This window comes from Ahaetulla prasina, chromosome 1 (assembly GCF_028640845.1).
Source record: "Ahaetulla prasina isolate Xishuangbanna chromosome 1, ASM2864084v1, whole genome shotgun sequence".
Lineage (NCBI taxonomy): Eukaryota > Metazoa > Chordata > Lepidosauria > Squamata > Colubridae > Ahaetulla > Ahaetulla prasina.
The window spans coordinates 73,768,610-73,889,454 of NC_080539.1; the positions used below are offsets into that span (position 1 = coordinate 73,768,610).

General features: G+C 40.2%; 3 protein-coding genes across 9 annotated transcripts; 2 read left to right on the forward strand and 1 right to left on the reverse strand.

Annotated features, from left to right (window-relative positions):
• The first annotated feature begins 24,603 nt into the window (after window positions 1–24,603).
• Window positions 24,604–48,799, forward strand: DLK2 (delta like non-canonical Notch ligand 2). The gene is made up of 7 exons (XM_058170726.1): window positions 24,604–24,873; window positions 26,305–26,628; window positions 31,653–31,755; window positions 38,780–38,843; window positions 39,884–40,014; window positions 43,733–43,877; window positions 44,146–48,799. The coding sequence occupies exons 1-7, from the start codon at window positions 24,604–24,606 to the stop codon at window positions 44,909–44,911; spliced, it is 1,803 nt and encodes a 600-aa protein (XP_058026709.1). The 3' UTR covers window positions 44,912–48,799.
• A 5,380-nt stretch (window positions 48,800–54,179) lies between these two features.
• On the forward strand, window positions 54,180–78,887 carry LOC131188545 (zinc finger protein 318-like). 2 transcript variants are annotated; one of them, XM_058163860.1, is made up of 7 exons: window positions 54,184–54,522; window positions 58,566–58,711; window positions 64,691–65,243; window positions 66,862–68,145; window positions 74,100–74,199; window positions 74,881–75,152; window positions 75,900–78,887. In XM_058163860.1, exons 1-7 carry the CDS (start codon window positions 54,322–54,324, stop codon window positions 75,903–75,905), a joined length of 2,562 nt encoding a protein of 853 aa, XP_058019843.1. In that variant the 5' UTR covers window positions 54,184–54,321; the 3' UTR covers window positions 75,906–78,887. The 2 variants fall into 2 exon arrangements, with proteins under 2 accessions (XP_058019853.1, XP_058019843.1); XM_058163870.1 differs by lacking the exons at window positions 74,100–74,199; window positions 75,900–78,887 and having other exon boundaries at window positions 54,180–54,522; window positions 74,881–75,071.
• Window positions 78,888–85,628: 6,741 nt separating this feature from the next.
• Window positions 85,629–119,199, reverse strand: ABCC10 (ATP binding cassette subfamily C member 10). Of its 6 annotated transcripts, XM_058163827.1 has the most exons (23): window positions 115,830–116,636; window positions 114,948–115,184; window positions 114,462–114,665; window positions 112,045–113,416; window positions 109,478–109,705; window positions 104,663–104,819; window positions 103,963–104,096; window positions 103,707–103,786; window positions 102,255–102,426; window positions 101,515–101,613; window positions 100,855–101,044; window positions 99,954–100,031; window positions 97,865–98,056; window positions 96,630–96,762; window positions 95,259–95,442; window positions 94,242–94,585; window positions 93,942–94,111; window positions 91,688–91,848; window positions 90,544–90,797; window positions 90,064–90,209; window positions 88,623–88,720; window positions 87,932–88,044; window positions 85,629–86,445 (listed from the first exon to the last, which is right to left on the reverse strand). In XM_058163827.1, the coding sequence occupies exons 3-23, from the start codon at window positions 114,620–114,622 to the stop codon at window positions 86,316–86,318; spliced, it is 4,596 nt and encodes a 1,531-aa protein (XP_058019810.1). In that variant the 5' UTR covers window positions 114,623–114,665; window positions 114,948–115,184; window positions 115,830–116,636; the 3' UTR covers window positions 85,629–86,315. The 6 variants fall into 6 exon arrangements, with proteins under 6 accessions (XP_058019810.1, XP_058019820.1, XP_058019814.1 ...); XM_058163837.1 differs by lacking the exons at window positions 114,948–115,184; window positions 115,830–116,636 and adding an exon at window positions 118,958–119,199; XM_058163831.1 differs by lacking the exon at window positions 114,948–115,184.
• Window positions 119,200–120,845: the final 1,646 nt, after the last annotated feature.

Sequence of the window (120,845 nt, forward strand, 5' to 3'; positions counted from 1 at the left end):
GCTTGGGGCGGGCTGGGGGGGAAGCCAGGTCAAGTGTTTTTCGGAAGATTAAAAAGGTAGGGAAAGAATGGAACGGAAGGGAAAAAGAACACTTCCTAGGTCCCATAAGATGACAATGTTTAAGGGGAAGGATAAGGAGTGTGCTCACCCTATCTGATCTGGTAGGACCAGTAAAATGTGCTTAGGAAGAGTTGATTCCACAGATAGCCTGGTTCAGTGCCATATAGTGCTTTAAAAATAATAACCAGCACCTTGAATTTCACTTAGAAGGAAACTGGGAGCCACTAAGAGCTTACACAACTGGGTGTAACATGGATAAACCTGGGGCACCCATCACTGTACATCATTGCATTCTGGACCAGTTATAACTTGGTGGTCTTCAAGGCAGCCCCATGTAGAGGGTGTTTGAGTAGTCCAAACTGGAAGTGACCAAGGCATGAATCACCCTGAACAAGGCCTCCCAATACAGAAAGTTGATGCCTTTGCTTTAAAACAAGAAAAATAGCAAAAAAGCATATTTTAATATAATTATTTAAAATAAAAAGTATGTGTAAATTTATTTTAAAAAGAATTGCCATATTTTTCATAGGAATGCAAAAGTCTATTATACCATTTTTATGATAAAAGGTAAAATAAAACAAAATTAAATCTAAAAGGTTTAACTTTCTAAAAGGATTGTCCTATATAATAAGATCTATAATCACTGTAGTGTTGTATGAGTTTATCAATTGTGGCTTAGTTAATAAACCCTGGTTAAACAAAGTGTATGAACCTGGTGATCAGAGGTGAGTTTCAGCAGGTTCTGACCAGTTCTGGAGAACCCGTAGCAGAAATTTTGAGTAGTTCAGAGAACTGGTAATAAAAATTCTGATTGGCCCCGCCCCCATCTATTCTCTGCCTCCCAAGTCCCAGCTGATCGGGAGGAAATGGGGATTTTGCAGTACCCTTCCCATTCCACACCCATCAAGCCAAGCCCACCAAGCCATGCCACACCCACCAAGCCACGTGCATAGAACCGATAGTAAAAGTTCTTGAAACCCACCACTGCTGGTGATGTGTACAAAGATGATACAAGCGTTAAGAAAATGTTCACAAAAGGCAGTTAATTTTTGATTAAAATTAAAGAGACTTATTCCGAGATATATATTTTTCTAAAAACCCAGGCTGTGGACATCATGAATTCCTACCTGGCCAATTAGGAATCACTAGCAGAATTATTGGAAAGAAGTTGTGCCAGTTTGGGAGGATCTCTTAACTCAAACTCCAAGAAGCTCCATACTCCTTATAAAACCATAGTAAGACCACACCTGGAATACTGCATCTAGTTTTGGTCACCATGTTACAAAAAAAGGTGTTGAATCTTTGGTAAAAGTGCAGAGAAAAGGAAGATGATTAAAGACCTGGAGACTAAACTATCTGAAGAATGGTTGCAGGAATTGGGTATGGCTAGTCTAGAGAAAAGAAGGACTGAGGGTGACATGATAGCAGTATTCCAGTATTTGATGGGCAGGACAAAAAACAATGGATGGAAACTAATCAAGGAGAGAAGCAACCTGGAATTAAGGAGAAATTTCCTAACAGAACAATTAACTTGTGGAATAGCTTGCCTTTTAGAAGTTGCTTCTAAAATGCTTCATCGCTGGAGGTTTTTAAGAAGAGACTAGACAACCATTTGTCTGGAATGGTATAGGACAGAGGTGTCAAATTTGCAGCATCACGTGACATATCATGATTTTTTCCCCCTTCGCTAAACCGGGGGTGGGGGTGGCCAGTGTGTGACACATCCAGCCCATGGGCTGTGAGTTTGACATCCCTGGTATAGGGTCTCCCATTTGAACAGGAGGTTGGACTAGAAGACCTCCAAGGTCCCTCCAGCTCTATTCTGATTGATTGAAAATCCTGGCGTTCAGCATTAGACCAGCAGTTTGTCACAAATGGTGCAAATGTTCTCACTGTGATGAGGCCCCAGCATTTGGCATGTTTGTTCTTAACTTCAGGAGGCTGCGATGTCTGAGATTATTTAAAAAATATAAGGTTCTGTAATTCCTTTACAATAAAAAGTAAATATAAGATAATAAATGGAGAACACAGACTGCTAGAAACAAGTGGATTCATATGTCATGCTAAGCTATAATTTGGTTACCCATAGCTTATTGAATAAACCACAGTTGATGCAATTAAAATAACATTAGGGTAGCAAATGTATTTTGTTTAATTTTGACTTAGTGTACTGTACAGACACAGCTATTATTGGAAAAGTAACAACAGAAAGGGAGTTAAATTTTACAATGACAAATGCTTGTGCAGCAGACAATTATCTTCTGTTTCTGAATTGGTTGCTGTTACAACTTCACACCTCTTTAATGAGTTATAGGAAGGGAGGGCAAATTACCCCAACAACAGTCTTTTGAAACCTCTATTATGTTTTGTGCTATTCTGAGCATAATGGTGAATGTACAAAATGTTTTCAGGAACCCTATCATGTTTTGTTTCTTCTGTATTTCTTCTAGTGAACAAAAAAAAAAAGATGTAATTCTGGTAAATGTATTGAATTTTGAGGCTAACATAGATAGGCTTTTCCAAGGCTGAGGGAAAACTACAGCACTTCTAGTAACAGAAGTGTCCTTTTTCTGTTATGTTACCAAATACCGCAAAGTTCACCTCTGAGTGTCTATCAATTCTGCCTTATATCGACTTAGTACTTTCAAAAGACTTCGTAAAGCAACAAACTGCAGGGCATCAGGCTTTATGTTCTGGAAGCAATGTATAGCTAGTTACTATGGTAACAGATATATTACAATAAAAGACTTTTCTAATTTATTATGGTGCAAAAGCAGAAAAGAAATCTATTGGAAAAATACAAAGGAGTGCAGTAGAAAAAAACCTGAAAGGTTGTGTTTATAAAATAAGAGAAGAGAGGCCAACACACATGATTGGCATCAAGGTTTGTTGAAGGTTTTCTTGGCAATTCTGTGGATTATTCTCAATATAATACTACTGTTTGAATCTAGATCATCTTACAGAACATATTCCTAATTATTAGTTATTCCAGGTGGTGTTCAGACCTTTCTCCTTTGAACAACATAGAGTTATTTCACCAACCCCCTATTATAATTCAGAATGGTTTTGCATTACACTAATCATGGTTTGTTTTAACATGACATAGCACATTGTGAGGCTTTACATAAAGTATCATGACAACCCCTAATAAAGTATGCTGTAGTTCATTGCAGCATATAAATCCAGCCAATACAAACCAGGTTTGACTGAGATATAACTGGCTTTATGTCAATCACTAAGCTTCATGACCCAGGCAGGATTTGAACCAGCAATGCTGACACTAAACAGCCATCGGCTTTCTAAGTGTCACCAGTACAACTATATGTGTAACACATTGTTGGAAGAAATATCCATCTGGTTCAGTTCCAAGCTGGGAGAAAGGCACTGGAGACAAAATGGAGGCTGGAAGCTGATTAGAAACAGAGTCCATTTATTGATGAAACAGAACCATGATAGGCCGTGATAGCTCAGGCTGGTAAGAAGCCTGTTATTAGAACACAGCAGCCTGCAATTACTGCAGGTTCAAGCCTGGCCCAAAGTTGACTCAGCCTTCCATCCTTTATAAGGTAGGTAAAATGAGGACCCAGATTGTTGGGGGGGGGCAATAAGTTGACTTTGTAAATATACAAATAGAATGAGACTATTGCCTTATACACTGTAAGCCGCCCTGAGTCTTCGGAGAAGGGCGGGATATAAATGTAAATTTAAAAAAACAAACCACCAACCACTAGGCAGCTGACCACATGGCGTTGAGAGTGGGTGGCTTTTATACCTTCTCCTGGGCTTTGCATTTGAACTTTCTGTTCCTGTGCAAGAACATGTATTCTGTTGGCTGTTGTAGGGATCATAGCTGGCTCTGTAGGTTGTCTGAGCTCAGTTTGGTTGAAGTTTGGAAGGTGATGCAATGTCCTTAAGAGATTGTGCAATGTGGTGAGGTCTGCTGCTGGATGGTAGTGGGTAAATCTTATTATCTCCTGAAGGGTCATGTCTTAATCCCTTCACCCTAGAGCTGAAGGTCTTTTGTTTTGTAGATAGGCTGGCCCAATCTTTCTCAATCGGATACAAAATATCTTCTGGGTGGGGGAAAGCTGGGGCTCTGAGTTTTTGTCTCTCTTAAGATTTTTATTTTCTTTTAGGGGAAATATTTTATCTGCCTTTTTTAATGTTCCTCAAAATATTTCATTCTTCTAGGAGAGAGGTGGGTGCTAACTTCCAACAACATTAATTGTGGAAAACTAAGATAATACAGTGTGTGTGTATGTGTCTCTGTGTTATATATATTAGGATGGGGTTGATGGTCTACGTTGTAACACAAAAGTAGAGAATCATAAAAGTCATTTGGACAACACATAAAGTTCACTTTCTTTCAATATATGTTCCTGAAGATTCAAAACCCAGTAGCAAGTTGCGGTGTATGTACAATGGAAAGAAAAAAAAATCTTGTCAACAGCATCCTAGTGTATGGCCTTGGAATTGTGCAATAGAAGAAACACTAGGAAATGTATACTCTTGCTGGAAAACCAGCGCTGCATTGGATCATACATTAGCCGGAGATATTTCAAGAAAGGCCCTCAATACTTTGCCATCCATAAATTCTCTGAATCCTCTCTCTGTGCTGGAGTCAGATAACAAACAGAAAGACAATGACTCCAAGAATCCAGGCTGTCCATCTGCTCCGCACTTCCAGATTCTTGCTTCCCCAGCGCCAGCTGATGAAATTTTCATAGCTGTAGTGAGGTTTCTCATTTCCAGCAGGCTGTGTTGCCTTGAAGCTTCCACAGTTGTGCCCTGTTCAGGTTTCCATGGATGTCTGTCCTAGGTGACAATGATAGGAGCCATTTGCTCTCTTAACAGTCCTCTTAAAGCTCAGGATTTCAAAGCAAATGACACATTAACACATTATAAGAGATTAAGAGCCTCTTTTACAGACTTTCTGAGTTCTGCTTCATGTAGTTAGGGGTCACACCTTTTAAATTCAATCTTGTTATGTCCAAGGTCAAGTAGAAAATCTTTCCACAAAAACTTTGGGTACCACACATCTGATGTTTCTCTGTTGGTGACATGTATTTGGATTTTGTAATACTATGAAGGTAAATATGGCCTAATTAGGGATGGACAATTATTTGGTGTTCAAAATTCCCATATATTTTGGCAGAAGCAGTTAAAATTATGATCTATTGGACCATAATATTATGTTGTCACCAAAGGTGGTATGGAAAGAATTTTATAGTGCACTTTTTAAAAAAAATTGGTTAGGATTTTTAATGGATTTTTTATAAAGAAAACTTATTCAGCTTAAAAAAAAACCATTTAAAAATTGAATTATCTTTCTTGAAATTGGTCATTAAAATTTAGTGGCCCCATTTCAGCTTATTCATCTCCAGTCTACGATCTAGAATATGCCTTCCCCAGGCTTATGCCCTTCTAGATATATTGGATCTATACATCACTGTATTTCAGGATTGCTTGGCTATGCTATAGTTCACGTGCAATGCAGAGATTTAGACTAGGTGGCATTGTTATACTACTTAAGTCAAACAATCTCATGGCAAAGGAGTGTAAATTCTAGAACTCTTAATTCTAGAAGAATTTCAGTCCTTACCTCTGAGACAATTACTAGAAAACCCCTCCTATTTTCAAATGAAAATCCAACCCTACAATCTGCTAAAACAGGGGTCTCCAACCTTGGCAACTTTAAGACTTGTGGACTTCAGCTCCCAGAATTCCTCAGTCAGCTTTGCTGGCTGAGATATTCTAGGAGTTGAAGTCCACAAGTCTTAAAGTTGCCAAGGTTGGAGACCCCTGTGCTAGAACATCTATGAATTCCTTGTCTTTGATTTTCTTTAAATGTATACAGTAAAATACATTCATATTTTATATTATTTTTATATTATATAGAATTATATTATATATAATAAATACTATATAGAATACTATATTTTATTATATAATACTATAAAGAATATGTACTGGATGCTGACACTCATTATGCAACATATTTAATAAAAGGTAAATGTTCCCCTCGCACATATGTGCTAGTCATTCCCAACTCTAGGGGGTGGTGTTCATCTCCGTTTCAAAGCCAAAGAGCCAGCGCTGTCCGAAAACATCTCTGTAGTCATGTGGCCAGCATGACTAAACACCAAAGGCGCACGGAACTCTGTTACCGTCCCTATGGGTGGTCCCTATTTTTCTACTTGCATTTTTTATGTGCTTTTGAACTGCTGGGTTGGCAGAAGCTGGGACAAGTAACGGGAGCTCGCCTCATTATACGGCTCTAGGGATTCAAACTGCTGACTTTTCGATCGACAAGCTCAGTGTCTTAGCCACTGAACCATCATGTCCCTTTTAACGTATTTAATAATATAAGCAATATTAATATAGTGTTGCTTTTTGTTAGAATAAATTGCTAATTACATCTTCTCAGAATAACAGAATTGGAAGGGACCTCAGAGGTCTTCTAGTCCAATCCCCTGCTCAGGCAGGAAACTCTATACCGTTTCAGACAAATGGTTGTCCAATCTCTTCTTAAAAACCTCCAGTGTTGGAGCATCCACAATTTCTATAGGCAAGTCATTCCACTAATTAATTGTTCTAATTATCAAAAAAATTCTCCTTAGTCCGACCCTAGGTTGCTTCTCTCCTTGATTAGTTTCCATCCACTGCTTTTTGTCCTGCCTTCAGGTGCTTTGGAGACTAGATTGACCCCCTCTTCTTTGTGCCAGCCCCTTAAATATTGGAACACTGCTTTCATTTCTGTCACCCCTAATCTTCTTTTCATTAAACTAGACATGCCCAATTCCTGCAACTGTTTTCTGTATGTTTCAGCCTCCACACACACACCCAATCATCTTTGTTGCTCTTCTGTCCATTCTTTTTAGAGTCTTATATGTTGTGGCGACCAAAACCGGATGCAATATTCAAAGTGCATAATTAACACTTCATATAATTTTGATTCTTTCCCTCTGTTAATGCAGCCTAGGACCATGTTACCTTTTTTGCCATTGTAGCACACTGCTGCCTCATATTTAAATGGCTGTCCACTAGGAATCCAAGATCCTTCCTACAGTTACTACTACAGTATTGAGCCAGGTATCACCTATTCCGCATCTGTGCATTTGTTTTCTTCTGGCCCAAATGTAGACCTTTTCTTACCATTGAATTTCATTTTGTTAGATAGGGCCCAGTATGCAAGTCTGTCAAGATCACTCTTTATTAATAAGTATGAAGTAAATTAACACTTTTTAATAAACTATTTTAAAAAGACTCTGGTTGATCTTGAAATCTATGCCAAAGAAATCTGGATGTATAGGGTAGTTCAGTGACGGCTAACCTTTTCTGGGCTGAGTACCCAAAGCACCCAAGGCCTTCAAATTGCAATGCGTGTGCGGCCCCCGTGCATGTGCATGTGGGCCCCCCCACACGTCCCCCCATGCACGCGCGGTAAAGACCCGATGATTAACTGGTCGGTGAGAGGCGTGCGTGCATGCATGGCAGAGCTGAACCGGGGCAACGGCTCACGTGCCCACAGAGAGGGTGCTGATTGCTACCTGTGGCATGCATGCCATAGGGTCACCATCACAGGGGTAGATGCTGTTTAAAAGCTGAATTTAAAGTAGTTTAAATGTTTAAACTTAAATAGCTTAAATGAAAAGTGAGAAGATCATATTTTAAAAATAATTTTCAAGAAGCATCATTTTCTATAGAAGGTTCCACTGGAAGGTCATGTACAAAAACATTAGTCTTTTTGTTTCTACAATCCTGATTACTGACTGACTGGCTTCCCTTGACCCAGTGTTAATTGATGGGAAGAAACTTGGGACAGGTTGCCTTTTGATCAGGAAGCGTTATCAGAACTCTTGGCATCTCAAAGTCACAATCATGCCATTCCTAATTGGAAACTGGATCTACACACAAAGGACCAGGAAGATCAAACTGTTACCAGAGTGAGACAATCTATGTCAAAGGTTGCAGACTTTGGCCTCTACAGTATTATATTGCAACAAGTTGTTATTTATTTAATTAATTGTTATAAGTTTCCATTCAAGAGTGGGATGCCACTTACGTTTTTATGCCTTAGGCATAAAAAGTCTTGGTACAGACAATTATAGAGAACTGGTATACAAACTGAGAGTTAAGTCAAATTTCGAATTTGAGCTAGCATTGCCGGAAAATGAGAGTTGAAACATATTTTGGTCTCTTGGGGATGTTGGAAGAAATGTCCATCTGGGTTCAGTTCCAAGTGGGGAAAAAGGCACTGATGACACGGAGACTGCTTGGAAAGATGGTTTGATGTTGGACAGGATCACATGGTTTGAGTTCCTGAACAGAAAAGGGCCGAGATACTGAGCATGCTTGGTTTTATGCCCTCTCTGAGCTTTGAACTTCCTGGGGCACAGGAAGAGTACCCTGACTGGTTATCAGACTCCCAGGGGGTGGGGGTCTTAGCTAGCCTTGCTGGCTGATGTAATCTTCCCAGGTGCCATGTGGTGAGTTTCTGTTGCTAGATGGGTCCTGTTGTGTTGCAGATGATGGTCCATTGACAAAGGTGGGGAGAATGAGTTTCTGCCTCTGGCCCATTGACAAAGGTGGGGGGAGGCAGGAAGCTGCAGGGAGCTGCTTTGTCCATAAAACATGTTTCTCCATTTCTCATCCAGGGAAATATAATATTCTGCCCTTTTCAATCTTTTCTAAAATATTTCATTCTTCTAGGAGAGGGGTGGGTGCTAACTTCCTACAGGGAGAGCAGGAAAGTTTTTAAAAATCTTCAGGAAAATATAAATGGAATTGCAACTATTGGTGGATTGACACATACTTACCCTATATAGAATCTGCAAGGCTCTACTGAGAAGAGAGCCTGAAACAGCTAGTAAATGCAAAACCAAAATATTCACCATATGTTTTCCTGTCTCAGGAAGTAATGTTGCATTCAAAAATATGAAATCCTATGCTAAAAACACCCCCTCCTACACTACAATTTGAAAGCTTTGATAATTTAAATCAGGAATAGTCAATCTTTGATCCGCCGTGGCCATAATGATTTACGAAGCATTTCTAAGTAGCCCTCTAGCTCCCCACAATTTTGCCATTGAATTTGGAAGCAAAATTATTTTTTTTCTCAAAAACAAGATTGGAAATCAGTGTGGGAGGCAAATCATTTCAGCTAAAACAGCTTCTTCCTCAAACTGGCCCAAAATCAGGCCTGGAGAATTTCAGCTAGTGTGCTACCTAATTTCAAATGGCATGATTTTAAATCGCAGTTTTGGGGGGGGAAGGGGAATTAAAATCTTTTAAGGAATAGAAACTGCAGCAGTTTGTCTCACAGGTCCGGCATGCTTCTGTTTCCACTTCTTAATTACCCTAAAAAAAGTGTGTATCTCTGTGTGTGTGTGTGTGTGTGTCTCTGTGTGTGTGTCTCTGTGTGTGTGTGTGTGTGTGTGTGTGTCTCTGTGTGTGTGTCTCTGTGTGTGTGTGTGTGTGTGTGTGCGCTGTTATTTTGTAGTTTTCAGCTGGTCAGTAAAGTCAATTCTGTCTCCAAACTTTGGGAAAGTGTCTCACTTCTGATTTAAATTATTGTGCTAGAAAATGATAATGTTTACAAAATTGTCACCTCTTGGAACATGGTTCTGGTCTGATGGGGTTTTTCCCCCCAAAGTCTTTTATAGCAGAAATAAAGTCACAGCGAGAGTTGTAGTTGAGTGGCCATACCCTGTTTTCCTATCTTGGCAATGACACAGTGCAATAGGTAGAAAATAAAAGTGAATCACCCTCAAATTGTGACACCTGCTATACTGCTTGTTCAACATGTTGCATAAAGGGAGAGGGAAGGAATTTGTGAAAGGAATTGATTAAATTTATTTATTTATTTATTTATTTATTTATTTTGTCACACAGTATATATAAGCATAAGCATGAAATTACTATACAATATATAAGCATATATATAAGTATGAGTATGTAATAACTATATTAATTGGATATAACGAAAGGAAACAATAGGACAGGAACGGTAGGCACGTTTGTGCTCTTATGCATGCCCCTTACAGACCTCTTAGAAATGGGGTGAGGTCAATAGTAGACAGTTTTTGGTTGAAGCTTTGGGGATTTTGGGAAAAGACCACAAAGTCAGGTAGTTTATTCCAAGCATTAACAACTCTGTTACTGAAGTCATATTTTCTGCAATCAAGATTGGAGCAGTTAACATTAAGCTTAAATCTATTGTGTGCTCGTGTATTGTTGCAATTGAAGCTGAAGTTGTCTTCGACAGGAAGGACATTGTAATAGATGATTCTATGAGTTAAACTCAGGTCATGTCAAAGGCGGCGTAGTTCTAAATTTTCTAAGCCCAGGATTTCAAGTCTGGTGGCATAAGGTATTTTGTTGTATTCAGAGGAGTGGAGAACTCTTCTCCTAAAATATTTCTGGACACGTTCAATTGTATTGATGTCAGAAATGTGGTATGGGTTCCAGACAGCCTAGCTGTATTCAAGTATTCAAGAATTGGTCTAGCAAATGTTTTATATGCTCTGGTTATGGTGGGGGTCATCTGTAAGGTAATGTCCATTAAGCTTGTACTTAGTGTTTAGGTTCTTTTTTCCAATATGTAAGACTGAGCATTTGCTGGTTGAGATTTGGAGTTGCCAAGTTTTAGATCATTCAGATACAAAGTCAAGGTCTTTTTGAAGGGTAGTTGTATTGTTGGTGGTGTTAAATAGTTTGACGTCATCAGCAAAAAGAACACAATCACTTGTAATGTGGTCACAGAGATCATTAATGTATAATATGAAGAGTGTTGGTCCAAGAATGCTGCCTTGGGGAACGCCACTTTTGACAGGAACAGGATTTGATAGAGCATTGCCAATTTTGACTACTTGTTAAATAAATACAAGATAAATTTAATAAATATAAAATATTTATTTATAAATTTAAATAAATATAAGCTAAATATAAGATAAATAAAAATTAAGATAAATCCCTTTATCTTAAATAAAGATTGGTTAAAACAAAGAAACAGAACCTATAAAGATACAATTTTACAAACCTAAGGTAGTTCTGTCTGAAACAGATATTTTTAATTTTTTTCCAAACTATAACAGCAAATCCAGTGAACTTTCCATGGCAGATGGTTTTGCAGCAATGGATCCCTTCAGAAATGTCCCTGTCCTTTGTACCATCTAATCAGAAAACAAGGTTTCTGTAAGTGATCTAAACAGCCAAGCTTTGATCCTGCTCCAAGTTGATGTACAGTTTTAAATGTAATGAACAATAGCAATCTTTGCAGTTGGGAAGGAAACATTTGTGTTATTGTGACCCAGTTGTTCACTCCTCTTTCCTACATGTGTACAGACAGCTGTATTCTCTGCCAGCTGAAGCTTCCAATACCTCCTTTGCCAGGGAATTGACTATATATTTCTGCAGAAAATGTAGTAACTCGGTGTATATGCAAGTAGTTGCACAAACTGTTATATTTGGTTCTCTGGCCAAATGTGAGGTGATTGTCCCTCTATCTTGCATGCATGAAGGAAATGACTTATCTGCGTATGGTAAAGTGAGAGCCAATTCCTCCATAAATGAATGGGAGTAAATTTGTCACTGTGTGTGTTTACCTAGTCAATTTCAATAACTATGCTAAGTAGTAATCCAGTGCCAGCTATCACTGTTTTATTACTCATCCATTTAAGTGTTTGCCTGTCAGAGAAAGAATTCTGCTGCATAGATTTTGCTAGAGCAATGAGCTCTTGGAGGATTATTGCTTCAGCTGAAGATATTTCTGTAGCATTAAGGAGAAATCTTGTGAAATCTGTAATACTGTTTTCCCTGTGGAAGCTTAGTTGTTTATAGGACAGGTTTGGGCAGGCAGAGAAAGAATTACTTTACCTTAGGACACCGTTGGTGCTTAGGTGAGTAGCTAAGTTGTATTACTGCTGGGTCACAAGGTAACTCCATGGCCAAGGAGCCTGGTAGTCTGAAAACATAGTTCTTTGAATCAGGCAGGCCATTCACCTCTGGCTAGGAAGATTCTACTCAGATAGGACCACTTAGAGTCCTTCAGCAACAAAGCTATTGTTGCCATGTGCTATCAAGACTCATTTTTGTCAGCTTCATGATCGTTTGGGTCTTTTTTATACTTATTCACTTTAACTAAAATGTGCTGCCTCCATGGGTCCTTTTCATGCTCCATGTGAAATGCTTTAATAATCTCTTTCTTTCTTTCTTTCTTTCTTTCTTTCTTTCTTTCTTTCTTTCTTTCTTTCTTTCTTTCTTTTCTTCTCCTTCCTTCCTTAAAAAAATGGCAGTCAAAACATAAACAAAAGTTCCAGGAGGACATAAATTAGTTTAACTTCAGCTCTCAGAACAAGAAGAAAGATTTCTGTGTTGTTACAAGAGTTAAACATTACAATAAATGTGTGACATCACAACTTTGCTTAAATTTGGTATTTCGGTGTACTGACATTCTTAGGAAGTTAGATTCCACAATACATTCCAAAATGGATCAATATATAACATCTTACACCATCTTAAAAGAGAGAGTAAAAAGGAAAAAAAATAACAGCAGGCAGACAAATTAATTGCCACTTTCTGATTTATTTTGTTCCTTTGGAAAACCTGGCATGTGAAATTAAAGTAATCATGTGTAACATGTGAAATCATGTGTTACATAATCTTCTAGAGACTCAGATGTACCTCCCTATAAAAATCAGGATTTATGGCTAACATGGATTTCTTTTTATTGCTATAGAGCTTCATTACAGAAAATACTTTGCCTCAACTTTTCGTGAGATTTCTTGCAGCCTGTTCAATCCATTTAAAGGGGGCAGGGCATGCTTCCAAGGGCAGGAGGGAGGGGCAAACTGTATTTCATATTACAGAAAAGCCACCTTTGTAAAAAGGGAAGGTTGGTAGATTCCTAATTGGGTTGTTCTGGAACTAGTCCATCTGTCCGCCTTGAAGGCTAGGGTATAAAACAGAGCTGCAAGCCCAGTGGTGAAATTCAACAGGTTCTGATAGGTTCGGGAGAACCTGTAGTGGAAATTTTGAGTAGTTCAGAGAACCGGCAAATACCACCTCTGACTGGCCCCAAAGTGGGGTGGGAATGAGGATTTTGTAGTATCTTTTCCCTGGAGTGGGGTGGGAATGGAGATTTTGCAGTATCCTTCCCCCTGCAGTGGGGAGGGAATGGGGATTTTGCAATATCCTTTCCCTGGAGTGGGGTGGGAATGGAGATTTTGCATTATCCTTCCCCTGCCACGCCCACCAAGCCACACGACACCCACCAAGCCACGCCTACAGAACCGGTAGTAAAAAAAATTGAATTCCACCACTGTGCAAACCCATCTTTCTGATACTACAGAAAAACCATATACCACTATGCCCAATGTCAGGCACTGACTTTATTTGCACAGACGATAAAATTGAATCCTGAAAGAATCAGGATTTACAGAAAGATTTGTGTTGCTGTTGTTGCACAACAAATACTTAAAACTTTGGAATTTAGTACTAGATCGTGTTAGCTTCAAAAAAACGTGTTGGACCAATTCATAGAAGTCCTGGAAATCAATGGCTAGTAACCTTGATTGCAGTGTGAAAGCCACCTGCAATTTTATCTTTATTCTTTCATATTCCTTCCCCCTTAATTTATGTAAATTATTAATGCATTCAGAAAGATTATTCCACCACATGTGCTTTGAGTCCCTAACAATTATAAAGTTAAGGAGGGAGGGAAATCATACCTTTTGGAGCTAACGGTTAAACACTCTGATGCATTTTCAAATCATGACTTGAAGTTGATCCACTAAAAGAGCTGGGTCATTAACTTTAACCTGTTAGTAAATGATTCTGTGGACCTGTCCCAATTTGATAGTTTTATCATTTACCTTCAATTACTGTAGTTTGATATTTAAGGGTTTAAAAGTGGGAATGGAAGCTTCTTAGAATTATTACCCATGACCTACACTTAATTCACTAATAAAAGCAGGGCTGAGTAGTGTGGATGCAGGACATTAATGACTCAAAAGCAAAGGTCAGAGGAGATGGCCAGCTCCTTCCTTTGCTGGATTACTGATACAAACGACATTTCCTAGAGAGAACGTGCTATTGGAATGGTTCTCTCTGCTCAAATGATGCGTTTTCAATTTTCAAAGTCAGTGAACATTTAATCATGCAACCTTTTCTATCAAAGGATTATTCCTGGATTTGTTTGTTTGCATGGTGGTGAAAATAGCATATACATTACTGATTAGATGTATACCCCACCTTTCCTTCAGGAACTTAAAGCAAGCATCCTTAGCACACTCTACTATTTTCCTCTCAACAGCCACCCTGTGAGGGTGGACTGTGAGTGGCTTTTGACCCAAAGTCACTAATTAAATTCTGTGGCTGAGGGTGGACTTGAACTCTAGATCTCTGTACTTCTAATCCAAAATCTTAACCACTACCCCCCACTCCAGAGGTGGGTTTCAGCAGGTTCTGACCAGTTCCGGAGAACCGGTAGCAGAAATTTTGAGTAGAGAACCGGAGAACCGGTAGTAAACATTCTGACTGGGCCCTCCCCTATCTGTTATCTGCCTCCGAAGTCCCAGCTGATTGGGAGGAAATGGAGATTTTGCAGTATCCTTCCCCTACCATGCCCACCAAGCCATGACATGCCAACCAAGCCACACCCCAGGACCGGTTGTAAAAAATTTTGAAACCCAACACTGCCCCACTCCCTGTCTACTTTTAAATTAAGCAAATGCCTGCTTAATTAATTAATTAGGTCTTGCTGGCAAGTTAGTCTGCTTAGGAATTCCAAATAAATACACTCCAGTGGAAAAGTTTGTAAAGAGGCAATGACATATTCTGATACAATATAATTTGTTCCAGGGTACCCAGGCTCATTCGTGGAAGCAATTCAAGCTTCTCGGCTTGCATTGGACATCACCAAGCCAGCTATATTTGTTTTGCCTTAAGGATTGTTATAAACGTAACTATTGACTAGGGCAGGGGTCTGCAAACTTGGCTCTTTTAAGACTTGTGGACTTCAACTCCCAGAGAGTTGAAGTGGAAGTTGAAGTCCACAAGTCTTAAAAGAGCCAAGTTTGCAGACTTCTGGACTAGGGCATTCCGGGAATTGAAGTCCATACATCTTAATGTTGCCAAGATTGAAAAATGCTATTATAAATCGTGGTTTCAGAGTTAGCATTGGTTGTGTACACAGTCGCTGTGACTTATTCACAAACCAGAATCATAAGACATGTCTTGGCATTATCAATGAACCCAGTCATTGACTGTATAGGATGATTTGGCACTGACTTCTGGCACTGTAATTCTGACCAACGTTCATTCTGCACTCTGAATGGGATTGATCTAAATTTTACCATTTAATTTGCAGCTAAGGGCTGAGTCTATTCTAACCATACTGAGTCAGCACACTAATTACAATATTTCTCTTCATTTGTAATAAAAGCACTATGAAATCCACCAGCAACAAGCCTCTAAACCTTAATAGCCTTAGGGTACATTTCTTTTAAGTAAGCTGGCAAAACTTCTTTGTTGCTTCCTGGAAACAGTTCAGAAATCAGGAGCTGCTACTACTGATGTTGCACAGGCAAATTTCTCTCCCTTGATTTACAATTTTCGTTTCCGCCAGCAAGTTCCGTGTTATATTGTGGCAGCTGTTGCCAGCCTGATGCCCTCCAGTTGGAAAGAGATGGTTGAGAATCCTGGAAACGGCAGGCCAAATAGATCAGGCAGCACCGGGCTTGGAAGACTGACAATAAATTGAAGTATGCTTAATAGAATGAACAAAACTTTGGGACCTTGGCCATGTATTTTGTATTTTGGGAGCATCCATCCTTCAGGGCATATATGTTTTTTGATTTGGAGCAACATCACCAGAAACCTCGCAATATGGAAAACATTTAACTGGAATGCTGTTAATTCAGGAACACTTACTCAATGATTGGGCGCTCAATCATACTTATGTCCACATAAAGCAGCATAAACATGTACTTTTTAAATAGTTTCAAAAGTTAACATAGGTGTCTGTAAAATGCGGTCAAAAATATCGAGCCCATAAAAACCAGAATTTTGACCACATCTTTGCAGTTGCCATCTTGATTTTTTTTAATCAAACCCTGAATATATTTCTACATGGAGACTGATGTGAGGCTCAGGAAGAATGGAGAAGTGAGTTTGACTGCTATTAAATATATGGACACAGCTACACAGATTTCTTGTTAGCAATATGGAAGATGTTTTATTTCCTAGTCTCGGTTTCCATCCATAGCTTTCCTTATGGTCTCCCATCCATGTCTTTGGGTTGTTGGGGTGTTTTTTTTTAATCTGCCAAGATCAGCTCGATACTGCCACCTGCTGTGGCATTTTTAGGAAATTGAATGTATAGTATATTTATTTGGAATGTAAATACAGGTAGTTCTTGATTTACGACCACAATTTACCCCAAAATTTATGTTGCTAAGTGAGAAATTTGTTAAGTGATCTTTGATCCTTCCCAAGTAAGTATCAGAGGATAAACTCTTGCACCGCGGCTCACTTTGGATTATAACACAATCCATCCCACTCCAATCTAATGACAGATTATAAAGACCCTGACCTCTTCCCCCTGCCGGGATTAGCCTCAATAACTCTTGTCCACCCCATTGGACAGAGGACAAGTGCCTCTATACAGCAGCAACCCCCTCTTCCTGTTTCAGAGGAAGCAGGTGGAAGCTTTTAGCAAGCAACCTTTATGTCCAGGGGTATGTGCTGATGAGCAGCAATTTGAGAGGGTGGCTACCTCTCCGTGCCACAACTTGCACAGATCTACATTTCAACAAAGCCAGCTTCCATGGGCAGATGAATAGGCTAAATAATAAATGATGAGCCACAGACTGTTTCGCTCTTGCCCCATCAGCTCTCCCTCTCTTTCTTCCGTCTTCCTAACACACACATATACATTCACACGCGCACACACACACACACACACACAGACATATACACAGCTCCCTTCTGCCCATGGAAGCTATTTGTAAGCAATCCTGGGCATTTAGAGAATGAGGTGCTGAATACCAAAGCATATGCCTGCACACGCATACACGCACAAAGACACACACACGCACACACATACACACTGCACACATTGTGGCTGCAGAGTCAAATATAGATGTTGGGGACGGGGAAACAATGGTAAGGCATTGGGTTACACTATTGCAGGGTGAACAGGCTGCTAACGGTGAGCCTGGCTGGGACGGGACAAGAAAGAGGAAGGACACAGTATATAGGAGAAAATTCGGCTCATAAAGTCTGATTTAGCACTGACTTCTGCACGGGCATTTGTTTGCAATGGACCTTGTATGAGTGCCCACTTATGAGTTATTAATTTAATCTGGCATTGTAGTGAAGTCTACTCAGTGGTGGGATTCAAGTAATTTAACAACCAGTTCTCTGCACTAATGATTTATTCCAACAACCAGTTTGCCAAACTGCTCAGAAAGTTAACAACTGGTTCTCCCGAAGTGGTGCGAACTGGCTGAATCCCACCACTGGGTCTACTGTTCTTCTGCAGTTGGTTTTCATAGCTGATGACTGCCTGCAACTAGAGGAGGAGGGGAGGGGATTTGGCCCAGGTCCTTGAACACCACTTTATTCTTCCCTCCACACTGCACCTTTGTTGTGTTCCAAGAAGCAGGTTGCAAACTGCAAACTGCAAAAAGAAAATAGCACCACTGGTTGATTTTAGCAAGTGAACCTTCTGTGATTCAGGGAAGACAGTTTGGGAAGATAACCTGCTAAGGATGCCCAAACACTTTTCCATCTCAAGTCATCAGACCTATAAAGTTGTGTGAATGTGTGTATACGCATATGTGTTTTTTTGGTCTAGCAGGGTCAAAAAACAAAACAAAGTTCTTCCTAACTCTGATCCAGCAGCTGATTAATTCAAGCCTCTGGGACTGTATGATAATACGCAATGCAAGATATGAAATGCCAGAGGATTTTATGCAAGCTCTCCTAAGGTTTCCTTTCCCCAAAGGAAAAATGAATAATTCGCCTAATAACATTGCACTGAACAAGGCCAGGCATTAGCATAGCAAAGCCGTCTGGTAAAAGTCTTCTTAAAGGAGGTACAGTATATTTTGGTTGCTATGCCCATCCTTTTATTGCTCTCGGGGCTTCATTTAAAGCTAGGATGTCTCTTTTCAATATTGCTTCTGCAGCTGGCCTTCTCTGAACTAAATTTCTCTAATCCTTCTGTTTGCAATGAAAGATGAATTTTAGGCTCTGAACAATGCTTGGGAAGATGTACAATGATTTAAAAAATCCCATGGAGCCATTCTTTATAAAACTTAGTAAGGGGTAGAAATATTATTACTCCTGCGGTGTCTGAACTCCACTTTGAGGGAGATGGCAGCTACATACATTTGATAAATAAACTAAAATGCCCGATAATTTATCTCTATAATTGCAAACAAAATCACTATTATGAACAAAACGTAGACCTGTGAATACATTGATAAAAGAGGTGTGTGTGGGGTGGCAACATCACTGAAGCCAACAGTAGTGCAGTATGAGTAGGGCCACAATGTACTTTTATTAACCAGGAGACAGTTGTAGGCCTCCCATAGGGATGAAAACCAGCTGAATGACTTTAGGCCAATAATTGTCTCTTAGCCCAACCCACCTTACAGGATAGGGGTTTTTTTGTGGGGGGGGGGAAATAGGTGGCAGTACAAGCAGTCCTCAACTTATAACAGTTCATTTAATGATCATTCGAAGTTACATCATTGAAAAAAGTGACTTATGACCATTTTTCAGAGTTAAGAATGTTGCAGCATCCCCATAATCCCATGATTTGCATTCAGATGTTTGATTCATATTTATGACGGATGCAGCATCCTGGGCTTACGCGATCACCTTTTGCAAACTTCTGACAAGCAACGTCAATGGGGAAGCCAGATTCATTTAACAACTGTGTTACCAACTTAACAGTGCAGTGAGTCACTTAACAAATGTGGCAGGAAAAGTCGTAGAATGGGGCAAAACTCATTTAACCAATTTCTCACTTAGCAATATAAATTTTGGGCTCAATTGCAGTTGTAAGTCAAGGACCACCTGCACTAGGTAAGCTCACTGCCTTGAAATTTAATAAATAAATTCCCTTCTTATCCCTATGGATGGCGTATATGTCTTCCTCAATCTCGGGTCCTCTACTAGAGACCTGGAAATTTGAGGGATCTGTGGAGTATCTTAGCTGTTCCTAGCACTGCACTCTTTTGGACAGAGAGCTCTGAGGTTGATCTTGGGTTCTCTTGAAGCCACTCTCCCAGCTTAGGAGTCACTGTCCTAAATGCTCCTACCCTCATCGGGATCACTTTGGTGTTTACTTTCATCTCTTTTTAAATTCGTCTTTCAGGTACTTTCCCAGATTTTCATACTCCTTCTCCCTTATGTTGCTGTCATTTGGCACTACTAAGTCTAACGCCACTGCTGTCTTCTGGTCCTTGTCTATTACCAAAACGCTTGGTTGATTGGCTAGTACCTACCTGCCTGTCTCGAGCAGGAAGTCTCACAGCATCTTAGCCCTGTTATTCTCCTTGAACTGAACCACCTGCATAGGGAGAGTCTATCCCATACATTGTGTCTTTCGTTGGCTCATTGGTTGTGTTGTTCAGCATATGCTGTTCCTGCCTGCACCTTACACCTGCCACTATGTGTTGAGACTGTCTCTGAGGCTTTTCTGCATAGTCTGCACCTTGGGTCCTGTCTAATATGATGGACTCTTCCTTCTATGGAACTGGTATTTAAAGCCTGTCCTTGTACTGCTATGATCAGCTAATCATCTATTAGTTCAGCTACTTCCAAATACTGGTAGCAGTGGTGAAATCTGAACCGGTTTGCCACTGGTTTGCTAGCCACGCATGCGCACCATGCACCAAATGCGTGCAGTGAATGTGCATGCACAGTGCACACCAAACACATGCTACGTGCAATTGCATGCGAACACGCACATACACAGTATGCGCCAAAAGGAGGCCTGGGAAGGTAAGTAGAGCAGCAAGGGGCGGAAAATCAGCTGTGCCGCACGAATTAGATTTTATTTTAAATTGCAATTTTAAATTGCGCGGCACAGCTGATCATTGGAAATACTGGTTCAGAGGAATCAGTAGTTTTTTTAAACTACCGGTTCACCCGAACCGGTAGTTTTTATCATTACCGGTTTGCCTGAACCAGTGTGAACCAGTGGCATCTCACCACTGACTGGTAGAACTTCCCAATGTCTGCCACCTCAGATATCTATCTCATGCAGGTTCTTCCTCTGGTTGATGTTCTTCCCAGGCATGCTCTCAGCAGCTCATCTTTGGGAACTGTTTTATTGATATACTCCTAGATACTCTAGGTTTTGTTCAAGATAGCTTTGATACTCCACTAGCCCCTGCCAGCCCTCCTTCTGGCTGGGGCAGTCTCTGGGTGTTGGATTTGGAATGGAAACCTCCATACATTGTGAGGAGCTTCCGGGTCTCCACAATGGCAGCTTCCATGTTCTCTTTTAGCCAACTCACTGTACCGGCATGGTATCTGATGACTGGAAGAGAATACATATTGATGGTGTGGATCTTGTTATTCCAATTGAACTAGCTCTTCAGGACCTGTCTTACCCTTTGGTGGCATTGGATATTGCTGTCTTCCTTGCCACCTCACTGTGGTTCGCAAGTGACTGTGGGATATCAAAGTACTCATAGCTAGTCTGTATATCTGCTATATGTGGCTCATTGGTAGTTCTACCCCATCAGTCTTAACTACCTTTCTCTCTTATTACCATCCAGCCACATTTCTCCAGTTCAAAGGACATTCCAGTGTCTACACTGTAGATCCAAGTCAAGTGGATCAGCAAGTTGAAGTCTTGTTCACCCTTAGCATAAAGCTTGATGTCATCCATTGAGAGGAGGTGGCTGATGGTATACATATTTAGTCTTTCCGATTATCTGGCTGAGTGGGGTGCAAACCTACAAAGAACAGCAGCAGGCACAGTACATCACCTAGATATATGCCACACCTGATGGCCATTTGTGTGAGTTGTCTTGGGTTGAGTTCCAGTGTTGTCTTTCACATTCCTCCCATTGAGTTCCTAAGAAAGGTCCTTAGTATCCTGTTGACTCTGCATGGTGCCAGGCATTCACAGTTCCATGGAATTCAAGCTGGGCTCAGATTGGCCTGTCTAGATCCTGGATCCTGGGTTACTGTTCTGTCTATGAGCAACAGGTGCTTTGAGCCTCTGAAGTTGTTCCCAATGCCCTTCTGAGCTGTCCATAGCCATATGGTCCAATAGCTTGGTGGCTATGATGCCTAATAGGAGTTTCCATGTTATGAGGAGTTATTGCTTTGGTGTTACTGTATTGTTACACTGCACTTGGTAGTATACCTTGGATGGTTAGGTTTTTGTTTTTGTTTTTAGAACAGAGCATTTATCTTCTTGGCCTCTGCTTCTCTAGTGTATCTCCTTAGCCTGGTAGCCAGTGCTGTAAACGTCTATTTAACAGTTTGTGTGGCTTCAGATGGTGTCAGGCCCTTGTATTTCTTCAGTAGCTGAGCATTATCCTTAAACTTTTCAACTTTTTAAAATTCTGCCAGTTGATAATCTCTTTCTGAGTTATCTTGATCTTAGCATATAACCTCATTTTCCTTTTTTGGGGTGGGTATATACCGGTGTTCTTCCTGACCTTGTAGCCAAGCACCGCCTGGATTACAAACCCCTTCATTGGTTTGAGTTATAGTGGTAGTAGGGATTGTGTGTGTTTCTGCATAAATAAATGTGAGATATAATCATTTTATTTACTATAGTTTGTTTATTCAGGCCTTCTCATTTTTTTCTCTTTTTGGATCTGTGTTGTAAGGGCAACAGCATAGTTTTTATATATTTCCTGCTCAAAATGATAGAAAGATGTGACTTCGATTTTTAATAATTATGATATAGAGCAGGAGTCTCCAACCTTGGTCCCTTTAAGACTTGTGGACTTCAACTCCCAGAGTCCCTCAGCCAGCAAAGGGACCAAGGTTGGAGACCCGATATAGAGGGAGGGCCACTCATCACCAAAGGCACCTAATGAGGCTACCCGCAGTCTTGAGAAGGAGGGCTGTCCATGTGTTTTTAGCTTGAAAAAATTAGCAATATATTTTTCTGTTGATCACTGCTCCGTTTTAATAGCTTATCCTGCTGGTGTTGGTCAGAATGTGTTTTTCTCCTTGGAAGTTCTTCAATTAGGGTATTATTTACTGCTTCATAGTTTGTCTGGAGTTCATCCCTGGAGCAAATCCCACACTCACTAGCATTGATAATATTACCTAGTCAGATAATGAAATATCTAGAAGCAAACAGCCAAGCTCAGAGAGTACCACGGAGTCTACAGTTCAACTCTGAGCTACATACATTCTCTTCTATTGGAATATTGGATTCAGACGAGGCTTCTGACACACGGTCAGACCAAGAATTAGAATTAGAATTTAGATCTTTGAGCTCTTTTTAATTCTACCTGAAAGAATTTGCAACATAACTAGAGCAAATGATGTACCTGATCCCAATTCATAGAAAGAAGTGCAAAGACTGCTGGCAGCTGAGGTGCTAAAATGGAACAAGATGGTAAGCAATAAGCAGTATAAGATAGCTGTGGAATAGCTGCTACTACTACATGCAATGCAATTGTGAGTAGGCTTGACATAGCTAATACAGTTGGGCTGCTAAATAGAAAGGTCAGTAAATTAACAGAAGAGGACTGGACAGGTGTAAAATGATTAGGCAGATAGTTAACAGGGACTATGGACTTAAACTGACTGTAACTAATCATCCAAAACATTTTGGATACACTATATCAGGGGTGTCAAACTGGCAGCCTATGGGCTGGATGCATAACACACAGGCCACGCCCACTCCAGCTCCACGAATGGGAAAAACATCACGTGACGGCAATGTGATGTGGTGAGGTTGACACCCATGCATTATATGATGAAAAATTAGGTGCAAAATATTGTACAGTTTATTTTATTTATTTATTTGTTTATTTTTATTTGTCACAACAATATACATAAGCATCACACAAAAGATTATACAGTATATAAACATATATATGAGGAAATATAAGGAGGTATAAGCATATATATATATATATAAGAAGAAAAAAGAGAAACAATAGGACAGGAACGGTAGGCACGTTTGTGCTCTTATGCACGCCCCTTATGGTCCTCTTAGGAATGGGGTGAGGTCAATAGTACAAAGTTTTTGGTTAAAGCTTTTGGGATTATGGGAAGAGACCACAGAGTCAGGTAAAGTGTTCCAAGCACTGATGATTCTGTTACAGAAGTCACATTTTCTGCAATCTAGATTAAAGCAGTTAACATTGAGTTTAAATCTATTGGTTGCTCTTGTATTATTGCAATTAAAGCTGAAGTAGTCTTTAACAGGAAGGACATTACAGTAGATGATTCTATGAGTTAAACTTAGGTCTTGTCGAAGGCGACGGAGTTCTAAGTTTTCTAAGCCTAGGATTTCAAGTCTGGTGGCATAAGGTATTTTGTTGTTTTCAGAGGAGTGGAGAACTCTTCTTGTAAAATATTTCTGGACACGTTCAATTGTATTGATGTCAGAAATGTGGTATGGGTTCCAGACAGGTGAGCTGTATTCAAGGATTGGCCTAGCAAATGTTTTATATGCTCTGGTTAGTAATATAGAGTTTTTGGAAAAGAAGCTACGCAAGATTAGGTTTACATCTCTTAGAGCCTTTTTTGCTATGTAGTTGCAATGGGCTTTGGCACTTAGATCATTTGATATGAAAACTCCAAGGTCTTTAACAGGGTGGGGGTCATCTGTAAGGTAATGTCCATCAAGCATGTACTTAGTGTTTGGGTTCTTTTTTCCAATATGTAAGACTGAGCATTTGCTGATTGAGATTTGGAGTTGCCAAGTTTTAGACCAAGCGGTTAGATGATCAAGGTCTTTTTGAATGGTAGATGTATTGTCGGTGGTGTTAAATAGTTTGACATCGTCAGCAAAGAGAACACAATTACTTGAGATATGGTCACTAAGATCATTTATGTATAGTATGAAGAGTGTTGGTCCAAGAACGCTGCCTTGAGGAACGCCACTCTTGACAGGAACAGGATTTGATAGAGCATTGCCAATTTTGACCACTTGTTGTCTGTTGGACAGAAAAGCAGATATCCATCTGTGAAGGGGTCCTGAAATGCCATAGGATTTTAGTTTTAGAAGTTTATCATGTACTACTGAGTCAAAAGCTTTGCAGAAGTCTATGTAGATTGCATCTATTGTTTTGCCTTGATCAAGATTTGTAGTCCATATATTTTTACAGTGAAGAAGTTGTAAGTTACATGATAATTTTTTCCTGAAACCAAATTATTTATTAGAGAGTTCCACCCATTGCCTAGTTAGTATGGTAAGAAACAAAGCATGGTCGTCTTATCATCTACAAAGGCTAAATATTGCTTGGTGGAACCAGCATGCAGGGAGCTATTATTAAAATCTAAATAAAAGATTCAACCACATTATTGAAAGACAACATGGCATATTTAAGAACTGCAGACACAAAGCAGTCCAGAACCAATATGAAGCCTTCAGATGTTAATCTGCACTATGAGAAGGACACACATGAAAAGGGGCAAGAAAAATGGATAGATTGCTCAATGGACAATATGGTGGAGATGCGCTTACCAAGGTACTGCCCAGGGACCAATTTCTCAGGTTCTGATAGTCAGAAGCAGCAACACTCAGTGCCCGAAACAATGGTGGATGGTGCACAATTTGGGCACAGAGCTGATGAGAAGAGGAATGTTGGATCAGGGTGAAATCTACTTAATTTCCTTACTGGTTCGGAAGTGCACGTGCCACGTCACATGCACGCGCACACCCTCTGTGCATGCGCAAAACCTTTCTGCACATGCATAGAGGGTACAAAACACATTACTTCATTGTAAAAACCAGGAAGTAATGACAGCTGAGCCAGTGGACAGAGCCTCGCACAGCGATTGCTACCGGTTCTCCGAACCACCAGCCAAGATTGCTACCGGATCAGGTGATCCGGTCGAAACTGGGAGCATTTCATCCCTGCGTTGGATACATTATCCCGGTCCACCAAATTCATGGCGCAGAACAGAGGCAGGATCACCTAGAATCCTATTTTCTATCTCTAATCTGTTCCACTGGGTACATAAAATGGAATAACCAAAGGACTTTAGGCCTGTCCACAATAATGACCCACAGTATTGTTTTCCATGGCTCTGAAAAGCTCTGGACCTTTTGATATTATACATATGTGGCTAGGTGGCTAAGATACTCAGAAAGGTTGGCAGTTTGGCAGTTCAAATCCCTCATATAAGTCTCCTGCGTGAGCAGGGGGTTGGACTAGATGACCTCCAAGGTCCCTTCCAACTCTGTGACTGTTACATATACATAACATAGATTCTTGATTTTAAGCTATCCTTTTATCTCTGTTCATGTCTCTTACTCCCTAGTGTTTGTTTGGCTTTTGACCCTTTCTGCCAGGGTTTTTGATGTTTGCTGAAGTTTAATAAACATCAAGCTATATATATATTTTTGCTAGCAGAACTGAATGACATATAACTTGCTCTGGAGTGGATGACTGAGAGTGTGTGCAGGATGCAATCTGCAAATGGCCCATGAAAAGTTCCCAACAAATATTGCATGGTCAGCTTTCCTGCATCCCAACCTATCTTCCTTAGGATTTATATACCCTACCTGCACATGTGGTTAAAAACGGGCTGCGAGCCACAAAGGCTTAAGCCAAAAGCAACCTAAAATACACGAAGGCTTTAGAAAGGCCCAAGATTAATGGTCGGGGCGGTGGAGTCGCGGGTCAATCCTGGAAGCCCTGAATTCGAATCGCTGAAGTTTGAGGCACTCAGCGGGCGTTGGAGCGACGGGGCCAATTTACACGCTGAGACGAGAACGCGGGAGAAGAACTCACTGCTGGTCTGGCCGGGAGGGAAGAAGGAGAAGGAGGAGGAGGAGGCGGCGCCAATCCTACTCCGGTTTGGAGAAAGGCGTCTCTCCTCCGCTCCCTCTTCCCCCCCCCCCCGTCCCCCAGCATAGGCTAAAGGAGTCGCAGGTGAGAGGTGATCGGGCTGGGCGGGAGAGGAACGTCCGCCTGCGGTTTGGGGGCTCTGGGTTTCCTGGCTCCCTCCTCTCGCAATCGTCAAGCTGCGGGAGGCGGCATGTCCCAGGGAGGGAGCAGGGATGTGTAGCCACACGCAGCCCCTGGCAGCCGGCCTGAGCGCGCACGGCGGCGGCGGCGGCAGCAGCAGCAGCAGCACCAACAGCGGCGGCGGCTGCCGCAGCAGCAACAGCAGCAGCAGCAGCAGCAGGAGGAGCAACGATCGGAGGAGCGGGGAGGCTCGCAGGCAGCTTCGTCGAACCCTCTGTGCCCGGGCAGGGCAGGGCATGGCAGCCCCCCTTCGCCGATCCCCGCGCTAGTCCCGAAGCACAAGGAGGGAGGCCAACAGGCACGCCCCGGGCCGGGGGGGGGCGCGGGGGGGGGGGGAAAGCAAGGAGCCGCCGCGATCGCCGAGGTGAGGAAAAGGGGAAGTTGTTTGTCTGCTTTTGGTGCGGGGTGGGGGCACCCGAGAAGGGAGGGATGCGCGCAACGGAGAAGGGGTGGGGGGAGCCAGGGTGGCCTGGAAGGGATCCGGGGAAATTGGGGGAAAAGAGCTGCCGGGAAAAGAAAGGTAGGTCTGGCACGGGAGGGAGGATCCCCACGGCGCACGAGGAGGCAGGCGGCAAAGGCAGCGGAGATGATGACTTGGGGGACGCTGCCAGGGCGAGCTGGCACACACCAGGGTCTGCCCTGCAAAGGGAGGCAGGCGCGGTCGGAGAGGGCTCTTTTCGGGTCGGGGGGGGGGAGGGATGTTTGGATGGCGCCTGGCGGCCAGAGTCTTCGGCATGTGTGCTGCGGCGGCTGGGCGAGAGCGCTCCTCCCCTCCGCACCTGGAAGGAGCGGAGGTGACTGTGGCTTTGGGAAGGGTCTGCCTGCCGCCCTACCTCGGGGTGGGGCTCTCGGGGAAGAAGGCTGTCAAGAGAGGCTCGTCTGCCAGGCGGCGGCAGGAGCACGTGGGGCTGGCTGGGGAGGGGTGCTCCGCGGTGGTTCCGGCTGCCCTCCGTAGAGGCGCTCCTTTTTGGGCCGGCGGGAACCCGTAGGGCGGAGAAGAGACCAGACGATGCGGGGCCGCTGGAAGAGAGCGGAGGCATCAGGCAGAGGATGGGGCCGGCACAGGCAGAAGGCCTTTTTTTGGGGTGGGGGGGCCCCCTTTCTGAATCCGTCTCTGAATGAGGTTGTGTATTCATCTCTCTCGCTGTACTAAGGCAGGGGTCTCCAAGCTTGGGAACTTTTAAGCCTGGCGGACTTCAACTCCCAGAATTCCCCAGTCTGCTTTGCAGGCTGGGGAATTCTGGGAGTTGAAGTCCCCCAGGCTTAAAGTTCCCAAGCTTGGAGACCCCTGTACTAAGGGGTTGAGACCGAAGAGCTGTATATTACAATCCGCCCTGCGAAGAAACCGCAATTATGAAGAGAAGTACCCTCAAATGGAGGCGAGGTCAATTCTGCATATGCTGTCGGGATGGGGAGAACCAGAGGCAGAGTGTGTGTGTGTGGCGGGGGTGGGGGTGGGGGCAGAGTCTTTGTCGAGTTGCCTTTTTGTCCAGTTAAGATGGAAGCTGTCTTATGGACATGGGCAGCATAAAAAATTAATAAATAAATAAAAATTGCAGTCCAGGTAGACAAAGCCATGTTGCTTTTTAGCAGTAGGCTTTAAACATCAGAAGCCTGCTATGCATACAATGTATAGAAGGATCACCAAATTCTACCTAACAGGGCTTTCCACCTAGATTTGTTACTTGGCCAATCTTGCCTTTGTAAAATTTGAATAATGCTTGTTCCTTTCCTGGGGCATGGAATTAGAAACTCAGATCTAAGAGCCCCGTTCTAAAGCAGCAGAAATTGCTTTCGTATTTTAGGATAACATATAGATCTCTGGTTTTTTTAAATACACTTAACTCAATGCTAATTTCTCTGATCTATCCTCTGTAGGTTGTCAGTCCATCAACCAGTTGAAAATATTGGAAGCAGAGAAATCGGCATCTTACCTAGTTTCTTACTGAATTCTTGATTCAGTAATTCTGCTGTACATAGTGATGAGCGATCCCACCATATTATTTCAAATAGTATTGCATAACCTATAACCTAGAAATGTACCCAAGTATTTTTTCCCCACCCTCCTAGGGGACTCCAATTCAGCTAATTCAGGGAAGCCACCTAGTTCAGGGGTCTCCAACCTCGGCAACTTTAAGACTTGTGGACTTCAACTCCCAGAGTTCCTCAGCCAGTTTCGCTTTCACTTCGCTGGCTGAGGAACTCTGGGAGTTGAAGTCCACAAGTCTTAAAAAGTTGCCAAGGTTGGAGGCCCCTGAATTAGTTATAAATGAAAAGATTCCTTTGGAATCTTATTTGCTGCCTGTAAAAGGAATAGCATCTTCCCAAATCTTTAAACAGAGAGATTGAAGTGGCAATATTGAGAACATGATTTAAGTGATACTGAGAAAACTTCAACATTTTATTACTTAGAAAAGATGCTACCAGATTCCTTATGGTTTTTGGTGACTGTGAACTAACACAGGTCTCCTACAATGTGAGTTGTGAAGAACCTTCAAAGTGATTCAGGATACTGAGCTTCTAATACATTTATGGGGGAAAACAATTAGAAAAAAATAATTGATTTATGATTGCTGGTGACTTAGGTCATATCTCTGCTTTGAAGACTTTATTGGGAGTGGAGGGGAGAAATGACCTTTTCAATGACATGTGGCATTCAGCTGGGGTCCTAATAGCTCAAGAGGAATTGGTTACCAACTGTTCATCCTTAATCCATAAATTATTTTATAAGATTCACAGGAATCATTTTGCCCTTCCCTGATATGCAGCAGCTGTTCAGCAGCACAAAACACTACACCACGACATAATACTTCAGGATAAGAAATGAAAGCCAATCTGCTAGCCAATTGGAACAACAATAGGATTTTAGGGAAATGGTAGAGTTCGGTTACCCACAGCAGAACGTGACCAGAATTCTATGTAGGCTCATAAAAATAACATCCTTTAATAATCAAACATGCATGGAATCTTTATTGTAAACTCACCCAGAATATCTTTTCAACAAGAATACATCCAGCTTCATGAAACAATTCCGAAATGGGCGCAATACACTTGTAATTATATTCTTGTTTTTTTATATTGCCTTAAGCTCTATCACCACTACAAAGCAACAAAAGTTTTACTTACTGTAACTATGCTACAGTGACTTTTGGGATTGTAGTTTGGGGAAAGTGCTGAGAGAAATGGGTGGGGGACTTTGTTTTCTACCCAAAACAAAGGAGCAGCTGGTGCTTCCTCTGTTCTGTACACAAAAATTAACTGGATTTGCTGTTGCATTTAGTTAATAGCAACAATGGTTCAGCATCTTTAATTCAAATGTGAGGTGATTATTTTAGGAATCACAGGTTGGCACATCCTACTCTCCACTTTTCTTCCTTGTCCTCAGCATCTATTTCACACCTTTAGTGAATAAGGCTATCGCTGTAGCCAGGGTAAATGACATAGCTGCAAGACCCCAGCGCCCCCCCTTCTTAGTGCCCTAAAAACTTATATATTACTTCTTATATCTATTTCCTAAAACAAGGACTAAAATTGGTTCACTAAATTTACACTGGGCTTAAAACTCTTGCCCTTGGTTCCCCCAATGCAGAAAAATGAAGCCCAAAATTCTACTTCTGCAATTCTAATTATAGTAATATATCCTTGCTATTCTATCTGCAATTCTTAGCCGCCAGCCCCCCTCCCTTTTTTTTTCAAAAAAAATGAACCCTCTGGCTGGAAAAGATTTGTCTGGCCCTGCTAAAAGGGGGAATAAATGTTAAACCAATATGTCTGTAAGTGGGTGCGTGCAGGCACATATGCATTATGCATGTGTAAGTGGGCGTGTGTGTACATATGCAATCTATGAGGTTATCCTAGAATTTGAAGAAAGGTTAAAATGTTACAGCAGGCTATGTTTTGTTCCAAGATTGAAGAGAAGAGGTTGTGTCTCAGTGATTCAGTCCAATCTTACTGTATTTTGGGGATGATGAGGGAGAAGAAGAAGAGGGGCAGCCATGATGTAAAAAAGGTGTATCTGTCATATGTAGGATGAGCTGTGCTTTTGGTGGGAAGGGAACGGAGGAAGTTGTCCATAGTTGTCTGCTTTTTTTTTTTTTTAAAACTGGGCTGGGAGTCTTTTGGAAGTTATTTGTACAGCTTTGGAGTCTTTCTTGATGCAGCGAATCATGACTTTTCACCTGGTGTGTGATCAGTGAGGATTCACAGGTGTCAAAGAGTAACTCAGGTTGCTGGATCTTCAAATTTCTCACACCTGCTGACATGAATAATGCTATAGAATAGCCACAAGTATGTTGATTGGAGGTATTTGTAAGAACGGGAAAAGCTGCCATTTAGCAGGAACATACGCGCTTCCTTAAAAGGAAAACCTTGGGCTCAATTCCTGCCTCTCCACATAGTGTATTGAAAGACTTATGCTTTAATACTCTGAAGGTTTGCAAGTTGGAGCAGGCTAACACTGATCGTATGGACCAATATCCCCTAACATGAGAGATTTCCAATTTTTCACTATAAAAGGGGTGCACGTGAAGTCAGTAAATCTAACCATTAAAAAAAGAATCCAGAAGGGTAGGCAGCAATTGAAAATAACCATTGGGCTTTTCTGCCATGAAGCAGTAGGAATAGCCGTGACTAAACAGCAACATGGTTAAATTCATTGTCCAGTTTTAAACTGTACTCCCATTAAGTGTTCTTGTTGTACTGCCGGGAGATGAAGAAATTGTCAGAATTGCTCAGAAAACAGTGGGAATTATTTCTAAGCAGGGAGGCAGAGGATTGCACTTTTAATTAGCCAAATAATCACATGACCTTTTCTGTGCTTCAACTTTAAATTTAAATAAAGCTCTAAATGGAGTTATCTGTTCAGTATAGTTGGCATTTCACTTTGGAACACATATAGTGAACGACGCCTTCAGAAGAATCGCTCTCTGATCTATGCCCTTGAGTTTAAAGAAGGGCTTAGTTTTTCATAGATATAGCAGTGGTGGGATTCAGCCAGTTCTCTCCGGATTGCACAAGCCAGTAGGGGCAACTGCGGGAGGCTCCGCCCACCCGCCCAGACTTGATGCGCAGAAGGCTGTGCGCATGCGCAGAGATGGCGTGTGCACGCGCACTCACATTTGCAAACCGGTAGGGAAGGTAAGTGAATCCCACCTCTGGATATAGGGTTGTTAATCCCTTCCCAAGTAAATGGGGAGAAAAGCTTGAAAGGGTGGGAGGGATGTGTTCTATTGCTTATGGAGCACAATATGCAAGCTGATTCTTAAAGGTTTCTCATCTTAACACGTTTAACTTTGTGTCCCTCCAAGTGTTTGGAATAGAAAATATCCTGTTAGTGCTGCAAGAGAGGCCAGCGGAGCAGGATTCTGATCTTATCTTTGTTTCTTGTAGGTGACTATCTCGGTGGGGGCCACACTGATCATGCTCAGGAGTTTCTGTCTTCAGTTCATGTCCTTGCTTTGGATCCTTGCGGCCCATCACCACTTTATCCAAGGTGAGGATTAACTAAACATTCACTTGAATTGTCTAAAGGGCTGCGGAAGAGAAGAGAATGTTTTGACACTGTACACATGATGACCTTCCTTTTGTATAACTCTGTGAGTGGTGAGTCTCAGTTGAAGAGGGTTGTTCTTCAATTGCCAAATAAGCAACTTTTACAAAATTAGCGTCCAGATTTGGTTGAGGTTGGGATTCCTTCCCAAAACAAAGAAGGCAACCAAAGAAGAATTTGGACCAAGGGTGGGCTGCTGGGGGTTCAGGAGAACCTCTAGCTATGATTCTGTGCAGTTCGGAGAACCCCCAAATCCCATTCCTGGCTGACCCCTCTCCGCCCCTCCCAGGAGTCCCCATGCAGCCCATTTTGGATGCGAGATAAGTGCAAGGCACGCCCGGAGGCTCAGGGAGGGTGAAAAACAGGCCTACTGGGCTCATTTCCAACCTCCAGAGGGCTCATTTCCAGCCTCCAGAGGACATTTTCGCCCTCCCAGAGGCTCAAGAAAAGCCTCTGGAGCCCTGGGTGGGCAAAAATGCCGCCCCCTATGGTGAAGGAGGCCAACTAGGCCATGCCCATCATGGCCACACCCACCCAGCAACGGGGCAGAGAACCGCTTGCTAAAAATTTTGAAGCCCACCCCTGGTTTGGACCATAAGGCAAAAGAGTTTTGAGGACAAGGTGATGACAAAGAAAGCATTATGTCTGTGGAGCTATTCAGATTTGTTTCCCAAATGATAGTATAATACAAAGCTATACAGGGCATGAAGGTAGCAAGGCAAGAGATCCTTATCTGATATTGGGGCATGAGTGGTGTTTGGGTACACGCAGACCCCAGTATGAGTTAAAGAAGGAGCATATAACTATAATTCATCATAAAAATAATATAAATGTAAAGTAATCCATGATAAAATAAAATCATTGAAAGATTTTAGATGGGCTGCAGGTGAAAATTTCCTTGTTTCTCATAGTAAGTCATAGTAATATCAATAACAGACTGATATGACTCCTTGCCAATGGTAAGAAATGTTCACTGCAGAAAAATGAAAAGGGCATTGGGGGGGAAAATGTTATTCCTGGGAAATGGTGGCACAGGATTACCTTGGATTTTCCCAAGACCCATATGAGATGTTGTTTTCCCTTTGAACAAATCCAATACAGCCTTAACACAGAGTAGGAAAGTGTTCCCCTCCCCTCCAAAATTATCCACCTGAATCTTTTCACATAAAGGGAGAAAATAGCTGGAGGATGTTTTAGAATGGAAACACTTACTTTAGCTTCCACTGTGACGTATCTCTGCTTGCATCTGGAATGAGTTTGGATTTGAAAACATGGATGTCATGTTTAAATTGAATTGGCTGACATTCAGGATGTCTGTTCTGTTCTGTATTGTGCCGGCTGTCCTGCATCTGAACTGTGCCTCACTGCATTTTGAATTTTAGTGTAGGCAGTGACACCTACTGGATGCTCTGCAGATGGCCTTACAATATTCCCGAGGAACAGAAATAATAAAGAATGGAAAACAGTGGTTACATTATTATTTATTTAGTAAATATACGGGCTGCTCATCTCATACACATGATTCTGGGTGGCTCACGATTAAAATAAAATAGAAGTAAAAAGGCCAGCAGAGATAAAAACAACAAAAATAACATAAAATGAACTCTGCGATAAGACCAGAAAAAGAGAACTCTGATTATTTGTTAGATAATATATATATATATTTGTAGATTTTCACGGGTATAGGTATGTAGGTCTTGGCGTATTCGAGTCTTTTCCCGTGTAAGGTTGAGAGTATTTTGGCAATGTTTCGGCGAGGTCGCACTCGTCATCTTCAGGCTGGTGCTTATAGCTTCATGCTTGTGCAAGCAAAGCCTCGCCAAAACGTCGCCAAGATACTCTCAACCTTACATGGGAAAAGACCTGAATACGCCAAGACATACCTATCTCTATCTCTATCTATCTATCTATCTATCTATCTATCTATCTATCTATCTATCTATCTATCTATCTATCTATCTATCTATCTATCTATCTAATAAAACTATAAAACCCTACCTGGGCTGTGAGAATCTAATCTGAATAGATTCTTTTTGTTACTGTTTACCTTGTCCCCTGCAATATTTTCATACCGTAACTTATTCTTATTAAAGTTACACTTTGATCTGGAAAGGAAGTTGCTATTTGTAGTTATTACTATCTTCATTCTGGAGAAAACCTCAGCTTTGGGCAGATATTTTGATGCAGGAAATGACAATCAGAGGAAGAATTAATTAACCCTTTTCCTACATCACAATCTACTACCCCCCTGAACAGAATTAGATTTCCATTTTAAGGTACACTATTGTTATCTGTACATCATACCTGATTTAGTTTTCTCTGCATTTATCTTAGCTTTCTCCCGATGGAAACTTTAGCATATCCTAGAAGTACCTAACAATAAATGATTCCCCCCCCCCACAAATGAAAGAGAAGCCAGAGTAGCTTTGTACACAAGAAACTAGGATAGAGACAAAGGACAGAAAGAAGTAATGGTCGGAAATTGAAAGGTGGGACCGGAGGATGGCTCAATTACAGCCTTGGAGATACTTAGATAATTAAAAAGAAATCTACACCTTGGAACACTTCTAATTCTTGTCTCAAGTGATGGGGCAAAGAACTGGAAATATTAGTGGCCTGAGCACTGAAGGTGGAGGAATCTAGTCTAGTTTCTAGACTATTCCTCAGTTTTAGTTGGTGTGGTTATAGTGAGCAATAGCCATTCTTGCTAGATAGTGTTTCTTTTCTTTCTCTGTGTTACACTTCTCCATGACGGCTGATGGGAATCCAGGTTTTGAAACCTGATGCATACTTTACATTGAGCCATAATGTGGTTTTCGTTTGGTATGGGAATCCAAACTGATGGAGATATGGGAAACTGATTGAAGCTATTCTGCAAATCATGGTTAAACAGTGTGGAAACTCAGATAAGGTTTCACCATCACTATCTTTTAAACAAATATTGTAATCAGTCTTGTGCCATCTCTTGTAACATTGCAACTCCAAGACAGGTATCACCTCAACCACCAGCAGCTGGTATTGTGCACACTAAATCCCCATTTGGGTTACTAGCTGTTTGTGGGTGACTATTCTTATATTGCTACAGTCATTCTGATTTTAACCAAAAATTGGTTGGGCAAAATTATAACAGAATAACAGAACTGGGGGTCTGCAATATAAGAAATTAAAAGATGCTTGTTCCCAAGGAGGAAAGTTATGGCAAATCTAGACAACATATTAAAAAGCAGAGACATTACCCTGCCCACAAAAGCATGCATAGTCAAGGCTATGGTTTTCCCAGTTGCAAAGTATGGCTGTGAAAGTTAGACTATAGTTATGGGGAACAGCTGAGATTGCTGCTTATCTGCCTTTCTCTCTATAGTGTATCAACATTCTTTCCAAAAGTCCTAGATTCTGTGGCCAAATTGGCAATGGAATTCCCAGAATTATGATTCTGGGAAACTACATTTTGCCTTCATTAGACCTGGAGTCTTAGATAGTTCAGGAGTCATGGTCACCATGACAACCAAGGGCCTGGTCCAACTTATTCAGGACTTGACTCACATTGGATTTGTTTTTTTCTTTTAAGGCAGTGGAATTGTGATTTGGGAGTTGGGGGATGCTAATATCAGTCCCTTACCTTGGCCCTAGAGTTGTTCACAGTGACCTCTTCATGAAGAGAGCTAGGGCCTCTTGATCAGTCCACCTTAAGCAACTGATAGACCCAATGCAATTTCAGAAGCTGACTGAATTCAGAGAAACTCCACCATGGAAAACCTCTGGAGGTCTTGAGATGAAGATAGCAGAACTGTGTTGGCCCACTTGGATATTTTGGCAACACTGACTATGGTATCTTTCTAGACCAGCTTTGGGGAATGGGAGGTATTGATTTGCAGTGATTTTTCTCATTCCTATGCAGCTGGTTCCAGTCGCTATTGGGGATCGGGGAACAGAGGCTTAGTTCTAGGTTTCTGAAACATGAAACTTGATCAAGTCTTTCATTGATCTTCTTTGACATTTGCATAAAACCAGTGAGTGAGGTCATTTGAAAGCATGAGGTATATCCAGAGGTGGGTTTGAGCAGGTTCTGACCAGTTCTGGAGAACTGGTAGCGGAAATTTTGAGTAGTTTGAAATTTTGAGAGAACCATTAAATACCACCTCTGACTGGCCCCGCCCCATCTATTCTCTGCCTCCCGAGTCCCAGCTGATCGGGAGGAAATGGGGATTTTGCAGTAACCTTCCCCTGGAGTTGGGAGGGAATGGAGTTTTTACGGTATCCTTCCCCTGCCACACCCACCAAGCCATGCCATGCCCACAAAGCCACACCCACCAAGCCATGCCCACAGAACCGGTAGTAAAAATTTTTGAAACCCACCACTAGATATGGCATTATTGGTGTTGATGATAACCAGTTATATATTTCTATCCTGGCCCAGAAAGGTGATGCTGTTGGAGTGTAGTCCAGTCCTTGGAGACTCTGAATATCTGGATGGGGAGAAACGTCCAGATTTGTTCTCTGTGACTCAGAATGCAGGATATAGAATAAGGAACAGAAGTGACAGAAAGGCAGGTTCGCCCAAACGATAGGAAAATACTTTATACTGCAAGAACAGTTCAATGGTGGAGCCAATTATCAAATTGGTAGTGGGCTCCCCCTCATTAGTTGAACAGGCTGGGCAAGCTGAATAATTTTTATTTGGATACCTAAATGTCCTTTCATGAATATGATTCTGAAGACTTGAACTTTCAGGAAAAATGTTTAGACTGGAATGATAAATGCACAAGACCTACACAGTAAAAGAATAGGTGAAGATGGTCTGATACAGAGAGATACAAAAGCAGGAGTAAAATGCTCCCGGTTTGGACCGGATCAGCTGATCTGGTAGTGATGGCGGCAGGTACTTTGGAGAACCGGTATCAAAAATCCCTGCCCCCCCTTGCCCATGCCCCCCCAATTGCCCGGTCGCCCGCTTGCTGGTTCTTTTAAAAAATGCTTTTACAAGGTAAAATAAAAGATTTTACCACAGCTCACAGCAGAGCCGTGCGATTGTCAGAGCCTTTTTTTTTTACTTTTAAAAGCATTTTGTTTTACAACCTATTTAGCCAAGTATATTGTAAAAAAATGCTTTTAAAAGGTAAAAAAAAGGCTCTGACGATCACAGCTTATTCAAAATAAGTATCAGATAAAAAAATATCAAATAGCATATGAGTAAATTTAGAAAATATTTTGTATTAGATATATTTCTGAAGGAGAAGGGAATTGAGAGTGTGATTATGTGTGGAGTGACTAGAGATTATAATTTAAGATTTATTTTGGATTATGATTGTTAGTTTTGATACCCTGCATTTTGTTCTGGGAAGTCGGGGTGGGGAGTGGGGGGTTGAGGGTAGTGGATGGAGTGATGGTTAATGTACAGGGATTATTGAAGATGTATAAATATAATTAATGTAGGGTCGGGTCTGCCCAGTTACCATTTTAGAACGGTGGGGAGGGAGAAAAGAGGAGAGAGTAGGATATAGGAAAGAGGAGAAGAGGAGTAGAAGAGGGAGAAGAGGAAGGAAGAGGGGTAGAAGAGGGAGAAGGAAGGTGTAGGGTGGAGTGAGGAGAGGATGTAGATAAGAGAAGGAGAGGAAGGTCTGGAAAGTAGAAGAAAGTAGAAGAGGGAAGAGAGTTAAAAGGGGGGGGGTGACTGGGCAAGCCCGACTAATTGTATATAACTGTACATTGGATGAGCTGTTGGATATGATTATAAAAATAAAACTTTTTTATAAAAAAAAAAAATTAAAAAAAGATTGCCCACCACAGCTGATCAACCCCCATCCCCCCCGCAAGCTGTTCTACTTACCCCATGCCTCCTTTTGGCTTGCACTGCGTGTGTGCACCTTGCATTTGGTGCGTGGTGCGCACTGTGTGCGCACAGTATGGTTACACAGCGAACCAGTAGTAAACGGGTTCAGATTTCACCACTATACAAAAGTGTATGTCTGAAATGAAAAGGAATTTTCTGTATCTTGGTTCCAGTGTGGTATTTTCAGGGAGAATAGAATTTTGACAAAGTTCTGTCTTTTAATGCTTTTCCATTTGTGTGAGAAAGAGAAGACTGTATACAAAAGAATAAACGTGCAGGTATTCCAATGAAGCGAGTGGTGAACCTGAAGTAAACTGATACTACTTTCATGGATTGTAATATTTTATTTTATTTATATTTTATATTTTATTTTAATATTAACTTTTATGCCACCCATCTTGCTATGGTGACTCTAGGTGTCATAGAAGTTTAAAATCCATTCAGAATCTTGATCTAAGTTTTTTTCTTATTTGACCAGTCTGTATTAAGAGGAATCCTTATTATGTCAGTCTTATATTTATTTATTTTATTTTTATTTTATTTTTTTCATCAAGCATGTATTTTATGACAGATACAAGTGTAAACGTAATTATAAACACACGTAAATGAATAAAAGAAAACATTAGGACAGGGATGGTAGGCACGCTGGTGCGCTTATGCATGCCCCTTACAGACCTCTTAGGAATGGGGTGAGATCTACAGTAGATGGTCTAAGGTTAAAGTTTTGGGGATTTGGGGAAGAAACCACGGAGTCAGGTAGTGCATTCCAGGCGTTGACAACTCTGTTACTGAAGTCGTATTTTCTGCAGTCTAGTTTGGATCGGTTTACCTTGAGTTTGTATCTATTGTGTGCTCTTGTATTGTTTTGGTTGAAGCTGAAGTATTCATTGGCTGGTAAGACATTGTAGCAGGTGATTTTCTGTACAATGCTTAGGTCAGACAGAAGATGGCAAAGTTCAAAGTTGTCTAAGCCCAAAATTTCGAGTCTGGTGGCATAAGGTATTTTGTTGCAAACAAAGGAGTGGAGGACTCTTCTTATGAAATATCTCTGGACTTTCATCCTAATGTTGATGTAAATAACAATTGCATTCTTGGCTCTATTGTGCATAAAGTTCCATGCTCTGTTCTAAGTTGCAGGTGATGACTGCAGTGACCATTGTAATTTGGCCCACGGCAGCTGTGAAAAGGATGGCAAATGCAGGTAAACAATTTTTTTTAATGCAAGTATAGCTTTTTCTTTGTGTAGCCTTCCATTCTCTCTGCCATTGCTTCCTCTTCAATGTCATATGTTGTAACAATGCATGTAACAGTCACAAAAAGGCTTGTCTTTCTGGGATTCTGTCACAGAAGCCAAAGAGGCTAAGCCACCCAAAGAAACACTTGGTTTCAGTAAAGTTGATAAACAGAAGCTGAGAGAAGGATTTAGCTTAATTACTCATAGCAAGATATTCCCATAAGAGAAGGAGGGTCTATGGAGCTGACATCAGCTGTGGGTTCTGGACATAAGAAGAGTACATTTATTTAAATTTGTATTCTATATTGTTTTGTACTGCTTTAATAATTCTGTTTTTTTATGTGTTACGACATGGACTGCCAAGGGTCACTTGTTGAGATGGGCAGCTATAGAAATCAAATAAATAAATAAATAAATAAATAAATAAATAAATAAATAAATAAATAAATAAATAAATAAATAAATAAAATTTTAAATGAAGGTGTAATGATTAGCAACTAAAACTGAATTAGACAGCAGTGGCTGTTGAAGATTTATTGGCTGGGTGATCCTGAGATGGACCACCAGACAATTTGATATACTACTAATGGGATATTGGTTTGAAAGGCATTTGAACACTCTTCAAATGGAATTGGGCATATTCTATAGAAGTAGGTTGAAGGCAAAGAGGAAGAGCACTGGGAAACCTTTTTTTTTTGACTGAAAACAGATTGCTTCTCTAAGGCAGGAGTTAGATGGAAGATGAAAAGTTCCACTAACCAAAGCCAGAGGGAAAATCTGTATCAGAGACAGAATTCCAGATCAGTATCTTTAACTTTTTGTTTATCTCAAAGTAGATAGTAAGGTGTTAGGAATACGTATCAGACACACATTATGGATTGCACATAGAATTGGGAAAGATTTAGCTTGCAATATTTATTATGGAGTGGTGGTGGGGGAAAATCCCTTGACGACATATGTTATACTGGAATTTTCTCTGCTCATCCAGATCTTGCATTCTTTTGCAGATGTGATCCCGGTTGGGAGGGAAAATATTGTGAACACTGTGTGAGAATGCCTGGCTGTGGCCATGGGACATGCCACCAGCCCTGGCAATGCATTTGCCAAACTGGCTGGGCTGGCAAGTTCTGTGACAAAGGTAGGTTACACCAATTGAAGGAGGATGGAAAAGTCTTAAATAATAACAATAATAATAATAACAGAGTTGGAAGGGACCTTGGAGGTCTTCTAGTCCAACCCCCTGCCCAGGCAGGAAACCGTACACCCTACAAATAAAATCTGGACAATGGAGACACACTGTTCTGTCCTCCCTCGCCTCCGTCCGAATGATGGCTTAATTAGCCATCACTAGCAGCTCTGGCAGCAGAATAGCCAGCGTCTGCCAAGAGCCTCCATTATCTTCCACACCGCTAGTGAGTCACCTAGAAACAAACTTCAGCTCTTAAATCAGTGGATTTGCCTGTTACAAAGAGACACAGCAGCTCTGGCTGCCTTTTATATCCTGTGGGGTGTGGCTCCCAGACTCAGCACTTCCTAGGCCTGCCCCACCCTTGCTTCTGTTGTTCCCTCCTCTCCTGCCTACGAAACCAAGCCTGATTGCCGTCAGCTAGGTCTGCAGGCATGGCCTGGGGGGGGGAAGAGTCAGGGGATGGAGGCCTCGTTATCTCTTCCACCTGGCCTGTTTCTGGCTCCTGGAGCTGAGCCAGGCAAGCTGGTGCTCCCGAGTAAGTCCTGACAGCCCTTTCCCCTCACTGTCCAAGTCAGTTTCTGGCAGCAGGCCCGGCTCGGGGGGCGCAGACACAACACACATGTATTGGAAGTGGATACTCTTACATAATGCTGCTTTACACTGAATATTTATGTGAGTGTGTGTGTGAACACAGAAGCTTGACCCCATACTTGGTAGCCAAACTACAAAAAAAATTCATGGACATGGCACAGCAAGATATGTAGCTTTTAGTGTAGATACAAAAGAAGAGAAGAGAAGAACAGAGTTGAATTCCATATACAACTTACAACAGTTCATTTAGTGACCATTCAAAGCTATAGTGGCACTGAAAAAAAGTGACTTATGACCATTTTTCATATATATGACTTGCAGCATCCTCATGGTCATGTGATTTACATTCACATACTTGACAACTGGTTCATATTTATGACGGTTGTTATGTCCCGGGGTCATGTGATCATCATTTGGGATCTTATGACAAGCAAAGTCAATGGGGAAGCCAGACTCATTTAACTGTGTTACTAGTTCAACAGCTGCAGAAACGTGGCAAGAAAAGTTGTAAAATGGGGCAAAACTCACTTTAGAAATTTCTTAGCTAGCAACATAAAAATCCTGGGCTCAATTGTGGTCGTAAGTTGAGGACTACCTCTGCATGTGTGTCAGACCCAAGGTTTAAGCCCTAGGCGTTTTCTCTTATATTTTAAACTTCAGGTTAGGATTTGTAAGCCATTTAGTTCCCAGCTTTAAAAACTGACATCTGTATTGGTCTGACCTTAGTTCCTTATCCCATCTTTAGCTTTAAAACAGTAGTAGTCAACCTGGTCCCTACCGCCCACTAGTGGGCGTTCCAGCTTTCATGGTGGGCGGTAGGGGTTTTGTCCGATACTGAAGCACTTTCCTTTTTTTTTAATTTAATTGACTTTTTAAAAAATTTTCATAGCATTATTTAAAAACATTTTCATTAGGTTTTCATAAAATTCCCCGTGACAATTTAAATTTCTGAAAATATACTATTTGTATCGCCTGCGCATAAGTTTAGTTCACGTTACGTAAGTGAAACTAAATGGTAAGTAATTATTATTAAATGCTTTAACTTGCTGTAACTCTGCTTTATAAATTTTATAAAGTAAAGTTACTTCCCTACTTTATAAATCACCATTACTGTGGAACCGGTGGGCGGTTAGAAAATTTTACTACTAACAGAGATACAAAAGTGAGTGGTAGGTATAAAAAGGTTGACTACCCCTGCTTTAAAACAACAGTAGCAGTTCAGCCTAATCTTAGTAATCATATAGCCTTGTTAGCAGTATCTTCTTGTCTTTGGAAGGGTGTCTTTTAAGAAGACAAGTTTATTTATTATTTATTTATTTATTTATTTTTGTCACAACAATATATGTAAGTATCATACAAAAAGATTATATAGTTTATAGATTATATAAACATATATATGAGTACATATTAGGAGGTTATTAGTATATATATATATAGGAAGAAGAAAAGAAAAACAATAGGACAGGAACGGTAGGCACGTTTGTGCGCTTATGCACGCCCCTTATGGTCCTCTTAGGAATGGGGTGAGGTCAATAGTAGAAAGTTTTTGGTTAAAGCTTTTAGGATTATGGGAAGAGACCACAGAGTCAGGTAAAGTATTCCAAGCACTGATGATTCTGTTACAGAAGTCATATTTTCTGCAATCTAGATTAAAGCGGTTGACATTAAGTTTAAATCTATTGGTTGCTCTTGTATTATTGCAGTTAAAGCTGAAGTAGTCTTTAACAGGAAGGACATTACAATAGATGATTCTATGAGTTAATATTAGGTCTTGTCGAAGGCGACGGAGTTCCAAGTTTTCTAAGCCTAGGATTTCAAGTCTGGTGGGATAAGGTATTTTGTTGTTTTCAGAGGAATGGAGAACTCTTCTTGTAAAGCTAGAGTTCTTGGTCCTCTTCCTTTCAGATTAGATGTACAGTATCTATACAAGCCTCAGTAGGAATAGGTGCCTTCTTGTCAGGCACGGTAAAGACAATGATAATGTACTTCTGAAAAAAAGCCACTTTTAATTTTAGCAGTTTCAGTATAAGTGGGGATGTTCAACAAAAGTGGCTTTTGTTGACTATTGCTACCACTTCATTCCATCCCTTGCAAGGTTCTCCTTTTAACACACTGTTGGGTCAACGATCTTCATCCTTTGAACATTTCATCCTGTTTGGGAGGGACATTCTTACATTCAGAGAATGTGTAAAGCATGGATAAAGCATGTATCCAAACTCAGCTATATTAACATGTTAGGTTGGTTAGTTGTTGTGTGAGCGGGTTTCAGGTTTTTTGAGAGGAAAATTAAAAAGTAGCTTTTGGGTATGAAGAAGGAAGGAATGAATCCAGACAATAAATTATTTTAGGAAAATGTTTTTCCTTTAGATCTAACTACTCAGTTCTATACTTTCCTCCTCCTGGATTGTCATTGTGTTTGTTTCAGACTCTTAAGTATGTTATGCTACTCAGTTATGATGAAGTTGCTTTTCATCATTACTTTATGGCTGAATTTACCATCTTTTCTTGAGATCAAGTTCATTAAAAGAAAACTTCCACCCACTGGATGCTGTTTTTCACATGTATGACCATTACATGTGACACCCCATGGTCACGTGATCAGAATTTGGCTGCTTGGCAACTGGCTCATATTTATGACAGTTGCAGTGTCCTGGGATCATGTGATTCCCTTTCGCGACCTTCTGACAAGCAAAGTCAATGGGGAAGCCAGATTCCCTTAACAACTAAGTTAATAACTGCAGTGATTCACTTAACAATTTTGGCAAGGAAGATCCTAAAAGGGGGCAAAATTCATTTAACAACTGTCTCACAAGCATAAATTTTGGGTTCAAATATGGTCAAGGCCTGCCTAAAGATGAATCTTGGGAAGATGGCAAAATAACTTTTATGAAGCACCTCCCTATAGACTTTTATGGGTTCCTCATCCTTTTTTGTGTATTTTTCAAAATTCTACTTCATGATTGTAGTATAAAAATAATTTTTTTAAAAAAAAGTGGGACTTAAAACTGGCATGAGACAATCAAGCCCAAATATGTTTTAAACCCATATTTTATTTTAATTTTTTTGATTATTTCAGATGTTCATGTCTGCGAGCATCAGTTGCCATGCAAAAACGGAGCTGAGTGTGTATATGATCGTGATGGAGAATATTCCTGTCTGTGCCTTGAAGGATTCCATGGAAAGGACTGTGAGCTGAAGACAGGGCCATGTGAGAAAGCAGGGTGAGCAGTCCTCGTAAAAAAAAGATGGCGAGAGCAGAAGATAATCTGAGACCAGAGCTCCTCTGCTTTGGTCAGAATGAATTTTACATCTTAAAGAAAATGCCATGTAAATGAAAACAAGTTTATTGTAACCTGTGGTCAACTAAAGTTTTACTTTTACAAAGAGAAAATTGAAACTTCCAACTTTACAATGGACGATATGGGGTTGTGATAATCTAATAAAAAAAGCATGATGGGTCTTAATTTTTCCCTGATTTTGTCCTTTCAGATTTCCATGCAAAAATGGTGCATTGTGCCACGATAATAATGGCTTTGCTTCCAATTACACCTGCAAGTGCCTGGCTGGATTCACTGGTGCACATTGCGAGATTGATGTCGACGACTGCCTCATGCGTCCCTGTGCCAACGGCGCCACTTGCCTTGATGGCATTAATCGCTTCTCCTGTCAGTGCCAGGTTGGCTTTGAAGGACGTTTCTGCACCATCAACATTGATGATTGTACCAGCCAACCATGCAGGAATGGGGCTAAGTGTTATGATCGCATCAACGATTTTGATTGCTTGTGTCCCGAGGGCTTTGCTGGGAAAACATGTGAGCTTCTAGCTCCAGAGGCAACCTGGATCACTGAGTCTCAGCCTGATGCCAAGGACCACAATAGGGCTCTGGGAAGCACAACCAGCAGTTACTCTTGGATGACCCAGTCTGAGCCAGCCAAGGTTATAGTTACTGGAAAGCGAATCACTAACTACAGTGAGAAATCAAATGATGGCGGGCTGTTAATCTCTGTAAAAGAGGTGGTAACTCAGCAAGACTCGGGACTGAGTCAGTCACAGCTCATTTTAGTGCTTGTATTTGGGGGGATCACTATTGTGTTGATCTTAGTGACTGTGTTGCTGCTGCTGAAGAATTGGCAGAAGGGGCGCCAGAGAAGTCAGAGCCCCTCCCAAACTGCAAGGAAGCTTCAGGACCAAGAATGTCAAGTGGGAATGTTAAGTACAATCTTGATAGAACCCAGGAAAACCACGGAGCTGTAAGAAGCCAGAATCAGGGCCTGGTTGATCTAGAAACGCCCACTGGCGACTCAGAGAATCCTTCCAGCTGTGTCTGGGGTCAGTTCTGGCTGCTTATCTCCAAAGTGTTGAGGGCTCTGATGGAACTGAAGGCTGTGAATTGGCATGAAGGAAAGTATCCACAAGGCAGTAATTCCTGCTTTGAGAAAATAATTCTTGAATGTGTGCAGTAAATCCATTGGCATGTTGACTTCAACTCATCAAGGCAGCCAAGGAAACACTGGGCTAGGATAACCTTCCTTTTGAAAAGAGCAAGTGGATCAGAAGGTGGTTATCCGACGTACATTCTACATTGCATAATGGTGTCAAAGGTGCCGGTAGAGTTTGTAGGAGCTGAAACTTTGTTAGGCCTTCAGGCATCTGATAACTCTTGGTTAGAGTCTTTGCAGAGTTCATATGGCCTATTTACTTCTGAGAGTTTAGAAATTGCTGTGGATATGCCCTGACTTTAGAATTCTGGTCCAAACAATATTGAATTTTTTTACCATTTTCTACCATTATGTGTTTCCAATGACATTATCTCCTCATAATGCCATGAGACAGTTTGCTGACCATTTTTATTACTTCTCCCTTCTCTTCTATCTCATTTTCTTTTTTGTTTGTTTGTTTGTTTGTTTAGTTGCAAATGAAAGAGATTCTGTATTATACCAAATCATCTCAGGAGGTTTGTTAATACTTTAATTTTATATCATGTTCGTTCACCAATCCAGCAACACATTTCCTCAGCTATGGTGTCAAACGGGAGCAGAAACAAAGCAATGTCCACTCTTTGCCTTGGATATCTCGTTTGAGCCTTCACACTTGTCAGGAAGAAGATGGAAGTCTATGAAATTGGAAGTAGAGCTCTGTTCTAGTTCCCATTGCAAGGAGCAAGTTCTTGAGAGAAAGAATTTAGGAGTGACATCAAAACAATTATATTGTTGGAGGATTCCACATAGTGTGCATGTATGTGGGAGAGAGGAAAAGAGATACATGCTACATTTGGAGAGAAGAGTGCCTCAAGATCTATGTTGGATTCTATTAAAAAAGGGGTGGTAGAACTGCTGACATTTTGAAACAAAAGTTTTAGGGTTCCAGATACCCACTTTTTAGAATGGTTGTCTTTGTTCTGAGTTTTGCCTGTTTTCAGCAACAGGTGTTCCTCTCCCATCTGCTGTTCCTTTTCTAAGGGAACATTGGAAGTTGCCTTACAGCAAGTCACTTCACTGGTACATTTAGCTCAGAAACTGCCATATTGATTGGTGATACTTCCCCAGGAATTTAGGTAGGAGAGTATCTAATCCTTACCTGGCAATGGCAGGATTTAAAAAGTATACAATCAATTACTTTACCCTCTCTATATGGTAGTGAAGGTAATGATGCAGTTAAACAGAAAATATTGCATAATGCTCTTTGGGTTGAGTGATAAAATCTGTTCCATTCAGTAGTACTTTCTATATTCCATCAAGATAAGATGCTGAGCTTGTAGAATATTCATGTTGGCCTTGGCTGCCCAGGTCCCTCATCTCACACCAGAAATACGTCAACACTTTAGGATTGTGGCTAAGTTCCTAGGTTGTGTACATGGAAATACCTAAGTTAAGCAAAAAACAAACAAACAAACCTGAAGGAAATATTATTTTTGTAATACACAATTGATAAATATGTATTACTGCTCAACTCCCCTCATCTCACACCAGAAATATGTCAACGCTTTAAGATTGTGACTAAGTTCCTAGGTTGTGTACATGAAAATACCTAAGTTAAGCAAAAAAAAAAAAAAACTGAAGGAAAGATTATTTTTGTAATACACAATTGATAAATGTGTAACTTTATAAAATAAATACAGTAATTAAAATACCAACAACCAGTGCCTTCCTGCCCTCTCCACAAATTATCAGATTGCATCATCGCAGCTCTGTCACATTTAACAAAACATCTTTTTTTTTGCTGAGGAGTGCCTGGAAAGGATGAAGTAATAATAATGTTTCCCCAAGTATTGATGCTCTTAATGTTACTTTTCATCTTTTTAGGGATATTAATTTTGATGGAGGCAGTGATCCATATGGCTAGTAATCAGTGGCATATAGAACAAGATGCAGGCAAACGACGTGTAGTGGCATCACACAACTGCTGCTATTAGATACTTGTATTTTATGTTTGACATAAATATATAAATGACATGTGATTACACGTATTTGTCTCCCTTTGCATAATGTGTGTGTCAACATAACTGCACAAGTGCTGTAATTTATGTACTTAGGACAGACACCAGCACAAAAGTACACAAAGGCATTGTGTAATGATGCACATGTCATTTTGATGTCATTATGGCTTACTGGTGAAATCAACAGCAATATACATGCCCACATGTTTACCAATTAAAATGGATAAATATATTGGCAGATAGGGTTGTTGTTGGAAACATACATATGTAAAAAGGGCAAAGGATATCAGTCTGGGGGGGAATGGGGATGATATTCTGAAATACAATTTTAAAAATACAAGTGATGCAATTTTTTTTATTAGGATCAACCAAAATTCCCAAGATAACAGCTTTTGGCTTGATTTATTCCATGCATATAATACAGAATTCATTTTTTTCATATCTGCATTTTGTATTGAATTTCTGAATCTAGCTACCATGACTTACTTATAAACCACAATTTACACTGTACAGCTTTGAGCCTATATGAAAGCATCAATTACATTGCTTGGAGTAATGTATGGATCAAGCCCTTAAGTGATCCAGAAGTTTATATTTTATAGCTGGTACAAAAATCAGGAAAATGACCTGCAGTTGTCAAAAAAACCAACCCAGTCCTAGGCTGCATTAACCGAGGGATGGAATCAACGTCACATGAAGTGTTCATGCCGCGGTAAGACCACATTTGGAAATTTTATCCAGTTTTGGTCACCATGTTATTAAAAAGATGTTGAGACTCTAGAAAAAGTGCAGAGAAGAACAACAAAGATGATTAGGGAACTGCAGGCTAAAACATGAGGAACAGTTGCAGGAATTGAGTATTCTTATATTTATTTTATTTATTGGTTTAATGAAAAAAAGGACTAGAGGGTGACATCATAGCAGTATTCCAAAATCTAAGGGTATGGCACAAAGAAGAGGGAATCAACCTATTTTCCAAGCACCAGAAGGCAGGACAAGAAGCAATGGATAGAAACTAATCAAGGAGAGATGCTACCTAGAACTTCCTGACAAATTTCATGACAGAACAATTTATCATGGAACGACTTGCCTCCAGAAGTTGTGGGTGCTCCGACATTGGAGGTTTTTAAGAAGAGATTGGACAACCATTTGCCTGAAATGGTATAGAATTTTCTGCTTGAGAGCAGGAGGTTGGATTAAAAGTCTTCCAAGGTCCCTTCCAACTCTGTTATTCCGCTATTCTGTTAAATGAAGGGGAAAATTGAAGAAGGACAGAAATCATGCCAGAAGTTATTGCATGTAAAAAACTTTTTTATTCCAAGTCTCTAGACAGAATCACAAACTAAAGTAATTGATGGCAGAATCGGGTGCGATTGAGCCCAAAGGCTAGTCAGGATACTATAAATGTGCTTTTGAGAAACAAAATCTAGGGAGGAACATATAATTTTCTTCTATACTTTTTATACAATATATTAAACTTTTATATGCATATGTTTTTAAAAATTATTGTATGGTACTCTTAACTGTTTCATGAGGAAGTGAGATAAAAATGGGTGGCTTCCAAGTTTATGTTGTAAAAATCATGTTTGAATAAAGGATAGTGGGTACAAAGCTGTTTCCCACTTCGGGCAAATCCAATATAACTACTCTGAACTTGCACATATTTTTAGAACCTCATCTGGTTATAATTTAAAAGAAAAGGATGGAATTTAAAATGAAAAATAATTTCCAAATATTCAGGAGCTTAGCCTTAAAATATTAAATATAAGTAATCCAAAATCCTTTACATCTGGTAGCTCCCCCCCAAAAAAAATTTAAGCCTTTTGAGTAACTATGCCTAAACATAGTAACTAACTAAACATAGCTTAGTTAGTTCTCAATACAATTCTCTGGATTTTGCAATGCAATCTGCCCCAGAACACGTATACTACAAAAGCCAGTAAAAAATGTGTGTATTTGTGAAGCTAATATATAAAACTATATTACTTTAATCTGTGTAAGTACAGATACATACATTTGGCAAAACGTGTCCCAAAATGCATATAAATCTTAGTGAATATTTTTGATGAATCAAGTTCAATACATTCTACAAATTGAGAAACTGAAAATAAAATAAACTTGATATATTTTCAGGGGAAAAAAAGAAAACTGGGAGAAATCAAAATGGGAAGATTTATTATCTCTATTAACTTTTGAACAGGGATTTAAGTTTCTTTCCATTTCTTCTGTATCTCCTGGACTACAAACTCCTAATTATGGTATGATAGCATTGGAGTTGAATAGAGATATTTCTATCATATGGAGGACTCCACCGTGTCTGTACTTGAAAATTTATCTTTTAAGTTTCATGAAGAAGATTCTATTAGTATGCAATACTCATACCGTTTTACTCACTTATATTGAAACTTGTGTCATGCCTAGAGAAACTGAAGCAAGCTTTTTGGTGGAATTTTGACACATTTATTTAGGGTAGCAGTTCTCAACCTGTGGATCGTGACCCCATTGGGGGTCGAATGACGATTTGCCAGGGGTCGCCTAAGACCATTGGAAATATGGGAAGTATACTTGCGAGTCGAAGAATCGCGCTCCAATGGTTGACTCCACAAGCCAGCTGCAGGCTCTTCAAATCGCTAGCCGAATTCAGCTTCAGGCACAATGAATTAAAAAAGAGAGAAATCTTTGCTCTGATGTCTCCCTCTCAAGCCAGCTGCAATCACTCCCAATCGCTAGCCTAATCTGGCTTCAGGCGCGATAAACTTAATAGGGGAGGAGTCTCTTCTTTAATGCCTCCGTCCTCAAGGCAATTGCAAGCAGTTCAGATTGCAAGCTAATATGGCTTCAGGCGCGATAAATTCAAAACGAAAATAATTTTACGGTTGGGGTCGCCACATTGTGGGGAATTGTATTAAAGGGGTCGCAGCACTATAAAGGTTGAGAACCACTGATTTAGGGTATTCTGATGGTACAATTAGCCAAGAGACTACAATGTTAATACATAGTATTATGTATACATACATAATACATAATACATAGTATGTATGTTAATACATACATCCACACAAAATTCTGCCATGTTTCCCAGCTATTTATCTACTCGCATGTATAGCATGCTTTCGAACTGCTAGGTGCAGAAGCTGAGGCAAGTGACAGGTGCTCATTCTGCCACATGGTGCTAGGACTCGAATCACCAGAGGAGAGACCACCTCCAGCATCTTTAAGTTACTGAGCCTCTGTAGTTTTGACACAAAACATACACAGAGATGAAAAGCTGTTTCATCTGTTAACAAGTGGCATCACAAAACGGAGAAGAGAAAGCAGCCATATGTTTATTGCTTCTGTATTATAAGTTTAAGACACATATGTCAGCTTGGTATATCGTGCTATTGTGGTATTTTTAAAGAGCACAGTGGCTCGCATGGCTAGGACACTAGGTTGGAGGTTAGTTAGCCTGCATTTGAGACCCAAGTGCTGCTGTGTAGTGAAGTGAGCTCCTGTCCTTCACTCCAACTCCAGCCAGGGGACATGAAAAGAGCCCCCAACTGGGCATCCCCTGGGTAACAGTGATGTCACTGGCTAATCTTTTCAACCTGGAAGCATCTCAATGCTTCTGTCACAAGTATAATGTGATGGTATTTTTAGAATCAAATGCTTTAAGGTGATACCTTTCATTAATACTGATACAATGAATTTCATTATAGAGAGCAAAGCAATTTGATTGTTCTTAGAAAGGAAAAAAATTCTTTATTTGGGAATCGAAGTTCGTAAAGCAAAACTATTCAAAGAAGGAGCTCCTAAAAGTTCTTAGAGAAGATATAAAAGGAATAATGTGAAATAGGGATAGGGGCAGGGCAATTTTAAATGTAATTTTGCATTGTGTATTTATATACTACTAAAAATCTAAATGTGTTTAGCTCAGTGGTGGGATTCAGCCAGTTCGCACCACTTCGGGAGAACCGGTTGTTAACTTTCTGAGCAGTTTGGTGAACTGGTGGTTGGAAGAAATCATCAGGGCAGAGAACCGGTTGTTAAATTATTTGAATCCCACCACTGGTTTAGCTGTTTGTCTGTTTACACCCTCATATTAGCGCAAATAGTGCATTGTATCACAACAATTTTTGAATTGCTACCTGAAAATCTTTAACTTAAAAAAATGCGTAAAAAATCTCAGGACCCATCACTCCTGTGGAATTTAAATTTCCATGATATTCAGACCAGTTTTAGTCACAAAATTTACAAAGTTGAAGGATCCTTGTCGTACGATTGATTTCTGATACGCCCTGCCAGCTTCCCATAAACAAAATCAATGGGGAAGCCAGCAGGAAGTTGGAATTCCTGCTCTCATGCAAAAAAGCTCATGAAATACTGTATATGGTCAACCTAAAATTTAATGTTCGCTTTGGTCACATCAGACTGCACTACCCTTCTCAAAGGATGATCCAATGGGTCACAAGTTGCCTAGTATTTTCTCTAAATTATGAAATGCACAAAAGGCAGTCAAAACTGAAATCCAGCATTTGCAATGATTCACTGAGAAGGTGAGCAAAAAGAAGAGAGGCTGGGAACAAGAAATGATGGACAATTATCCCATTTACTGGTTTTGATAGCTGTTTGCTTCCTCCAAAATGATGGCACACCTCAACTTAAGAAGAATGCCTCTTTTCATGTCCCTGAATTTTTTAACATAGGCATGGCATTTATATCCTCTTGGTTCCCCTCAGAGTCTGCTGGAAAATATTATTATTTGTTCTGAAGTCATAAGATGGATGTTCAAGGCTGATAAAGAGGCTCCATTCTGGTGCACAGAAAGGACACTAAGCCTTTCCTTGCTGCAGAACTAAGTGTTATTAATCCATCCTACAGCTGGCAGGAAAATATGTCAATATAGCATTTGCTGTCCTCATTATCAATCCTTATTCTGGTACTACTGCCTCTGTTTCAAGTCACAGTGACTGCATGATTTAACCTGCAAATAATGGTATAACCATTTCTAGTCCCTGTCCTTGAAGGGTGTCAGAAAAAGGAGGCAAATTATTGCTCTAATGTGGATGCAGCTAAATACAACTTAAATCTCCCTCATGAACAAGGGGCAGGATGAAGGCAACATCCTGATTTAGCAGTGTTGGAAGAAATATCCATCTCGGTTCAGTTCCAAGTGGGGACAAAGACACTGGACACATGGAGACTGCTTGGAAAGATGGTTTAATGGTGGTCAGGATCACATGGCTTGAGTTCCTGAACAGAAAAGGGGATGAGATCCTGTGCGCTCCCTGGCTTTATGCTTTTTCTGAGCTTTGAACTTTCTGGGGCACAGGAAGAGTATCCTGATTGGTTGTCAGACTCCCAGGGGGTGGGGGTCTTAGCTAGCCTTGCTGGCTGATTTAATCTTCCCAGGTGTCATGTGGTGAGTTTCTGTTGCTAGATGGGTCCTATTGTGTTGCAGATGATGGTCCATTGACAAAGGTGGGGAGAATGAGTTTCTACCTCTGACCTATTGACAAAGGTGGGGGAAATGAGTGAGCTTGGTTGAGGCTTTAATGGCCCATTGACAAAGGTGGGGGGTGGTGGCAGGAAGTTGCAGGGAGCTGCTTTGTCCTTAAAACATGTCTCTCCATTTCTCATCCAGGGAAATACATTCTGCCTTTTAAATATTTTCTAAAATATTTCATTCTTGTAGGAGGGGTGTGGGTGCTAACTTCCTACAGCAGAAAAAAATAATTGGGCTGATGGTTAGATGCAAGCATACTAATTTGCATACATTGGTCTATAGGAAGTTAGCACCCACCCCTCTCCTAGAAGAATGAAATATTTTAGAAAATATTAAAAAGGCAGAATAGTATATTTCCCTGGATGAGAGAAATGGAGAAACATGTTTTAAGGACAAAGCAGCTCCCTGCAGCTCCCTGCCTCCCCCCCCACCTTTGTCAATGGGCCATTAAGGCCTCAGTCAAGCTCATTCATTCCCCCCACCTTTGTCAATGGGCCATCATCTGCAACACAATAGGACCCATCTAGCAACAGAAACTCACCACATGACACCTGGGAAGATTACATCAGCCAGCAAGGCTAGCTAAGACCCCCACCCCTGGGAGTCTGACAACCAATCAGGACACTCTTCCTGTGCCCTGGGAAGTTCAAAGCTTAGAGAGAGCATAAAGCTCCTCGCCCTTTTCTGGAACTCAAGCCATGTGATCCTGACCACCATTAAACCATCTTTCCAAGCAGTCTCAATGTTTCCAGTGTCTTTGTCCTCACTTGAAACTGAACCCAGATGGACGTTTTCTTCCAACAGGCCGATAGATGGGAAATCTCAGAGGCATTTAAATATGGAATCCATGGCACCCTCTGATGGCTGGTTGCTTTCTTGCAGATGTTTATCCAATGAAACATCTGCAAGAACCCACCAAGCTCAGAGAGCACCAAAAACTACACAGTTCAAGCCTGAGCTATACGTTTTATAATTGGCATTTAAATGTGCACTGGATGAAGTTACAGCATTATGATCGCTTTAAAAAGATGTCTACATCTGGTGGGCATCGTAAAATTTAATAAACATAATTGGGGCGGAACATACCAGCTCACGAACGCCCACGGTTCCTGGGACAACAATTTCATGAGACCAAATTAGGGCAGACCTTTTCTCCTACTATGCGCAAGCCAGGTCATATATATTTGTCGTAAGAAAAACCCTTAATAGTTCATTTGCACTAAAATGAACAGGTAGACGTTTTGATTGTTCCTCCCCTTCTGGCTGTAACTACAGCAAGCGATCATTTGGAATCTACGACGCAGGACAGAATCATTTACACAACATGGCTCTCCTCCTTTTAGGTTTTGATTGGGGTTCTTAACATCGACGCGCAATAGATGCGTATAAAAGCAGCGGTTTGATCATTGCCGGATTGATAACCGAAGGACAATCATCGATCCTCTCCATAGAATAATAGACACCTACGCTTCGAACCCCGCCCCCTCCTCCAGCGCCGTTTTTCCCAGCGGTGTCTTTCAACCACGCCCCTTCCCACCACGTGATTCTAATTCTGTCTCCGCCATTTTGTAAGGGCGAAGCCGCTGTCAAGCTTCAACGGCACATCCGGCCTTTGAGCCCGGTGCGCATGCGTACGCGTCTCGGTGAGGTGGGGGAAATGGCCCGGAGACGCTTAAACAGGAGCGAGGAGGAGTGAGTGCGGGAGGCCTGTGTGGACGCTTCAAGCCGTTAAGGCTACCCGCCATGTCTCGTCCCGAGAGCAACCATCCGGCCATGAGATTTCAACGGTCCCGGTTCGGCTCCATCGACTCTTCTCGCGAGGGTGGGCAACGCTCCCGCTCGCCCTCTCCGTGGGGTTACCGCCACCGCCACCACTACGACCACCGCTCCCTGCCTAGCCGTCGCTCCTCGCATCGCTCGCCTTCCCCGCGCCGTTTCAGCAGGGTACGCTCGGTTGGAGCTTCCTCCTTTCGTCTACCTTCCGTCTCCAGTCCCATGTGTCTGTGCTTTCGCTGTTGGCGAAGCGGGGCGGGGGGGGAGGGGACCCCCCCCCCCCCCCCCCCCCGCAGCCGCCGTTCGGTGTCTTCCCCCATTTTGTGCGAGGGCGGAACAGTCTCTGACATCCCCCAAGCTACATAATTACATTTACAAATCGTTTTCTCCGGCCGACGGTATCGGAGAACCCGTTGGTTTTTTGTTTTTTTTTAAGTGGAAGGTTCTGACTGGACGGCAATGGGAAAGGAAAAGAAAAAGTTGCAAAGTAAACACTTAATATGACTTCTACTCTAGGCATGCTCTGCCACCTCGAACTAAGTTCTGGTTAAGTAGGAGCGGCTTCCGAGTATGCATTAATGTATGGAAAGTTCTTAAAGGAACATAAAGGGGTCACTGTAGGGTTTGGTTCTGCTTTTGCTTTCAGTTATGCCCAGACCTCGGAAAGACTCAATACTTTGTAGAGCTTGTGAATGAGGTTGCTTCTTTTGCAGCAGATTAGTAAGCAGTTGAATGAGCTGGATGAGTAATAAGATTCAAATGTGAAGCATACTGAATTATTTACTGAATTTATTTATGGTTATTTACTGAATTTATTTATTTATTGAATTTTTTTAAAAAAAATCTTAAGCTTTTTAAAAAAGAAGCTGCATGTACCATGTTGTTAAAGTCAATTCCATGATCATGTATGGGAAGTCCTTGACTTATGACTACAATTGAGCTCAAAACTTTTGTTAGGAGACATTTGTTCAGTGAGTTTTGCCCCATTTTACGACCTTTTTTGCCACAGTTGTTAAGTGAATCACTGCAGTTGATAAGTTAATAACTCAGTTGTTAAGTGGATCTGGATTCCCCATTGACTTTGCTTGTCAAAAGGTTGTGAAAGGTGATCACATGATCTTGGGACACTGCAATAAGTATGAACCAATTGCAAAGTATATGAATTTTGATCACATGATCATGGGGAATGCTACAAAAGTTGTAACTGAAAAATGGTCATAAGTCACTTTTTTCATTGCTGCTGTAACTCTGAACAGTTACTGAATGAATTGTAAGGTGAAAACTACCTGTATTCCTCTGAAATGATAGTCCTATTTTTGTTTACATATTTGGCACTATGGACTTAGTTGGATTTATTTTGTAGAAATGATTTGCATAAATTCATCTCTGAAATTTCAGAACTAGGGCTATACTTTTTTCAGTGTGTGATCTACATTACTTTGGTTTCCAGTTTCTTTAGTAGAACTATTTTTATTCTTCATGTATCCCCATGAAGAATCGTACATTTTCTTTGTCATTTTTTCCATCTTGGAAATCAAAGATATTTTGAAAATGGAACAATTACTCAATCTCATTGTTTTGTCAGTAAGGTTCTTTCACTATAGTATGTGAAAGGAACAAAGCTATATTTTCTCTGTCATACAATTGCTGTATCATATATCAACAGAATACTAATTTGTGAATATAAATTTTCTAGAAAAAATATGTTAGGGCTTTTTTGGACTTATCTTTTGGATCTAGTCTTGGAGTGATATAATCCAGAAAATAGATCCAATTCAAAAATTAAATTGGATTAAATTAATGTTTAATTAGGACACAGTGTTCCCTGAACAGGAAAGATTGAAGATGGGATAAACCATGTTGGATCCTGCAATGACTTCTTGAGGAGGAAGCAGACCACCAATTTATAGCCCTTCTAAATGACTTTATTTCCTTGCTTATCCAAACATTTATTTTCATATCTTAATTCAGATAACAGAAATAGATATGAGCTATGTGTTTCAGATTAACAGTCACTTGCTATAATGCTACATTGTATAACCCAAGAGATGTCTATAACATGAATATCACCAGATGGTCAACACAGAAATCAGATTGACTATGTGCTGTCTAGCCAAAGATGGAGAAGCGCTATACAGTCAGTAAAAACAAGACCAGGAGCTGACTGTGGCTCAGATCATGAGCTTCTCATGGCAAATTTAGGCTTAAATTGAAGAAAGTAGGGAAAAGCACTAGGCCATTAAGGTATGAACTAAATCATATTCCTGATGAATATACAGTAGAGGTAACAAATAGATTTAAGGAATTAGATCTGATAGAGTGCCTGAAGAACTATGGATGAGGTTCGCAACATTGTATAAGAGGTAGCAACTAAAACCATCCCAAAGAAAAAGAAAGACAAGAAAGCAAAATGGTTGTCTGAGGAAGCTTTACAAATAGTTGAGGAAAGAAGGGAAGCAAAAGGCAAGGGAGAAAGATGAAGATACACCCAATTAAATGCAGAATTTCAGAGAATAGCTAGAAGAGAAGAATGCCTTCTTAAACGAACACTGCAAAGAATCCCTTCTTAAATGAACAGTGCAAAGAAATAGAAGAAAACAATAGAATAGGGAGCACCAGAGATCTTTTCAAGAAAATTGAAGATATGAAGGCATGATAAAGGTGGGCATGATAAAGGACCAAAATGGCAGGGACGTAACAGAGGCAGAAGAGATTAAGAAGAGGTGGCAAAATTACACAGAAGAACTATACAAGAAGGGGTTTAGCGTCCCTGATAACTACGATAGGGTGGCCACTGGCCTCGAGGCAGACATCCTGGAATGCAAAGTCAAATGGCCCTTAGGAAGTCTAAGCAACAACAAAGCTAGTGAAGGTGACAGTATTCCAGCTGAGCTATTCAAAATCTTAAAAGACGATGCAGTAAAAGTGCTACACTCAATATGCCAGCAAATTTGGAAAACTCAACAATGGCCATAGGATTGGAAGAGATCAGTTTACATTCCAATTCCAAAGAAGGGAAATGCCAAAGAATGTTCAAACTATCGCATCATTACACTCATTTCACCTGCTAGTAAAGTTATGCTTAAAATCCTACAAGCTAGGCTCCAGCAGTATGTAGATCGAGAACTACCAGAAGTACAGGCAGGATTTCGAAGAGGCAGAGGAACTAGAGAGCAAATCGCCAACATACACTGAATCATGGAGAAAGCTAGGGCTAAAGCCTTTGTGTGGATCACAACAAATTGTGGCAAGTTCTCAAAGAGATGGGAGTACCAGACCATCTTATTTGTCTCTTGAGAAACCTATATGCGGGTTAAGAAGCAACAGTGAGAACTGGACAGAGAACCACTGATTGGTTCAAAATTGGAAAAGAAGTCTGGCAAGGCTATATACTGTCAACCTGCCTATTTAACTTATATGCAGAGCACATCATGAAAAAGGCAGGGCTAGATGAATCACAAGTTAGAATTAAGATTGCCGGGAGAAATATCAACAACCTCAGCTATGCAGATGGTACTACTCCAATGGCAGAAAGTGAAGAAAGAACTAAATAGCCTTCTGATGCAGGTGAAGGAGCAGATCAACCCTGACTGCTTTTTAAAAGGCCAGATCCTGAAGATGAAACTGAAATACTTTGGCCACTTAATGAGAAGGAAGGGCTCACTGGAGAAAAGCGTAATGCTGGGAACAATTGACTGCAAAAAAAAGAAGATTTAACTTTTGTTAAATCATTGGACATGACTAGATCGACTTTCAACAGCCCATGTTTAACTACATGACTTTGTCAAATAGGTTGCAGCATGATTTTTGCTTCATGTTGTACTTTTGTTTAATAGAGCACAAAAATTTGTACAAAATAGCCAAGTTTTATTTCTCTCAACGAAATATTGCCAGAGATATTATGTCTCAAAGTTGCTGGAACCTTAGTGTCATACTGTAGAAGGCTGCGGTATGGGGTCACACAAATGCCTATATCTCTGCAAGTATTGCATCGGCACACGTAACACTTTACCGATGTTCATTGGGGACATGTGTGCATGTTCACACAAAATTTCATTGAAATCCGTGATGGTCGAGCAGGGACCCCCAGACCACTTTAACATGGAATATATCCAGTGTTAAGGTATTTTGCAACAATGGAAGATAGGAAACCTGCTTGTTTTATCAAACAGATAACATATAATAACTTTTGCCTGTCCCTTCCCCCATTGTAGAGATATTCGCCGTCATATTCTCCAAGGCAACGCTCACGTTCTCCAGGCCGACGTTCTGAATCTTCAGTGGAAAAATACTTGCGGGACGTAGTTGAAAATGACATTGGCACAAGCTTACCAGCTGATAGTCTGAGGAATGTGAACAGGTATGGCTCTTTGAAAGCTAGCTTCACAGAATTGTGATTTTTTTTTTGGTATCCTATTGTATCAAATAAAATGATGACTTGCTATGAGACAGTTTGGAAAATATATATTAGATGGATTACATTCGATGTCCCTCATCTTAGGACACATTCATATATATTTTTTTTAATGAGGTTTATAGGCCACCTCAATCTTTTGCAACCCAGGGTAACTTAAAAAATACAATAAAACATTGTAAAAACAAAGAATTATGTCATTAAAATTGCAAGTGGAATAATATATGAAAGATTCCAAGTAATGTCTAAAACTTGGGAGGAGGGTAAAATAATCTTTAAATGTTTGGGGTTGTTAGTTATGTTCAAATCTCTTTAACAGTTGCAGCAGTAATTCTGAATATTAAATGAATCTAATGTGGCAAAATTCTCTAATTTAACAGCTTGATTTATATACTGTGACTTGTCTTGTTTCAGGTAGTTCTAGATCTTCTTTTTATATGTCAGTTTCTGTTCATTTCTACCTAAATCTGTAGTGCATTTCAGTGCATGTTTAAGAAGCAAAGTCCAGAAGATACAAATACAATTTAATCTTAAAAACATTTAAGTTTACACATCAGGATAAAAATAGATATTTTTCTTTATAGAATTTTATAAATCTTTATCTTATTTCTTCCTTTGTAATTAGTGGTAAAGTTGGTGCATTTTGATGACAAAGTATGCAGTTTACTTACAAATATAATGCACTCTCTCCTGTTCTTAAGAAATGCGCTTAGTAGTAAATCTGTTTTTCGTTTCTACAATAACCACTTAAGAGGGTATTTTTCATGACTTAAAAGTTTGTATTCCTTAAGTTTAACTCCTTGATAGAAGGCAGTGAAATAATACCATGTTTCCCTGAAAATACGACCTACCCTAAAAACCAGCCCTAGCCGATTTTCATGCCTGCGCCTAAAATAAACCCTACCGAAAAAATAAGGCCTAGTTAACCTCTGCCCACCATCTGGTTGTATGAGGTGGGGCAAGGTGCAGTCATAAAGACCCTGTGTGGCCACTGGCTTGGCGCTGAAATGGAGTAGAAGTTTGAGTGATGCGCGTCAGGTCCTTAACGGGACTACTGGAGCTGTCACAAGACGAGGCAGTTGTTGTGTCTACGCCCCCGAGTCGGGCCTCCTGCCAGAAAGTGACTTGGAAAGTGAGGGGGAAGGGCCGTCAGGACTTACCTTGGGAGCACCGGCTTCCCTGGCTCAGTTCCAGGAGCCAGAGGCAGGCCAGGTGGAAGAGATAACGAGGCCTCCATCCCCTGACTCCTCCCCCCCCAGGCCACACCTCCAGACCCAGCTGATGGCAATCAGGCCTGGCTGGACCCTAGGTTTCGTAGGCAGGAGAGGCGGGAACAACAGAAGCAGGGATGGGGCAGACCTAGGAAGTGCTGAGTCATGGAGCCACACCCCACAGGATATAAAGGCAGCAAGAGCTGCTGTGCCGCTTCATAGCAGGCAAATTAACTGCTTAACTAAGAGCTGAAGTACTGTTTGTTCCTGGGTGACTCATCGCGTCGAGGAAGATAACAGAGACACTTGGCAGCTATTTTGCTGCCAGAGCTGAAAGTGCCAGCTAATTAAGCCATCGCTTGGATGGAGGCGAGGGGGGACAGACGATATTGATGGCTGTGCCATGCCCCCATTGGAGTCTGAATCTGCAGGGGAAGATGAGCTGGAACAAGAGCCTTGAGAGGGCGGTTCCCTTGGCCTTGGAGGAAAGTGGGGAAGGGCAGAGTCAGTCTGGACAAGGCTTTTCTGAATTAGAAAGGCTTGCAGACAGGGAGGAGCAGGAAAGACTGGGCTCAGGTGAAGAGCAAGGACTACCCCCTCCTGATCCTAGAGCACAGAGAGAAGGTGAGACCAATGCAGACTGAGCCAGCTATGAGGGAGGAGAATGCCCTGCCCCACTTCAAAAGCACACCTGAGGACTGAGATGTAAGAAAGTGCCACTGGGAGGGGCATTTGTTCGGAACAAGTGCTGAATCTGCAGAGCCTCATGTGTATGCTGATGCCTGGAGATTACTGTGCTCTGTCTTGTGGGGCTTGTCTGGTTGCCTGCTTCGCTGAATTTCTTGCTCTGGTTATTGTTTGGCTAATCTTTTGGCTAACCTGGCTTACTGGACTGCTGACCCAGGTTACTATTTGGCTAATTTTGCTTACTGGACTACTTGCAGCCAGAGGCTGCTGAAGATCTGTGTGAGAGCTTTGCTCCAGGACTTGTAATAAATGTCGGGATGTTTTGGGGCAAAGTTATAGCAATAAAGAGGAGTTAGACCTGTTCTCTGGCTGTGTTGCTTTCATGCCACACTCCAGGTCATTATAGCCTGGCTGCGGGGAAGCCAGTGCAGGGTATGGGGGGCAGCTCTGCACCCCCAGCCTTGCTTCATTCTCCACCCAATCACCACCTTGTTTGTTGCCATCACACCAGTGAATTGCTCAGCCTCCTGCTCTGTTACATTGGCAAACAAGGAGAAGTGGCGAAGTACAAAGAAGAATGAAGTGAGGTGGGAGATGGGTGAAGGACAAAGCAAGGCAGGAGGTGTGCCCCATGTGCTCTACACCAGCTTACCTGAGGACCCTTCAACCAGGCTACCCATGCCAAACCCTCGCCATACCACCTCACACCTCCACCTGGGCAGCCACATCCCTTCACTAACCGGCTTTCTCTGCCGCCGCGGGCAGGGCAAGAAAAGTAGTCTGTGGCAGTACGGTAAAAAAAAAAAAAGTTCAGACCTTTCAACTTCTCACAAAAAAAAAGAATCTTGTGAAGTTGGGAAACTGAGTGGCGCCGAAAGCAGCTGAAAGTGTGGTGTTCAAGCCCTTCAGCTGCTTTTGGCACCCCTCGGTTTCCCACTCCCCCTTGCCAGGCTGGTCTGGTGGGGGGGATTGCCTTCCGCCTTCTCTGCTGAGCCATGAACAGAGATTGACCATCCCCCAAACCCCGCTGCTGTCAAAGTAAATCCTGGGCACTGCACTGCAATGGATAAGACAAAAAGCGCAGCTTTTGTCTGAAGGAGGAGAAGGAGCCGGGAGAAGAAAGAGGGAAAGCAGCCAAGTGGGAAGTGCCCCACCGGCCAGGCACTGAAACATCACCACTTCCACTGCACGGAGAAAGAGAGCAAGAGAGCGATCCGATCCAACTTTTGTGTGTGCCTGTGTGTATATGACGCACGCGATTCGATCCAACCTCGGAAACATATACCGGTGGTGGTGTGTGCTCTCTCTCTCTCTTCCTTCCTTCCCTTTCTCTCTCCCTCTCTCTCTCTCAGAGAGAGAGAGAAAGGTTTGATCAGATCGTTCTCTCACTCTACCTCATGGTGGCGGCACCAGCCAGGCTCTCCATGGCGGCCTGCAGCTGATCTGAGGCACGCAGGCCAATGCCCTTTGGCTGCCTGTGTCCCTCTACCTCCTGTTGCAGCCAGCCTTATTGCAGTTGCTGCCTCCTGTGTGTGTTTGTGGGGGTGGGGGATGTCGCCTGGCCAGGCCAGACCTTGTGATAAAAAAAAGACCTCCCCGAAAATAAGCCCAAATGCTTATTTTGGGGCCCAAAAGAAAATAAGGCCAAATGCTTATTTTCGGGGAAACACGGGCAATAAAAGCAAATGTATTCATCTCCTTTTCCTAAAAGTAAAAACAAATGTTTGAAGGCCTGCTGGATCTCTGGGAAAAGGGTGTTACTCTGGGAAGGGCCGACTATAGAGAAGGTGCACTATTCTTGGTCCTGCTAGATGACAACATTTAAAAGAAAGAATACAGCTCCTACTGAATCTGATCTAGCGGAATGGCCAAATCCTCAGAGAGAAGCAGTCCTGTAAGCAGCCTTGTTAGAAACTCTGTAAGGCTGGAGTAGGAACCATTGTTATGTATGCTAATGCTGCTTAATTAAAAGGTTATGGTAACAGAAGTTGTCTGAATTCACTTACCCCTTTCCTCCCTTTATCTTTGAAAGAACTAGTGAGGACCAAGCGTGAGATTCTTCAGACTAAAATTTCTTTTTTCTGATCAATGTCTTGGTTGCGGCTCTGCCTCCTATTCCTCAAGATTATTCTTATAGCTGATTATATTCCATCAGCAGTGCAATATGGGAAAACTGTAGGGCAGTCAAACTGTGCATGCTGCCACATTCTGAACCAGTTGTAATTTTTAGTTAGTCTACAAGGGAAGCCCCATCTAGAATGTGTTGCACTAACCCAACCAGAAAATGGTGGGATTAGAGAATGTGACAAGACCTCCCAATCCCGGAATGGCTGCATTTGGCAAACAAGATGTCTGTGTGGAGTTGCTGCAAAGTACAAGATTCCTGAAGTTCTCACGCGGGGCTCCTTGGGAGAAAAAGCGGGAACAACTTATATGAGGAACTTGCAACCGTCCCTGCCAGCTTCCCCATTGACTTGATTCCAGCTGGGAAGGTCACAAATGGTGATTCCATGGTTTCAGCTCATTGCAATATCTTAATTATGAGATGGGCACCCAGGCACCCAAATTAGAATAATGTGATGTTGTGATTACCACAACTTTGTGGACAGGTCATAAGTCTCCCATGTTCAGAGCTGTTATAATCTTGAATGGATGCTAAAAGAGTGGTCATAACTTGAGGACTATCTGTATCCTAATGTAATTGCTTTACCGCTCAAGGCTATGCATATGTGTTGCCATTGAGATTCTCCTATCTGAGGTATGAGAAGTTTCTGTGATGCATACAGGTAGTCCTCGACTTATGGCCACAATTGAGCCCAAAATTTCTGTTTGTTAAGTGGGACATTTGTTAAATGAGTTTTGGGCCATTTTATGGCCATTCTTGCCACAGTTGTTAAATGAATCACTGCAATTGATAAGTTAGTAATACAGTTGTTAAGTGAATCTGGCTTCCCCTTTGACTTTGCTTGTTCCAGAAAGTGACAAAAAGTGATTACATGACCTTGGGACATTGTAACGGTCATAAATATGAACCAGTTGCTGAGCAACTGAATTTTGATCATGTGATATGGGTACGTTGCAACGGTTGTGAGTATGAAAAACGGTCCTAAGTCATATTTTTCAGTGCCTTTGTAACTTTGAATGATCACTAAATGAACTGTTGTAAGTTGAGGATTACCTGTATTCTGTGCTTATTGCACCATAATAAATCAGTATAATTTGTAATTGTGAATTGTATACTTTAAACAGAAGTTCATTGTATTTTGAAAGATGTACTTTGAAATGATAACAGTTCTTATGTGGATAAATTAAACTATCCAAAAGTTAACTATTTTGAAGTACCACAAAAATTAGTTTAAAAAACCAGGTACATAGAGCAAGAATCACCAGGGTTAGGGTTAGAGTTAGGCCTTATTAGAAAAACGTTCATGATAGTTATTTTTAGTAGCAAGTTGCACATGTTTCCTCATTGATTTAATATAGAAAAATAAAATAGAAAGAATTTTTTAAAAAAATATGTAGGACAAATACTGTTGTTGCTGTTAATCAGTTAAAATGTTAGAATATTGCTTCTACTTTAAAAATGGACTAAAATGTTTTATTATCCAAATTTGCTATAGACGTGTTGTTGAGGTTGTGTGTACACTTCACACAAAACTTTTTATTTATTTATCAATCAAATTCTATAGCTGCTATCTCACAAAAAAAAATACCCTGGGCAGCTTACAATAATAAATTAAAACAATAAATACACAAAAACTCTCATTGTAAAAAAATTAACACAAACATAATTTAAAAAATAAAAACTGTATGGTTGATATGCATTGTTAAGACCAACTTTGTCCTTTGAAAGCAATTTAATACAAGATAAATTATATATATTTTGTTCACATCTGGAGCTGGAGCACGTTTCCATTTCTGTAACAGTGCACTCTTGCCTGTTTTTGTTTCATCTCCCATATGCTAACTTGAGTTTCCAGAGATTTATATGATGTTGATGTTGTAATTGATGTGCCTCTCTCATCAGGGATGACTTGGCTGATGGTCCAATATTTAGCAGAGCCCTTTCACATCCTTGGAACCTTGAAAGAGGTTTTTTTCGTGAGGAGAATTTTTCAAGACCATTCAGCATGAGACATGATGAGGACTCTTACAATAGGGATATTTTCATAGCTCAACTGGACCGAAGCATAAACAGTGAATTTCTACAGCATCAATCAAGAGAAAATAAGAGGGGTGGGGAGCAAGAATCAAAATACTTTCAATATGACAGAGAACATAGACTCTTTGATGAGAGCATAAAATCTCGGGCTTTATTGACAGAATCAGAGAAATATTGTAAACAAAGCCTTAATAAAAGCCCAAGCCTAATATACATGGATGAAGATATTCGTAAACTTGAAAGAATTAGGAGAAAAAGAGAAGAGGATTTGCGAAGCAGAAACATTAGTACTGTCCTGCCTGATTCAGCTAATCAAGAACAGTCTTCTGAATCTCAACACCATTATAGATCTGAGAAAACCCCAGCAGTGCCCTTAAAATCTATACTGAAGAAACGTTCAGATGATTCTTCTATACAGGTTTGAACTGAATTCTTCACTCTCTTTGTTAATCTGTCCCTTTTACTTTTCCCCCCCTAATTTAAATATAAGTATTTAATTGTCTATATGTACATCTTTGGAATAAATGCTTCAAACAATGTCACACTTTTTTCCCTGTCATGGAGTTGATTTAGTATTGACAGCATCTTGGGTCTCATTTGGATCAGAAAGTCTGCATTTTATTTGTTTTAAATTTAAAACAAGTAACTTTCTTTCTCTTAAGGTGTGTTGTTACACATTTTATTTTAGTATTTTGAAATCTCTATGAAATTAACATAAGATGCATTTGATAAAGTTATTTTAGGTCACTTATGGGAATTTTTGTTTTTCAACCTTGAAGCCCCATCAGTAATATTTTTCCTCATGCAAGATGAAGTAAGGAGCAATTGCTCCTTATTTTGCTCTGCAAGGAGCCTGAGATGGCTTGTCGTACAGGGAGGAGTCTGTTCTGAAAGGTGGGATTATGGGGGGATGGGAGGGTGCTTGCTGAAGATTTTCATGGTTTAGATGAAAACTTTTAGCATTAGGTATGTAGGTTGGAAGTTTTCTAAATCGTTTCTAGAAAACCAAGTGCAGAATTTTTCAGTGTTTGAAACGGAAGAAATCTCTACAATTATTAAATTTTAAAAACGATTTGAAACTGAATTATCAATTCACCTCATTTTCCTAACTTAGTTTCAAAACAGAGATAAACTCATTTCTGAAAGAAGCACCATGCTTTTGTGAATTTGCATCATGCAGCAGTCATAAGTAATGTTGCCTGTTGACTTAGGAGCATTTGGCTACTTTTTTGGATTTGTAAGATGCTTTCTTCAGAAAGGCACCTTTCGAATTCTGTTATTCTGTTATTGACGTGCTGTTTTCCTTCTTGATCAGTGATTCAAAGTAATCACAGATCATGGCATGATTATGTTGATGCTGCATAGCAACTTAAAACTGGACTTTATGAGCATATCATGGAGGGAGAATAAAGCCATTTCACTGAATGGTTAACTCTGAACAAAGCTGGGTGGTGACATGATATGTGCAGTTTATAGAAGATAGCTAGAATGATGATGTGTTACTGTATTGGCAATTTTATTGCTGATTAGTACAATATAGTGAGATCATCTTGTATCAGTGTGGCCTGCTGAGGAAGAGAAGCATGTTATTTGTTTTCCTCTGGTAACTTTTTTGTAGCACCTTTGCACCCTGCCTCAGCACTAATGAAATACCCACAATATGTCAAATTAAATGATATTTTAGAATTCATGTCTCTGCCTCAGTTTCATTTTTCTTCTCTTACAGTTTTCCAAGTTATTAGCTGTGATCTGTTTATATGAAAGAATGACTTGTTTTATGAATTGAAATATTGATTAATCTTATAAACTAACATCACAAGATCTTTTTAAAGCCTGGATTCTTTTCTAACAGTTCTTTATCTATAAATGAACCCCTTTCTTTCAGATATTTTTTATTTATAACAGTTTAACACAATCACTTCTTTTCATCAGTTTTTCTTCTTCAGAATTTCTTTAGTTCAGCAATAACTTTTTTGTAGTAAGGCATCTCAGTGCAAAAGACATGACAAGGAACAAATGCTTTTCCTTTTGAACAGGACTCCAGGAATTTTTCAAAGGAGAAGAAGCCTCCCGAGTCAACATCAGAATCTGTCAGCCAACATAGTGACTTCCTGCTGCCTCATGAAAGAGACAGTCAGGATGGAAGTGGCTTTTCGTGCATTCTAGGTACGACGACTGATTCTCCTTGTGTTCCAGAAAAAGGACTGGATCCCTTCCCTGATAATATAGAAGATGAAGAGAAATTTCTTTATGGTGATGATGATGGTGATTCAAACAATTGTCTCTACTCTCAAAAGATAATGATGAGTGAAAAGAAAGAACCTGTGACTAAGAAAGTAAAATCTCCACCTACTGCAAAACCAAAGAATTTGAAGCAGTCTGTAAAACGAGAGAATTTTGAACATTCTGTAAAACGAGAGAATTTGGAACATTCTATAAAACGAGAGAATTTGGAACATTCTGTAAAATGTGAGAATTTGGAACAGTCTGTAAAACGAGAGAATTTGGAACAGTTTGTAAAACCAGAGAATTTGGAACAGTCTGTAAATCCAGAGAATTTGGAACAGTCCAGTGTGGAATATGACAAGATCCGTGACTTGCTTAAAACTATTGGTTTAGACATTGGAATAGCTGAAATAGATAAGCTTGCTGCTCGCACAGAAGAAAGACTCCACGGGAAAAAAACATCTTATTCTTCTAATCATCATTCAGTGGCAAATCATAAAGCAAAGTTGTGGGAGAGGAAGAAACTTTCTCTATCGCCATCTGATTCTTTTCCATCACCTGAAGCTGTGTCTCCTGTTTTAAAATCTGACTACAATAACATCGCTATTTCAGGGCAAAATAAAGCCATTGACATGTGCGAGCAATCTGGTGTTCCAGGATTTTTAATCCCATCAGCTCCACCTTCTTTTCTTGATATTCCTACTGGGCCCATCTCTGGTTCCTGTCAATATGTTCCATATGTCCCTACATATACTCCATCTCAGTTCTTCCCAAACCCTGCTTCTCTCCCAGTAGCCTTACCTAACTACGATGTATACCAGCGCCACATGGGTTATGCAACTTCTGACTGGTGTGCTCAGCAAGTGGACTCTGTATGTCCAAATAAACCTGAGGTTGCCAACCATGCCAATCTAAAAAACAAATGTAGAACTCGCAACCTCAGAATCATTAATACAATTACCATCAGCGATTTCAAGCAATTTCAAGATGCTTCTACCACTGCTCCTTACTTCAATCAGCGATCCAAGTCTTCTAAAAAAAGGGCCAGGCGAAAAAAATCTTCTGAAACAAGACAAACTTTTCTGAAGAGCAATGTGAGTATCTTCTTAATTTCATAATTACCGTAGTATCATAGAAATTGATTTAGAATGGACTTTAGAAATTGACTAGTCCAAACAGTTGCCCAATGCAGGTCTCCGTTTATCATTTATAATGTATAATTTAAAAACATAAAAACACTTTATTTCTTTCTTAAAGTTAACAAGCTTTAACTTTTCCTTCTTTTCAGCATAGAAATGTGGAATATATTGTAGACTGTATATTCTAGAACTTAAAATATATAAGCAGTCCTCTGCAAAATTCTAAGGTAGAGGAATAGATACATAAATATGTCTGTATCTACATAGTTTATTTTAATTTCATATATGCAATTTCTAAACTGCCTAACTCCAAAGTGACTAGTCAGCTTCACAATGTTAAAAAGCAACAAAAACGTAACAAGATCTACAAAAAGAACACAGTAGTCCTGGAGAAACAGGTTAGAAAAACCCACTTTCCATCACCCCAAAAGTGGAGGGGATCAACTAAATACCCTAACCCAGGGGGCTCCAACCAGTGGGCTGTGGCCTATTGGCCAGTGGGCTGTGTCAGTAGCTGGATGGAGTGTGTGCACAGCCCCCATTTGTGTGTCCGTTGCTAGTGTCACGGATGCTCACAGCCCCATTTGTGCAGGCACTCACGGCCCCACTCGCATGAGTATTCTGGACGCTCGTGATCCCACTCGCGCAGGCACTTGTGCCTCCACTCCGGGCCGCCAACCTAGAAAGATTGGGGAACTCTGCCCTAACCAAAGATCTGGGGAAAGAACTGAATTTTAGGGCTCTTTTGAAGAGAGATAGAGTGGCTGCTGAATGAATCTCCAAGCAAATGCTGTTCTAAAGTGCAGGTGCTGCAACAGAGAAATCCTGCTTTCTGGATTCTGCTAAATGATGCTGCTTCCTCAATGAAACCCAAAGTAAGTTGACCCGGATTACTTGGGATAGGCCAGGGGTCTGCAACCTTAAACACTCAAAAAGCCATTTGGACCCATTTCCCAAAGAAAAGAAAACACTGGGAGCCACAAAACCTGGGTGGGCTTGGCCAACTCAACAACACTCCCACCCAGTCACATGAACCCCCCCGCCACGCCTACCTGGGTTTTGTGGCTGTTTTCTGTGGGAAATGGGTTTCTCTCTCTCTCGTTTTTCTCTTTTTCCTCTCTCTCTCTCTCATCTTTCTTTCTTTCCTTCCTTCCTTCCTTCCTTCCTTCCTTCCTTCCTTCCTTCCTTCCTTCCTTCCTTCTTTCCTTCTTTTTCTCTCCTCTATGTCATTTCCCTCTTTTCCCTCTCTCATTCTCTCCCTCCAGCTTTCTCATTTCTGTGCCCCTTTCTCTCCCCCTTCTCTCTCATTTGTTTCTCTTTTTCCTCTCTTTATCATTCTCTCCATTGTTTTCTCATTTCTCTCTCTTTTTCTCCCCTTTTTTCTCATCTCTCTCTTTTCCTCCCTCTCTCTCTCTCTTCCCTCCCTCTCTCCCCACCTCTCTCTTGTGTGTGTGTGTGTGTTCCCTCTTGAACCATTTCTAAAAACAGGCGAGGGTTGGGTAGTTGTTTTTTTTTGCTGCTGATCTTCTTTTGATGCTTTTTACCAAATGATTTAAATCAAAAGTCATTTCAGGTTCCCAGATAAATGAAGCTCTTTCGTTCCCCTGCTATGGCTCCCTGTCGGCTGGCTGGCCCTGCCCCTCGCCCACCCCTCTCAGTCACTTCTCACATGACCTGAGAAGGTAAGGGCGACAGTGGGGGTGGAGACTCTCTCCATATTCCAGAGTGTGAGGGAAGCACCTCTGTACTTGCCTCTCATCTCACGGGCGCTTCTTCCAGCGCTTCTTGCTGCTGTGCATGCACCTCAATCGCTCGGGGAAACACGCAACTTTACCTCCACTAAGAGACACTGGCCTGGCTGTGCCTGATGTGCCATGTCATAATGGATTTCATAATGCTGTCTCCCCCATTGTGAAGCACGCTAAATTTAAGCGTGCTGCGCAAGGTGCTGCAAGAACAGTGAACAGGCCATGGAGGCGGTGAGAGCAGCGGCGTCAGCACAGCTGGGGGGCCTGCTGTTGCCACTTCTCTCACTGCCTCCATGGTCTGCTTGTTGCTCTCGCAGTATCTTACGCAGTATCCTCCTCCTGGAGCCCATTACGACATGGCGCATCTGGCACAGCCGGGTCAGGCCAGTGTCTCTTAGCAGCGATCAAGTCGCGCATCTCCCCGAGTGACCAAGATGTGTGCGTAGCACCAAGAAGCACCGGAAGAAGTGCCTGCGAGATGAGAGGCAAGTACAGGGGCGCTTCCCTCCCGCTCTAGAATATGGAGTGAGTCTCCATCCCCCACCGTTGCCCTTACCTTCTCAGGCCATGTGAGGAGTAAGTGGGAGGGGAGGGTGAGTGGCGGGACCAGCTAGCTGACAGGGAGCCACAGCAGGGGGACGAAAGAGCCGGGGTAGTCAGATATTACAAGAAATACATAGTCCTTCAGACAGCTAGTTACTATGCGGTATAGGACTTTGTAGATAATAAACAGCACTTTGAATTGCATTCAGAAATATATTGGTAACTAATACAGCTCTTGAGGCAGAGGTGTTACTGCTACATTCTGAACCAGCTATAGCTTTCAAGTGGTCTTCAAGGGCAACCCCATGAAGACCATGCTGCCATAGTTCACCGCTAAGATATGAATGACTGTAACGAGGGCTTCTTGGTCCAGAAATATGCAACTGGCATACATATTGGATTGTGCAAAACCCTAGCTACCTGGATCATTGAGAAAGAGTTGGGAATCTAGGAAGACTTCCCCTAGTGTGACCCCCTTCAGGACTAAGTTTGGGAATCTGCCGAACAAGGAGGTCCAAGCCACTTGACTTGGCAGAATTTAACTTAAACCTGTTTCTCCCCATCCAGACTCCAGCTGCTTCCAAGCATTGGGAGGAAACCTTGACAACATTGTTTTTTTATTCATGGATTGAGATTCACAGTTGAATGACATCTATGTATTCATGATACCTGATGCTGAACTGAGGTCAACTGATTGATGACCTCTCCCTAATGCAACATCATATTAAGGAGGAGCAAGAGCATCAAACTTGTGCCACTCCACAAATCAAAGGATTTGAATTTGAGTCTACTTCCCCCCACCCCCACTCCACCCCACCCAAAATATTGCCTTGAACTGGCTGAGGAGGGTGTTCTCCAGTTGTATTCTCAACTGGTCTATACGGATGTAAAGATCAATCATATCAAAAATTGCTGAGAAATAAAGCAGGGCCAAGTTGGTTGCAACCAGCTGCATCTTGGCATCATCAGAGATCATCAATGAGCATGATCAGTGCCATCTCCATAACCCAGCTAAAATGGAACCAGACAATTTATTTCTTTAATGGCTCTCTGAAACGGCAACTGACCTCTTCTCAACAATTTTTAGTAGAAAGGGGAAGACTGGACAAAAGTTGGCCAGGACATTTAGGTCCAGTGACAGCTTCTTCACATTTAAAAAAAAAACATTCCAAAGTTAAAATAAAGAAAAAAGAAGAAACTTAACAACCATCAAACACTAATAATAAAAATAACAAAAATATAACAAATGACATACCAATTTTTTTGCATCATTAGTATCTTTTTAGTTATAAGCTGATGGAGACATGACTATTAAAACTCTTTAAGGTTTGATGATACTGCAACATAAAGGATGGACAGTTTAGCACCACCTATCATAAGATCTAACACTTATTTCTGCCTGAATTGATTTCTTTATCCAAGTAATTAAAAAATGCAGGCTATTAAGTCTCTTAATATATACCAAATAAAATAATGTTTTGCAGGAGTCTTTGGCAACAGAAGCCAGGGGCTTGTGCAGAATTGATAGATAGATGTAGAATGTTGCTATTGTTCTCCAATTTAAAATAATTTTAATGAGTTTACCGAACTTTGCATGTGATGTTGTATAGTCTGTTGAAGTCTCATTATAGTCTCAGGGTTTTTAACTCTTTCAGTTCCATTTTTTGGACATTAAATCTATCAATTTTGTGAAATAAACTATAAGTTTGAGGTGAAAATCTGCATATTTACTCTGAAATTTGGTTCCTTTTTTGGCATGAATGTCTATTTGCAAATGAAACTAAACATTTGAAACAGAAATGTTACTAGAAAAAACAGGGAAAGAATTACCATTTAAAAAAAATAGTAGGAAGGATATCCTTGCCATTCCACTATAGTGTCCTGATAATCCCATTTGTGAGCAGAAGTATTTGCTACCCTGTCCATAATATTTTTTGGCATTGTGAAATAATGAATTTAGATCTCCTCTTGAGTCAGCCTAAATGTTGCAAGTACTTGAAGCATGACAAAGGTTTATGCCAATGTTTATTGATTTGAAAAGAGTTGGATTCTTCAGATACCTAGCTCCTCCCATCATCTTAGTTTAATTTAGTTTACTTTATTGTCATTGCACCTCGTATAACGAAATTAAATGCCATCTTCAGTGTACATTATACATAAAAAATAAAACAAAAGCATCCTTCACATTCTATACAATTAAATTAAAAACCCCTGATATTGCATTAATATTGCATTATGACTATACAGTACAATTCAATATAATTATTGCTCTGGAATAGAAGCTGTTTTTCAGCCTATTTGGCCTTGTTTTATTATCCTGTACCATCTACCAGATGGTACTAGTTCAAAAAAAGGGTGCCCAGGAAGAGATGAATCTTTAAGAATGTTTTGAAATTTCTTAAGAAAGGGAGAGGGCAACCAATGATCTGGGCAATGACGTTAACTCTCTGGATCGCTGTCCTATCTGCCACTGTGCAATTGGCAAACCATACACAGGTGTAGTAAATTAAAATACTCTATGGTGTAGCAGTAGAAGGTCACCAGCAGTTTTTCATTCAGTTGTTTCCTGAGAAGTCTCAGGTACTATAATATCTGCTGGGCCCTTTTGACCAATGCTGCAATATGAGCACCCCAGGTAGGGTCCTCTTTTATGATAACACCCAGAAACTTAAAACTAGCCACTTGCTGCACTTGGTCTCCATTGATAACCAAGGGCTGGATGTCTTATCTATTTCTTTTATAGTCCACTATAAGCTCCTTGGTCTTATTTGTGTTAAGGACCAAGTTATTATCCCCACATCATGAAAGCAACTGGTCATCTCATCTCGATAGGCAGACTCAACTTCCCTGGAGATGAGTCTCATCACTGTTGTATCATCTGCAAATTTAATAATAGCATTGTTGGTGTGAATGGGAAGGCAGTCATGTACATAAAGAATATAGAGTAAGGGACTCAACATGCAATCCTGTGGTGTACCAGTGTTAAGAATAAGAGCTGAGGAGATATGATTACCTAATCTAACCTCTGAAAGCAGCCAGATAGGAAATCCATAATCCAAAGGCAAATCTTCCTGTACAACCTCTGCCTTGCCCTTTTGTTGATGTCAAGGATTTGCAACACATAAATTCAACAACACAGATTTGTCATCTAGTGGTGGATTTCAGCCTATAGCTTCCAAACAAAAATTTACTGTCTTGGGTGTCCTAAAGAAGTTATTTCCTTACAAATTAAGAATATATTCCAGGCTTGTTACACGTGCTTTGGTACAATTATGTACACTTCTGTTTTGTTAAGTCATGGCTTGTTTGTCCCCTCCTCCCTTGTTATGAATTACAGAACTTCAGCCAATTCCCAAAGTTAATAATCATATCAGGTAGATTTTATAAAGTAAGAAGGCATGCTATTTTAATGGAAAAATGAACATACTGTATAAGAAGCTCTTGTGAGTAAGCGATAAATTGCATTAAATATCATCTGAAATATATTTAATAATGTAAAAAGACTGTGAATTCAGGGAGACGTTGGAAATTTGCCATAATGATCCTTGTAGGGTTGCATTTACTTTGGTCAATGAAATGGCATATTTTAATGTGCTAATCCCTTTTCAAATTTTCCAGGTAATAGAGGAAAGAGTAAAGTTGAAGCTTGAACAAGAAACACAACATAAGAAACTCTTTTATCAGAGGATTGAATTAGATAGGCTTTCAAAACAGCAAGGTATCACTTCCTCTTATTTTGTAATTATTTTTTTGTCCTGAAGTATTCAGTAGTGGTGCTGAATACTACACAATCCCCTGGAAAGTGTGTAATTGTATTTTATCTCATTCTGAAGACATCTCAGAATACTACAGAAAGTCTCCAGATTACAATAGCAGTTAGGACCAAGAACTCCATCGCAAGCAACACGGTTGTAGAGTGCAATGGCACATGACTGCATAACTTAGCAATGGCAATTTCAGTAGTTTGGGTTGCCATCAGTTATACAAGGACTATGTGTGTCATCATGTGTTTGCAATTTTATCATTCGTTTCACTTGTAGGAAGCTGGCAGGGAATGGGGGAAATCACAGTCACATGAATGTGGCTTGCTGTGATGTTGTAATTGTGAGCTGGGTGCTAAGCACCCTGACTGCAATCACATGGCCATGGAAATCCTGTGACAGCCAGAACTCTAAGGACCATTGTAACTTTGAACAGCTGCTGAACAACCGTCGTAAATTTAGGACTATATGATCCTAAAGACTGGATTATATATGCTGTATCACTGTAGCCAACATTACTTTTAATACATGCCAAACATCTTGGATCTAAGAAAATTAAAATTTATAATTTTAATTACCTTAATAATGCATGTATTAAAATAATTTTCTTTTATACCTTGCTCACCACTTCAATTTAGTGGAGATGCTGCAGAAGAAACGAAAAGAGGAAGACCCTTTGCTTGTGGAACTGAGCAGATTGAAAGAAAGCATTGCAAACAATGTTGCTCAACTGGAATTGGATATTAAAGTTTTAAAGGAGAAACAGGGCGAACTTGATAAAGTAATTCATAGCCTGGAGATGAATAGTTTTGAAAAATCCCAGAAATTATCTTCAGAATGTAAAGATTCTTCAGAAAACAAGCTACAAAAAAATCCCCAAAGTGAAGAGGGAACGTTTAACTCAATCCAGGTATGTTTCTAGATGTTGATACAATTACCAGTCTTAGAGTAAAAGCTTTGATATGATAATCTTGGTTTAGTAAATCGAAATATAAAAAAGATATTTCCTTCCAAATGCAATCCTTTTATCCTCCCTTTACACATTTCTGCAAATAAATTAGCATGCCTGTAATTGCCAGTAACTTTCATTATGTCTCAGTTAGCTCACAACTTCAAAATAAGCAAAACCTTAAACCATAATTCGTAATTTCAGATTCTTTTGATATCTGTGCTTATTATGAAAGATTGAAATTGAATTTTACTTGGGAATGATGCTCACAGTGGAAATGGTGACCCCTTACACACTTGCCAAAATTTCCTCTGTATGGCTGGAGGAATTCAGTGAACTATAGAAGAAGGAAGTATCCTATAGAGATAAGCCCCAAATAGAATTATTAGATAGCAGTTCTAGGCTATTCGTCTTCTCTCCTAGTCTTGTTAAAAGTGGTCTCATAAGGTCAGTTTTGATCAGAATGTCACTGATATCAAAAGAAGGAACAGTGCTTTAGATAAGATGATTTTTTTAAAATAATGGCCTTATTCTAGAAAAAAACAATGATGCAAATAGGGGTGAACAAAACAACAAATCCTTAGAAAATTACTGATGAAAACAAAAAGTTACTTTTGTGATCATTAATTTTTGATACATAACTGTTAAGATATTTTATAATAAAATTCTATAGAGGACTTTCTCTTATATAAATATCTTTTTGTTTAGTCATAAGGAAGTGATTGTTTACCTGGAGTAAGGACAGAAACCAGCAGAAGGAAAAACCTAAAAGACTATCTCATACCTGACCTGACTCTAGAGATTAGAAGCTGTGGTAAGATTTTGAGATGAAGACTACAATTCTAGAGAATATTTTTATTCTGTCATGATTTGAAGCACTATTTTTTATTCAGATTTATTTTGTTTCAAGGAAAGTAAAAAAAAGTTAATAAATTTTGTCTCTTAGCTCATTAAATATCAGTATAATGTATTTTATCAATGGCATCTCCTCAAAGAAGATAATAAGTTCTACATTTTCTGAATAGCTGAAAGTTTCCTTAAATTGAAGATAAACTGAAAGGTTACTGCAACCTAATTTTCAGGTTGCAGCTGTGAGAACATTTGATTAATTTTTGTTGATGGATTGTCATAGCTCTCAAAATTTATCAGAAGAGTGTTTATGATATGATAACAGGAAGCTTAATGTGTTTTTATTCTCATGAGAAAGTAACAGCATCTCTCAACTGTTTCCCCTGGATAAGTCACCCTGTGATGCTTGTTGTTATCCATATTATTCTATTTTAAAAGAATGGATCTTTTAAGAACATTTTAAAAGAATGCCACATTATTCTATGAGTACATTGTATGGCATTATACTCTAAAAAAGAAGTCATAGTGCCATATTTATTTCCCTCTGGTCAGAAAAAAGTGTTTTTAGAAAAAAACTTTTCTTTCTGACATCTACAAACATAAATCTTCAGAAAACTTTAGTAAGTAAAACTTATCTTCTCTGTTTTTTTAGTGTTCTATTAGTTTTTGCTGAAAAGTTCTTCACAATTTTAAGCTCAGCTCTAACTAAATATTTAATCTTCCAATAGGCTTTGGAGCATTTGGAAAACAAAACATGTCATAGAATTTTGTTTTTACACTACTTCCTTGAATGTAATGTAAAGACAAACATGGAAGTTTTAAGAATTTTTTAAAACAGATAAAGAAGATGGTTATTTTGAAAGAGTTTTTTTTTTGCAAAATTGCTTTTAAATAAATTATAATTAAATTAGCCAAAAAGAACTAGACCTTTGTGGGAATGTTTTTTGTTTATTATTAAAGAATGCATACAATTGACGGATTGCCGAAAAGAAAAAATAACAGTAAGATAATGACCCAGACTATGAAACTGACTGTAATTATAGTTGTTGATTGTGATGTTGAATATAATTAGTGCTATTAGGGATAAAAGCACAAAAGACAAAAGATGTGGGAAGCTTGCCTTTAATTTTCTGTTGTTTGAGATACTTTCATTTTTGGATTATAATATAATGACAACCACCAGAAAAACAGCAAGAATGGAGGAGAGGAGAGGAGATCTCTAGAGCAACCTGCAGAAAAAGGAATTATACCAGATTTGCTTCAAAAATAATGTTAGCAAATGGGCAAATAAGATAGATTCACTTGATATTAAATTAACAGCACTTCAAGAAAAAAATGGATGAAATACTTGTAAAGAGGAAAGAGGAGATGAAAGTAGAAGCCAGGATGATGGAAAGTGCTGTAACAAATATCTGGATACAAAACAATTTGACAACGAAATAGAAATTTTAGAGAGGACAGAAGTTCCTGACAGGGAGTTGGAAAGAGAACTAGATAATCTGGCTATATTTGAATAAGAGGATAAGAATTTGTTTTAGGACTTAGAGCAAGGCCATAGGATTCTAGTGAAGATATTAAAGAGAAGATTATTAAAGTCCTGGCAATTTTTTTGGATTGGGCAGAGGAGTATATAGAGGCATAAATTGATAAAAATGTATAGAATAAATTCAAGATTTGCAAGAACAAGAAATGTTCTAAGGGATGCTTTTGTGTACTTTGTCAGGAAGAAAAAAGGATTAAGTTTTGCATTATGTATTGGCAATATAGATATAATTGCTATTAAATTACTATCGTAACTTTGCGTAAGAGAAAGGAGGGTTTTTTTTTTGACTGAGAGATTAGAACAGAAAAGGATCCCATTTTGATGGAACAAATTGGAAGATACGAATTTTACTTTTAAATAGCAGAGGTTTCAGTTGAATTCTATCCAGGAGGTGTGGAAATTTCTAGAAAAATTCAAAGAAGAATTGGAAGAGATTTAAATGAAAGTGTCAAAGAAGACACAAAAACTCCAACTGGTACAAGAGGAAACTGAAAGGGATATACTGGATTATGTGCTATAAGTATTGGTTCTTCTATTTTTTTAATGTGATTATGGATTACAAGTGATTAATGTAAAATATAAATGTAGCAAATGCTCCCCGAAAGTGAAAAAAAGTCATTATTTGAAAAAATTAAAATGATATAATTTGCCTGCAAAAGACACATATCGGAAAAAGATATGGAGTTTTCCTTCTCCCTTCTCACAGTTTTTGAGACCTGTGTATATGCACACACTTTTGAAAGAAGCATCTCTTGCTGTTTGGTTTGGATGAAAGAGTAAGTGTTCTTGAGAAATAGAAGGCTTTTGAGTTAAAAAGACATGACATGAGATTAAGATGGCAGGGATATTTGTGATACATTAAAGTTGAAGTTAATTAGATTTCAAAAATAATTATGCTTTTTTGTACTATATTGAGAATGGAAGGGATACAAATCCAGGTTGTGCTCAAAACATTTTTCTGGCTCTTAGCATAACAAGCATTTTATAGACAAGAAATAATAGGCAAACAAATTTGGCTAACTTATTGTGAGATACTAATATTGTGTTAGGAAGAATGTAAAATAAAGAAGAACTAGTGACAGAGGGACAATGGTTTTCTTACATACAATTACTAGAAAGGTTTAAAGTAGATAAAAGAATATCCTAAGGCTGAATTTGAAATAGAATTGTGTACAAATGATGAACATGTAATTGCTAAAATGTATAAACTTTTATTGAAATGTGAAATAGAAGAACAATTTGTGGAGTGTTTGATAAAATGGACTAACATTTTACTTATAATAAACAGATGAAACAATGGGAAATCGTGTGGTTGAAACGATAGACGTTTACACTATGTTATAATCTTAAAGGGATTTTTTATACAATGATGTATATGTCACTGGAGAAATTGTTTGGAATGTACAAAACCACTTCATTCATATTGGACATGTGAACAAGAAGAGACATTGTATCATGCTTGGTGAATATGTAAAAGAGCTAGAAAATTAAGACTTTATTTTGGAATTGATAGTCAAACAATTGGAAAAAATCTTAGAAATTTGTTTCTGTACTTGATAAATGCAGCAAGGTTATTGTATGTACAAAAATAGAAAGATTCAGCATTACCCACAATGGAAGAATATTTGATAAAGGTGATGGAACTTGTTGAGATGGCAAAATTGTTTAGCAAAAAGACAATATCTATGTTTACTGTGGACAAGAAACCCCTTATGGACTTTTTGTGCAAAACAGAAAAATAAACATTATTTGTGGTTTTTAATTATTCGATAAGATACATTATAGAAAGAATAGAATTAAATTGTAACTATAGAATGAGAAGTAAATTTATCAATGTATCTATTACAGTAGTCCTCAACTTATGATCACAATTGGGACCAGAATTTCTGGTGCAGTCATAAGTCATCAAGTGACTAGACCAGATTTTATGACCATTTTTATGATGGTCATGAAACAAATCATTGTGGTCATTAAGCAGAATCACACGATTGTTAAACAAATTCAGCTTCCATAATTGTGTTTTGTCAAACCAACTGGGAAGGTTGGAAACCACAATCACATGATCATAGGATGCTGCACTTGATCGTAAATGTGACCCAGTTGCTAAGTGGCTGAATTGTGGTCACATGATCACGGAGGTGGTACAATGATCACAAGTGTAGGGACAGGCGGTAAATAATTTTTTCAAGGCTGTCATAACTTTGAATTGTTGTTAAATGAATGTCATAAGTCATGGACTATCTATAACTGCTATAAAGAAGATCAGAAGCTACTTTGTATCTTTTTTCTTTCTTTTCTATTTTTCCTTTTTTCTCCTTTCTTGCACTTCTACCTTTCTCTTTGATTTCTTTCTCTTTTCTTCTTTTTTTACATTTACATTTGTTTTATTTTCCTTCTTAATTTTTTAAATAAAATTACTCAAAAAATCTTGATTAAATTATGTTTTTAAAAATACAGATGTAATTCATTAAAAAATGTTAAAAATGATCAGACTCTTAATCAGTTGGAAACAGAAAAAAGTTAATTATCTGACTTAATGAAGTATGTTTTACAGCTGGATAAACCTCCTACCATCTTTCAAAAACATAAAGTTGGAACCCTGTATTTGAAACTGGTAACATTTTTTCTTACCAACTGAATGACACTGTTTTTAATACACACACACACACAACGTGGTGGCTCAGTGGCTAAGACGCTGAGCTTGTCGATTGAAAGGTCGGCAGTTTAGCGGTTCAAATCTCTAGTGTCATGTAATGAGGTGAGCTCCCGTTACTTGTCCCAGCTTCTGCCAACCTAGCAGTTCAAAAGCACGTAAAAAATGCAAATAGAAAAATAGGGACCCCCTTTGGTGGGAATGTAACAGCATTCTCTGCGCCTTTGGCATTTAGTCATGCTGGCCACATGACCACAGAGATGTCTTTGGACAGCGCTGGCTCTTTGGCTTTGAAATGGAGATGAGCACTGCCCCCTAGAGTCGGGAATAATTAGCACATATGTGTGAGGGGAACCTCTCTTGCTATATATATATATATATATATATATATATATATATATATATATGTATGTATGTATGTATGTATGTATGTATGTATGTATATGTATGTTTATATGCATGCATCTATGTATGTGTGTATAACATTTTTAAATATATATCAACATCAATGCATGAACAGTGTAGTATCTGGGTATCGTTCATTTTGATACAAATAATATTTGTTATTTTTATGTTAATCAAACTTTTGTATTCTTAGTATTGGTACACATTTATATTAGGATGTAATCCTTCAATATTTAATTATTCAGTGTTTCAGTATGCCATTGTAATGCCAATCATAATATTAGTTGAACATATATAATAATACTGTATTTCAACCTCTGGTCTACTCCTCTAGTTATTATTTTTATTCTATTATATAGAAATCTGTATACCAATAACCCCCCCTATTTCTTCTTTCTAAGACAGTTCCTTATTATCTATCATCTCTTGCCCATTTTAATACTTCAATTCTTATTTGTTTTTTGACTTGCCTCCCATATGCCTCTCTTGGATCTTTATCTCTGTCTAGTTTAGATATTTCTCCTATCTGTACCATCTTATACTGCCAGTCCTCCAATGTATCTACCCAAACCCCTACCTCCCTTTCAAAGGTATATTTCTGCTTATCTGATTTCATTTTTAAATCTCTTAAAATATTTTTTCTTTGATTTATTTCATTAGTCATTGTTATATTTATTGTCCTTTCCTTCTTCTCGTTTTATTTGTTGATTTTTCTGTTCTATCTTTTCCTCCATTCTTTCTGTTGCCTTCTCCTTTCCCTGGACATTTTGATTGTCTCTTATGAAAAATTTAATTTTTCCATCTATACCATGTATTAGGTTCCTTATCTTCCTGTGGTTTTTTGTTATAGTATCATTAATATTCTGGAATATCAATGCCATTTCTTGTAAAAGTCCATTCATTTCCCCCTGAAGAAGCATCTTGTCTTATTTTAATAATTCCCACTCTTGTTCAATAATCTAAGAACCATATATTCAGTCCTAACGTTGCTCCTCAAAGGGTACAATAATTATAGTTCTTTATATTCCAGGATTTATCAGTCAGTTCCTTTTAGGTAGTCCAGGATCTTTGTTCTCATAGTTAAACCTCCAGTAGTTATAAGGTAGATAAAAATATAACAGTAGATATCACCACAATCCTCCAGATGTTATTTAATTCTCTTATCAAATTTTCCCCAGACTTGTACAGGTATGGTACATTTTCCATTCATCAGTAGATGGCACTCTCTGCTTAAGTTTCAGTGTCTCCAGTCTGACATGTATTTAACCAAATTTAATTCAAGCCGTTCAAATCAGTTATTTAAGTATTTCCAGCATTTTAAAATGCCTTTCCCAATCCAGCGCCTATCTAGTTTAAAAGTCCAATTTTCTGTGTTTTAAAAGTTTTTTACTTTTCTCCCCTTAGTTCCTTTCTTCCGGGTCAGGGATTTTTTTCTAGGTAGTATTCGCCATTTTAACAAATAGATCTAAGAGTCTCTTTTCCTGGATTCTTTTTTCCCTTTTAAGGTTAGGCTCTGTGTAAAAAAAGGATCATCTCACCCACTATTCATTTACACCACTCCTGTACTTTCTTTGTTGCCTCGGCTATCCCAGCTTCATGGCAGCAATAATGGCTGCCTCTTCTCGTCGTGGATAAGAGGGAAAAAGAAGTCCTGGGTCAGGCAGGAGAGTTGCAGCTCTCCGCGACCTACAGGGTGGCTTTGGCTCCTTTTGAAGCCCTCCAATGGTGAGAATTTGGTGCAAGAGCACAGAGACTCGTTCTTCGCTTCCAATCTTGCCACGACATCAGCTGGAACCTTCCAACTGAATGACACTTTTTTCACACTGAAAGGTCATGTAACACATTTTGCAGTTAAAGTGAAAAATCTGTACATTTATAGCTGGATGAAAAGTATTAGTAAAATTAGTATTAATTAGTATTAGTATTAGTAAAAACAACCTTGATCCTTTTTTAACATGAAATAAATACCACCACCAGGCCATGCTGTAAGCCGGTCTGCAAGCCTCAAGCAACATCTGATCAAGTGCCATCATTCTCTACAGAGAAGGATCTTTGGATGGAAATGGAAGTCATGCAGCATTGTTATGACCCAGATCGCTAGGCGGAGACAGGCATCATTAGAGTCCTTTATTGCTCTGTTAACCTACAATGGCTGGTAAGGCTCCACCCTTCTCTGATGGGAGCCATCCTTAGTCCCAGAAACACAAGTCAGTAAACAACCAAAACCAATTCGCAAAGGAAATCCAAAGAGAAGGTGCAAGCTGAAGGGGCAAGGCCAGAGTCAAGGTCCAAAGGGCAAGGCTAATTCCACAGGGTCAGGCAAGTCCATGACGCAAAGGCAAGGCAGAGGCAAAAATGAGTCAAGGCAGAGTTGAATTTTTCCAAAGCTGGGGGGAATGTAAGCCAACGCAAACAATTGTTCCTGACAAAGACAAGGTCCCCCAGCTTCTAGTGAGGCTCCTGAGGGCTAAGGTAGTAAATTGGCTGTGGTTACCAAAGCTACAGAATATCTGGTGGATCTCTGTGGACCATAGTTTGTGAATCATGGCTGGTAACCTCTGCAGGAGCTAGTATTGCTAGAAAATGAATTGTGAAAAGAATTATTTACAGATTTTGTATCTCGTATGTCTTCTCTTTGGATTCCTGAGATTAAATGTCAGCTGATTCAGACGGCTGTATATCTAAGCCTTAAATATATAAATGATGGCTATCTACTTCAGTTGTCTAATTACATTTCTTTGAACTTTAAAGATAAAAGATCTGATGGGAAATAATATCTACTAATGAATGTGAGCACACCTAAAATAATCAGAGGTAGATTATGGTTTTCTTGGTGTTCCCAAAATTTACACGGAGATTCAATCCACATTTAGTTGAAAAGAAACCAAAATTATTTTAGCAAATATTCTATTTGCTTATATTACAGTGTTTCCCCAAAAATAAAACCCTGCCTTATATTTTTTTGAACCCTGAAGTAAGCACTTGGCCTTATTACCATGTGCTCAAAAGCCCAATTGGGCTTATTATCAGGGGATGTCTTATTTTGGGGGAAAGGGTATAGATATTAGCAGATTCCGGTAATATATTTTGTAGCATTACCAATTCTTCTATGAAAATAGTTCAAATTCTGCCTTTTTAAAAAAAACTTCTATGAGTTTAGTTGTACTTTTAACCCTAGCATGAGTTACTTCATCAACTGAAGAAGCTTCTTGGACAAGAAGCAAAACATCTTCAAGGAAGAAACCAAGAAACTCCGGTTGCTCTTTGAAAACACCTTTGGGACAACCATGACCTGGATGATTAAGAATCTCCACAGACATTCTTCAACTGAATGCTTCATTGGACCTGAGAAGTTTTACATAGCAATTTGTGTTGATTGCTGCATCCGATAAAGAGCAAACAGACTAGATCTGTTTGGCTGTGCATGTAAACATGGACCAATTGTTAAGGTTCCTGTAATTTATTTTCTGAGGCAGGTATGCAAAGAATAGCAACTTTGAACATTAGTCAAATCTTAATGTAATAGTATTTTAATATCTCTGGCTATCACTGCAAAACTGTTAAGTATTGAGTATGAGCTGTGCTATAAAGCTCTGATAAGCATGTCCAGAAATGACAATTTCCAAACTTCAGTTTGCAAGTGTAAAGATTTCTAAAATTGGTTCAGTGAACTACATACTAATATTGATTTTTTTAAAGCTTTACACTAAACAATTTGGTTTAAACAGGAACTGTTCCTTTGCTTTCATGTACTGTAGATGGTTGAGATGGACAATTAAAACTGCAATAAAATCTTGGATTTATCTAACAATTTTTGTGGCTAGCTTTATGACCCTGGGAATATGTAAAATTGATTCTTAACCTGCAAGTGACATATCAAAACAAGAGATTATATTTCATCTCCCTGCTTTATCTCATTTTAGTAAGATAAAGTAGCAATTTCAGTAGCAATAAATCAGCATTCCGTGACTCACAGCAACCTCAGTCTATATTGGGCTGTATTTAAATATGTCTCTCTTTATTTTACTTATAAATAAAAAATAAAATTGTATTAATTGATAAAAATGTTGACAAAAACAGGAATGTATCTTTTCTAGAAGTTGTGAACTAGTGATTTGACGGCAGTGCAAACAAATGTTTCTTGATCTTAACATGATATGATGGAGTTGGTAGTCTCAATTGTACTTGGCAAGTGAGGACTACCTGTAGTTACTAGGTGCTAAACCTGACCTTAAATTTTTGTTATTCTGCCAACAAAACTCACAATGGATAATTTTTAAATTTATCAGTCTAAAGGTTAAAGAAACCAATCATGAACAATATTGTTCAGGCCACAATCATAAAAGCTATCAAATGATACATGGACCATCAGATTGCTTAAAGTTTCTGTCATGAGTCAAGCATAAATGTCAGTTTTGTTTTATTTTGTGAAAGAATGAACCATCTGATCATCTAAATTGTTTAATCTTTCTCCAGAAAGAAAAAAATAAACCTAGTACAAAGGACTAGGGATGCGGTGGCTCACGAGCTAGGATGTTGAGCTTGTTGATCGAAAGGTTGGCAGCTCAGCGGTTCGAATCCCTAGTGCTGCCATGTAACGGGGTGAGCTCCTGTTACTTGTCCCAGCTTCTGCCAACTTAGCAGTTTCGAAAGCACGTAAAAATGCAAGTAGAAAAAATAGGGACCACCTTTGGTGGGAAGGTTACAGCATTCCGTGCGCCTTTGGCGTTGAGTCATGCCGGCCACATGACCACGGAGACGTCTTCGGACAGCGCTGGCTCTTCGGCTTTGAAACGGAGATGAGCACCGCCCCCTAGAGTCGGCAATGACTAGCAGGTATGTGCGAGGGGAACCTTTACCTTTTTTAGTACAAAGGAAGTTAGTTTTAATTTTGTAGTTTAGGTTACCCACACTTTTCTTCTACTTTTACTAGGCTGCAACAGTGACATCCTTGATTCCAATTATTCTTATCTGTATCTCAGTGGGTATTTCCAGAGACCAAGGCCCCTTTCTCTTAAAAGACAAATATACAGGATAATAGTGCCCATTCCATTATCTGGATCCCACTAGATTCCTGGAAAAAGAATCTGTCTTCTAGAGATTGTCTGAATCACAGTATATCTGTTATGTGAATGTCTTGAGAATCTTAGTATAAACATATGTTGTGTGCTATTAGTGAAATTTAAAAATAAAAGCAAGCTTTACTAGTAAAAAAATGAGAATTGTTTAATTTCTATTTATAAGAAAAGATACATATCTATATTCCCATAGCGGTGAAATGCAGGATAGCAGAAGAGAAGATGTAAAGGTTGTGTATCTGACCTAACTTGAGCAGCATACAGTACCTGGGATTAAGAATTTTAATTTAAATGTCTTTGAATCATTTTTGCTGATTGCATTATGATAGATTGATAATACCCAACTTTTTTTAAAAAAACTTGCTGAATGGGATTTACTTTCAATAAGTGGAAGTGAAATTAGCAAAACGAAAATAGAGTTTTGCAGGCTACTAAGAAAATGTCTGCCCTGTGTTCTTTTTGAAACTCTAAAGTCAAGGGTGACTCTGAAGGATATGAGAGTGACCTGTGGATGAGGCCCCTACTGTAGATGGGAAAGCTTGCAGTCATGAGGTACAATCAACTCAAGTCTGAGAATGTCCACAGGAAGGTTATTGCTATCCACACTGTAGAAGGTGCTGGAACAAAGAGTCCTGTTTCTGGCTGAGTACAGCAGGTGAATCGAGCTCTGCCACCCGCCCAGCATTCATCACCAACACTCGGTCTGAGTCCAGTATAGTGTTCAACCTGGTAGAAATAAACACAATAATATAGGCAGAGTGCCAGAATACTCCACATATGCATTTGATGCTCCTCTTAATATAATCCAAGATTTTGCAGAGAGTGGATGAGATGGCCACATTTACGTGAAGGGTGAGATGGAATGCAGAGGCTCCAGACTTCAACCGTGAGAGTCAAGGACATTTCTGCAGGTGGCAGCCAAGACGTGAACTGTTAACAAAACAACGTGACCTGTTCCATGGGAGGAGCAGTGAAACCTATTTCTTAACTATGCAAGCTTGTGCGGGAGTTGTTTTTGCTTTCCTCAGTATCAAAATGTTGTATTCAATAAAGTTTTTCTTATGGGATTTTAAAGTTCCTGAAAGTGCCTGCTTTTCTTGGGTTTGTTAGTTGGACGGCTCTATTCCCATATAGGCACCAGTTCTGTATAAAAGCATTACAAAATTGACAGTAACTCCAGACATTTCACTAGAAGGCAAAATCACAAAACTGACTCACTTAACTTTGGCTATGTCATGAGTTCATTGGAGAAAACATTATGTTTCTCCAATTATGTTTGGAAGAGATAGTGGTAAAAGGAAACCCGTCCGTCAAAAGAACATGGTGGCTGGACATCATCAAAGCTAACATCAGCCAGAGCATTAAAAAACTTAAAAGTAGTTCAAGATCAGAAGATTGGAGAGACCTGGCCCATAAAATTGCCACGAGTCGGACTTGAGTGAATGGAATACATCATCATCATCGGCAGTAAAATGATCCTCAGTGTGAAATCTTTTTCACACATTTATTCTGGAGCAGGATCTGCAGTGGCACCATTTTCAGGTATGAGACAGGATAGAGGTAATATTTATTTAAAATACAATTGCTGCTCATTGGGCATATGCTATAAATTGCACTGTTCATCTGTTTTTCAAACGTGAACATGAGGCAGAAATCAATAGAATAATTGATGGGGAAAAATGAGGTGGTTTTAGGGAGGTCACGTGTTTAAAAAAACATAATAGCACTGTAACTGATGGTCACAACTATTGCTGTGTGTATTGGTTGGAGTCTTATCCGCAGATACAGATATGCGAAGACCCAGTTTAAAATGTTTGAAAAATGTGAAAATGTTCCCATGTGCCAATTTCAAACAGCTTTAAAAATAGAAAACTAAATTTCTCTTGGTATCTATGGCTGCCCAAATCCACTCTAAGACAAGCTTTAGTGCAGCCTAATCTGGAAATCACTTCCCCCAATCAAGAGATATTAGGATCAAGCAGAAGCACTCAAAAGAAATGCTTGAATTTTGAGGGAAAGCAGCATTAAGCAGTTGACCTGTGTGTCAGTGTCATGGTGAAAAGCTGAAATGTTGGTGTAGAAACATCCTTCAAGATATTCAGCATAACATGATTTTTGGCCAGTCACTACCAGAAATATATAAGAAATTAGATTTTTTTTTTTCAATTACACAGACTGAAGAGCAGAGGCTAAAGAAGTAGTAAAACATTACCTGTGTGCAATAGTTAAAACAGTTTTATCTGCAAATCGCTGGCGAATGGTCTGCTGGATGAGTCTGTCTGTTTTCTGATCAATACTTGCTGTGGCTTCATCAATGCACAAAATCTACGATTGAGACAAAGTAGAAAGCATTCTTCCAATACAAGAAGAAACTGACAGATGCCATTTGTGTGAATAAAAACTTTTTGGCATACAAAGCAAGGATCCACTAAATCCAAATGTGGACAGCAAGATGCTTCTGGAAAATCTCAAATCATGAAGACAATAGTCCTTTTGGTTTTGCTCTTGATTTCAACCCCAGCAACTTCTCTCCTGTGGAAATTCCATTTAGATATCATGGATCTGTTACTCATGAACAGGAACTACATTTTGCAGCAAGAAATTACATTAATTACAGAGTGATGAAAGTTACATTTTTTTTCTTGAATCTTGTAGGTAGCCAATCTTGAGTTACAAGAGAACAATATCTTCTTTCTACCCAGTTCTCCATATATATATAGTTTTGTAAACCTACATAATGCCCTTAATTACTTTTTTTCCTAATTAAAAGTCCAAAACAACCTAGCCTCCTGTGTAAGACAGATGCTCCAATATTGCTTCAACTTTTCCAGTCCAAGATAATGGTTTTGACACCTTTTAAGTATAACAGGATATATAAAGAAAAAAAAATGACCACCACTCACTTTGGCCTGAGTCAAGAGGGCCCTTGCTAAACAAACCAGCTGCCTCTGTCCTACTGAGAGACTCTTTCCTCTCTCTCTCAGCTCACAATCCAGCCCACCTGCATGAAACAAATGTGAGATTAAAATTTTGGTGCTAGTTCATTTCCACCTGAAGCTCAAGAGAGAGAAAACTGAGTTGCAGCAACTAAGCGCTGACAATACGTGCTCGGTGAAAATTCCCTTTACTATAACCTCCCTTTAGAACAGGGATCACCAACCTTTTGGACCTCAGGGACCACTAAATTCATAATTTTAAATCCCGAGGACCACTAATATGAATTTTTTAAAAAGATAAATAGTATTTAGTGCAATATAAAAAATGCAGATAATTTTTCTGCGGACCACCAAAATTTTCTCGCGGACCACCAGTGGTCCACAGGCCACTGGTTGGTGACCACTGCTTTAGAACGTGTATTCTGAACTGGAGTTGTGATGCCAGTCACTCTTCTATCTACCCATCTGTTATCCCCATAGCTCCCTAATATAAATGAATGAAGCTCAATTATTTCATGGATGGAAAGCTGAATTCTCCCCAAATTTATAAGGAAAACCAAGAAAATACATAAAAATAGGAAAAACTATAGTAACCAGAGAAGGTGCATGCATGTTCGCTAAGCAAACACAAGCTTACAGAGAGGCCCCCCCCCCCCGCACAAATGCAAATAAAGCATATATACAAAGGGAAAAATATTAAAGAGTATTAAATATAATAACACAAAAAGCATCCAGACATTTTGCAATCAGCCATATCTTATATCTGTCATGTTGGGTTTTTAAATACTACACTTTTAAACATTTCAAAAATAACAGTTCTCCCCCCCTCCCCCCAAAGTAGGAGTCTCCTATGAAGATTCTTGGCATCTTTTCTTAAAGATTTTACTAGCAGACTGAAGCACCAAGTATTTTATGCAAAAGTGAGAGAGACCCAGAAAGCAAAAAAAACGCCAAAACAGAAAGTGGAAAAAGTTGAACAAGTAACTCTTCCTCAATGATTAGATTTCTGGACATAAGAGGCAAAAGAAAATAGTCCATACTTAAGACATGATAACAAATTTGTGAAGAACAATCTGTTCCTCTGCTTGTCTATTATAGAAAGTGAGGGAGTGAGAGGAAAAGAGGGAAGGGTGAAGAAGTAGGAAAAAGACCTGGCTTCAGATTTTGTTTTTGAGTTTGGTTCCATCCAACACCATCCTGATACATTTTTCTGAGTAAAGCTAACCTCCTTAAGCTCAAAATGTATCATTGCAGCCTGAGAATGTACAACCCTGTGGGTATTATTTATTTTCTTTTTTTACTACTATGATCAGTTTTCCAACACCTCATAATCTGAAGGATGGTTTATTAGGCTTTTGATGCCCTTTGCTCCAGCAGCTGCTTTTTCTACCCCAAGCAAAAGACTCACCCATCTCTGTAATTAATGTGTGCAAGTGGCATTGTTCCAAAACTTGGTGCAAGTCATCATCCGTGTGTTGCTGCTGGGGATCTAGATTCTCACGGAGTGTCCCACTGAACAGAAAAGGGTCCTGGGGAATTATGGCCAATCTAGACCTAAAAATAAGACAGCAGGAAATACTAGCAAGCACACAACTGATACATTAAACGACTCTTTTGCTATCTCCTTAAATTGACTTCTTAAATGGATGCAAAGGTGTTTGAGGAACATTGGCATCACCATTGACAAACTGAGGCACACTTAAGTGATTTAATCTGTCACAGTAAATTAAATTGATTAAGTAAATTGATTGAAATAAACTGTAAATTGAAATAAACTGTAAATTGAAATAAACACAGTAAATTGATTAAGCTTGAGAATCATGGTACCAACAGCTGAAGGATTAATAACCCCTGGAACCTCGAGTGACTGTTGTTGAAAATGACTCACCTTAGCTCCTTCAAGCTTACAGAGCAGTGGTCAATACTGTCTAGGAGGATGTGTCCGCCTCTCAGTTCCACCATACGGAAAAGGGCCAGGAAGAGAGTGGATTTGCCAGACCCTGTACGTCCAACTATTCCTATTTTTTCCCCAGGATAGACAGTGAAGGTAACACCGTCCAGGGCATTGGGTAATTCTGGCCGATAGGCTAATATTACTTGTTGGAATTCCATTTGCCCTCTAACTGGCCAGTTTGAGGAAACCTTCAAGGAAGAAAAAATCTATGTTAGAAATGAGCAGAGATAGCTATCACTTAATTCAGTTTTTTCTGATCTATTACTTAGTATCACCAGTAGCAATATAGCAAATCAAATCATGGGGTACCATGTAGTAATGATTACTGAAAATGTTATTTTGAGTTCTTCCCACTCTAGATGTAATAGTCTGGTGGAAGATGACTGGGCTCCCCTGCCCTCTTGGCACCAATTACTCTTCTACTGAACTTCTGCCCTTGTTTCAGTCTTCAAGATGATAGCATGGGCTTCATTCCTAACATGAACTTCATTCCAAAGAATGGAACCCTACTTTTCTGTGCTCTTCAGCAATTTACCAAGACTCATCTTTCATGCAACATAGTCTACAGCAGTGGTTCCCAACCTTTTCTTGTTTGAGGCACAACCTTTTCTTGTTTGAGGCACCCTTGGAAAGCCTTTCAAAAGTTCCCGGCACCCTTATAAGGAAATAGATATTTAAAATCTCCGTAGCTCAAAAGTTCCCGGCACCCTCAAAAGATCTCACGGCACCCCTTAGTGCCGCGGCACACTGGTTGGGAACCACTGGTCTACAGAATCTAGGAAATCTGTATCAAGAAATTAATTGAAATCGTTTCCTCTTCAGGTGTTTTTACCCTCCTTTCCCCCCTCCTCTGACTCCAAATTTTGCTAATTAAAACAAAGTGAGTTTGGAAGAATAGAAAAAATAATTGTAGATTTGAGTTCACCTTCACCTTGTCTTTACAAGGTGAAGACCAACTGCTTTTTCAAGGACCCCATAAAAGCAAAGACAGCCCAAAGCAATCACCACATTTGCATTATATGAAAATGAATACTCTACATCTAGATAATTTTAGAGCTGCAAAACAAGGCAGCCTTACCGGAAGCAGTTCCTCCTGAGGTTCTATGGGAATTTCTGTTGCATATTCTTCAGTTCGTTCCACGCTCACCATCATGGTCTCTGTCTGAGTGAAGCTGGTGATGAGTCCTGACAGCAAGTTTGTAACAGATAGAGCATAGGAAAGAGCCAAACCCACAAGACCTGGAAGGGCAAAAGAAGGCAAAATAAAACAAAACAGAAAGCTACCGTCTGAGATAAAGAAGCAAATGGTAAGAGATAGTAATCCATCTCCAAAGGCGAAGGACAGAAAGGTGCCAACATATGAAGAAAAGTTTTCCTTGGAACTGCTGAAGTGATTCTGATACTAGTATCACAACTTTTTTTTTTTGAAATAGTGATCCAGAATCTGATCTTTCCTCTTTTAGACACATGCTCACTGCTTGAAAAAAAACATCCTAGTTCATCTACCTTAAATGCAGTGGTGAAATTCAATTTTTTTTACTACCGGTTCTGTGGGTGTGGCTTGGTGGGTGAGGCAGGGGAAGGATACTGCAAAATCTCTATTCCCACCCCACTCCAAGGGAAGGATACTACAAAATCCCCATTCCATTCCCCATTCCTGGGGGAAGGATATTGCAAAATCTCCATTCCCAACCCATTCTGGGGCCAGCCAGAGGCGGTATTTGCCAGTTCTCCGCACTACTCAAAATTTCTGCTACCGGTTCTCCAGAACCTGCTGGATTTTACCCTTGCTTAAATGCCTTTAAGTATATTCAGAGAGGAGTATTTCCAGACAAGGTTCCTAATATTCCAGATCAAAAGCACTGATAATTATTCTATTCATAAAGTTATAAAAATGGGTCCGGTCATATGGTGACCCACTTTCTGACTGTTGTTGTGGTCCACCAGCAGTCTGCGGAGCTGGCAGCGGAGTTGGACAGTGAGGAGGCTGGGGAGGACAATGGGTCAGTCCTGGAGTCAGGGGAAGGCCCAGACGAGGGCTCTGCATTGGAGGCAGAGATGGGGCCAGGGCTATCTGGGAGCGATGCACGGACTCCGGAGCCTCCAGAGGCGGATAGCAGAGAGGCAGAGGAATAGGAGGAGCCTGTTCCTAGTGCACGCATGCGAAGAGCAGCCAAAAGGCAAAAACAGCTAAAGCAAAAAGGACGACTTGGGAGTAATGCCAGGAGAAGATTGGCCCCTCCCATAAGGCTTAAAAGAGCAGCTACGGCTCTTGGGTTCTTTGTAGGAAAGCAATGTTGCTACAATTGTTTCTTGTCGCTGTGGGGTTCTTGCCAAGAAAAGCCTTTGGCAGGGTACCAAATAAGACAAAGGTTTGTGATAAGGTCGAAGGACTTTTTCTGAAGGACTTTGTTTTGGACTTAATTTGGACTAAGAATAAATTACTTCATTCTCAGCTGTTCTAATAAAATATGTTTGTTTAGGACTGATTGTGTCTGGTAATAACTACTTGGGCCTTGGTCACAACAACTGTCATGACTTATGGCTCCATTACGGTTGTAAGATAGGAACTGCTTGGAGACCACACATCTGAAGAATATCCTCGGTTTAAGACAGTCGGTTTAACTTTATAGAGATGATTAGAAAGAGAAGCCTGCCATGCTGGAAAAAAAAGGTTCCAGTAGTTCACTTTACCTGCTCTCACATGGACTTCATTTAGTTACATTATTTTTCTCTTCTTTTAAGGGAAAGATAAAGGAACAGAAAAATCACCTGCCTGCCTTCACATAAAATGCATGCTGATTGTATGAGCAAAAAATACTTTTCATTTCTTTTTCAGCATTCTTGGTACTATTATCCTTTCTTCGGAAAAGGGAGAAAAATCCAAAATCCATATCTAATATCAATGATGAAAGGAACAATATTGTGAGTGAAATAAAGAAGACTCAGTAGGCAAGGATGGCATAGATCAGTGATGGCTAACCTTTTTGTTGTCGTGTGCCCAAAGCGCTCACGCCCATGTGCAACAGCACGCACGTGTCCACACCCATAATGCAATGCGTGTGTGACCCTCCGACCCGTGCACCCCACGTATCCATGCATGCCTCCCGCATGTGCCCCCCCCATGCATGCATGGCAGAGACCCAAAAATCAGCTAGCTGGCGGGAGGTGCGCGTGCATGCATGGTGGAGCTGAGCTGGGGCAATGGCTCACGTGCCCACAGAAAAGGCTCTGCCTGCTACCTGTGGCACGCATGCCATAGGTTTGCCATCACGGCCATAGATGATGGTGCATTGGTGCATCTTTGCAGAGTTCATAATTCCATAGCTCACCTGGATCACCCAATTTCCGTTGGTGTTGGATGATGGCAATTCCTGCAATGGCAGTAACCACAGCAACTCCAATCATCTGCAACCGAATATCTAGCCATTGCATTGCCGTATTGCTGGCAAAACGGCAACGCTGGTTCAGTTCCACCCGTTCTTGATTCTCTGTCTCAAACCTAGACTGGGTTCAGCCCAAAGATTAACATTAGGAAGAATTTCTCATGCAATTCTTATCAACTTTTGAAACAGCTCTCAGCCACTTTTCAGGTCAATTTACACTTCCACCAGCTGAAGAGAAAAACTCACCTCCCAGTCATCCTGGTTGCCCGGATAGTACTGAGACCTGTCAAGGTCTCTGAAAAGTGAGTATAAATAGGCGACAAGGTGAGACTGTAGAGACGCTTGAGTTCACGAGAGGTACGTCGATAATAAAGCTGGATGGAGTAGTAGATGGCCACCAAGGGCAGTAAGACTAGCCCAATCCAAGGCAATCCATAGGTTATCATCACCAGGGTACCCAGCAGTCCAAAGATGTTGGCCAGGAAGATGTTGAGAAGAAAAGGAAGACTATCATCCACACAGTACAGATCTGAAGAGAAGCGATTAAGAATACGACCTGTTGGCGTGGTATCAAAGAAGGTCATGGTAGCCTGGCAATAGAAAAGAAAAAAATACTAAGAAGGCTATAGGCTTTTGGAATATTAGAATGTACTGGAAATATCCTAGTGTATTGCAATGCTATTTTCTTCTTTTTAGTCTCTCTGCGTCCCACACAGGACTATCGTATTTTGTTTTTTAAAAAAGCAACAACATTCTCATGAAATAGGACTGTAAGGTCCCATTGATACTTCATGATGTTTTTATTAAACAATGTTTGTTGTCCAATGATCAAAGTCTGTGGGATCATATAAAAGCAGACTCTGATTCAAAGGGGGATCATGTGACTAAATTCATCTAAAAACAAGATAGCTATGTCCACTTATAAAAGTCTTGCTGGCTACCAAAATCAATTATTTCGATTATTTATTTCTTACATAGCACAAGGAGCTGCAGGGAGCACTGACAACATTCTGCAACAAGCAAGCATTCAGAAAATCCCAAAAGGGCCAATAATTTTTCTCGGAACTGTAGAGCCAATGAAATATAATTATAATACAATGATCCTATTATTTAATGTTTTCCTACCATATGTAAAATAACAGGACAATTAATTTTCAAAAATGTAAATGTTTGAAAAAAATCAATTTTTCTAAGTCTCAATTTTTATCTTCCCCCCCCACCCCTTGTTCCTCCTTTTCCCAAACAGGGCTCCCAGGTCATTACCTTCATCACCCGTCTAAGCAGTCGATTGTGAATGACAGTCGCAGCGTGAATGGTGCCACAAGCAAAAAGAAAGGCCCGCAGGATGGTGAAGACTGAATTTACCCCAGCAATGCAGCCGTACACAGTCAGATAAAAATTCACATTCAAAGTGCTATTTGAAGAGATGGAGCTCAAGACTGGAGAACTGAAAAGACAGGTAAAATCAGTTTGGAAGTGCAATACTCCTCCAAGCCAGCTTCTCTCCCTGTTATGACCAAATGCAATAACTCTCCCAGAAGGGCAGGAAGGGAACTTCCTCCCACCAACAGCACTAAGCACCTCCTACTTTTAGTGAGAAGGAAGAGTTGCTCCACCTGTGCCTTCTTATCAGTCTGGCATTCAGATTCAGGACTAGGAGTTTTTGGAAATTCTACGTTCACTGGAATCTACTCACTTCAGGGATTGAGGTCAAGCTCAAGTTATGGCCAGCCATATTATCTAATATTTTCTACTTTTGAAGACATCTGAAAGATTCAGTCATCTGTTTATAGAGGAACTTGCAACAAATGGAAAAAGTCACTGGAAACATGATTACTCGAATCCTGTACAGTAACTGGTCATTCCAATCCTCTCCACTGAAAACATGTTGATTCCCATCAGGTTTCAGGAAATATTGTGCATCTACCCTATTCCTTGCTCCCTCCCCCTGCAAGTTGCTCTGCCTATGCACAGTCAGCACAGTGGTGGGTTTCAAATTTTTTTACTACCGGTTCTGTGGGTGTGGCTTGGTGGGTGTGGCAGGGGAAGGATACTGTAAAATCTCCACTCCTACCGTACTCCAGGGGAAGGTTACTGCAAAATCACCATTCCCTCTCGATCAGCTGGGAGGTGGGAGGCAGAGAATAGATGGGGGCGTGGCCAGTCAGGGTTTTTACTACCGGTTCTCCAAACTACTCAAAATTTCTGCTACCGGTTCTCCACAACTGGTCAGAACCTGCTGAAACCCACCTCTGAGTCAGCAGCTGTTTAACTAACGTTCAGCTTCTTAATCATAGCAAGAAAAGCCCTGTGACCAAGGTTTTCCCTTCTGCATTCCCAATTCACTCTTACTTTCTAGAGGCAGTTTGGGAGGAGGACAGGAAAAAAAAAAAGCCAAGAAGAGGAAGAATCTGATTCAATAGCATGTACTGCAGGGGTGTCCAAACTTGGTCCCTTTAAGACTTGTGGACTTCAACTCCCAGAGTTCCTCAGCCAGCTTTGCTGGCTGAGGGACTCTGGGAGTTGAAGTCCACAAGTCTTAAAGGGACCAAGTTTGGACACCCCTGATGTACTGTATGTTTGGGCAACGAGCAGATGCAAATAAAACATGGCCAAGCTCTTTGATTGACGTACACGAGTCCCTCATGGGAGAAAAGCAGCAGAGATGAAGAAGGAAGGGCTGCCAAACTGCTGATGGAGTTATTTTCAGTATGAGGTAGGCTGGATATCCAGTTTGAGAGCCACCAATCGGAAATATTCCTAGAAGCTGCAGAAATGGGTAAGTATCAGTGACTGAGGCTTTAATAAAAGTTAAGCCTATCTGAATGACTTTGAGGTAGGGAACTCACCACAAAGCAAATCCTCCTGCCAATTTTAATACAATAAAGAGGGCCTATGAAAGCACTTTTAATGTGCCTCTACGAACTTTTTGAATAAATTTCGAATAGACCATATTGGAAAATGATTACTGTTATTTTTTAGTTGTATTATAACACTGTAAGTGGCTTTGAGTTTGCTATTTGATTAAACAGCACAGAAGCCACTAATAAACAAATAAATTACCTTATGTGAAAATTGAATTTTAGCAACAACCTTTTCCTGAATTATGTGGAACTTTGTGGAAACCGGTGGCTGATTCAGACTTGCTCACATAATAGGAAATCATTTATTCCTGGTATCTCTGAACCAATCCACACAGTGGGTTCCCTGGAAAGAGGCTGGAGAATCAAAATTTTCTTATACTGTAGATCAGGAGTCTCCAACCTTGGCAATTTTAAGCCTGGAGGACTTCAACTCCCAGAATTCCCCAGCCAGCAATTCTGGGAGTTGAAGTCCACCAGGCTTAAAGTTGCCAAGGTTGGAGACCCTGCTGTAGATTATAAAGCTGTTACCACAAAGACTTAATATTTATTATTGATCTTTAAAAGAAGAAATTTCAAACTTGAGAATTGCAAGTTTTGTCTATTTTATAGGTGGCTTATATGTTTGTTACATTTAATTTATAGTCTACCCAATTCCCAAACAATTAGGTGGTTTTGACAATTAAAAACTAATTCCTCAAAAAAAAAATTACAACAGACTAGAAAAGCAAAGTACAAAAAACCAAAAATAAAGAAAAACCAAGGAAAATACATGCTCCCTCAAAAAAAAAAAAGGGCAGGGGACAGGGGGAATTCCACAATCATTCTGTCCACAATGCCTGGAGTAACTATGACGTCTTCAACAATTCTCATAATTGATGCAAAATGCCCAAGTTTCTATAAAGGTGTCAATTTTTTTGAACCAAAGATTCCAAATTGCTGAGAAATTGCCAGTAATCAAGAGCAGAGAGAAACCTGAACAGGGAAAGAGCAATGTTATAAGCTTACCCTGCATGAGCAGCAGTGAAAGGAGTATGGACAATGCTAGGCAGCTGCCAACAGCCAGCCAGTATGCCCTGTAGACTTTGAAAGCCACTGCCCCTTCTTTTTTTTCTTCCTCCTGCTTAGGAAAACAGCTTAATTGTGCCGGCCCTTCTTCCTCGTGCTCCACTTCCTCCACTTCATCGCATTCAGCGTCTACTTTGGAAACAGGAAAAATAATACCAAGAAACAGGAATAAGGATAATATGACACTGCAGGTTCTCGACTGGAAACACCCACTCCCAAAACCCAAGGACTTCTTATGATTTCTGCAATGCTTTAATCCTATTTTATTACTCAGAAGCAAACTACATCCACCCTTTAATGTAGACAACAAGTAAGATATTCAGGTGGGTGTACCTGGATACAAATACCTGAATTCTACTTCTTTGTCATTTTTTTCTTGAAATATATGGCCTATCTTTCCCTAAGGGCAATCATAACTAGTTATTCCTAAACTTGTAACCAAAAGGCTTTGCGGATAATGGTTAACTCAATATCTGTTATTATTACACAGGATCCAGATGTCTTTGGTGTTCTGTTGTGCTACTCGGGAAGACATATTGCATTTCCCTAGTTTATAATCCATTATGCTTTCTTCCGGAGACTTTCCTCAAATGCACATCAATTCAATCCCAAAGGTACTTTTTTTTTCAAGAGGCAACTGGACTTTCTGGTTTTTCTTTGAAGATGTTTCGCTTCTCATCAAAGAAGCTTCTTCAGCTCTGAAGAATTGAACTATGTCAAAATTGAATAGTCCTCCCTCAACTGGGTTGGGGGATACAACATCATCTATCTCCCATCTACAACAGTCCTTTCAACAGTTCCAAGAACGCTCCACACCACTTTGCACCACTCAGGTGACCCTGATGACACAGATAAACCTCCAGGTGACCTTAATGACCAGTTAAAGGAATGCAAATGACCAGCTGTTTTCAAGGAATATAAATCTTTCCATTCCCCACCATTCAGTCAGAGCTGAAGAAACTTCTTGGATGACAAGCCAAAATGTCTTCAAAGAAAAACCAGAAAATCCAGTTGCCTCTTGAAAAAAAAAAGCACCTTTGAGATATCTCCGTAGATACATTAATTCAACAATAAGCACTAATGGAATATGGCTGTTGCAGGATCATTAGCATCTACTGGCATTACTAATTGCATTTCCCCCCTAAAACCTGAAGCATTTTTGTAATATATTTTCATCTAATTTAAAAAATAACAAAACATATAGGGTACAGGATTCTATTTTCATCAGTGATATTGCTTCAATTTGTGAAACTAAATGTTTCTGAAAGTTTTTAGTTCTTGGGAGGCCATTCATACTTACTTCCTATCCATCACATATTTTTCTTAAATTTGAAGAGTGTAGGCTGTACACTACAGTGGGCTGTAGGAATTTAGCACCCACCCCCCTCCTAGAAGAATGAAATATTTTAGAAAATATTTAAAAAGGCAGAATATATTTCCCTGGATGAGAAATGGAGAAACATGTTTTAAAGACAAAGCAGCTCCCTGCAACTTCCTGCCACCCCCCACCTTTGTCAATGGGCCATCATCTGCATCATAATAGAACCCATCTAGCAACTGAAACTCACCACATGGCACCTGGGAAGATTACAGCCAATCAGGGTACTCTTCTTGTGCCCCAGAAAGTTCAAAGCTCAGAAAAAGCATAAAGCCTTTATGCACACAGGATCTCAGCCCTTTTCTGTTCAGGGACTCAAGCCATGTGATCCTGACCACCATTAAACCATCTTTCCAAGCAGTCTCCATGTTTCCAGTGTCTTTGTCCCCACTTGGAACTGAACCCAGATGGATATTTCTTCCAACAGGGCTTCAGCTTCCTGTCTACAGCTTCCTGTCTCCACTATTTCGTTTGAAAGAAAACAATAAATAAGCCCTGTATGTATAGATATCTTATGGGCTCAATTGAGGTCCATTTTTAAAGATTTTCTAAACTAGCTTTATTCTCTATTCCATTACCTCAGACTTATATTGTTTTGACCGATTTCAGCAAACCCATTCCTGTACAATGATGAAAATACCTAGTACTTACTTGTGTCCTTCCTTCTCTTGGTCATTGCTCCAAGTTTAGGGACAGCTTCTACCAATGGAAGAATGATTGTTGGAGTATCTAGAAAAATAGTAAGAGTTTGCTATGTTTACATTTCTGTTTACAGTCCTCCACTATGCTTCTTTCTTAACAGCATTTCATTACCCTTCATCTGAAAGAACTGGATTTCTATTGAAAAACCAAACTCACTGGATTATGGTCTGTTTTAATTTTTATAAAATAATTATTATTTTTCTTTTTGAGAAACATTTGCTCCATTTGCTTCCACATTAAGCATTTTTAATTCTTAATCCTTTCTAATTAAAAATATATATAGAGTGAGTTTTATTTTGAGGTAAGCTGCTCAGATTCACCTTGCAGTGAGATGGGCAGCAAACAAATTTAATAAATAAATCAACAAATATAAACAAACATCCATTTCATTTTCCTGTTGTAACTCTTAAGTCTTTTGTGTGGTCTTTTACTAGCTTTTTGGACTAATTTCCTCATCCTTAATTTTATTGGCTCACCAGCATATTTTTGTCCCTTTTTCTATTATACTGGGTATGTTTGCTATGAATATGAAAACAAATTCTCTATTATGTAGAGCAATTAATTCAGTATTTTCTCTTAAGCCAATATTTTTACTAAATACCTGTGCATTTTGTTGATAATGAGCTTTTTTTTGGAACTTACAATGCAGCAAAATTTGAAAAGGTCTTCAGGCAATTTTAAAAGCCATTGAAATTAAGAAAGAACCATTGATCCTTCTTTATAAGCATGCAAGAGCTGATAAAAAGCTCCCAACAAAAAACAGGAGTCTGGTTCGCATTATGAATTCCTTTTCTGAGGTAAGTATTTCAAGCCCTAGGCAAAGAGAACAATAGAAGGCATCAGGCTTTACCTGCCCTGAGAATTCTGCCATTATCCATTAGTACTATCATGTCAGCCTTTTCCAAAACCTCAATTCTGTGGGTGCAAAGAATCCGAGTTTTGTGTCTGAGAATTCCTAGGATACACTTCTGCATAAGGTGATTGGCTACATCTGCATCAACAGCTGCTAGTGGATCATCCAGAAGGTATAATTCTTTCTCCTGTAGAAAAGAGTGATAACATCTGAGCTCTTTCCCACCCAGAATTGCAAAGTCTCTACCCATCTAATTTGATCCAACAAACTGGGTATAATTCAGATCCTGTTAGCCAAAAAATGTTGACCGTTGGGAACTAGAAGACAGGGCTTCTCTATTGTAGCTCCTTCTTTGTGGAATACTCTTCTTGGCAGATTAGAATTGCCCCAACTCTATTGGCCTTTTGTAAGGCTTTAAAAACATGGCAGGTACAGAGTCTGGGGCTCTGAATGTGTTTCTTGGCTTTACTGTTAGTAGGTTATTTTGGTTGCTGTATGTATTAATTAAAATAATAAAACATCCAAATAATAGTTTCTTTTAACTGTTCTATAATTGTAAGCCTCCAGAGTTACTTTGCTGAGATGGCTAAAGAAATTGAATAAATACACAAATAAAAACCACCTAGGACAATAGCATTCATCCAGTCCTTTATATACCTGGTAAACAGCTCTAGCAAGTGCAATACGAGCTTTCTGTCCCCCACTGAGGGTGACTCCATTCTCACCCACCTCTGTCTGATCACCTTCTGGGAAAATCTAGAAGTTAAATAGATAAATTATAATTAACAGAACAGTTGCTAAATAGATGCCCTGAAATAAAGTCAATTATTCAAAACTGCTGGACGCTTAATTCATAACTCCATTATATCAATAGGCAAAATGTAGGCCAAAGGTCACATATGTCATGAATACCTCTTTCGTCAACTCCAACAGTACATCAATGAAAATTCAGCAGCAAACTGCCATATGCTAATGCCACAATTTTTTGTCATTACAGGGTAGGCAGGGGGAACACAGGAAATAAGTTAAAACTTGGAGATACTTAACATAGCAACTCCTGCCCTTTGGAACAATCTTTTCCCAGATATAGGGTTGTTCCTGAGCACTGTTCCCTCTAATTTCTGACGTGCCATATATGAGAAAAAAATATTTTGTGCAACTTTTACCAAGCCAAGTACAAATTTGTGCACTACGGTATGAATATATAAGCAAACTGAAAATACCTATGCTGTAATAGTGACACACTAAAATGTTTACATACTTTTTTGGAGGGAGGGAGGTGCTCTGGGGCCCAGAGAAAGTTGTGGCGGCGCTAAGTAATACTTGTTTAATTAATTAATTAATTAATTTCCTTGAAGAACCTATAGGAGTTATTTTGTACATTATGGAGTACTCACATTCAAGTCGTCAGAGAGAGCACAGGCATCTATTACTTGCTGGTAAAATTGAGCATTGTATTCCTTCCCAAAGAGGATGTTTTCACGGATGCTGGTGAACTGGATCCAGGGCTCTTGAGTAGCCAACCCAAATCCTTTCTCCAAATCCCAAACATAGACCTGTTCACCTTGACTACAAACATATCAGCAGTGAGGAAAGGGCATACAAAATGACTAGCCAAATGATTATGAGCAATGGGGCCGGTTAATCTTTACATTCTGCAATATATGCAGAAGTCAATTGCCTGGATCAAAATAAATTCAATTATGGAAACACTGGATATCATCATGTCAAGTCAGATGGTTTTGATAAAGACGCTCTACCAGAGGCCTATTGTGATTACCCAGACCAAGGGCAAATTTGATCAGTTGCTAATGATAAACCACTGGGAAAGAAAGCAACAATTCAATTAGAGCAGGGCTGTCAAACTCCTGCCCTGGAGGCAGGATGCATCACACACTGGCCATGCCCACACCTGGTTTAGCGAAGGGGAAAAAAAAGTGGATAGGTCACATGACGCCGCCGTAACAATATGAGTTTGACATTCCTGAATTAGAGCAATTAAGGTACTAGCCTAGAAAGCAGTAGAGTATGAGTTCTAGGCTTTCCTTAGTCATGAATGCCAGCTGGGAATCTTTGGGCAATCATTTTCTCTCAGCCCAACCCACCTTACAGTTTGTTTTTTGTGAGGAAAAATAGGCAGGTTTACTAGGTATATTCACACCCTTGTGTGAATATACCTATGCATATAAATATATATATAGGGATAGAAAGATGATATGAGAGAGAGAGAGAGAGAGAGAGAGAGAGAGAGAGAGAGAGAGAGACCCCTTGGAGATTAAATGACAATGTGGTAATGGGTACAACTAGAAGCAATTCCAAACTATTCCTGCATTATTCTTAGACAGCACAGTTGTGTATCACAATAATTTAACAAGCTGACTCTTTAAGGCAGTGGCGTCTTTTAAAGCGTAATGTGAACAGCTACATCCTTTTTTGGGCTTCTTCAATTCTGAAAACAGAAATAATTCTGAAAACAGATGCTAATGCTTTAAGGAGTCTGCCCATTAAAGTGATTCTTAAAACAGCAGCATCTTTTTTTCAGGCTCTCAGTTTTAAAAATGACTGCCATTATGTCTGCAAAAAGAAGCGGCTGCTTTAATGAATTGTAGAGAGATGCTGGGGTTTTGAGATCCAAACTGGAGACATCTACAGAATCAGAAGATCATAAATCACTTTTTTTTTCAGTGCAGCTGCAACTTTGGTCCCTAAATGAACTATTGTAAATCAAGAACTACCTGCACTAGATTGTAACAAATTAAATAATGTAATGAGTTCAAATAATGTAATTTACATTAACAAATTAAATAATGTAATGAGTTACAAGAAGCAGGGTATGACTGACTACTTACCAACTAAGTTCTCCAGTGATAGCTGCAAGCAGTGTGCTCTTCCCACATCCAACCTTCCCAATGACCCCCACTAATGCACCCTAGAAAGAAACATCAAGATTTTCACAGATTAGCCTGCAATCTTCCTCTGTTATATTGCAAACTTTCATTCATTCATTCAGAGCATGTCCTTTCCATACAATGAAAGAGCAAGAGCACCCCTCTTAAGTGGTCTATGTGGTGCTGTTTGCCTTTATAATTCCCCCTAATTACTTACTTTTGTCACCAACAGATTCTGTATGAAAAGTTGGCCTCTTGGTACATGAGATTCAGAGGTTTCTTTGCTTTCTGGGGACCATGAAAAGGTAGAATTGTGCATTTCCAAGGCAGAAGATAAATTCGAAGGACAAACTGAAACAGAACAGTACAGCTGTTATAAAATCTGTAGCTAACAGTACACTTACAGATATAATAATACTGTATATATGGATATATATGTAGATACAATTTATTTCACACATAGGTGCACATACGTTACCCAAGTTTAAGACTTTTTTCAGAGCTACCCATGGAATCTCCCTGCCTTTAATAAGAAACATGCATGTTCAATCATAGAATGCAAAATAGGTTCAGCTCACATATTTAATTTTGTTTGTCGTGATTAGTAGATTTCCCATATAAGAGATTTTTTCAGAAAAAATGGGCTCTGGTTTTTTAAAACATGGGTTAAAGGAAAAGAGAAAAAAGAGAAAAGAGGGGAAACCTGGATTTTTGGAGTATTGGTAGGCATGAGTGATTTTAGAAAACTGCATTGGGCCACCAAGTTGCTAATCACACTAATATTTTTTCCAGCAAACAATCTTCAAGCGTCAAGTATCTTATTCTGTTTTTTCACATTTATTTCACATGAACCAGAACTGCTATTGTCACTCTGCTGTCTCATCCCACCATTTCTTTATTTTTCTTTATTGCTGTACCTCTGCTATAGTAAGCATGCAGATCTTGGTCTGTGAGCTCTAGGAAGTGCTGGATTCGATCTAGAGATACTTTAGCTTCCAAGATCCCATTCAGCACCCAAGGGAAATTATTGAGGGGAAGAATGAGCATCCCGACAAGGGCCAAAGCTGTGAAAACCTATGATGGAGAGAAAAAAATAAATGAGAGGTAATCCTAGGATTTGACCAAATGAATACAATACTACCTTGACACAGCAGAAAATGAAGCAGTGGAAGCAAATGCAAATATCTTTCTATCTAGACCATGACAGAATTCTTGTCCTTGAATGACAAGAATGTGGAAATTAAATTAAGAAGAAAATATTATATTGTTGCCAAATGGAACCACAACAGCAATTGCAAGGGTGGGGTGCTGGGGGTTCTCAGGGGTTCCAAGAACCTCTAGCTAAGATTCTCTGCAATTTGGAGAATCTCCAAAATCCCATTCCTGGCTGGTCCCCCCTGCCCCTCCCCCCCCAGGAGTCCCCACACGGCTCGTTTTGGATGCAGGTAATTGCATGATGCACGTGGAGGCTCAGGGAGGGCCAAAAACTGGACTACTGGAAGTTCTGGCCCATTTCTGGCCTCCAGAGGGCCTCTGGAGCCTGGGGAGGCCATTTTCGCTCTCCCGGAGGCTCTCTCGAAGAAAGTCTCCAGAGCCCAGGGAGGGCAAAAATGCATCCCCCCCCCCCCGTGGTGCAGGAGGCTGACTAGGCCACGCCCACCATTGCCACACCCACCCAGCAACCGGGCATAGACCCCCTTGCTAAAAATTTTGAAGCCCACCCCTGAGCAATTGTAACTGACCAGCTACAGTACATAAAGCACTAAATATAAGTCTGGAAGTTGTGACTGTGCTTTTTACACGTACATATTAAGTTGCTCAAGAAGTCTGAACTACACTTCATAACATTTAGAGCTAGAAATGTATTCTCAGATTGGAGGAACACAGATTCTGAGAGTTACAGAATTAGAACTTGGAGCAGAACAGATAGAATTCAGTCTGGCATGTCAAATTCCATATACTGTATTGGCAATTTCCCCTGGAGATGACCAATTTGGATCACTATTGCCTAGTCTCTACCAGTTTTACCGTTTTGGGAAAGTTTATTGAGAGTATGGTAGATTACAACAACTCTAGATTATATGGAGTCACTTCAATATTCAGATATGGGCAGTGATGGAATTCAAATAATTTAACAACCCGTTCTCTGCCTTAATGATTTCTTCCAACAACCAGTTCAGCAAACTGCTCAGAAAGTTAACAACCGGTTCTCCCGAAGTGGAGAACTGGCTGAATCCCACCACTGGATATGGGCATGGGACAGAAACTGGATAGTTTTAGAGACATTCAGTTTCATCAATTGGTGGTATCTTGCAAAAGCTAGGAGTATAAGACACTGTTTTGCGGTTTTTCTGCTCTGTCCTGAGGGAGTAGTACCAGGGTTACTAGTGAGGGTTGGAGAGAAATTGAACAGGTGAACTATTCACTTGTGGGGTACTCCAGGGTTCATTACTCTCCCCTCTGCTTTTAATAAGCTACTGGGAAAGGTTGTTAACAATTTGGGGTAGTTATACATTGCCACCTCACCAAACTCGCAATGTAAGGGACTAGATCAGAAGAAACAAACTGAAATGAAGACACTGCCTGTGTAGAAACTACCTGGTCTATTGCCTGCTCCAGTAATAATTCTGGAAAGCAAAGAATTCATCCTGAATTGGATGAATTGGATGACTTGGAGGCAGTGGTGAAATGTAAAATTTGTTACTACTGGTTCTGTGGATGTGGCTTGGTGGTGGTAATGTGACTGGATGGGCGTGGCCAACTTTTTTTTTAACTTTTAAAAGCAGTTTTCTACAACCTCTTTGGCATTTTGCCTTTAAAAGACCAAAAAAAAAGCAAGCCTCTGACGATCAGGCAATTCTGCTGGGATCGTCAGAGGAGCCTTTTAAAAGCATTTGTTCTACCTCTTCAGCCGAAGAGGTTGTAGAAAAAATGCTTTTAAAAGCCTCTGACCATCCCAGCTGAGCTGCGCGATCATCAGAGGCTTTTTTTTTTTACTTTTAAAAGCATTTTTCAGCCGAAGAAAAAATGCTTTTAAAAGTAAAAAAAACAAACACCCTCTGATGATCATGCAACTTAGCTGGGCATTGGGGGTGGGGAGGGATTTTTGCTACTGGTTCTCCGAACCACCAGCCGCCATCATTACTGGATCAGGCGATCCAGTCCAAACCGGGAGCATTTCACCTCTGCTTGGAGGCCCTAATAGATTATTGCTAACTGGAAGGGGGACGTGGGGGAGGGCTTGCTGACATTCGTCTGGTGCACAAATTTCTGGAGAATAAGGCCTTGGCAACAGTAATCTGGGCTCATACTATCTATAGAATTGACTTTTGCAATGTGGTTTACATGGGGCTGCCTTTGTAAGCTATCCAGAAACTGAATTTGGAAAAGAAGGCAAAAGCTCATCTGCTGGCAGAAGGCAGTCACTGATGTCTTATAACATTGGTTTTGCATTGTCTCCAGTAAGCTGTAATACAATTCAAATTGCTGAATTAAGTATATCTGACTTGGCAACTGGATACTTTTGGGTTCAGCAGATAGAACTAACCCATCTGGTGTGTTTGTGGCAAAGTTGGTAGTTGAGAGTTCTAATCAACTGAAAATAGTGAGCTAGGAGCTTTATTTTTCTCAGCTTATACTTTACCCCTACAGCATAGCTTATCCCTAGAGCCAGATGGTAACCTCCCTTGATGATATTCAGGAAGGCCATGAGACTGAGTTATCACAAAGCTTTTAATTAGTACTGGGTATTTATGATTTTTTTAAACTGGGTATGGTTGAGTCATACAAACACCACAGTATTTGTATATATGTATTTTAGATTAATGGTTTTATGTTCACTTTTGTATATCTGATACAGCAGTACCTGGAGTCACAAGTTGATGAATAAGATAATAAACCACTGGCCGTCCTTGGGTTTTTACTTTTAAAAGCCTCTGACGATCAGGCAATTCTGCTGGGATCGTCAGAGGAGTTTTAAAAGCATTTGTTCTACCTCTTCAGCCAAGAGGTTGTAGAAAAATGCTTTTAAAAGCATTTTCAGCGAAGAAAAATGCTTTTAAAAGCCTCTGACGATCAGGCAATTCTGCTGGGATCGTCAGAGGAGCCTTTTAAAAGCCTCTGACGATCAGGCAATTCTGCTGGGATCGTCAGAGGAGTTTTAAAAGCATTTTCAGCGAAGAAAAATGCTTTTAAAAGCCTCTGACCATCCCAGCTGAGCTGCGCGATCATCAGAGCTTTTTTTACTTTTAAAAGCATTTTCAGCCAAGAAAAATGCTTTTAAAAGCAGTTTTCTACAACCTCTTTGGCATTTTGCCTTTAAAAGCATTTTCAGCCAAGAAAAATGCTTTTAAAAGCATTTTCAGCGAAGAAAAATGCTTTTAAAAGCCTCTGACGATCAGGCAATTCTGCTGGGATCGTCAGAGGAGTTTTAAAAGCATTTTCAGCCAAGAGGTTGTAGAAAAATGCTTTTAAAAGCATTTTCAGCCAAGAAAAATGCTTTTAAAAGCATTTTCAGCCAAGAGGTTGTAGAAAAATGCTTTTAAAAGCCTCTGACGATCAGGCAATTCTGCTGGGATCGTCAGAGGAGTTTTAAAAGCATTTTCAGCCAAGAGGTTGTAGAAAAATGCTTTTAAAAGCATTTGTTCTACCTCTTCAGCCAAGAGGTTGTAGAAAAATGCTTTTAAAAGTAAAAAAAACAAACACCCTCTGATGATCATGCAACTTAGCTGGGCATTGGGGGTGGGGAGGGATTTTTGCTACTGGTTCTCCGAACCACCAGCCGCCATCATTACTGGATCAGGCGATCCAGTCCAAACCGGGAGCATTTCACCTCTGCTTGGAGGCCCTAATAGATTATTGCTAACTGGAAGGGGGACGTGGGGGAGGGCTTGCTGACATTCGTCTGGTGCACAAATTTCTGGAGAATAAGGCCTTGGCAACAGTAATCTGGGCTCATACTATCTATAGAATTGACTTTTGCAATGTGGTTTACATGGGGCTGCCTTTGTAAGCTATCCAGAAACTGAATTTGGAAAAGAAGGCAAAAGCTCATCTGCTGGCAGAAGGCAGTCACTGATGTCTTATAACATTGGTTTTGCATTGTCTCCAGTAAGCTGTAATACAATTCAAATTGCTGAATTAAGTATATCTGACTTGGCAACTGGATACTTTTGGGTTCAGCAGATAGAACTAACCCATCTGGTGTGTTTGTGGCAAAGTTGGTAGTTGAGAGTTCTAATCAACTGAAAATAGTGAGCTAGGAGCTTTATTTTTCTCAGCTTATACTTTACCCCTACAGCATAGCTTATCCCTAGAGCCAGATGGTAACCTCCCTTGATGATATTCAGGAAGGCCATGAGACTGAGTTATCACAAAGCTTTTAATTAGTACTGGGTATTTATGATTTTTTTAAACTGGGTATGGTTGAGTCATACAAACACCACAGTATTTGTATATATGTATTTTAGATTAATGGTTTTATGTTCACTTTTGTATATCTGATACAGCAGTACCTGGAGTCACAAGTTGATGAATAAGATAATAAACCACTGGCCGTCCTTGGGTTGTTAGTTAATATATAAACACTGCAGTCAAGCACACAAATAAGGTATTCTATTGATGTTAGCTTTCTTAAATAATGTTTGTGTGTTCTGATCACCAAATATGGAAATGAACAAGTCACTAATGAATAACAAAGGGAAGGATTGGCTCAGAACAGCAACAGTTCTCACCTTGGTGGCAGACAGCTGGTGTCCTAATAAAACATAGGTAATGAAAATTACAATGGAGACAACCACAGGCAATGCTGCCCAGAGGTAGACACACACAGCATCAAGGTATTTAATTGCTCGCAGGCTCTTCAGTTCCTTGGCTCGGCATGCCTTCACTCTAGCATCAAAATGTGGTTCCCAGGCATAGAACTTGATCACTCGCATGCCACCCAAGAGCTCTGTCATGAGCTGAAAAAAATAAAAAAAAAGCTAGTAGTTGAAGAATCATAGCTGATGTGTTTATTCCATGACGTGCACTCAGACTCTTCTACTACAAGTCGTCCTCAACTTATGACTGTCATTGAGCCTGGCAATTATCATTAAGTCATGATGGTTGTAAAGCAGGTCATCATGACCGGTCTGATTTTTACAAGTTTTTTTGTGGCTGTCGTTAAGCAAAAGTGGCAGTTGTTAAACCTATTGTTTGCTATGGGGTGGCTTCTGCTGGAAACTAAGTAGATGCCTGTTTCCAGCAAAAATATCATAAATGAAGCCATGTGACTATGGGATGCTGCAAACATCTGTAAATGCCAGCTGGTTGTTGAGCACCTAAAATGTGGTCATACGTCTGCAAGCCCAGGTCATGTGGTTTTGGAGAGGGGGTTTCTCATGATTTTGAAGAGTTGCTAAGTGACCAATTGTAAGTTGACTACACCATCTGTACAGGGCAGCCTTCAGCTGATCGTATCAGGCACAAGAGAACACAAAATGTTTCGTTTCTGGTGCTAGTAAAAAACAACAACAGGGAGCTTATCTATCCAAGAGGCTTTAAAATGGAGGGATTAACAGCCAAAAGATTTTGTGCAGCTGTTCTTTATTTCTGCAAAGAAAATATAATGGAAGAAATATTTCAAAAGGGTGGGAGGTTGCAAACAGAACAATTTCCTTCCATTAATCCGTCAAAGCCATTGTACAGGAAGAGTCCAATTAGGAAATAGTCTAAGTTATTATAACCAAAATACCCAATCCTTTCAATGTACAATTGAAAGTCTTTGGGCTGGAATGTCCCTTTGGGATGAATATTTTGTAGAGCACACACAAAAGAGATTAACTTCTGTAATTATCTCCAGAACCATGATCTACTAGAGATGTAGTAGCTTTGGGATTTCCTGAATGAAGTAGATACCTTCATTCATGTGAAATTTGGCATCTCCCAATTCTATGAATAAATCTGTTTCATGTGTTGAACCTGGAAGGCCAGTAGAAACATGCATATATTACAAGCTGTTTCTGTAGAGTCCACATTTTGTTTCTAAAGGAACTCAGGGCTAACTGGAGCTATTTCAGTGACCTATAGCAGAAAACCTGAATAGCACCTCTTCTGATTAACACGAATCACATCCTACTATTAGAATATTCTCCAGGGAAAGCTTTACCTAATGCCTTGTCTTCAGGAATAAAACTGGGCATGAGTTCTGCTATGTACCTGGAAACCTGAATTTCTATCTGAACCAAATGTAGACCTTTATCACTGGCTAGGACAGTCTTTGAGTCATATTACCTCTTGAGATGCTGTCTCCTGGCCTATATTGCTGGATCATTGCAACTTGATAAATCACCTTAGACCTGGTTATTATTTCTTTGTTGTTGTTGTTAGTTGCGAAGTTGTGTCTGACCCATCGCGACCCCATGGACAACGTTCCTCCAGGCCTTCCTATTCTCTACCATCCCCCGGAGTCCATTCAAGTTCACACCTACTGCTTCAATGACTCCATCAAGCCACCTTGTTCTCTGTCGTCCCATTTTTCTTTTGCCCTCAATCTTTCACAGCATTAGGCTCTTCTCCAGTGAGTCCTTCCTTCTCATTAGGTGACCAAAAGTTTCATCTTCAGGATCTGGTCTTCTAAAGAGCAGTCAGGGTTGATCTCCTCTAGGACTGACTGGTTTGATCGCCTTGCACTCCAAGGGACTCGCAGGAGTCTTCTCCATTATTATTTCTACTACCTAGATATTTTTATTATTAATACTTAATGAACTTAAAGCCAATCTTACTTTTTTTTGCCCACTATTTCTCATTCTTTTTCTGCACTCTATATAATATAACGTTGTTTACCCCAAAAGGGAATAATGTGATCGGCATACAGGTAGTCTTCGACTTACAACAGTTCATTTAGTGACCATTCAAAGTTACAACAGCACTGAAAAAGGTGACTTATGACCGTTTTTCGTACTTATGCCCGTTGTAGCATCCCTATGGTCAAAATTCAGACATTTGGCAATTGACTCATATTTCAATACTCATATTTATGATGGTCACAGCGTTCCGGGATCATGTGATCAGCTTTTGTGAGCTTCTGACAAGCTAAGTCAATGGGAAAACCAGATTCGCTTAACAACTGTGTCACTAACTTAACTGCAGTGTTTCACTTAACAAGTGTGACAAGAAAGATAAAAAAATGGAGCAAAATTCACTCAACAAATGTCTCACTTAACAACATAAATTTTAGACTGAATTGTGGTCATAAGTCGAGGACTACCTGTATATGCATGTACCAGAAAAATTACAGAATCATATATTCTCACCTTACCTTGACCCGTACATCTTTGTGCTTCAGCATCTCCTTGTTTTTCTCCATGATGCAGTTAGCAATGACTTTATTAATGGGCACAAGTAGCACAGCCAGAGCCAGTCCACCCAGGAAGGCTATGCCTACCTGCTGATATAAAAGGTAGAGAGTGATAGCAAACTGAAAAGGAAGACTCCACAGCTCATGGAAACTAAAGTAGAAATTGACTAGTCTATCAGTGTCCGTGCTCATAAAGTTGACAATTTCACCTGTGGTGAAGCTAGCCAGGCTACTTCCATTTACCCGGAGAGCTTTCTGGTAGATGGCTGAAATAACCGCAGTACGTACAGTAAGTATAATTTTGTTTATCTCATAATTAAACTGATTACGTAAAATGGCACCAAGGAAGGAACTAGCAAAAAGTCCCAGTGCGTACAACACTCCGTGGCTAAGAGGTTCTTGATGTGACTCCATAAAACTGACCAACAGATTTAAAAGCAGAGGCCCGGAAAATCCCAAGAGACCACCGGCTAATTTCAGAAAGCCGAGACTATAATAACGTAGGCCAAAAGCTGCATGCAGCACTGAGAGGAGATGTACAGGTTTGGGAGCATTTTGAGGACCTGCTGGAAGTCCATTATGTCTCACATCGTGTTTGACAGAGAAGCGGTTTGTGGAAGATATCCTTTCATCTTCTGAAGCAAGAGCTGCCTTTTTCCGCCAACAGGAGTAAAAATGTTCACAGACTTTGCTGGCCTGCAGTTGTTGAGGGAGTTGATAGACATCTTGTGGCTTATTCAGCTTCCACTGGTAGCCACGCTTTATAAGAGGGTTCATCCAAGCATATGAGAAACGTGACAGCCAGCTCTCCCCATCCTCTGCCACTGCCTCCCAAATGGATTCAGAGAACTGTGAAGCTGTGATCAAAGGTTCATGCTGTGAGGGGTCATTGATGGACAAAAGGTCTTGCCTATTGCCTACAGGGATGATATACCCAATGAGACAGAGAAGTAGAAAAGCTAACTGGAGGCAGAGAACCGTGAGCCTGACGGCTGTGGCAAGTTGAAGGGGCTGCTCACCCAGCTCTGTCTGGCAGTGCCATACCAATGTGATAACAAGAGATGGGACTGGAAAGAAGGCAAGGATCGGTAGGACTGCAGGACCACGGCTGAAACTGCACGGAGATCTGTACAGAGCAAGAAGTGCCAGGCTGTGAGTAAGCCATGCCAGTGCAGCTGTGCCACTTGTTAGAACTTTCAGGAAGAAAGGATCCAATTTCTGTGGCCAAAGGATTGCTGGGATTATATCAAGGATAGACAAACCAGCAAGGATAAAAGATGCAGCAATTCTGCATTTCCATCCCGGTCTGTATGCACATTGTGAGCCAAAAGACCTAATAAAAGAGAAAAAAGAAAGCATTAAATGGGTATTAGTATTTTTCTAATATCCTTCCCCACCCCCTTATTCTTGAAACAGTGTATTTCTCCAGTTTCTGAAGTGAATGATGATTCAGACAAAGAGCTGCTCTTTCTAGTGTGTTTGAAGAACTTCATTTAACGAAAAAAGAATGATTAATCTCTTAAACTGTGTTTGTGTAGATATATATTTGAATGTTTTATCAAAAAAATTATGTGGTTTAAATTAAGAAAGTTTCAAGGATGTTTAACCCTAAGTAAGTTTTCTTGGGATTGTATTGTTAATGCATTTCAGGCATTGAAGCATTATTGGATGCAAAATTTAAAACAATCAGCAGGGAAAACAGTGATAAAATCAGTGGAAACATCTTTCAGAGCAAGAAAGCTAAACAGGAATTCTTCAATAATATTAATCAAGCAATTGCCAAATCTTATTCATGGACTTCTGTGTAAGGCTTTTATGTTTTCCTCATTTTCCTTTTCTTAAAAAGAAAGAAAGAAAGAAATATGTCAAGGAAAGAAAACCTGAACAGCAGCATAATGTCTTTTGAAGGTTGGTACAGAATTCCTCCCCCAGAAAGTTGTCCAAGATGCTCCAATCTCTCTCTCTACCCATAAACGATTGCGTTGATGCATATGAATGCATACATGACTATAAAAAAATGAACCTTCACTTAATCTGAACAGCTTTGGTCAATCACCAGTCAGCCTCTCTTTGGGAAAATAATAGCTTTGTTTGCAAATATTTAATTGGGTACATTGAGAGAGATATTGTGGAGTGACAGGTAAGTATGTAATACATATTTTCCAATCCATACAAATGATCATTTTAGCCAACATAAAATGTTACTTAATATATATTTTTGTGGCCAAATTAATTACTCCCTCCGATATATAATGAGCGTATGTATGTATGTATGTTACTTTTTAGTAGTATGCATAGAAGATAACAGCATGCAATTATTTCAAATTAAATAAAAGATGTTTTATGAGTGAGGAGTTAATTTAGAGACCGCAAAGTACCTTGGTGTTCCTATGTAGCAGGCACTTATTACAGCAAAGATAACATGAGGAGCCACATTTAAGAGCAGCTGGTTAAAACAGTGCCCAACATTTCTATGAACCCATAGAGGAAGTGGATCTATGGAACTAGTCCCACACAGATCAGCCAGAACCTCTTCCATCTTACTTCCAGGAAAATATTATAACAATCAAGGAAAACAATTCCTAAAGAAAAACAGACCAAATGAATGAATCAATATTAAGCAAGTATTATATTGTTTTAACTGTTGTTGGTTTTATGCCGCCCAGAGTCACATTCAACTAGAATGAATTTGCTAAACAAATAAACAAAATATATAAACAAATGTAAACATTGGGAGAAATGCAATAAATAAGGATTGATGCCCCATTTGGTTTGATAGAAGCCCTTTAAGGAGTACAGTAACAGATTTCTAAGGCAGACTAGAAAGCGGGAAAAAAATATTTAGAAAGAAAAGGGTAGCAAACCGTATTGCTGTCAATAGATTACGTAGACCAGCCCCTTAAGACACCAGGATCAAGGCTTCAAATGCAGTAACTATCAGCTCCATTCTCTTCCCCTGCTTATCTTTCTGGAAGCAGCCAAGGTCGTTCATACAGGAGACGTAAAAGCGAGATCTGTTCATCCGTTCTGCCAGGGGGAGGGCTCATAAAACTGCCTTGACCAGAATGCTTCTGCCGCTTCGCCCCGAAGCAAAGGGGCAGCTGTTAAAGGAGGGGGGGGGACTTTGAGCCACCTATAGACAAAACTCCCACGAGCCAAGAAGAGGCAGTCGAAGCCACCCGTATATGTCCGACACTCACACCTTCATTGATTTAGTTTTCATGGATCGGAGGATTGATTTGAACCGTTTCCCTTCATGTCGCCCGCTTCATTCATGAAGAAGGAAAAGCCGAGCCGGAATTCGAAAGCCGGATTTCTTTGCTAAACCTTAACACTGATCTTATAAAGTTTCTTTTTGGGAACGCAACTTCCGGATTTCTTTTGTTGCCCTGTTTGCCAAACCAAATTGGGCTCTTAAGAAAGAGCAAGCTGGTGACTGAGGCAAGGGGAAATCTAGGATCTTAACAAAGTAGAATCTCTTCCCCTTTCTGGGAAATCCTCGCATGGTTTTTAGAAAACAAGATTTGACAAGGGAGGCCACTATTACGGTTTTATTAAGAATTGACTGGTTCAAATAAAAATACGAAGTTACACATGGTTTCCTTGATAAACGTTTTCCGTGAGAAAATAGTTTTGTGCGGTCAACTCTTTATAGTCAAATCCAAGGCTTCCCATGCTGTGGCTGGCTGCACAATTTATACTGCTATGCCGAATGCAGAAAAAAAAAGCTAGCCCATAAAGTTCACCTCATGTTACAGCAAATCTTATGGCACCATCCTCATAATAGTGGATTTCTTGGAACAACTTTTCACTGAACAGGAAATGGTAGGTATGTTATTCTACATTTTTTTTCTCTAGAAACGTTTTGTTTTCCGGATGCTGTGATATTTATTTTCCAGTAGAGCGGCCTCTGCTGTTAACAATGATGTACTTTATACCAACATGAGAGCAAACTGGATCAAATGTTCATTTACTGTACTGCACTTTCTGGATAGAGAAAGATTAGCATACTTTTTTAATTAAGATTAAAGACTTTGCAACCAAATAGTAAATTTAGGCCCCTGAAGGGATAGCAATAGCACTTAGATTTATATACCACTTTCCAGTGCTTTCCAGCTCTCTAAGCAGTTTAGAGTCAGCATATTGCCCCAAACAATTTGGGCCGACATTTTACTGATTTCAGAAAGATGGAAGTCTGAGTCCACCTTGAGCCTGGTGAGATTCGAACTGCCAAATTGCAGGCAGCCGACAATCAGCAGAAGTAGCCTGCAGTACTGCACTCTAACCACTGCGCCCCATCCTAGTAGTTAATTCTGAATACTTCAACGAACGATGTTGCTTACAAATTAGTACTTATAGGGGCAAATTTAATATACATTTAAATTAAAAAAATCTGAAGCCTGGAAAGGTAATTTGTGGACTGCAGGCTGTTACATTCTCATTTGCCAGGAAAGCTAATTGTGGTATAATGTAAAATTATGTCCTGAATTTTGGTAGAAACTATATGTGTGCAATATAATATAACATAACATGATCTTAGAATTAGAAACAAGTTAGAATAGAATAGAATAGAATAGAATAGAATTTTTTTATTGGCCAAGTGTGATTGGACACACAAGGAATTTGTCTTGGTGCATATGCTCTCAGTGTACATAAAAGAAAAGATACGTTCATCAAGGTACAACATTTACAACACAATTGATGGTCAATATATCAATATAAATCATAAGGATTGCCAGCAACAAGTTATAGTCATACAGTCATAAATGGAAAGAGATTGGTGATGGGAACTATGAGAAGATTAATAGTAGTGCAGATTCAGTAAATAGTTTGACAGTGTTGATGGAATTATTTGTTTAGCAGAGTGATGGCCTTCGGGAAAAAACCGTTCTTGTATCTAGTTGTTCTGGTGTGCAGTGCTCTATAGCGTCGTTTTGAGGGTAGGAGTTGAAACAGTTTATGTCCAGGATGCGAGGGGTCTGTAAATATTTTCACGGCCCTCTTCTTGATTTGTGCAGTATACAGGTCCTCAAGGGAAGGCAGGTTGGTAGCAATTATTTTTTCTGCAGTTCTAATTATCCTCTGAAATCTGTTTTTCTTGTTGGGTTGCAGAACCGAGCCAGACATTTATGGAGGTGCAAATGACAGACTCAATAATTCCTCTGTAGAACTGAATCAGCAGCTCCTTGGGCAGTTTGAGCTTACTGAGTTGGCGCAGAAAGAACATTCTTTGTTGTCCTTTTTTAATGATGTTTTTGATGTTAGCTGTCCATTTTAGATCTTGCGATATGATAGAATCTAGAAATTTGAAGGTTTCTACTGTTGATACTGTGTTGTCTAGTATTGTGAGAGGTGGAAGTATGGAAGGGTTTCTCCTAAAGTCTACCACCATTTCTATGGTTTTGAGTGTGTTCAGTTCCCGATTGCTTTGGTTGCACCACAAGGCTAGTCGTTCGACCTCTCGTCTATATGCAGATCCGTCATTGTCTCGAATGAGACCAATCACTGTTGTGTCATCTGTGAACTTCAGTAGCTTAACAGATGGATCATTGGAGACGCAGTCATTGGTATACAGAGAGAAGTGGGGAGAGCACACAGCCTTGGGGGGGCCCTGTGCTAATTGTACAAGTATTTGATGTGATCTTGCTTAGCTTCACCTGCTGCTTCCTGTTTGTTAGGAACTAATGGGAAAGAAAAGTAGTACAAATTTAGGGATTATGAAGGCAATTTAGTTATATTTCTGTATCAAAAGCACCTAAGCACTTCCATGGTGAAAGGTTCAGCCAGAGACATCACCATTGCTCGGAATACATGCTAAACAAATAATTCCCTCAACACTGTCAGACTATTTACTGAATCTGCACTACTATTAATCGTTTCATAGTTCCCATCACCAATCTCTTTCCACTTATGACTATGACTATAACTTGTTGCTGGCAATCCTTATGATTTATATTGATATATTGACCATCAATTGTGTTGTAAATGTTGTACCTTGATGAATGTATCTTTTCTTTTATGTACACTGAGAGCATATGCACCAAGACAAATTCCTTGTGTGTCCAATCACACTTGGCCAATAAATTCTATTCTATTCTATTCTATTCTATAGCAGTAGGGAAAGCAATTTGAGGACTCGGTGCAAAAGAGCCCTTTGTATACCCTATAGAGGAGGGCCTCGATAAATAAGATTGCCCACTCAAAATTTTTCAATCACTAGTTGGAAATTTTGTTACAGGAGAGTAAGTCTGTCACAGGGATTACAGTAAATATAAATTTTCTACTGTAGGCCAACAGAATTCACATTCGTTTTATGCAGTTGAATTCTGCAAAATTGTTTCTGTGAATACTTGCAGAGTTGAGAGACCCACTTGCAGGTGACAGTATCGAGAAACAAACACGGTTACGGTTCCAAGTGGGAAGTTTGCTTGCCTGCAGAATTTACCCCATTAACTTAAGCGCAACTTAAGCGCTATCCCCAGTTGCGATACGGTTTCTGCGGACCGAAACGCCACTTGAATAAATGCGTCGGCCTTTAAGGCGCCACGAGGGTCTACCACCTTCTTACAAAGCGAGGGAGACGCTCCCTTTCCGAGGAACCGAGCGGCGAGCTCCTCCATCATTGCGCAAGCCAAGTGAGCGCCATCCGCGGCGCGCGCTCGGATTGCAGATCTCGCGGCGCCTTGTTCACGCGACTCGCACTCTTTTTCCCGCCATCTTGAAAAGATGCACGCAGGAAGCTTCCGGACCTTTGGCATGCGCCCGGTGCGCATGCGCGTTCCGCGCGGGGTGGTCAAGCGAGAGAGGGAATAAAAGGGCGGACGAGAGAGGGGCCGGAGGCCTCGGAGTGTTTTTATGCCGCCGCATGATGTACCGTCCCGGTTGCGGCCGCTCGAGCATGATCCCCTCCAGCCGGCCCAAAGAGAACAGCAGCAGCTCAGGCTCTCGATGTTCCCGGTCCGGTGCGTCCACCAATCCGACCACCGGGTCAAGTCGAGGCCGTAGCCCGCGCCGCTCCCGTTCTCCGTCTCCACGGGGCCGCCGCCACCACCGCTCGCCGTCCAGCGGTCGCCCTCCGCGTCGCTCGCCATCCCCCCGTCGCAGTAGCAGGGTACGCTCTCCCTAAGTGGGGGGGGGGACGGGAAGTCGGAGAAGTCCGAGGGCTTATTGGCCGAAGAGCCGCCTCGGCCTCGGAACACGCGCCCCGCGTTCCCCCGCGGGCTCCCCGTGTCCTGGGGTAACGGTTCCTTCACCGGGTTCGCCTTCAGTGGCTCCCGAGAGCATCCTTGCTTCCCCTTAATGTCCCAGGAAACCCGCTTCCCTCCCGCCAAGGCTTATCTCGGTATCCCGGGTCTTTGGTTTGGTTTGGGCTGAGCAACGACTACAAGGTTCCCCGTCGGAAAGTTTACTCCGCCACAGCACACCTTTAAAAGCAAATGGGGAGGGGGAGAGAAAGGGGCTCTCTATGGAAACCCGGAAAATGCGTCCGCCGGTTGCCAAGTAGGAAAATTAAGCATAATTACCATAATGGCCAGGGCAAGCCATTAAAACAGGAGTCCCCAATGCCTGGTCCATGGATCGGCATCAGTCTGTGGCATGCCAGAATCCGGGCCACACAAACAAATGAAGCCCCATCTGCGAGATGCAAAACCACACCCACTCCGGTCTGGAAAAACCTTTCTCCGTGGAACTGGTCCTTGGTACCTAAAAGGTTGGGCACCACTGCACTAAACTATCCAATGAGAGCAAACCCCATTCCCTACTACTACTATCACTGAAGTTACTATCTAGTTTGGTAATGAAGTCTTCAAGAAAACCACCAAGCTCAGAGTGCACTAAGGATCCCACCGTTCAATCCCAGCTACAAATATTTTCTTCTAGTGATAGCTGCCCTAGCTGAAGATTGGATGTAATTTGGACAGCGATATCTCAATCTGGCTTCAGCTCCAGCCACATCAAATACCTGTACAATTAGCACAGGGCCCCCCCAAGGCTGTGTGCTCTCCCCACTTCTCTTCTCTCTGTATACCAATGACTGCATCTCCAATGATCCATCTGTTAAGCTACTGAAGTTCGCAGATGACACAACAGTGATTGGTCTCATTCGAGACAATGACGAATCCGCATATAGACGAGAGGTTGAACGACTAGCCTTGTGGTGCAACCAAAACAATCTGGAACTGAACACACTCAAAACCGTAGAAATGGTGGTAGACTTTAGGAGAAACCCTTCCATACTTCCACCTCTCACAATACTTGACAACACAGTATCAACAGTAGAAACCTTCAAATTTCTGGGTTCTATCATATCGCAAGATCTCAAATGGACAGCTAACATCAAAAACATCATTAAAAAGGACAACAAAGAATGTTCTTTCTGCGCCAACTCAGTAAGCTCAAACTGCCCAAGGAGCTGCTGATCCAATTCTACAGAGGAATTATTGAGTCTGTCATTTGCACCTCTATAACTGTCTGGTTCGGTTCTGCAACCCAACAAGAAAAACACAGACTTCAGAGGATAATTAGAACTGCAGAAAAAATAATTGCTACCAACCTGCCTTCCATTGAGGACCTGTATACTGCACGAATCAAGAAGAGGGCCCTGGAAAAATTTGCAGATCCTCGCATCCTGGACATAAACTGTTTCAACTCCTACCTCAAAACGACGCTATAGAGCACTGCACACCAGAACAACTAGACACAAGAACAGTTTTTCCAAGGCCATCACTCTGCTAAACAAATAATTCCCTCAACACTGTCAG

Excerpts from the sequence above, each read along its gene's own strand:
- DLK2 (XM_058170726.1), top strand. The coding sequence starts at position 24,604 with ATGGCATATTTAAGAACTGCAGACACAAAGCAGTCCAGAACCAATATG. Across the intron at positions 31,756-38,779 it reads CCATCACCACTTTATCCAAG|GTGATGACTGCAGTGACCAT; the intron begins GTGAGGATTAAC and ends TCTAAGTTGCAG. Across the intron at positions 40,015-43,732 it reads TGGCAAGTTCTGTGACAAAG|ATGTTCATGTCTGCGAGCAT; the intron begins GTAGGTTACACC and ends TGATTATTTCAG.
- ABCC10 (XM_058163837.1), bottom strand. The coding sequence starts at position 114,622 with ATGGAAGAGGTTCTGGCTGATCTGTGTGGGACTAGTTCCATAGATCCA. Across the intron at positions 103,787-103,962 it reads AGAATCTGTTGGTGACAAAA|GGTGCATTAGTGGGGGTCAT; the intron begins GTAAGTAATTAG and ends GTTTCTTTCTAG. Across the intron at positions 94,586-95,258 it reads TGCTTAGACGGGTGATGAAG|GCTACCATGACCTTCTTTGA; the intron begins GTAATGACCTGG and ends TTCTATTGCCAG.
- LOC131188545 (XM_058163860.1), top strand. The coding sequence starts at position 54,322 with ATGTCTCGTCCCGAGAGCAACCATCCGGCCATGAGATTTCAACGGTCC. Across the intron at positions 54,523-58,565 it reads CCCCGCGCCGTTTCAGCAGG|AGATATTCGCCGTCATATTC; the intron begins GTACGCTCGGTT and ends CCCCCATTGTAG. Across the intron at positions 74,200-74,880 it reads TAGGCTTTCAAAACAGCAAG|TGGAGATGCTGCAGAAGAAA; the intron begins GTATCACTTCCT and ends ACTTCAATTTAG.